The following is a 144179-nucleotide window of genomic DNA, read 5'->3' on the forward strand; positions in this document are numbered from 1 at the left end:
TTCATCAAGATGAAGGAATAAAACATGGTTCATGTAAGAACAGAACTGTTTGGATAGTGAAACAATAAAAGTGACTTTGAGGAATCCCTTGGGACTTGCAGGTCTTGCCAGGTCTTAATTTCCATAAGGAAATTCTGAATTGCCACAGTGAATCCAACTCCCAGAGCGTCCCACTGGCAGCCCCGAAGTCCCGGTGGAGCTCCAGGATGACCCACTCTGCTTTGGCCTGTCCCCTTGTGTCCCTTTCTCTTGGGTGGCTGCAGGACGTTCTCCGTGGGCCCTCAGCTCCCTCAGATCCTCAGCGGCACCAAGTGTGGCTTCACAAGAGCGTGGGGCTGGCTGCTCAGGGCTTGGCAGGAGAAACCGCGCCGCACTCGGGTGAAGCTGGGCTCGTGCAGCCCCCCAGAGGGAATCACTTCACGGATAAAACCCAGGACAGGCTCAGGCTCAGGCTGGGGTGAGGGAGGAGGCAGAGCGGAGCCCCTGGACAGGGGAAGCCCAGGGCAAAGCGGGGCTGAGCCCCAGCCTGGCTGCGGCCAGGGCAGGATCTGGCTCTCAAACCAGGACTCGGGGTGCAGCCCCTGGGGCCTGCTGGCCCCCACCGGCTGGAAGCATTCACTGGCGGTGCTGAGAGCCATGTTAGATCTGAAACCCCTCCCTGGCCCTGCTGGCTCCCCTCGAGTCAGGAGCAAGGCTCCTGGGAGCTCAGGCACAGCCCGGCCTCCCTTGGCGAGGACAAGCACCAGCAGCAGCCTCATGCCTGCCCACCCCAGGATGTGAGGACAACTGGCCAGAATCAACACAGAAACATTCAGTGAGGGCTTTTTTTAAATACATTTATTAACCAATGTTAACACATTAAATGACTCTATATATTGCTAGTCAGAGCAGCTTACAAAATGCCAGAATGCATCATAAACTGGACAGCCACAATGAATAATTACAATGTGCATAGTGGCTAAGCTCAACACTTTAATATAGCTTTATGATTTGCAGAAAAATTAATTTTAAATCATGGTTCCTAAAACAATCAATTGTAATTTTACCTAAAACTTATACAAAACCAGGCCACAATCTTTTTTTTTTGTTTTGTTTTTTTTTTTTTTTCTTTAAAACACACAGTTTTCACGCTGTAGTAACTTGGAAATGTGCAACCGTGTCAACAGAGACAAAAAAGCCAAAGTAACACGAATCTTACTTTCATGCAGCTATCAGTTAAATATTACATATTCTGGAATGATTTTACACCAAAAATATTTCCACAATACTTGCTTTCATAGGGGTGGATCGAAGTTTTGGAACTTGTAAAGTAATCGAACAAGATTGGTTTTTAGTTGTGAAGTGTTTTACAGTCACAACACAGAGGCGACAAAAGTTAATTACACATTTATCAGGCAATAATGCAGCTGTGGTAATACAAGTTACCATCGACTTACTATTTTTTCCAATCAACTTACCACTTAATTTCTGCAACATATTGGGCATTATTTGGCGGTATCTAGTCAATTAACTTATATCACCACTGTAAGCAAAAAAGGTCAGAATTTCGGTGGTAGTTCACAGAAGTCTTAGTTATATTTTTGTCTTTACAATGACCCTGACAAATCCTAGAGAAAACTTTTTAAAAGGCTTTCCTCCTGATTCTTCAGCTTCCATCGTTCCATCATGTAATTGCTTTCAATAAATATCAAAGATCTAAATAAATATTTACAAATTATTCCTCTAACTTCTCAAAAAATAGCTGGATGATTAATGGGCATATGACTCAGTCTAAGACCAATCTTTGAAAGAAACTAAAATGTGGAGACACTTTAAAAGAAAAGCTATTTAAGTAAGCTTTACATCTATTTAAAAAAATTGTCTCTGAACATGGATGCAATTCATATATCTATATATAAAACAAACAAAAAGAAAATCATTTTTCAACTATCGATCCATTCCTATTGGTAATGCTTCTTAATCCAGACATTCCGCAAAATACAGACTTTTTACAAATCACGGCATCTTTAATACAAGAAAATTAACATGCATTATTCTTCATTCTGAGTACAGTGATGGAGCTCATTATTAGGCAATGACCCATTACTACAAACATAACGGCTTCTGTGAAACTTAAGTGCTTTTTCTCCTTTTATTATCAGTTACAATGGACCAGGTGACACCAGATCAGAGGTGGTCAAATGACATTGAATTGGGAGGCTGAAGGGGGGCGCACTAAAGTAATTTGTATGCCTCAAAATTCCAAGTATGAATAAAGGTAGTTGGGTTTTTTGTTTGTCTGCTGTGGTTTTTCTTTTTTTTTTGGCTTTTCTTATTCTTGTTATAAGCACTCATGTTAGAACAAAGACGAAATGTGCAAACTTCAAAATTTAAATATTCATTTTTCTCTAAGATCCAGCTCAGTAAAAGATTACCCCAGTTCCCTGTGATTTTAAACTACAAGATCAAAGCTAATATTTTGTTATAAAAGTTATATATTGAAAAGAAATAATGAAAATAAAACACAGTTGGGAAATATTTAAGAAAAAATATGCAGGACTAGCACCTGCTGTGTCAACCCTGTTCCCTAAATTCAATCATGTACCCACTGGTATAACCAATAGATAATGCCTTTAAACAGTAAAATTAAGCTGAACAAAACCAGCTCAACAAGGTTAAGAAATAAATGTTACATCAAGGTAGTATGCTTCGTTTTTCTGAAACAGTTCTGTACTTCTTACATTCAGAACTAGTTTTTAAATGTTTTTTAAACATGTTAAACTTTTGTTAAACTTGCATCATTTTTTCAGTTTTTAGATCTGCTGTTTTTAAAGATTAAAATCTCTGTAAAACCTAAAAATGTCTTAAAATTTGCTGAAAATGCAACAAATCCTCTAGTTTAAAATTATTTGAAGAAACCTGCTCCAACAGATATTCAATTCATCTTGCCAACAAAATTTTGGAGGAGCATTTTAAACAGAAGACTGAAATAACTGTGCAAAATTTCTTCTAAGAAAAGTGTTTAAAGGCTGGTGCAAAATGGGAAGCAAATTCTAAACAATTTTGGCTTTTTTTTTTGTTTTGTTCTTTTTTTTGGAAACAAAAACCGCTCTGTCTGAGAATAGCAATCATTGGGGTGGTGCTCTAGGGGAGGAGTAGCTCTTTCATCTTTTCCTGCGGCAGGTACGTTTGTGTTCGGCATGCCAGTGCTCCTGCTGACACTTGATGGAGCAGTAGGAAGTGTTCCAGCAGCAGTGGTACATGGCCTCCTCTTCACAGTTGTAGCACTGGGGAGAACAAACGAGATGGGATTACCCCCCTGGCAGGATCCCTCCTTGCCCCTGCACACACCAGCACCTGCAGAGCAAGGCTCCTCTTATTTATGCTCGGGGGCATCCGGGCATTTTTCACACGCGCTGAGTGAAGCAGCAATCTTCAGCAAACCCACACTATGCTTTCCTATTTTCCAGCGTCTGGATTATTGCTTTTCAAAAAACCATCTCTCACTTAAGAAAACTCATCTCTCAGAATGGTGGAGTGACATTTTTCAGGCACACAGCGCAGGAACCATCTTTTACCCCACATTTGTGTAATAGCACCCTGATCTATGTCTTAAAAGCTACAATAAATCAACAGGCGCTGCTGGCACAACAGGCTCTGCACAGCCTTGAAAATCGGTGTTTCTGAGCTTTCTCTATAAAGCCTGACTTGTCCAGAGGTTGCTGGGGAAGATCCTTTTGGTTTAGAAAATCTCAAAAGTCACAACAATAACATCCCGGGAGACAAGAATTATTGGTTTGTTGGAGCCCATCTAGGGTCAGCCTGTAAGAACGCTGCTGTCACCAGGGTTTGCTGACTGGCAGCCAGCACTGCCACCTCCTGAAGGGAAAACCTTGTGCTCCATCAGTGCTACTGAGCAGATCAAAAAAGTGGCTTTTCCTCCAAGCCTTAGCTAAACCCAAGAAGGCCTGTCATGCACAGGTTGGCTACCTGGGCTCTTGCCCTTTGTCCTGCCTGCCAGCACTGCACAAAACTCCTGAAAGAAAGATGCTGCACAGCCTATGATTTATACAGAATTTTTTGGTTCTGGAGAAAGCTGCAGCAAAGATGATTTCTACCCTGGAACACAGAGAACACCCCCAGCTTTCTGACAGCTGGAAGAGCTACTTGGAAAATAATCCTGTGGCCTCTGAGGAACTAAGGAAGGGAACACAACATGCTGGTCAGCACCACGGGTGGCCATGAAGGAGGTCCAGCAGCCCCACAGGCAGTGTGCCCTATCTTTAGGAAGGTTTATGCCCCTTTAAGGCAGTGCTGCAAAAGCATGAACTGTTATTTTGACAAAACTGCATAAAGTAAGGTGGCATTGCTGCTTAAGGTACCATTTATACTTCTGCATCCTGGAGAGTCAGCTTCTAATGGCCTTGAATTTGTCTTTCTGAATCTGGTCTGCTCAAAATCAGGAGGCATCTTTAGGAATCCAGTCTGAAATGCTTATTGCATGATGGGGAACAGGGGGAGAAATATCACACAGTCTGTGCAGGCTGCTATCAAGCCACAGAATAACAAACAATTTACTTTTTATGTCCTGTCTAGCTACAGCATTGCTAATAAAACAGAGAATTACAAAGGAAACAAACCCAACTGCCTCGAAAGAAAAATCACATCAACCCACGCAACTGAAAGACAGATCCAAGAAAGCCAACATTTACATTGGCTAAACTGATAACCATTTATTTACATCAGCAATAAAGGGACTGCCCTAGCTGTGCGAGAAGGGAACCTTTCCATTTTCCTTTCATAATTCAGCTCCTGAGAAGTTTATTTGTAAAAATGTCTGCAAACAAGTGTCCTCTCGAGAGCTGTTTTCCTGGTTTTTCATGTTGCTGGCTGCCCACAAGCCTGTGGGAGCCATTAGGATCATCTGCTGGAAAGGTGCAGGGAACAGCTGTGGCTCTCCATTATGTACAGCATGGGCCTCAGCCCAGAGACCAAATTCACATCTGCTGGCTTGGAGAGATCAAAAAATGCTATGACAGGAGAGGACAACTGATCTGTGGGTCCTGCACTTCCCTTTACATATGCTGGCCATAAGTGTGGGATGTAAAGCTCCACTTACAAAAGGAAAATAGTGTCATCTGTGCTGGTACCAGCACATGTGGCACTGGAGGCAAAATGCCAGCTGGCCTCAGGCCTCCTCTTTTCTTTGTATTTTCCTCTTTCTAAATGTTATCAATCACTTGGGGTTTTGTTTCAGACAGTGCACATCAGACAGTGCTCATTCACTTAAAGACCACCTGTTGCAAGTTAAAATAAATATATGTGTAAATAAATTTGAATGAGAAAAAATGTTAAAAGCTGTCTATGGAAGCAACATATGCACCAATTTAAATAAGTCTTATACACAAATAAAAGAACTTGGAGAAACTAAAACAGAAACATTATCAAGACCAACACTCCAGCCTGAACTTTGGAGGCCATGGAGCTGCATAATCTCATTATTGTTACTGCTGCCTTTACACTTCTTCCTTTTGTTTGCTATTTACTTGAGGTATCTGTATTAAACCAAGTTTTTCTGAAAGTATAAAAATGAAATTGGGCTAAGCCAATTGTGACCAGCCAGAGAAAGAAGAACTGTTATTCTTTAACTGTGCATTAGTCTTCTGCGGGCTGGAAGCACATCTCCTGTCCCTGTACACCACCAGCAAAATGATCCCTTTGTCCCAGCTGGACTTGTTTTTTAGGTATGAGAAAAAGACAAATACAGTGTAAATAATAGCAGCTGTGTTCCCAAGCATAGACATCAGCATTACACAAAACCTGAGGTCTCTGCTCCTAATTAAAAAGCAAAGCCACCAAAACTCATTTAGTATGTGTGTTAATTACATGAGATTTTGGTAAGGAGGTATCATTATAGTAGCAGCATACAAGTGCAGTACTACACACCAGGGACTGTCATTAGTACCACTGAAGGAAGAATCACTGGGGAGTTGTGTAATTGGACCAAGTCCAGCTGCCTGGGGCTCTGTGTTGGCAGGCAGATCCATCAGCTTGAATGCAGAGGTGTTTATCCTGACCCTCCTTCTCCTGCCACATGCAAACCAGTTGCCTGCATGATGCCTTCATTTAGGGTGGTGATTGACAGATAGTTAGAGGCCACAGAAGTAGGCAAGATTGTCAGATACTCTTTCTATCTTTTGATTGTTTTGCTCAGTAGAGAAGCTTTATGCCCTCATTAATAAATTCAGTGATGTGGTACCAGGGCATTTTTTGATTAGTCTGAAGGATATAGTAAAGGCACATTGGAGCAGATAACTCCAGTCAGTCTCTTTTGAAAATTCTACCTTCAAAACCACCAAAAAGCAGCTAGAGCTAAGAGTCCAGCCTCACAATGATGTTATTGTGCCCAAATTACTGCATGTCAGCTGAATGGTGACAATGGTCCACATATGTGCTCTTCACTTCTGACAGAACAGAGCTAGTTTGACATATTTTATAGTGGGCAAAGGCAATTCCATTTCCCTCTCCAGTGCCACAGACGAGCACATGCACACAGCAGCTGGTGACACACTGAACACAGTAACTCGTTCAAGTCAGTCAAAAATAACTTCTCTGGTCTGCAGAGACAGGTAGACAGGGAGGAATTCTCTTATTGATAGAGACCCAAGCACTGCACCATCCTAACACCCACAATAAAACCTCTGTGAGGAACAGAATTGAAGACTCTACAGCAGCTCTGGTATTTGAAGTAATTATTCTCTTTCCAGAAACCAAACTCATAACTGTGATAGTCGGGGACCGACTGCCTCGCCTGAGTATTTTTTCCAGTCTTCTTCAGAGCAGAGTTTTCCCTGCAGGGACCATTGTTTCATGTAAGCACAGGGTCTAATGAGCAGCAAAACAGCCCTTTATAGCAGAAGGCAAACGGGACCGCAGGGGGGTGGCAGGACTGGCTGTCCCTTGGCTCATGCCATCTCCTGGAGGCTCCTGCTCCTTTCCAGCCCCACCAGAGCTACAAATCTGTGCCCACCCCTCTGTGTGTTACAGACAAGTGTCACAGTGCTGTGTAACTTCCTCAGCAATGGCTTTTGCTCCCCTGTTCTGTGAAAGTTAACAAAGAAAGAGCAGAGTTTGTGCGTGTGCCAGGTGCCAGATCCTGAGCAGAGCAGTTTTCACCTGCACTCTGCTCCTGGCAAACAGCACAGTTTATGGATCTTGCAGTGTTTGGCTAGGTGCTGTACAGCCATGTGGGAGGACACACTCCAACCTGAGAAAACACCAGCCACAGTCCAAATAAAACCAGGGAAAAGTTTGTGAACAGTAAGTTAGATGCCTATTTTCACGTTTCTAGAGGGCACACCAACATGGTTTTTGTAGCTGATGCTGCAGATTTGCACTTAAGGACCAAACAAGAGAGGAATACATTTCAGAATGCCGTGTCTTAAATATAAAGGAATATAAAAGGTGTAGAAAAAGCAAGGAGAGGAAAAGGCCAAAAGGATATCACTAACAGCCTTACTAGCGGGGGAATCCAAATTGATGCAGCCAGATATTGTACCCTCTGAGGTCTCAAGATCAAAGGAGTGTTAACATAATGTAAAGCATGTTTATATGGAGTAATACTGCATTTAGAAAAAAATATTTTTGACACTAAGATCTGATTGGACTCGAGAAGATGTTGCTGTTAACACTAACAAATTAAGATGGAAAGTAATCAAAACAACAAGTTTAAATTTGGAGAAGATTTGAAACAGCAATGTGAAGGAAAAAGCCTTAATGCTTAAAGACTAGTGAAAGAGCAGTGCAGTTAAAAGCAAGGAAGAAATCCCCTTCAATTGCCTGCAGGATGCATTATACATTTCCACTTACTCTCTTGTGATAAATTTTTGACACTTACCCACTGCTTCTTCTTGGTCTGGGAAATCAGTTGCTTGTGCTGGCCTGCTAGTTTCTTAATTTCTTCTAAAAATTCTTCTTTGCACTTCTCCTTTACCTGCTTACATTTTCTGTCCATCTCTCCTTGTGCGTTGGCCACAGCTTTGTTTACAGCCTGCCTTTTCTCTTCTTCCATCTCTGTACGCAGCTGCCAAAGACAGTCAGCAAAACAAGTCAAGGGACAGCTACTGGAATTAGAAGTGTCTCATTTATACCTCTACTCTTTAAACCTCTATTACTGATGGAGGTGGAGGTCACCTAATTAGAGATTTCGCCTATTTAAGAAATAAAAATTACTCAATTAGAGATATAACAAAATCAGATTTAATCAAAATAAGAATGTCACTGTATTTCTACTCTGCTAGGCATCTACAATAACAGCTAAGTAAGTTCTATGCATATTTGCATATAAGTTTATAAATTTATTCATTTCTCTTTAAAAAAGATTTTGTTTTTTCCAAATCTACAACTGCACAATGGAAAATACATAACAGAACGTCCCTGTGTTCATTAGGAGATACCTTTTAGTATTCACTGTCTGTGAGGTTCCTCTGCATCTAATCAGGTATCTAAATGTTGAGTGTCTTAATCCTACAGGATTAACACTTGAACTCCCTAGGTTCATTTCACAGTCCTTCATCCAGAAGGAAATTCATCTTATCTTAAGACAGGTACTTAAGTGAGGTCAGACAAATCATCCTCCAAATTGCCCTACTCTCTCTAGCCAAAGGTGACCAGGTCAAGCTTAGACATTGAATTTTAAACAGGTTATTATTAGATAAGAAAATTCAAACAAATTTCAGTGACCCTATCTGATCTTTAGGTCAGAAGATGGACAAAAGAAGAATTATTTATGACTAGCAGTTAAACAATGACATTGTTTAGAATCACACTTAACAATGGAGAGAAAGGCTTTGGAAACAGATACTCATGAATGAACAATTAGTTTCAGTTTTGGATCACAAAATGATTTCACTGGACAAGAATCAAAAAAGCCAGGAGCTGTCTGTTTAAAGTAGGCTTGTTGGTATAGAAATGGTCTAAAAGAGCAATAATGGAGACTATTTTTATGTGGTCTCTTTGGAAAACGTTTTTTATTCATTTTGGTAGGAGTGGTTGTTACAAAAATAGAAAAGAATGTGAAGAAATCCCCAAGATCGCCTCTCCTCAGTCCAGGGTAGGTGGTGTTCAACAAGTGTTACCTTTTCCACTGCCTCTCGCACAACTCTCTCAGTTTCTCTTTTGTGATCAGCTTTCATCCTGTCCTTGAAATCATTAAAGATTTTGGTGTATTTGTCATGGCACATGTTCTGACACACTCCATCATTACTGGTCTGGGTGCTCCGATGCAGCACTTTTGGAGAAGAGGCACTTAACTTCTTGGTCTGAGTTGAGACTGAAACTTTTTCAATGGGCTGAGGCATTGTGGGAATTTCCTGGCTTGAACTTACTGCTTCAGTTTCAGGTTCTGGCTCCTGTAGAGAAAGAACAAACTTGTAAATCAGATATCAAAACAGAGCAAGTCAATCTGTTAACTGACCAGTTCCCCCTGAAGAAAAAATGTTACGTGAGTAATAGCAGTGTAATTAATGTGAAAGGTGTCTGCTGAAGACCTGTAGTGCTAATGGGATGTGGGATCCCTGTGGAAAACCAACTTGAGAGTGGGCAGGCTCTTGGGTCAGGCTTTTCTGACTTCAGCCAGCCTCACCTCCCCAAAAGTATGAAAAACTTTGGAGGCTGTGCTGACTCCTTGGGATTACTAGAGGTTTGCTAGAGATATTTTTCCCCCACAATATTGTTCCTAAAGAGACTGTAGTTGCGTGGCCAAGGCTCCTGCATTGTTTTGGCAAACTCTGGGCTTACTCTGACCCAACAGGCTGCACTGGAGTCTGTGATATTCCACTGACTCCACAGAAGTGCTGCAAAGATTGATCAGTACTTCAAAGGTCCTTTGAAGATGAAAGGCTAATGAGAGGCTACATCTTGCTTCCAATAATATGGAACTAGACTTGGATGACCACAGAAGCTCTGTATAATTACACAATTATCAAGAAAGAAGTCACTGTTACTGTAGTGTACTGTGCTGAATTTAGCTGCCTGTGTTATTACAATGTAACACCAATTGCTCCTGCTCTTTAGAACAGATTGAAGTTATACTCCTGGAAATGTTTATTGCTATTTGAAGTGTCTGAAGACACGAATGATATTTTTTTATTAAAGTTAGATGTTTTAATGCTCATTTAGCAGTGTAGAGACAAAGCCTTGTTCAGGACTGGACTTTGTGCCTGTCTGTGTGATGAGGCACTGCTCACATCATTCAAAAGGCTGTGTATTCCCTTTTGCAATCAATTACTCTCTAAGAGGTCACTGTGATTGACTTCTGGATCACTGATCAGAGCCAAGAAGGCAAATGTTAAGACATAAATATATGAAGCAAATTACAGCATTTGCTTGACAGAAAACACAGTAAGAATGGCGAGACACCTTCCTGTAATCTCCCTATCTTGCGCTCAAACAAAGTTTGTGCCCCAGGGAGCACCGACTGTGTCACTGCCCCCATCCATGACATCCATGGCATGTCACTCCTCCTCCGGCAGGATCAGGTACAATGGGAAGGAAGGCATCTGCCCGGGAATTAGGAGTGGCCATGTCCCTGTTCCAGCCACCACAGAGAGCTCTGCTGCTACAGTACCCGCACCCTCCTCTGCACGGGCATCCCGAGCGCTCGGGCAGGGAGCACTCGGATGCGGCACTCCGGCAGGGAGCACTCGGATGCGGCACTCCGGCAGGGAGCACTCGGATGCGGCACTCCGGCAGGGAGCACTCGGATGCGGCACTCCGGCAGGGAGCACTCGGATGTGCAAATGTTTCTCGGCGCTCCTCGTGCAGCTGGGACGAGGCCGGGAAAAGCCCTCGGCGGCTCGGGAACAGATTTACGGCTCTCTCTGGAAGTGCCCCCTTGTGTACACGCGCAAGAGCGCAGCCCTTGGCTCCCTGATCCCGCAAGCGGGATACACAGGGAAGCCCTGCAGACAAAGTGGGTAAGGTGGCTCATAAACTTAATAGTCTCGATTGCACTTCCTAATTTCTGCTGTTCATGGACTCACTGGTATCCTGAATTTGTTATTAAAGAAGCAGTGTTGTGAGCTGGCTTGCTTTATTCACGATACAGGGTGTTCTCATGATGACACACGTTACTTGCCTGGGGGAGGCACAGTTACACTTGTTAGCAAGGAGTACCAAGCTGTGGGGCTGGAGCTTCCAAGGCTAATACTGTAACATCACTAAAAGGTGACTGAAATTGATGGAGTGTCTATTAAAATTTCAGACTTTTTGTACTTTGCTATCTCTATAAACACAGTAATTGAGGTTACTCACTTCTTTCTTGAGTTCCATACTCTGGTTACGTCGTCCTTTCTTTGCTCTTGGTTCCTGAGTAACCTTCAGCTGTGAACATTAAGAAAAGCATGTTGAATCAACCTAAAAACAAGTTCATGTAAGTGGCTTTCATTGTAACACGACTGATGTGCCTTTTGTTTGTGATTATTTGCAATTATTTAGGGTATCAAATAGAAATGTTAATGAAATGTTCTTAAATGAAAAGTGCACACAATAAACTTTCTACATTATCACTGGTGACTATGAATGCGTGAAGGAACAAAATTAAAGATCAAGTTCTACCATTCAACATGCACTTGCTAAAATACTCTTAATAATTCCTTTCTCCATTGCACACCCAAGTTCAAACATTTGTTTTCTGAGATATTGTGGTATCAGTGACCCATACTTAGAAATCAGTTCTTGTTGCATGCCAGAAAACAGCAGTGATTATAAAGAGAATATAAGTATGTAAATATGGTAAGATATCCAGAGTGGATTATAACTGGAGGGGTATGGAACTTTATGCTTTAGAATAAAAGTCAGTCTCACAGTAGAAACAAGGATGAGATCTAAGTGGATGGTAGATACTGCCTGCTTTTGAAGCATGCAGTACTAGCTAGTCTTAATAACAGGATATTGCAGACTACAGCAGAACAGTGAGTTTGATGGCAACTCCTGTGTTCCTGTATCTGGGAAACCAGTAAAACACGTATAAGCATTAGCCAAGTCAAGGATGAATAGTTGGCATCATAGAGAAAATATGTAAATGGACACTTCAGACCCTGTGACTGACACTTCTGGAAAAAAAGGGAAAATATCAGTTATCTTTTATTTGTGACTATTTTCCTGTTTTACCAAGAGGCTGTTGTATGACAGCACACAAGACTTTAAATAAAGGGGCTACAAAGGCTTAAAACCCCTAAAAACCACTTTGATAAGGAACAACCTCCCACCACAACATAGAGTTTTATAAACTTTTACGTTTTTAGTTCTAGATTGGGTGATAGACCTGTTTGACAAAAAGACAAAGGAAGAGGGTCAAAACACACCAATTTTTTTGAATACAGACTTAGAGGAAGGATAGTGGTTTTAAATGAGAAAAGATGTTGCCAGGAAAGGGCTGCCAAAAATACAGAGAAGCATCCTGCAAACTTTGAAAAGTAGTGAATATATAACACCCTCTTGGACAATGAATGATTAGTAAAGATCAGCTATGATAAGGGAATGTCAATGTGGAAATACAAAGTTTTGGAACTTGGCCATTTGTGCTCTTTGTTAAGACAATGTAATTTTTCTTGTTTTGCAGAATTTTTTTTTATTACTTTAATCAGTTGCTGGTCACGTGGTCCTCAAGTGCAACATTTGCACCTAACTTCAGTTGGACCCGCTGAAAATGTCATGGCTGGTGTTACTTGCGGATCTGAAGGCAGAATGGAGCTCAAAGTGAACATACTCTAGCTGTGAAAAGGCTGAGCAGCCACAGGGCTGTCCCTTGATAGGGCTCCAAGAAGGCAGTGTTGCAGTCCATCTGATATCTGTGACATTTGACTTGAACATTCCTATTTAACTTTAGAAATCTTGATCTGTCTCATCAAGGTACTGTACATGACGAGCGCTTTGAAACTTCACAAAGGTCATCAAAGAAACTGAGGAAAGAGGAAAATCTATATTCTTGCTATTACTGATAGCAAGATGGGGATATAAGGGAGATAGGGAGGCTAAGCCTTTGAACCCTCTTGTCCTCACAAACCTGCAGACAGAGCACAAGGCTAATTAACAGCACATTAATCAAAAACACATTGTCTTTGTACTCCTTAATGAATTGCCCCAATTGATAATATTGTAGCAGCACTCACTTGCTCATTGCTAGTGGAAGAGATACTTGACTCTGCCTCCTCTTCCCCTTTGTCCTCATTCTTTGATTTCCAGAATCTCCCCTCGCGAAGAAAACGCTGGTGCAGTTCCAGTTCATCACAGGCCTTCTTCCATCCCATACTGCGTTTCACGTGCAGCCGGTGGATGTTAACTGTGATGTCTTGAATGTTTTCAGAGGGGATCCAGGCCCTTTTGAATACACAGGACAGGTTCAGAAACATGAAATACAGGTGAAGGATCTCAACCTGAGAAATTGACTTCAAAAGCAGTTTTTCACAATGGCCAATCACTGACAATTCCTTTTTGATTTTTTTTAAACTCAACACATTTGAAAAAAAATGGATTGCATGCTGTTAATTTTTGTTATTATAAATACTCAGTAGCGGTTGGTGCTATGGCTAAAAGTCTCTCTCATTTTTGATGAGTCACAAACCTTCTCCAGCACCATCTCTTACCTGTTCTCTTGCTAAATGCCCTCAGACACAGAAACTTTTTTTTTTCCCCGAAGGTTCCTATGCTAATCCAATTCAGCTCTTGACCTCTTTCCTAAAACTGTCAAGGAATGCACCAACTCATCACCATGAATAGAGACATTTTGTGTCCTGGGCCCTTATCTACCAGGACTGAACTTCTATGGGGACTGCAATGCTCCTTTGGACTGAATTCATGGCAGTGACATGGTTCCAAAGTTACCTTGTCCACTTAAATATGTTCAGAGAATCCTCAGAGAGTTATATAGGCAGGTGTTGTCATTTTGAAAGGTTGTACCAAGGACCAGGCAACACTGGATATTGGATATAGAGTCACTGCCAAGCACATCTGCCTGACAGATTAAATACTCAACAAGTGACATGTTTGTGAAAAGATCCTTGATTCTTGCAATATAAATTTAATTTGAGTAAAGACAAAGAAGAAATGCCAATTTACACCAACCAGGAGTTTGGCCTTTTGTCCAAGCCCAGCACAGTAACTAAGCAATGGCACTGCAGTTAAACATCCTTTGCCTTTTGTATCAGCATGCATTTAAGAAGTTGCAAGCACCTCATCCCACAGGTGCCAGGATACTTCATTAAGTAATTTAAAACTGTGTGAACTTAAAGCCAAAGATAACTAGCAAATTAAACTGTATACATGAACAGATTCAAGGTGAAAACATTCTGTGACTGAGGCACCAGTAAAGATCTTTAAAACTCACTTTATAACTATTAGAAAGTTTTGGTAGTTCATATAAAAAGTGAAAAGATATTATATACTGTGCAAGTTACATGAGAGTAATTTAAATAAACAGTTACTAAAACTGTTACTGAATTGTCTAGGTCCTTTTGGGATGCACCAAAATATACCATCTCCCAACAACCATGAATTACTTTAGAAATGTCTCTTCTCCTCACATTATAGGCATATAAATAAAACAGTAAAATAATCCAAACCAGTACATCCACTGTCACACTGCTACAAATTTCCCAAATGCCGAACAACCAGCTGGAGAGAGAACAAAATCTGATCTCTAAGAGACAAGTTTCCAATGTAAAGAGGGATTCTCTGAAACTGCAAACTGGCTCCCAGCAGGAGGCCTGTCAATGTTCTAGCAGTGAGACACAAACATTTGTGATATATATCATGGTACTAAACCACAAAATTGTAGTGCCTCAGCTCAAATGAGAAATTGCCTGAAGTCAATACTGCTGGTAGAAGGAGTACATTTCTGTCCAATTTTCACCTTGGCCTATATTAGGAGACTGCTACACATTGGAAAAAACAGCTGAAGTTCACTTACTGTCTTTAATTAAAATGGCATTAAGGAACATCCTTCTAGCAACTGTGGAAAGAGAACCTCTAAGCCACTGAATCTGGACACTTCAGATGTGTTAGACTGAAATTTAAATCTTCTGAAACAATTATGGCAAAGTATTCAGTATTTCTAACGTTGGCAACAAGCTAAGCCAGGATTTACAACATGGCAGATGAGATAAATTCTTTTAATATTGTTGTAAAAAGCAGCACATGGAATTAATAAATTACCTTTGGTGGTGATGGCCAAAAAAGCGAACATCAACTTGATTGTCCTCTTTCTGCATGACTTTGGCTGGCCAAAACCCAAAGCCTTTCATTTTGGCCCAAACCAACTCATGATTAGGTATCTGGAAAAAAAAGTTGTATTTATTAGTGGATATGAAATATTATATTGCTATCTCCCACAAATATTCTGCTGTGATACTATGCTAGTACCTTAAAAGTATGGTTACTGTTTGTGTCAAGTGCTATTTTCATTTTTATCTTCTTACATTTCCTTGTTAGATGGATTGCTTGGATCAACTTAAAAAAAACCCCAAAACTGCAAAGTCTGAAAAGGGTGTAACTGTCTATTAAAAACAGAGATCTTAAGCAGCCTAAAAATTAACTTGTCTTTCTGGTTTTATTTAGGAGCAAAGTTTTAGTTCTGTAAGCTCCTTATTTTCTTGTGAAACTGTTGTAACTGGCTGATACCCAAGTTTTATAACCTACATTGTTACAGCTTTGAACTTCAATCAACACTTCACTTGTGTAAAATACCCTGGCTTACAGAGTCTTAGCCATGCTTTTGAAACAAGCCCTCTGAAATGGAATATTCAATGCATTAATGACACCAAAACTGCAGGCTTTCATACAGAAAGGTAAACAAATAAAATCTGTGTCAGCAACATACACAAGGGTAGCAGAACCAATTGTCAGGTCGCGCATTCGACAAATAGAAACAGTTCTTGCAAAGCTGCAGTTCATCCAGCTGAAAAACAAAAAAAATGATAAATAAGCAAAAAAAAAATCCTATTTATGTGATTTCAGTAGTGTCCTTCTCCCTTAAGTAGTAAAATTTTTCAGCCCTGCTTGCTAATTTGGTGGAGCTCTGCCCATGCAAACTAAAGGTGTGAAACTGAGGTGGGCTGTGAGAGGCTGAAAGACAACCTGAAGAAACATTATTCATGTTTCAGAAAACCCAGGCAGAGGGAGAAGACTAACTGACATATTAATGATCTATTATAGATGAAATGCAAAGAACAGTTCTTAAAATTCATCAAATATTTAAAGTACATTGTGAAAAAAGTAATTCAACTGTACAAAAGGAGAAAGTGTGCCAGCTCCTCAGCTGTATTTTTTGGTCTCCCCTGAATATGGAGAAATGTTTTGATGACAATTACAGAATTTAGTAGAAATCTCACCTCAGATTCCATTTATATTAGTAAGTACAATCATTTCTAGTCCAAATCTGTATTGCTCGATTATTTTTAAAACTAAAATTTGAATATCAGTGTTTTTAAAATTATCATCTAGTTGCAAAAAGAAACCCCAAAAAACCAACAAAACCCCAACAACAATACTCAATCAACCAACAATAAAAACCTAAAGAAAAAGTAAAAATAATTCTGAATCAGCTGCTAGAGGAAATTTATAATTTCCTGCTGTCTGGAGGAAATTTATAATTCAATTTCACACACTTTTTATTTTGTAATATGAAGAATAATTTCTTAGGTTTTGAAATGAAAATGAAGCATCTCAGTTACATCTTGGTTACTTGGTAGTACTTACTTCATGGCAGGTGTCTTTGTAAAGCATCCTTGCTATATCAGCTTGTTCACTGTCCGCTATAAATTAAAAATAGATGGTGTAAACAATCACAGTATGATCACAGTGCTTACGAAGATTTGCAGCTCTCATTGCTGTGACTTTCATGCTATAACTGTCATGCTTAAGAGGAAAAAACATCATTTAATCGCTTGAACAGCCTTTCCATTTAAAATTTTCTAAGAATCAGTTCAAATATTTTTCCTGTGTCGTATTTATATGCCACAATACTGCTTTTACACTGAACAATGCAAGTACATATCTGAGGAGGAGCAGCAGCAGGGAGACACAGTTGCTCTTAGTATGGGTTCAGTTCCTTTCTCTGCTTGTGTCTTAATGTCACACTGCAGCTGTCCTAAAACCTCTCCTCTCTCCTCTCTGCTCTGTGCTCTGAGTGCTGCTTCACAGACTGTTTATCACTGAGTCTCCCTGTATTCCTCTCTTGGCATATTCACATCTCTCCCCACCTGCCACACTGTGAATCTCCTGGGGCTGCAAACAGACTGGTGCCACCCAGTCCCCCTGCTGGGGGCCACGTCTGCAATGGAGAGGCACATCCTTCCTGAGATGGTGGCTCTGGAAAACAGGACCTGGCTACAGCTTCTGGACATGGTGGTGCTGTTTTTTGCCTTCCAATCAGTCACTCATTACCTTCCCAGTGTCTGGCAGCTTCTCTGACGGCTGTACCTCCCCACTGCACCAGCAGCACACTCCTGGTGTGGATGACACTACATTTGCTGTCACAATATGGCAGATATTGCCCAAAACAAGTAAAAGAAATATGTCTACAGTACATGTTCCTGCTGACACAGCACAGAAAACCCTACCCTACCCTAGGATAACATATGTATATTGGCAAAAATCTGCAGTATAGACTGACTTAGGACTTTGCTGAAGAAGAAGTAGGATGGAAAAAGTATAATTCTCACTAAGAGGTTTAGTCAGGGAGGATGAAAATAGTTCTGTAGTAGATGGGCCAGAAAAGACCCTAAAAAGTCCTTTGCGCTTTGATTTTTAAGGGCTTTCAAATTATCTCATTCACACTTAAGACTAATTAATACCAAATTCATCCTGGACTTGTGAGTTTCCTACAAATAAAGAAAAATCAAACAAGGCAAGCAGTAAATGTAGTATTTTACCTCCATAGAAAATCACTGTGTTGTGTAGAAGCAGTTGAGCATCTGCTTTGAACTCCTCGTAACTCCTGTACTTTCCTTCATTTACTTTCTACACAAAAGAAAACACAAGGCTGTGAGAAAACTCTTCAAAGTGCTCTACCTGCTTTATGCAGAGAAGCTTTTCACAGAAGTCTGCATTATGCAACACAGATCAGACACTGCTTTTCCTGCATACAAAAGAATACTTACAACTCTTTGGTTTGTTAGTACTGCCCTTTATACAATGCCCAGAAGTAAAATAGATCCATTAATACTTGACCAAGTTTAAAAAAGGTTCTCCTGGTTGTAACAAGGTGAAGCTGCAGTAGCTGCAGCATAAGGTGTGGCCCAGAACATTTGTTCAAACTGAAATATGTTCCCTGAGGTGAACATTTTGTACCTTAAAATATCAGCTAGTTTCAAATCAATGTTGACTGCCTTTCAGGACTGAGCTTCCAGGATCTTCACTTGATAGTCTGTGTTATCTGATGAAAGCTGATTGTCCCAGTCTTCCAGCCTCATAAAAAATGCCTACATGGAGCCATGCAATTCATTTTCTTAGTATGGCTTTGTCCAATGGGGAATGCAGCATTTTCAGCTGTGCTCTCTCAAGAACATCTCTGACAATTCCAATCATCAAACAAAACAACATCAGCTTGTAGAATGCTATCAGAGCCAAAAGACCATCTATGGAAGCAGGAGAAGTTGACAGAGTGAAAGAAAGGCCTGACCTATTTTCAGGCTCAACCAGTGTTGCCAGCACTTCTAGACAGGCAGCAGTGCTGGTCTCCAATACTGTCAGTGAAGCTATTGTTTATTTCTGCATTTTAATAATAAAACAAAGGCTCTTCACATCTGTACTTGTAAAGGGCAAGATATACCACAGCACTGCCTAGCAATCCAGTTGTAGGAATGAGTAAAGATGAATATGCTGTTTATTATGGTCATGTGCAGTTGATTCATCTGAGTCATGATCAGACCTTTGGCTCAGAAAAAAAGGACAATATATTTATTAGTACTTTATTTTTGGAACAATTAATGCAAAACAGATGTTTTGGGAGAGTCTGGTTTTTCATGATCAACAAAATGATTGGTTCTTTATGAATCATTTTGATGTTTATAAAGCTGACACCCACACAAGGGCATAATGACTGAAATCAGAATATGGTCAAAAACATTGGGCCAGAGAAGCACACATAGGCACTTCAATCTATAGTCACTGATTAGTTAAACAGTAATTTCTCTGAAGACTTTAGCTGCAGATGCTAGTGTAACCTTAGTATAAAAGGAATTGAGGATACTCTCTGAAAACCAGGCACCACTGAAAATGATTTCACTCAATTACCTATTTATGAGGAAAGGTTTGACATGTTAAGCTTCCATATCTAATGCTGGATACAAAACTGAAATACTGATCATAAAGAGAATTAAACAGGATTAGGAATTTTTAGACTTTCACTATTAAAAGACACCAAAAACAGTGTGGAAGTTAGAAAGCAAGTCACTCTACCTCCTGTATAGTAGGAACATCAACAGCTGAGTGCACCAGCCTTCGATACATTGGGTGTTTGTTGTCCTTCCCTTTCTTGTTTAGATCAATAGCCTGAAAGGACCATGAGACAGTGTTTGTTACTGCATTTAGAATCTGCTTAAAACACATAAAAGAGGATTAGAAAATGCAATAATTTGGAATATTTCGGGTGGGAACTACACAAGGGCAAACTGGGGATCCACAACCCATGAGATTAGGTGTGTCTCAGACCTGAAAAGTGTCCATGTCAGAGCAGCCACGGGCCTGTGGCATAACCTGGTGACACCGATCCAAACCTCAGGGCCTGGTAAGTGTATGACAGGAGTGCTTATGACAGGAGAAATGAAAACCAGCCTCCTGTATCCCTCCTTCCTGCAGTCACAGGTGGGCAGCCACAATGATGCTCTGCAGTGCAGCACAGCACTGAGCAAAGCTCCCTGCTCAGACTCACCCGCTCCTTCATGCGGGACACGATGAACCGCAGGTATGTGCTCATCTCTTGTTTACTTGTGTTTTTCTTCTTGATACTCTGCCAAAGAAAAACAGGATCATATTAGTATTTTAAACTTGACTTCAAAATCCAGCCAATAAACATTTTCTCTGCATTAACACTTGATTTGAAAAGGTAACTTTGGACCACATAAAACACCAATTCTTAGGGAAAATATTTTCTGAGAAGTTAGTAACACTAACACGCCACTATGACTATATCTGTTACTTTGAATTATGTCTGGGCTGAGAACTTCAGCTATAGAAAAATTGCAAGTTTTATTTCCACTTGTATCCATAGTAGTTTGTCAAAACCTCTCATAAAAAAAGTGTCTAATTAGAATAAAGCAATGAAGAAAGTCATTTTAGGGAGCAGCTGAAAATTTATTTAATGGTCTTTTTATTAGCAAGGCATTAATAATTTTAGTAAAATAAGAAATAATTTAAAAAATAATATCCTGAACCAGCTACAAATTTTGTGCTTACTAAGCAAAATGACACCATCTAGGAGGAAGACAAATTGGCTCTAGCCAGTAGAAACTCAGAGCACTTTTTACTGCTCAAGAAACACAGCAGTCTGGGAGCTTTGTGGTTCTTCCTTAACAAAATTTAATCCAGATTCTGGAACACAGATCACTACTTTTTAGCAGGATTCAGAGTTTTTCCCTCTCATCTTAGACTATTATAAAGACTTACCCCACCCTTCAAAGTATAACCAGGCTAGTGGGAAGCCTTGCATACTGAAAATGTGCTGCTAGAGAGAAGGTGTCTCCTGCAAATGCCTAATGTGCTCTTACAAAGCAGCCTTTCCAATCCCAGCTCACAGCAGCTGTGCACAGCTCTGCAGAGCCCTACAACAGCTGCCTGCAAAGTGCTACCTCCTCCCTGCTTTCACCTACAGTAGCTCTCCAAAAGCACAGTGAAACAACAGCATGGGCTCCAGGTCTATTACCCTGAAGTGTTTCTAACTGCTCACATCTCCTGCTAGGCATTCACTCCTCCTCACCCCTCCTTGTGCACTGACTGCCAGGCTTTCTCCCCTTCTTGTGCCTCATTTCACCATTTGTGTGCAAACTGTGTGGACCAATCTGGCTCAGTTACATCTGCATCCTCAAAATCCAATGGTCTTTAGCAAAATTCATATAATTGTGAAGATGATGGTTGCTTAGTAAACACAAGAAAAAAATGAATCCATGTTCTAATATGTAAATAAGAGGCTTAAAAATTATCAGTCATTAGAAGTGTGCTATTTTTCATTGAATTACTTATATATGACTCTGGACATAGGGCTCACACACATTGAGTACAGAGCACCTGCTTTTACAAATTTACTTGGCAAGAGTAAAATTACACATTAGCACAGAAAAAGCTGATAGGATTTGATTGTGTCTCCCCTGTTCATGTTCCTCCTGCAAGACACTGAGGACACTGAAAACCACAGGCTGTTCCCCCATGCTACAGCAAACTTGCAAGCTATACATCTCAGGATTGTACTTACTTCCTTTCTTAAAACAAAACTGTACACAGCACTACCTGCAAAGCTGCTCATTTGATTGCTTAAGAGCAATTAGAATCATTACAAACTGTGCTGAAATACCAGTTCAGTCACCAACCTACTCAGCACTGCATTGTGCATAACAACACTACAGCTCTCTCCTGACTGGGACAAACTCTCTTGTGCAAAGGGCCAGCTCCAGGTATTTCTAAACCTACGGTTCCTTTAAGCATTATTTTCATAATATTAATGGTTGCCTGACCTTCCTTCCAAAATCTGGACTGGCAGAGAATTTATCCTGCACTATATATCTGAATCACATTCTGTATATTCATGTTTCACTCTGACTACCAGGTGAAACGTGCATTCTGCTGGAATTCAAATCACCTACTCAGTGTCTCATAAACCAACATTGCCACTGCAAATGAAAACCCAAATGTGCATTAGATTATCTGCATTATGAAACACTGCTGTCATTTTGTCATTTCAGGCACTGGAGTGCTGTGTGCTTGCTAATGACACAGCATTTTAAAAGACTGAAACTTATAAGGACACAATAAAACTCACATGCACTGACTAGTCCTACACCTCTTTTTCTGACATGGCTCTGGAATTTATCATCCTTTGAAAGTATTTCTGAATTCATGTGAACCATTTTTCATGCCCTGCTGGGCAAGACAGTTTGAAAGAGACTGTTGAGATAGATGGTTTACAGTCTTATCCTTGAGATCATAAGAAAAGATAGATAGCTGGCTTTGTATAGTTATTGATGTCAGCAATTAATATCATCTTAAGCACCAATGAAAATGATATAATTAACTTGCCAATTCTGGCAAACTTTAGTTTTTCCACTTTTCCTTCAATTTCCTACACTGATTTATTTTAAGAAAAACTTGATCTCCATGTTCCTCTACTAAATTTTGAAAGGTAATAAATTTAGGGAATTGGAGCCTATGAGCCAGCAAAATGTCTTTTTATGGCAAGGTTGCTCACCCTTTGCAGAAAGCCAGTTACATTTCAAGCACTTCATTCACTTTTCAACAATAATTAGCCATTTAGGAGGTAGCATTCACACATTCTTTTGAAGTTATAATGGAAAATGTGTAAGTTTTTAATTAAAAAAACCCTCCTTCATATTTTGAAGACTTGTAGTGTTCTCAGAGTCGTCAACCTAGAGCCACTTAAAGCAAGAAAATAGATAATACTAGATGGGGACTATGATTTGCATAAAATCGATTTATATTGCTCTGACACAAGATAATATACCCACTTTCAGATCCCCCTTTATAGGCAGAGTGATATAGAAGCAAATATAAATGAAAATTAGGTCTTCTAATTTCCTACTTTCAGGAAACAAAAACAATGATAGTGGCAAGATCCACTTTCTTTTCCCTGTCAGATCTACTAAGACACTCTACTGGAAACCTCATTCAAGTTCAAGTTTGTTTCAAGGAGACTGCTGAGATTCAAACCAGCCCCCAAAATGTCAGGATTCTTATACTTTCAGACACCTATTTGTGGGATAAATTATCCTAATATAGGACTGTACCAGGTCTGGCAGGGATGGAAGTAATTGTCTTCCCAGCAGCAGGTACTTTGTTGTGGTTTGGATTTGTGACCAAAAGAGTGTTGGTAAGACGTGGACGTTTCAGCTCCTGCTGAGCAGTGCTTGCACAGTGCAAAGGCCTTGGCAGTTTCTCACCGTGCCCCACGAACAGACTGGGGAGAAGCCAAGAGGCTGGGAGAAGACACAGCCAGGCAGATGACCTGCACTAACCACAGAGCTACTCCATGCCATGTAACCTCATGCTCAGCAATAGAAAGGAAGAGGAGGGGGCCTAGGGGGAATTTAGCCATCTTTAACTCAGGAACTGTTTGGGCATCGATCTATCCATGAGGGTGGGGAGTGACTGCCCTTGCACCACCTTTGTTTTGTTTTCTTTCTCAGCTGGGAGTTGAGGAGACATGGGAGTGCAGCCCTGTGGTGCTTGGCTGCCTGCTGGGGTTAACCTGCAGCAGGGACAATTCCTGTCACACCCCGCTACAGAGAAATCTGCAAACCTCCTGCTTTGAATCAAGGTAAACTGAAAGACTTGGTCAGGGCTATGAGTTTAGACAGGGGATGAAGGAGTGAAGTAATAACCTTCCCAACAGCAATCCTCATGTAGAAGATTAATGAGATTTGGTAGGTGAAAGGCCAAGCCTGCAGCCTAACTTTTCTTATGAGTGCAGGAAATACCTTCTATGAGCCATATTCTCTGCAGCACATCTGTTTCTTAGAAGCTGGTACCTGAAGGTTACATTGTTCTTTATATTCAATATTCCAGATTAATTATACTGCCTAGCTGTTCAAGAGGGTAGCAATATATTGCACAATTGCTACTGTGCAATATATTGTGACTTATTTAGCAGTTCTGACATGCTTATAGTGCAGGACTTCACTGCAAGACTTTACAAACCACATGAGGCTAGAGAAGCCAGGGGCACTTCCCAGAACCACTCCATCCTGCAGTAGCACCAGGGATGATGGAAGTGACAAACCTCTGCACTCTGAGTTAGCTCTCAACTCCCAGGGTGGCAGTGGCCACTGTGCTGCAGTTGCTTTCTTTCATTTGAAGAGAAAAAAAAAAAGGAAAACTCTAAGAAATGCAAGGTGTCAGTGCCAGCATTCTGTCTAGCTATAGGCATTTAAATTATATTTGCACCGTTTAAAGAGGTTTTTGTTTCCCTATAGTCTCCCATTAATGAATACTTTTCCCTTCCTCTCTCACCTGTCCTGTGTATACACACATCAAAGAGCTGCATTTCAGTTCAGTGATGGATTATGTGAAGGCTGCTCAATGACAGATATGTGTTTCTAAGGCATCAGTTGCATTTTCAGAACCAATTCAGATTTCCAGGGGTCTGTTTGCAGAGGGGAACTATGTGCATGAGTCTAACACACACTCACCACTGCTCTTCAGAAACTTCTTGCTTTACACACTGGCCCTTGGACTTTTTTAGGGCTTAAATTGCCAGAGGAATTTGGTGCTACATATGGAAAGCTTTACTGCTCTGCTGCCCTCTCAAACTTCCAACCCTCAGGTCCTCACGTTTCCTGTACCATTAAGAAAGGTATGCAGGCACATGGAATGGGTCTCAGAGCAATCAATGCACCGTGTGCCCTAAGCATCACACAGAAAAGCTTCTGCAGGAGCAAAATATGCCCTAAGATTTGCCTCTTTCATGATCAGATGCAGTAAAATTAGACTTTTTAAAGCATCAGGTGCTTTTGGAAATGTTACAGCTGAATCCACAAATTGATTTCTACATGTATGGTGCATTAAGCACTTTCTGAATATGAAGTATTATATGAATTAAATATGCTTTTATCTGCACAAAGAAGGTGGCAGGAGGCTCTAAGTGGAGCTTACCCAGTTTTCTCACTGCTGTGGACAAATTCCTTTCTACTTTATTCAGTATGTCCTATGCAGTGCCCAGCTCTGTCAGCTCCCTGATTTACTCCAGGGTGCATGGAGGGACTGGTGAGGACTAACACCTCACTGGTGTGGGCTCTGTGCTGCTAAAACTGGTCCTACACTAGGACTGCCCTTTTCCCACCAACCCATGACTATTATTTGTGTGATCACACCAAATACTGTTTCAAGGATATGTTTCCCCATCCAGGTCTCAAACTCCTACCAAAACCCCATGAAATAAGCCAATAAAAGCCAGATTCTTTCCTCCCTCCTTGTATTTGACATTAACCACCTTGACTGACAGCTGGTACCTAAACCCCCCTGATCTAAGCACTTGAGTAACTTCACTTAAGTAACCTCCATCTTCCTGTGCTTCTAACTTGCCACTGCTTGTCATTCTCACTTGTCAAATTCTGCCTGAAGTTGATTGTGAACTGCATAATGGTTTATTTTTATGTACTCTAGGAAATGCTCAGTACAGCACTCAGAGAAAGCCTATCTATAGACTAGATACCAGCACAGTATTTAATATCTTAAGCTCTACAGATTATTTTGGTCTCCTATGTATAAACCCCAGGAATATTGGAATACCCACTATGATAGGTAAATTGGCTAAAAGTCCTTGCAAAGAACATGCATGGAAGACCAATCTCTGATCAGATGACTGTAAAAAAATTTAGCGAAATTTTTTTACAAGCGAAACCACATGACTAATTCTTCCCTTCTGTTTCTTATTTCTCTCTGACAAATGATATATCAAAATGCTTAATTTTGCCTTCTTATATTTTTTTTAATCTGGATTTTTAGACAAGAAATAATAATAGCCAGTTACAACAACATGATCAAAATTCTCCTACTCATAATTTCATATATATCTATTCCCCCTCCAAATAATTAGTATTTTGGCAGTACTTTTTGTAGTCTTTAGGTACTGAAGTAACAGCTGAAGAAAATTAATTCCCTTGTTTTATATAGCTGAAGAGAAGCAATAAATGTACAAGTTTCCTACATCCTTCCTTCAGAGACTGAGTTGACTAACCCTGTCTGGAATGGGCTATTCCAGTAGTGAAAAATGTAATCTCTAAGCTCATTCAATATTAAGTTTTTCTCTTGTGACTTGTCTACCAGGAATTTTGCTGATAACGCCAATTTATTTCACTTAAGACAATGATTAGTCAACAGTCAGGGAAAAATTTCAATCAGTGCAATGTGCTTTGAATTGAACTTTGTTTGACTTTTGACTCCTGCTGAGAGTTATATAGGGTACAAAAATATTCAGAGTGGTCCCATCAATTTAAAAAAGAAACAAATGAGGAACTGGACATTTTTGTTTATGGATGCAATGGAGAAAAACCACGAGCAGGCAAACAGAGTTCAGAACAAGGTTTGAAAGGGATTGTTATAAATGATATGGGAAGAAAATATTTTTTAGAGTTATGAACAATTCCTTAGCAATGGCCTTTATAAAATATTTCTGAGTAGCCAAGTGTGCAAGATAAAGCTGCACTGGTTGATCAAACTAATACAACCAACAATTGTGAAATGAAAAATCCAAAGGCTTGCTGACCTTGGCAGCATTACAGAAGCAATCTTTCCATAAGAATGAAGTGTTCTTCAATTATTTCCCTCAATATATTATGTTTTAAACATACTTTTACATCACCTTTGTAAAGAGCTTTGAAACTCCAAGTGAAAAGTGCCATGTCCAGTTATGGAATTAAATATGAAAATATATGTATCTCTTTGTCCCAGCTATCACTTTTCTTGAAGACACTTATTTACTGCTGATAACACAGTGCGAATCCCCCATTGCCCTCATGCAAGATGGTTAAGCTCTGTTATGCCCTCTGGACATCAGCCAGGGCTCTCTCCACATTATTCGTTTTTTGAATATAGGCCACTTTCTTGCTTTTAAAATGAAATTAGAGCAGTCATTTCCTAGGAGGGTGGGAAGAAAGTAGCAGAATACTGAAGGATGACTACTGACACAAGGATGCTGACTCCCACACTTGCAGGGACTGTGCAAGCCTCCTCAGTCCAGGTTTGCAGAATTAGGGCTTGAAGTGATTTGAATTAACAACAAGAAAAATAGGAGCTGCTGGCACAGGGGGAGAAAGGATGCCATGGCATTCACAATATCCATAAAAATAGGTTGATCATCACCTGAGGCACTAAGCAAGCCAAAGGCCTCTGGGGCAGGAAGTATTAAGAGTCCCCAAATCCTTTCCTTAATATTTGTATAACAAAAAAGGAACCAATATGCAGAAAGATAGGCAGAGAGCACATGGCTCAAGTTTCACAGGATTTTTTTCTAAGGTAAACATTTATTTAATATCGTTGCCATAAAGGACTTCAAGGCTTCATGATGAAAGTCAAAGTGTTCTCAAAGCTGACGTGTCAGAGCATATTCCAAGCAATGATTCAGCATTTCCACTCTGGTACAAGACAGATGTTATGAAACCACCTCATACACAAGGTGGCATAAACCATCCACATCCTCTAGCTTCACCAGGCATCATCTAAAATTCCTGCCAAACTGGAGTGAAGACTGGGTGCAGTTTACCTAATTTTAACTATTTATAGGAATAATCAATACTTATAATAAGACCCAACAATTATTAAAGAGATTTATTTTAAAATATGAAAGTAATTCATCTATATATGGTCATACTTTTTGTTTTTAACAGAGGGAATGCTGAGTAGCTAAATTAAAGGCTAGCAATTCAATATGGAGAGATACAGTATATGTCTTTATTCTTAACAGTTTTTTCCCTGCCACTACTTCTTTTTCATTACTTTCAGCTTCCTTGAGGCAGGCCTGATTTTCTTACTATTTCCCTAAACCCTGAGAGCTCCCACTCTGAGGCAACAGCAACAGGTTTTGTGGAACTCATGCTAAGGTAACAGCAGTCAAAAAGTGCTGTTTTGAAACAAAACAATCCACATGTTTTCAACAACTGCTTCCCCATCCCACAAAGTGCCTGAAACCTTACATTCCTTGCAGCACGGATCATCCTGAGGTCAGTCTGGGGCTCTACAGCTAATCCAGGCTTTTAGCAAAGGAAGTGCCTCTCTCTCCAGCAATCCTAAGCAGAGTGGAACTGGCAGTTTTATGCCTTTCTGTAGCAACAATTTTATCTGAAACATTCATATGCATTATTCCTTCCACAGGAAGGGAGCCTGGCTCTGTAGGAAGCCTAGTGAAGTGCTCCATTTGGGGAGGTGACACAGAGATGACAACAGCAACCGGTACTGGCTGATTCAAGGCTAGGTACCAGTAAGCACCATCCTGACCAGAACGTTTAATCTTCTAATGACATGTAGAAAACATATCTGCCTTTCTTGGGAAGTATGTAAGAAATGCTTTTTGCTGTCTCCCTGCCATACTCATGAGAATAGCATTTTTAAAGAAAAAGCAATATAGATATGGATGCCATGAATGAAATCCAGATTGCCCTTTTTGCACCAATAGAATTCACATCAGTAAATGAAAAGCAGGATTTAACTCCACATTTTTGATACTAGCCTCATCAGTAATATGACTGTGGCTTTATAATGTAAAATACCATTCCAATAAAATATTAAGAATGCAAGTCATCAAAATACAAAAATGATTCATTAAAACAGCATTAAGTAAAAACAGTAGCATCTTATACAGCAATTTGTTTACTCTTGTTGAAGGTTCCCACACTTTACTGCACTCAGGTGCACACACTCTGGCACAGGGTACTGTGCAAGTAAAACTTGCTGGAGTCTTCAAAAACAGCCATCTGCCATATGCACCACATTTTGGTACCTCTGTACAGATGCTCTAGGTATGTACCATCGTTTCAATGTTCAGTTCTTTACCCAATAACCTGGCCAGACCATCTGGACACCTTCACAATTCTATTAATGAATATCAATCCTCTAATCAGCACATGAAATCTCATAGGTACTCACCCTGCAAACTGGGCACTGCCAGTGACTACTGCTGTCTCTAAGCCTGAACTCATCAGACAAACACTTGGAATGATACACACGAAAACACAGGTCACATATCAACACCTCTCCAGGCAAATGGCATTCAAAACAATACCAGTCATGATTTTCTGTTTCCCAGTCCTACAAAAAATACAAAATATTTTGGTATGACATTCTGTCAAAATCTGCAGGAACTAAGAACAAAATTGATATGTCTTGAAATCCAGCAGCAATTAGACATTATAAACATTTTTAAGAAGTGTATAATGTTTAAAAATCAGGGGAAAACCTACGTGCTTAAAGATCTTCATCAATTTAATACACACTAACTCAAATAGAATATGAATGCCAAGTTTTAATTTTTTCAATTGTCTGATTAGTTACAATTTCAAATATGAGCTCTGTCCACAATAAAAAGTGGGTTTGTTTTCTACCTTTGTGTAAAACATTTGTTGACCTCTCTGTATTAGATTGAAAACAAAAGTTTGTGCACCTCAACAGACCATACCTATTTTCTTGGACTATTTCCCTTAGTTTGATTGTTACATTATATTTTCAACTGTAATTTTCTGAAGGGCGGTCCCTTCCAGTCTTTACTCTCTTAAAACTGACAACTTTTCAGCATCAAAGCGTTGAGTTACAAGAAATAAATGAAATCATGAACCAATTACTGCAAGAAATGTTTCTGCTAAGCAATCCCAATGCAATTCCAAACATATAAAATGTTTCACTTGCCGTGCTCAATAGCACTGGGCTCATTCCTGAAATGTTCTGCAGTATACAAAGGATATGGTTCTGCTGATGCACAGGTGTCTTTAATATACTCTTCCTTGAAAATTCACCCCCAACGGCCAAATTCTGACCTTTGAAACATGTGCACAAGCTTTGCTGAAATAAATGAGAGCAGCATGCATATAATTTGGAGGCAGAATTTTGCTCTAGGAATCTATAGTTCTAAAACCAAGCAGAATTGCCAGTGGCCACTGTTAAATGTTTATGTTTGTTATCTGAAATGCCACAGTTTTCTCTACACTTAGAAGACAAAATAGCTGTCATATCTCAGCTAAAACTCCTAATGCCTTTTCATGTCAAATGTCACTTTTCAATGGGTTCTGATCTCTGAAAAAACTACTCCTATTCTTCAATAAATTATCTTGATAAAAATCTGATCAAGCTATTTTTAATGTCATGTTGTAAAGGTGGAGTTAGCAATTCCCACCGACTGCCAGAACTGGCATTTGTCTGATTTTCATTATTCTGTGCCTGGGAAGTGCAGTCCTTGTGTGAAAGGTCTCCTCCAGCGGAGCAGCGTCAGAAGTGCCACGCTCAAGTGGCCCTTCCAGTCCCTCGTGCTGTGCACAGAACTCATCTGACCAGAGCCCCCGTGAACACAAGAGATTTTGGGACAGCCCCAACCCAGACTGCCTGCACTAAACTTGGTGTGCCATGAATGTTGGATTGCAGGGGTAGCAAGTTTAGAGGGGGGGGAAAAAAACCACCCTATGAAATCTTAACCAGTGATTTTTGAACTCAGAACTTTGCCCTCCTTTGTTGTGCAGATTAACAGTGTAACTTGACCTTTTGTCATTTCTCCTCATTTCATTTTGCTGGCAAATTCTGTATATCTCAAAATGGCATAACACCACCAAATTTGGCTAAAAGAACACATTCTTATTTCACCAAATCTTTCCCCTTCCAAAGTCCAGTGGCTGTGTACTTTGGGAGCCCTTTCTTTAGGATATTTTATAAACAACTAAAGATACTGCATTGTTGGTGTGCTTGATTTGCCTGTAGACTGAGAGAAATCAGGATAAAGTAGTGTTTTGTACTTCATTTATATTAACTGTATGTAGGAAATGAAAAAAAAAAATTAGGTGGCAGTAAAGGGCCCATTAGGCAAGAAAAATAATCAGTTTTGGTCGAATGTATATTTAGATAAAAATTAAATTGAGAAGACCCCAAGAGGTCCTGCAATTTCACCACAGAATCAGGATTCCAGGATTCTTAATTTTTGTTTGTACTAGTTACGTATTCGTATCTCCCAGATATTCCATTGTTAAGAAATATGCTGGCAAAGAGATGTGGAATTTCATAAACATACGGAAATATATTTGCTGGCAAGAAAAACCATACACTGAAGCCAGAAACCATGACGTTAAATAAAACAGCAGAAGAGGCTTCCTTCAGTATTCACACTGTAAAGTTCTGAAAACCTCATTATTTCTAAATACAAGGTTTTTCACAGAAAAAAGTTTTAGTTTAATGCAGTATGTTTAGCGCATAAGTATACATAAAACAGTCATTTGTGCAATATATTTGAAAAGCTAGTAAAAAGAAGATAAAAAAAGGTACATAACCCTTGTGGACAACTGCCCTATTGACTTCAATAGCGAGGTCAGAGCCACAGCAATGAAATGTTGGTTATTGCTTCTCTCGTTTTACCTAAGTGTGAATGGGAGGGGAATGTGCTCCCAGCACTTTATTTATTTATTTACTTCTTTACTTTCATGCAGGAAATGGGATTCGTTTAGCTGTGCCCAGCTGCGGCTGCCAGCGCCCGGGCTCGGGCAGGTCAGTTCGCCCCGGCAGCCGCGGCGCGGCGCGGCCGCAGTTCCCGCTCGCACCGCCAGGTGGCGCCGGGCGCTCCCGAAAGCGGCGGCCCAAGGGCGGCCGCGGTGACAGCGCCGGGAGCTGCGACATCCGAGCGGCCACTGCCGGCCCCGAGCGCCGGACACACGGGGGCACGCTCAGCTCGGGACCGGGAGTGATATGGATGATGGTGGTGGCTAAGAGAGTAAACTAAGCTATCCTAATGGAAGACAGAAACGTAATAGAAAATATGACAGAATTCAAAACCACATAGTGCAAAAATTGTTCACCTTGTTTTTTGCTGCTGTCTGGGAAAAAGGCTGCATACCGTAGGCCTTTCAAAATAAAAACAAAACAAACTTTGTATCTATACTGTAAGCCATCTGATTATCAGGATATACACAAGGCTAGAAAGAATTCATGCACAGTGACCAGGAAATCAATCTGTTAGTTCTAACTTCTGGTTGCATACATTTCCTCCTGCATTCCTGGAATGCTACCTGACACTTGCACCACATTTTATTTCTTTAAAATATCCCACGTACTTATATGATTAAAAGAACCCAATACCCATCATTCTTATCCATATACACACCCACCACCAGGCCAATTTAAAAATCATCAAGAAAATTCATGATTGTTAATTAATGCACTCTCTTTGATACATAAACCCTCTCTGGGCATCTAAAAAAGATCCTTCTAACATAATTTACTGCACAGGGAGTTGTCCCACCAAAAGCAAAGCAACACCTTTGCTGTATATCATCAAGGGTTAGGCTATCACTTTATCAATAAAACTCACAGTCCTTGTTTGTGTATAAAAGGTGATACATTTTCCCAGGGCCATGCAGACTGAGGAAGGATCTCCGCCACAGGGACTGAGATTCCTGGCGCAGGGCAGGGAAGGGCTCCCGGTCACTGTGCTGCAGACAAAGGGAATCCTCTGCCCACGTCCAGCGCTTCAGCGGCACCAGCGACTGGCCCCGAGAGGGAGCGGATTTGGCAGCAAAGCTGCGTAACTCCGATCCAACAGGAGACCTTCCCCCTCCGTCCTGCCCAGCTGCCCGCTGCAGTCGGGGATCTATGCACCAGCAGGACAGCAAATGAGTCTGGGGGACTGCGTGTAATAGCCAAAGAGCTACGCTCCGTTAAGCAGAGCGGGATCTTGCAATCATATGGGTCACACGTGGTCACTTGTTCTTTATATTCAAATCTGTCAAACATTATATCATAAAGGTCACTTTGCACTGGCATAAATAGCTGAGATTCACTCAGCAACATGAGTGAAGTACTGCAACAATTTCAAAAATGCATCTTAATTTATGACCGGCACGTAAGCTTACTTTTCTTTGTCATTTGTCTTAAGTAGGTTGCCTTAAAGCAAATACATACATTTATTCTGGAAGTACAGAAAAATAACATGGGATAGAAAATGTCAGGCTATCCAGAGCATTTGACAATTTAAATACAGATAAACCCAACAGAAAGGAATGAATCATCATGTCGTAGCCTTTACTGTAAAATAAAATACATAGTTGTTGTCAAGGAAAGAATAATTTTAGTGCACAAAGAAAATGTCCATTATAATGCAAATGTACATGGAAAAGAAATGCTTACTCATTAGTAATGGAGATTTACTTAGCTGTAATTGAAATAGGGAATCTGTATGTTGGAAAATGTGACATCCTGCTGTACAATTAGCATACCATTAAGTAGGAGATGTGAAGCACATACTGACAGTAAAATTAACAATAACTTAGAGGTCACAATTGTAACTATTAGGTCACTTCCATACCACAGCAAGCCCATAATTATTGTAAAAAAAAAGATGTTAAAACAAGTAATAAATTTTCATTTTCATATAAATTATATGTAGGTATAACACATGAAAACAGTATAACCTCCTTTCTTAGACTTTGTCTAAAAGGACCACTTTGCCTTCTTATAATGCACATTCCATTAACATAGCTCATTTCTTACCTGTTAATCTGTTTTCTCCAAGTCCCTTAATGGTAGCCCAGATACTCGGTATTAAGTCACTCTACTATCAGGTGGAGAGAGGAAAAGGGAGGGGGGAAAAAAGCAAAACTCTATTCATGAAACTCCCCCTTATGGGGATTTGCTGGTTTCACACAGTTGAACTAGATTTCCCAAACAATCCAAATTATGGATATCCTTTGGACCCATCCAGTAAGCTAAAAAAAAAAGGGTCACATAGATGGGAAAGACAGTTATAAGTCAGTTACCCCTTTAGCACAATCATGTTTATTTACGAATAGAATACATACAGTTCTGTTGTCCTAAATTCAATATAAAGCAAATGAAGGAAATAGTTTCCCATGTAGTTCATGGTTCCCAGCATTTCCTGTGTGGCACTTGTCCCATAGCACTCTTTGCACTTTTTTCCCCCCCAGATGTTCTGGTTTAAGTGCTTCTCCAGCATTTCTTTTACAAGTGTGCTGCTGTGGTGTTCCCCTCTCTTTCCCCTGCACTCCAGCACACACAGCTCCTTCCAGATCACTGGATTTTCATTCAGACCCACCTGTGCACAAACTCATTGTCAGCCCTGCATGTTCTCTATGCTTTAACAGTCCCTAGTGCTCCAGCTGCCCAGTGGATAAGAAACTTACAGCAGTTTTTCACTAGTTTAAAGGAAGAGTATTAGTAGCTACACAGTAGATTTCACCCACCGTGTAACACTTTTGGCCAGTCACAGTGGTGGAATCTAGAATAGCAACAAGGTCCATGCCAGCAGATAGAAGTAATTTTAAAAATATAAATTATTTTAAAATAGTAGTATTTGCATGCTACATTTATTTCAAGTAATTTTCATCACCAGCCCAAGACTTCAGTGAAATCTTTCCATGACTATTTCATAGCCCTTTAAAGAATGTCAATAAATGAGTTCCTACTGTTTCTTAGATTCCCATTTCTTTAATATATAATGAGATAGGCCATGCCCAATTTTAAGACACAATTTCTGAAGCAAATGTTCTGGATTCTGATATTTTAGGATTTGGGAACAACCATAAAGAACACTTCCATCTCTTCTCACCTCTATCAGCCTTAAAATCAGAGTTCTTTACATTTTTCCCCCTTCAACTAAGAGGGAAGCTTTTAAAATCTTGGGTTCTGATGTCAAGATTTCTTTGCTGGCCTTCAATATCTCTTCACTGGAACCCAAAAAAATTGACTACCAGTCCACATGAAGTAGAAATATACACTGAAACAAATGCCTCACAAGAATGATGCTCTTTTTTTCACATCTTTGATTTTGCTTAGGTTTTGTAACATGCATCCGTCATCATCTGCTGTTGGGAAGTAATTCCTACCTTTACTTAATCTTTCATATTTCAAACTTTCTGCTGTAAATTAAAAGCCTTTATTATATAAGAAACGGTGGTACTGCATTCTAGCACGGCTGTGTCTACCATTTCATTACTCTTCTCTGGTATCTGGGTCCCCTCCTTAAGAGGACTCAGAGTATGCTGCAGGAACCTATGCCCCCACTCACATTAAACAAAGCAGCATCTATTTCTGTCTGAACACATTTTCCCTTCTTAATAAATCAGTTCCTTTCTGTCTTTTTCAGGCAGCATCTGCTCCATCAAAGCTTTCTCAATTAGACGTGAGCTTTACTAAAGGTAATTGCTAAAACCTTGCAGTAGATCTTTATGACTCATGACTATCAGGAACCACGGTGGGGGTGCACTACCTAGGAGACTTCTGTCCTCCAGTACAAAACCTGAAGAAACGCTTCTTACTTCTACATTTGCTGCAAATTGCTACTGCCCACTTCATTTATCTGTTTTGTACTTCCCTCACAGAGTAAATACTGGAATCCCTGCCCCACACAAAAGGCAACCTGAAGCAGGCTTGGACAGGAGCATCAGGGTTGTTAACAGCCCTGATGAGCTGCAGAAATGCAATACCAGCATTTAGCTCAGCTTTGAAATGCCTCCCTTTGCTCATCTATCCACTGCTTCTGCAATTCTGTTCAACTTCCAAGTAACTGCTCTGTAGTAAGAGGAGTTTTACAAAGTGTGGCTGATTATCTGTAGAGCTGCACTGATGAGAGCCTTACCCCTTTTTTTTTTTTTTTTTTTTTTTCTTCCCAGAAAGTTCAAGCGGACGTGGTAGGTGCACACTGGCCTCTATTTTAAACAGGCTCTATCTCATTGGGCACAGCAGCCAGTAAGAAATCTGCAGCTTATCAGGGGTCTCTGGCAGATGTACTGGTTTGCATTCAGACATCAGCATGCACCAAATAATACCTGGGTGGAACAAACATTATGTGTCAAGGAACATCATTTCCAGTGTTTTTTCAAATGCAGTGGGGACACTGTGTGTGTCTTCCACCAGAGGCCATGGTCTGCTGTCAGGGCAGTCTTCCTACTGCCCTTTGGTCAGTCTTCTCTTCGTGCCATGTTCCTGGCTCCATCTATTCTTTAGCAAGCATGAATCCTCCTGTAAACATCCTTTCAGTAGCCTACAGGATCTGCTTTTATCTTTTCATCAGAACAATGATGAAAAGGTTAGGCTTCAAACCGAGGAAGGTGTGATTAATTCCTTGATGGCTCAGAGGACTTACTCCATCTTTGCAGCAGGTAAATGGTGAGTTAGCTGTTTAATAAAGTATTTCCCTTTCATCATTACTGTAAAGGGTCTATATTTGATCAGGACGTTCGCTTTCCAATGATAAAAGTTTCTTAGATTGTCACATGTTTTACATTTAAGGCTAGAGCAATGCTTTGGGATAAATTCAGCACCAAATTAAGCTTATTTTCTCCCTGCAGTTTTTCTGTATCCCTGTGTTTACTAGCTATATTTCTTCCTGTTTTGCATCTATGTTTTTCCTACTGCTTTTGCTCATCTCAGGAATTAACAAATAAACAAGCATCCATCTCTCTTCCAAAGCCAAAAAGATTTCAGCAGCTAGAATCCCTTTGTGAAAATTGCTTCACTTTATCTTTTCCTTCTTTTTCTAGAAAACTACTACAGGAGGTAGCTACAATGTGTGCTTTTACAGACAGGATAATCTATCCATTCAGATCAGTTGCCTTTACAGATTCTCTACTTCTCTGACCTGGGCTTTATCTGTAAAATGGATTCCCATAAATTGCCCCTGTAGGACACTTTGGAGGTACTCATTATTCATATTTTATCACAAAGAAATACAAAATAATTATAAAATCATATGTCCTCACAACTACTGAGGTATCTTGCTTTCTTTCAAGTACATTTATTTTTTTATTTGTCAATTATGATCATGGTTTTAGCAATCTCAGCAATTAATTGGAATTTCTTGTTTTACATGGTTTTTAAATTCTCTTATTTTATAAACCCTTTCTATTCTAAAAAGAACCAACACAAAACCATCAGTCAGGGGAGAGATCAAGATCTCCTTCTCCGTAGTCAATGTATTTCTGAGCTTGTAACAATACATTTCCATTTTCTTCACTAGAAACTGCTTCCTCTCCTGATGCACTATGCAGGAAGACTCAGGTTCTGCAGAGAACTCCACATCCTCTCAGAACTCTTTTGGCTTTCTTTCACTGATTTTAATCTAAATGATTTATTTCTAGTTTGTCCTAGAAGTCTTCAGTTTCTGGCAGAAACCACCCAGATCTTCTCTGGATTCTGCCAGGACAGGTAGATTGTTATTCACCATCCCACCCTGCAGCCGTGTTCAGGACAATTTGGGGTTACAGGTCCCAAAGTACAGAGCCAGGCTCAAGCTCTCAGTGCTAAAAAATGGAGTTTTTTCCAAGAAGTGTAGTAGCATGTCAGCAGCCAAACTGACTGCTTAAACCCCTGTCACACTTATCTGCTCAGCCTATGAGCTGTGCTCCTGAAATAATGAATAAATCTCAATTTCCTTCCCAAGAATATCACGTTTGGGTAGTAGCAGCGTACATTATTTAAGGTGAAACAATACAAGTATTCTCCTCCAGGATATTAGAAATAGAAAATAATTTCAAGTGAAAATGTTTTTTTTTTTCTTTCTTCACGTTCCAAGCAAGTTCAGGGTTAATAGAAAGTTTCAACATATCTCCTCAGAAACTGGATTCACTCTGCTATTAATGTCACAATTTTTAACTTAGGTTGAGCCAAGAGGAGGTTTATAGACTATTTTCATTAGGGAGATAAATCAGTGATGGAGTGAGGAATTTATCAGGTGCAATGCCTTTTATGTCCACATTATGGTTTTGTTCCCCTAGAAAGAAGGAAATCCAGACCAGAAATAAACCATCTCTTTGTTTCTAGTTCCAAGTCTCCTTTCAAGAACTGTGCACAAAAATACTCCTCTTCCCTTTTCTTGCTTAAAATACGTTTACATTGCTTCTCTGGTCTTATTTTTAGGTTTTTTTAGGTTAATGTTTCAGCACACACAGAAACATTTTATCTGAACCAACAGCAGAACCTCCTAAACAGGTTCCTTAAATCTCTTGTCCATGTGTCCTGTGCTGTAGGTGTGGCTGATGTTGTTTCAACTGTCAGTTGATAGAAAGGCATGGGGATTGCATTGTGAATTAAGCATGTTGTGAATTAAGCATGAATATCAATAAGCCCATCAGCTTCAATGAAGTTTCATTCAGTGACCAGCATGGCACAATAATAAAAGATACAAATCAGGTGCCAGAGATACAGAGCATTTTGAACCCACAAAGTTAATAAAAACAACACTACTAGGTCAGGGTGGGCACAAAAGGGGTAGAAAAAACCCAAGATACATTATTTTCAAAACAAACTCAAGACAGACTGACCTATGTCATTATTCTATTAGCATAATTTAAATCCAGTGATGGAACCTTTCTACAGACTAGTTTGACTAGTTTACTTCAAACTCAAAGGTAAATTCACATTCTTAAAAACATCTTTTCAATCAGAAAAGAACATTTTTTCAAATCTGTGACCAACATTATCAGTATCTCAACTCCAGAATGGAGAGTGGAAGCCTCAAAGAAGAATACAGCATTACATCAACTGAATTTTTAAAAGTCAAGTTTTGAAATTTTTAAATTTCAAAAGTAAAAGCTGAGAGAGTCAAGTGAAGACACTGACAAGGTTGGTTCACCAGTTTAAAACAAGCAGCATCCCTCTGCAGTCAGATGGAGTCTACTAGTGTCACCTTCAGCAATGTGAATATCATTGCTGCAAACATTGTGAATTCCCTTTCCAGAGAACAAAAAATAAAGATGAGCAGAGGAGAGGGAAGAAATACCCCTGAACAGAGGGAAAGAGAAAAACAAGATTGGTAAGGGAATGCAGGGAATTGCTCACTGTTCTTAACCCATCTAGAGGCAGGAAGAACCACTGGAATGGCTGTGAGGCCATTCTCATGAGCTGCACGTTAACAGCCTTAATGCAAAGACAGCAGAGGGTCCTGGCTTTAATGCACAAAGAATTTCTCTTCCATGGGTAGGAAATTCAGAATTCTAATTCGCTTCTCTAAGACAAAATAGTCTATGCTTTGATTTGATGATTTAAATATATTTACTTTTCTGAACTTTCACAAATCCACTTATTTTTAGTTCATTAATAAGCAGAACCACATCTGCAATTTGTGACAATAATTTGCAAGAAAAATCATTGCATTTAGCACATGAAGGATTGATTTCATGGCAGCCTTTGGAAAATTAAGCTCCGAATGATGGGACCTTATAGGATGGAAAGACAAACAGAAAAGATTCAAAGAGTTTCAAAAGCTCATCTTCCTTGAGTGTTCTTGTGTGACCAGGCTGGCATGTGGCCTGACCTCAAAGCCTCCTCATACTCTCCCTGATGTGTGGTATTAAGGGATGGAAGCCAGTTTGAATTTCTTCTCTCATGGGATCAATCAGTGAATCATCAAGTGCAAAGAACTCTGGCACTTTCACAATAATTAGGCATCTCTCTGGAACATTCCAGCCTGGAAAATTCACATTTTGTTCAATATGTAAAAAATACTAACTAATATGGCTTGGGCTATGTTTGGCTTTGAATCAGTGAATTCACACAGGACTTTACATTAAAGGCAATACGGATGGATAAGGCAAACAGAGACATTTTTAAATACTGAAGGAGATTTTTCTTCATTTGGTGTGACATGTTCTTCCTCTTTGTGCTCTTCAGTTGTAAGAGCTTTCATGATGAAGGCACTGGCTGTCACTATTGCTGTTTCATATTATCCTTCTGCCCCTAACTGAAAAGAATGGGATGCACATTAAAACCATTCCTCAACCTAGTTATTTAGAAGCCCCTAGCTTGCTAGCAGGAACTGGTAGCTATTCAGGCTGGTTTTGCATTGAGGTTTGGTTTTGTCTTTTGTTGTTTGGGGTTTTTTTTATTATTTAAAATGTATTTTATGTACAGAAAAGATTCAAACTCTCACAGTGACAGTTCTTTAGCTTTTTACAATTATCTTCACATTTATGGAGACTCAAGATGACATAGTTCAAAAAAACAGCTTCTGGCTACCAATACTGACCTAGCATGGAAAAATCAATATAATTACAAAAGCAATTAAGCATGGCAAGCAAGGAATCAAGCCTTTGCTCAATCTAAAGTAATTTAGATTAACACAAACATAACAGCCAAAAATACTCCTTTCTCATAGACTGATCCTAGCAGAATCAAACCTGCAACACATCAAATCACAAAGATAACTGGGTGTGTGCCTAAGATCACTTGGGTTATCGAAATCACCTTCAAGACTCACAGTGCTGACAGTGGAATACAATAAATGTTACAATGATGGGATTACAGACAGAGTGGAGAGATGGATTATTTAGGCAGTCTTGTGACTTGGAAGTATCTGGAGTTGCTTTGAGCAAGCACCAGTACTTTCACAATTTAAAACACCAGAAAAATCCCCAGTAATGAATTAGCACACTGAGAATACATGTGTGTGTTGGGGAAAAGCAAGTTGTATCTCTAATGTTTTCTGAAAGCAGAAAAAAGCAAGGAAACTTCCCCTCCAAACAGCATGCTCTCCACTAAACAAAAACCTCTTTAGAGGGAAGAACTGGCAAGGCAATAACTTAGATACAGAGAGGACCAAATACACAGGAGAATGACTGTAACTGAACCTCACAGTCAGACATAACTACCCAGAAGAATTGCTGCCTCTTTCTACAGGCAATCAATTAAATGATTAGAAAACAGAACTCTATAGAAGAATAATCTCTTGAAAATATAATCATCTTTTATGCATTCTTCAGTGAAGAAATAGCTCACAGTGCCTTAAGTAAGTGTGAAGCCTCACTCTTCACATCTCTTTAGAGTCTTTGGCCACTATGAACCGTTTTTAAACCACAGCAAAAAATGTTGTGGGGTATGTTGCAATCAGGTGCAAACAATGAACCCGTGATATTAACACATCTCCATTTTAGAAGAGCACAATATTGTTTGGCTTCATGAACACAGGAAAATTGAAATTATACATTCACAAAGCCTCTCTCTGGGTCAGAGCAGCTTTATGACTTTAATCATCAGGAGAAGAAGTAGCACATTAAATGCTCAAAATAGCTCAGTGCACACTGTAGAAAAATGTAAATGAGTAAGACAAACTAACTCTAAAAACTGCATCTAACCCCCCCCATTAAGCCATAGGACATTGGTACTTAAAATCAATTTCTTTCCTTGAGGTTAGACACAGTACTATGTTACACAGATAAAAGTACATAAAATCATGGCAGAACAGAAAATAGTAATGAATAGGTAAGAAGATTCATTCTTATTTTCTTGAAGAACTACATTTCCTTTCTATTTTATCAACGGCATTCAAAACATAGTTAACAACACTGATTTACAAATTTTTTTTCTAAAACCAAAGAGCAAGAAGATTTTTTTATGCTGATAATAATAAACAGCGTGTTCAAATTCCAGAAGTTCTGTGAGAAATAAAAATAAAGCATTTCGAAAAAAAGAAAACTGTAAACTTCCGTTACCAGACTTCAGGACTGACATTTCCCTTGCAAGGCAAGAAGCTGAAGAGATTTTGTTCAACTGTATAATAATGCATCAACAAACAGAAAAATGTAAAATTCCTAAGTACAATCCAGAATAAAAATGGAAAATAAATTCTTCTCTCATTTATTTTGTGCAAATGCATTAATCATCTGCAAGATAAGAAGGCCTGTAAGATGAGAACACATTTTGAAAATGTGCAAAACATCTGGAGACATGGCAAATGAGCAAACAAAATGAATACCTGCACTAGCCCTGGAGGTATTGTATTTGCAGCAAAGTTCTTGTTTAGGCACCAATCCTTAAATGTCAGTTGGAATACAGTACATTTTGTTACCGACTCCACATTTTAAATTTAGTAACTTACATAAAAATATTTCTCCCACATATATCTGACAGAATAATTTTACACTCTTAAATCTGACCATTAGTTTTTTTTTTTTTTCAGTTTTTCTGAACATTAATTTTCATGAGCTGTCCCTTTTGGAAGAACCTCCTGATGTCCTCAAAATGTTTTGTCTTTGCACCGCAGTTTGTCCTTTGTATATTACTAAATATGTGGGGTTTTGCTAGTTTTTTTTTGTGCCATAGCTTCAGTATACTGCTAGAACAATAAGAGCAAAGTAGTATAATTTTTCTGAAGGCTAAGAGTCACCCCATCAGAGATCATGTCCTTACTGCATAGATCTACCATTATGTCAACCTATTGGATAGGGCAGATGTTTGGAAACCCCTAAGCAAGCACCACAGATTATCAAATGAATCTTTTCCAAGTAGAGCTGTGTTTTCATAATCTCTATACTTTAAATTATTGTCACTATTTAGCCATCAGTCACCATCACAACCAGTACTTTCAGGTCATGTGGCATCCTCTAGTCAGGCACCTCTTACAGTGACAGACAAAGGTGCTCAGCAGTTTGTGGCCAAGGCCAGTAATCTTCTCACCTGCTAAAATTCAGATCCAAAACTTAAGAAGTGCAAAAAATCATCAAGCAAATACTCAAATAAAAAGTGGGAGGAAGAATGATAAGAATGTGTCCCTTTGCTATCTCCTTAGAGCAGCCTGTGTTTGCTGACTTCCATTGTGGTGCCAGAAAAGAAGCTAAAATCCAAAAGCATTCCTGCACTGGTGTTAGTGGGTGGTGGATTGGTTCTTAAGGCTTCTCTTTCCTGTTTTGAGCTTTCCAAGTTCCAGTAGTACCAGTCAAACCAAACTTGACAATTAGGTCAAGGGTCTGTAAGTGCCAAAGTTTGAGCCTGAATTCCCTATTTTAACATTAGCAACCCTGCTTCGAAGAGTTCCATCTCCTCCAAGCGCACCTCCAAAAAGAATTCTGTGTATTTGTCCTCACTGAAATGTAACTTGAGTTCATGGTTCAACAGTCATTAGTACCAGATTTGAGCAGTGCTGAATTACAAAGGACTACAAGCTGCCTCTTGATCAAGTGCAAACAAAGCATCTGTAAAACTACCCGGTGTGTCCAAAGCAGAGAACATACCAAACTCGATGGGTTTGCACCAATTGTCGGAGAATGGAAAATACTTGATCTGATGTTGAGTGATGACAATGACACTTTGTTACTCATTAAAACTTTCTGAATAAAAGAACAAAGTGAATGACTTTATACCAAGTCAATGTGTTTTGCTTCATCTGTCTGCAGCATTTTAATTCAGTATTAAGAACAAAAAGTTTGGGTTTGGGAACTTTTGAAACATGGCCTGGATCAGAAGCTGATTTTTATTTTTGTATAAAACTGTTAAGTCAAGTGTGGTGTTCTGAGCTACTGAGACAGCCACCACACATATGGTCACAGCCCAAAGTATGAGTGCTTAGCTCTGAAAATGCAGTCTGCTTCTAACTAAAGGGCTATTCATCATGTGACTTGAACAGCATCTTCAGTCAAAGACAACATTTTTTGCTCAGACATAAAATAATTGTGCAATTCTAATGACTCACTGGGAATTTACAGGATGTAAATTCTTTCAAGTTTTGTTAAACAAATGTCGCTAATAAGCAGCAGGAACATTATTTGAATGATTATATAAGAAATGGCTATTGTGAGGCATTTTGATAATTTTTTCTTTTTTTTTTTCCTTTCTCTTAGCAATAGAGGAAACAAACATACAGAATACTTGAGATAATCACAGATCTCAGGCTTTATGTCTTGTTGAGCCTACACAGTTAATATCACTTCTAAACAGATAAAACTAATGTAAGAAATATCTAAAAGAGCTAAGCTGTAGTTTTGAAATGTTTCCTCCCAGGGAGAACAGTAACATACCCTTTAAAAGTTCCCTTGAGAGTTTCTAATGAAATTAGGATGAAAATCTTAACAGTGACATAATGTAAATTAAAAACAATGCATTGAAATGAAGGTATTTCAATATTTTAAATTCGTGTAAGTGAGATAATTCTGATGATAATGTTTTCTGTTATGGATATTGCTTGTTTCCACAAAACCAAAAACAATACTCTGTTTCATTTCAGGATCTTACTGATAACTCACATATTGCAAGGAGCATTTTGGTGGTTTTTAGAGTTTTTCTGGGTTTCTTCAAAATTTAATGTATTAGTTATGTCTGAGACAATGCTGACCCTTTTATCAGTATTTAATGCAATTTATATTTCAAAGCAATAGTTCCTAGTTCAGGTATTTTAAAGCTTTGCAAAACTCTTTTTAGTTACGAAAATATTGTCTTGTAAATAAAGAGATGGGGCTTCTGAACAAGGCAAAACAATTGTTCAAGCTTTTTCCTGGTCTATGTGACTACCCTCACTTTGTGAGTGTGCTCCACCTCAGCTATGGAGGGATTTCAAAAACATGTTTTTTTTCTCTTCATGTAACTTTCAACCTATTTAAATGGATTTTAATATTTATGTTAGACATCCAGGTGAACAGTATTTGGATGCCTGGAGCTGATTTGTTAAGAAAATCCTTTCTAATTGAATGCCCTGGTGTTCATGAATATCAGTAAAACACATCTTTTCATGTGTGTTTGCATATAATTTTATAATTTCATGTTGCACTTCTGAAAGGGAGTTCTTTGTTCTTCAGATTCAGATTAAAGCAAGATTAAAAAGTTTGTGACTTTTTTTTTAAATACACCATTGGGATTTGAGAACATCTGAGGATTTCAAGTAATACCAATAATATTTACTCTTTCTGTACAACTGTAGAAGAGAATACAACATAAAAGTGAGGCATATCAGCAAAGGACTTGGCCAGTTTTTCATAGCAGAAAACTCAGAGTTCAAGAGGAAAGAGCTTCTATGGAAGAGAAAAGGTTAAAAAAAATTTAAGAGTGCATTACTTCCCTGATCACAAGCACCAACACAGAATCTAAAAATAGTTTGAAATATAAATTAAAACAAGATTCATGCTAAGATATCAGAAATCGTGATTTATTTTCTCAAAGACTTTATACTCACAATCTCATCTCCTGGCAACCAATATCCTTCTTGCTCAATACCAGCTTTTGACCCTTTACACCCCACGGTCAGAGTTTCCACAATGAGACCATCCTTGACTGCTAAACTCAGCTGACGTGTGGTTTCTTTTGGATGCATACCATGGACTCGAGACATATACCTGCACACAATGCACAAAAGTCTTTTAGTGTTAGTTTTAAATTATAAAATGTGTCAGCAAAATACACACATTTGCAAGTGAGTTAAAATAATACACATTCTAAGTTTTAGATTGTTTTCAAACAGTCAGAATTTATGTAACTTCCCCCTTTACTTCAAATCAGCTTTTCTCCTCTTGCAGCTTTCATGTACACATTTAGACAAGTAGTAGCACTGTAAACTTCTACCAAAAAAATCCCAAAATTAACACATATGGTGCTTGGGCTTGTCTCTGCCACCTCCATTTGTGCCCTTTAAATTACTTTAAACTTGCACTTCCTATAGCATACATACTACAGAATGTACCAATGAATCTTTGTGATGCTTGTGTGTACAACACATCTATGAAAAATGTGAAATTTATATATCACATATGAAAACCCAAGAGCTCAAGTTACTGTGCTAAGTGGTTTTTCTCCTTTTCTTGAGTCAATCACAATGATCACACAGTGACAAACTGCCCTGGTGAGAAAAAAAACACATGTAGCTTTAACTGTGTATATACATGAGATTCAGCTGTGTAATGTTGACCTTTATCCAGGATAATTTGCTTCTAGGCCAACACCAAGTATTAACTTGGAGTAAACAACATAAAATTATCATCTCTCAAATAAAGATGACCTCTCTGCGTTAAGGTCATTACAATTCAGGTTTTTTTAACAAAATTCTGAGAAGTTGCTGCACATGGAGAGCTGCAATTGCATGCAATCAGCAGATACATGAATTGACTTAGAACCAATTATTTTGTGGACAATATTTTCCTAGTTATGGACCTCATAAAGTTACAGAGCTAACTGAATTTCTCTCAATTTTTGTTTCTCCAGCTGCTCTGTCTTTACCTGTTTTCTAAGAGTGAAATCTGTAATTTTGCCTCCTTTAAGATAAAGCTGACAGCTATGGTATCTTTGCCTTCCTGCTTCATAATGAATTCCATCAACCACAATTCCTTTGTGACTGTCATCACAAATACCTTCACAAAAAATGTAATTATGATCACAAGCAAACTCAAGAAATATTTATTTTAAAGCAGTAGCATTGCATTAAAAAAAAGAGAGTTAAATCAGTTCAGATTTTTTTTAATAACACAGCTGACAGGAATTTTTAATGCCTTAGAGGTTACAAATTTGCAATAAGGAGTGAAGACCACCCCAATGGTCAAGTCTTTGATCAACCTCTCCCTTTGAAGACATTTGCCTTTCAAACTATTTACTGTTTTGTACGAATAAAGGTCTTTTCTTTTCCTTTCCTGCTTTCTCTCTTAAGCTTTTGGAAGAACTGGTTTATGCTAATCTGATATTTTTATTTTGCTCTAAACTGTATATAAAATAGTATAGTAGTTTTCTGACTGAGTGGAAGTATATATTTGTACAGTAAATTATAGAATAATCAGAGCAGCACATGACATTTATGAATTTCTGTGTGATATGAGAGTCATTTACATAAATGCAGCATGTTTGCAGTGTCTTGGGGTTTATTTTTTTTAGGATAAAAAGTCTTAGAGGCAGATGATGCCATTTACCATATTTTACAATGTCTACCCATGACATGGTCCAATCCTAATTGGTGTGTGCATGTTAGCACTCTAGAAAAGGTAAGCAATTGATACAGAAATAACAATATTCTGTGCAAGTCTGTGTTCCAAGCTAATATATATGAATATTCTGGTGGTTTGCACATAGGGCCAAAGGGCCAAAATCAGAAGATAAGGCAGGTCTTCAGGTCTGTATCACCTTGGCTGGATGCTCATCTGCCCAACTCGATCCCTCTCTACTTCTACAGAAAACAAAACTCAATGTGAGCACCTGTTCAACTGAGATTAAACACCACAAATAAGTTTTCAAAGTTATCCAAACTCCAAGGTCTGAACCAGGCAGAGACTCAAGTCTATTTACTTCATTTTCAAACAGAGTGCAAGTGAACACTACAGTCTGTAGAAGCATACAATGTTGAAGCTTTAAAGCGACATGAAAACAGCTCATTTGCTTATATAATCATGTTACATGTACTTCATGTGTGTGCACATATGGACACATTTATGTACACACAACTAGCTTTTTGAAGTGCAAATTATCTTTCTCAACATTTGCTAATGTTACTCTTTTTTCACCAAATCTCCATTTTTAACTCAGTGCTAACAACGTCCCCAACAGAGCCACAGCATTCACGTGTCAGTAATTAATTCAACTCCTTAATAGGTCTCAAAATACAGAGAATAGGCTAACATTCTTCCTGTTTTACTGACATAACAAATCAGACTCTGAGCACAGAAGTGATTTCCCTACACTTACATGGTGGGCTGCTATAGGTCTGAGAACAGAAATCAGGTATTAACCCAGTGCCATAACCCTCAGGGTATCCTGCTGAAGAATCCATGTATTTGCACTGCATCATCCCTGGCTGCAGAAACACAGACCTACCAAATTCTTAAATGTGAGCTACAGGTTTCATGATTTCTCACTTTTATCTCTGAACAGAACACATATATAATGCAAACCAAATAGCCTTAAACCAACTCTAATCAGCTGAGAGGTTTAATCTGCCTATTTCCACTGTAGCAGGTTGTGCACTAGTGAAAAGAGGCACAAGGCTCAGAATCGCCCACTTCTCAAATCCAGTCTGTGTTCTCAACCAGAGTGAAAGTACTGCTACCAACTAAACCATCTCCCCATTTTCTCCAGCTGTAAATCAGGAGTAGTAAATTCCCAGTGGCTTTTTGAAGAGTACTTTAGTCAATGTTCAGACTGTGCCACTGGGGAGTCACAAGGGCTATGTTTTCTATTTTTAAAATAAAATGCTATCAGCTTTCATTGCAAAGAACACACATGTAAAGAGAATGATTTTACTTCAAAGAGCAGAACTGCTGTTAGAAAAATGCACCCTCCCCCAGATTTTTACTTTATTAAAACCTGTGAAGTGTACATGACTAGATATTCACAAAGACTAGAAAACAACACTGTAGGGTTTGGATGAAAAATTTTCTTGTTTCTTTTCAGCCAGAGGGATAGCAGGTAAGCAAAGACATGACTAAGGCACAGGACTCAAATCAGAAGGGATAGTTAAAGTTCTTTAATAATGAAATGTGGAAAACTGTGACATCATGAAAAATGCTGAAAACACAGAATGAGTTAAAATCCAGCTCAGAGACAGAAAGCATGATGTCTTGAGTCCCAGCTACTACATCAGCCTCATTACTAGATCGGGAAAAACAATCTTGAAATTTTGCCTTTGTGTGGAAGTGACACCACTAATCCACTGAGTACAAGTCTTTTCCTGGCTCTGCATGCACTAAAGCATCTGGCACCAACAAGTTAAAAAACAAGTATGGGAGATAAAGCAATCCCTGACTGCTGTTTTCAACAAAAGCTGATTAGCCTTACCTTGGAAACAGGGAGTTGAAGGAATACTGGTTTGTTATGCTCTTGCCCAGTCCTCCATATCAACAGATTTGGGAGTGCAATACAACCCAGCCACAAGAAGTAAAGCAAATACACTCAAAGGAGTGAGAATAAGGCACAGAGACAAAGTAAAATCCTCTAAATCGGAAAACCAGCCCTAATCACATAGGGGGGCTGAAGAAACAATTTCAAAATACAATTTAACTGTGCTAATCCCTACTATATAACATGAGGGTCTTTTTGATGAAAAGTGGAGGTTAGGCCTGATAATCTGCATGCTAAATTCAAAATCTCACCAAATGAGGCCATTTGTCTGCAGAATACAGAAGCAACTGAACTGCTGCTGAAAATTAGAGTGTTTATAGGTCAGTATTTTCACCATTTATGAACTGGCAGTGCAGATCTCCTTGACATTAGCACAGAAGAATCTAGCAAATCTAGCAAAATTAGAGTTTTTGTAATCAGCTTCTAAGGGCCTAATAATGCATGTTTTCAATTATTGCAACACCAACCACTTGGAAAGCAAAGGATAAGGACCTTTAGCATGGAGTTTGCTCTTTACCACCCTTAAGCAAACCTCATTGCCATACCACCCAATGTATATTTAAATGTGGTGACCTTCAGAAACGAAACACTACCAACAGAATCGAGTAGATGCACATGAGCATATACCTAATAGATGTGTGCATCTGTCTGATGGCAAAAGAAAACCTTTAGAGGAGGTTACAAAATACCAATCAGAGAAACGTGAAACAGCAAGTTCAAACCTCTTCAGGACTGCAGATGAACAGTAGTCAGGTGTAAATAACAATAAAATATCATCATATGCTTCAGTTTATATTATTATATTACTGGTGTTACCCATCCTAAAGTCTTGACCACCTCTCAGACACCAGAGGGAGAGCCCAAGGGGTCAGCACATGTGGAGGGGGGCCTCCAGCAGTTCTCTTGCCCTACCAACTGACAACTGGATCTTGCCACCTCCCTTTGCTACACAAACTGGACCACAGGAGTACCTGATCCACCTCTAAATCACCTGCCTGCCCAATATATAGGACATTCCAGAAGCACCAAAGTCTGTCAGTATATCATCAATTCACTCCTAAAACTTCAAAATACTTTTCTCAATTAGCCAGTTTTCATAATGCCTTTCTATAAAAATTGAAATCTGTGCTTGGTGTGATCCTAGGGGTGTGGAGGAAGCAAACTCTAAAGCTGTGATCACCATGGGAGCAAAATAGACACAGAAGTAGCCAGCACTTGCAGGGGATCAGATGGTGAACTTCTCACCTACAGCTGTCACACAGCTCACAACTCCTGCCTGGTGCTCTGCAATACACAGCACGAAGGTAAACCCTGTCTCCAAGAGTCAAATCTACATGGCTTCAAAACAGAGCATGGAAAAATATCTAACTTTGCTCCCAAAGAGTCCTCTTGAAGGTATCGGTGGTCTACTGAGAAGCAGAAAATGGTTTACATGGGAGGGGAGAGGAAGGAAAGAGGAAAAGGAAAAGGAAAAGGAAAAGGAAAAGGAAAAGGAAAAGGAAAAGGAAAAGGAAAAGGAAAAGGAAAAGGAAAAGGAAAAGGGAAAGGAGACATAGGTATTTTAAAAATATCTCAGTTTTTCTGAACTCATAAGGAATTGCATTTTCAGCCACCTGAACTCAATCAAAAGAAGAGAACTGAAAAATGTTACAGCAAGGGTATCTGTACAAGACTGAAATAAAATACATATCTCAAATAGCTGCAGAAATACAACAGTGTGGAAAGTGTAGGTACAAGTTAATTTTCATGGCAAACTCTGTAATCTTGGTCTGATCAATTATCTCTCTCTATGCTGGATGCCTCCACCCTCCCCAGTGCAAAGGGAAGTAGCAGCCTGCTGCTGCCAGCAGACTGTCTGCTCAGCAACTCATCCAGAGATGAGGTGAGAACTGATAAATTTGAGGTCTGATAAACTGAGATCTGATAAAATTGACATCTGAGAAAATACAGCAGATCCCATTAAACTCAACTGAAAGTTTGCCATTAATTTTAAATGTTACCTACAGGTACATAAAAATGTCCTAGATTCAGGGACAGACCTTAAGGAATAATACATAAAATAGAAGGAAAGCAGCCAAAAATCTGTTCTGAGTTTTATATTGTCTTCCTTCCTCTAGTGATAAATGATGCCTTTTGCTTCAGTTTCAGGGCATGACAGGTATTTTATAGAAGGCCCACACATTTCTTTTGAGAGTTTTTTAAAAATAATTTCCAAAGAATAGGCCAGTTGGTCATACTGAAAGAAGAAGTTGAAGAGATGGCTGTGATTAATTTTTTTTTTTAAAGAAATAAAGCTCCATGACTTAAGAACTTGAAATACACAGGCTCAAATCTCAGGAACCCATCAGCTCTCTTTGTGGAAAGCCAGGTGAAGATCTGTGCTCACAGCTCTCAGGGTCTCAAGGTCTCAGCTCTGAAGCTCAGGTTGCCTGCTTCCACCATGTAGCACCCTGCTACCAATCAACTCCCATAAAACACAGGCTAAAGATTATGGTTATTTGACACAGATATTCCCTGCTTGCCACAAACTGAGAGCTGAAGACAGCACAGACACACAGAAGAAGTGGAACTGGCTACAGTGGGGACGTTAGCAGCTCCCTTTTGTTTTTTAGGATCCTTTTTGATGTGCTCACACTTTCTGAAGTTTCAATTACGGATTATATTCAGGAAGATAAAAACAATCAAGGCAAAATGTTCTAACTGTGTATTTGTACTCCACAATGAGATGCAGGTATACAAACAGGCTGCATTTGATTTCCACTGCACTCCACATGCCAACAGCACATGCACAGACCATGCAGGCACTGACAGCGCTGCTGCCTCTGCAATAAAATATTTCTTACATGATCTCTACATTTTATGCAGTCAAAAATTCCAAGAATTACAGAGGAATCATGCATTTGCTTTTCCCTCTGACATCAGTATCTGCAACATTCATTTTGAAGACACATATACTATCCAAGCAGGAAATGTTTTTAAAATTTGTTTCATCTCTCCTTTGTAGTCTAGAAAGTCAGAATTTGCATGAATGTGGAAACTAATTTTGTGTAATGTTTTTATAACACAAAAAGAATGCATAAACTTGATAGTGCAACAGTGAAATCCAACAGTTCAGCTAAATTCAGATCTGCCTGATGTTTGTGCTGCTGCTGCTAAAAGGAAGCTAAGGAGTGATCTTGTTTGTGCATGCTTTAGATATTCCAGGCACCATGCATGCACCTATAATGGTAATCACCTGGGTCATTTCTGTAAAAAGCACAGTAATGTTAAGCCAGGTAATTCCCTGATTCAGTAATTTAAACTCCCACTCATACAACTCCTCTATACACTTTAGATTGTGTAACCCACCAGCATGACCACAAAAATCAAGTAATTTAGGTACCAAGCCATTCAACCTGTATCCAGAAAAATCTCGCCACCACTTTTTTTATGGAGGAACTTATCTAAAAAAGGGCTCTACTCCCATTTTTCCAACCTAAAAGCTCCTATGTGGCACTGCTGGTAATGCACTGTGTGTGCACTGAGCATGACTGGCAAACAAGCACTAATCATTCAGGGACACGGCATGCACAGGGACAAATGCTCATGTAGCTGCAGGGCCACTGTTCCACCCAGCTCCTTTCTTTGGATGTACTAAAGAGACAAAGTAGTACATGACTCAGAGTGTAACATCCTAGCTAACACCTTGCAAATGAAATACTTAGTCAGCTCATATGCATCTCAATTCAAAATATGTTAAGAAATGAAGATTTGAATGCTTTAATGATTCTGATTTTTAGAGCTTTCTATCTCATTTGATTTCCATTCTTATCTGGGTCAAAACCTTTCTGGTTTTGGGTAGGTTTTTTGTGTGTGCATTTTTTTTTGTTAGATTACTTTCAGTGTAGCTGAGTTTCAGAATCATCACTCTGTCACACAAATGTTCACCTTATTACCATCTAGGGAACAGCACAACTGCTGGAAAAGCCATCAGGGCAGGGCTGCTGCTCTTGGTGATGATATTGTTTATATGAATGGGAATATGAAACCACAGCCTAAAATAGATGGTATGAGTAGTGCTTTGGAGAGCATTCTCTCTCTACTGATTACAGAGAAAGCCTTGATGAGCACTTCAGGTCAGATAACAAGCTGTTAAATGGCCATGTCTCACTCATTTTTGTCTCTTAGTTCTAATAGAAAGTCACATCTATTTACAGCAAAGAAAGAAAACATAAGCTAGAAGTTCCACTTCCAAATATTACAAAGATGTTATAATTTGAGCAAAAACCATAATTGTTGTTACATAAAAATTGGTTTGCTTTTAATAATTAGAAATAAAGTTAGCCTTTTCTGTACTTATACAATTTCAAGATGAATATTAATAGAAGTATGAAGTACATGTAAATGGGGACAGTGATTTTCAAATCTATTCTATCTCTTTCCTTCTCAATATTCCTACTGGAGCTCATACTTTGCATATATTGTTTTAAACATTGAATATTACAGCTTTTATAGTAACACTCAATAAGGACAGTTTAAATGAGCATGCACTTATTAGCAAACATCAGACAATGAGTATGGCTGTGGTTAATAACGCTGTGTTTGTGCTGTTTGTGTGAATCACTTTATTTACCATACTCATGCTCAGCCCAGAGATGACTTCACCTACTGAATCAATGAAGAACATTGACCTCTGAGACAGGAAAAGAAAAATGCCACTCTAGCAATACCATGTGAGATCATTCCTAAGAGAAGAATTACCAGATAAGGAAAACTGATGAAGCAAAATTCATCAGAACATCGGAGCAACTATTTATTTTTTTGCAGAATGAACTGTAGAAACAAGATGTGCCTACAGTAATATTTCTGATCAAAGCAAATACACAAAAAACTCCACCTCAAGCTTTAGTCCTCAACAAAATAGCCATTTATGTTAAACCCTTACAGGTATAATGGCTGCACAGCCAGCTGCAGCATCCTTTCCCTCCTCTGTATTCTGCATAAAGCAGAAAAAAAAGACAGCGAGGCTGGAGCAATCTGTCAGTCCCTGGTGAAGACTTTTCCACACCAGGCTCTGAATTAGTCTTTGACAGCCAGCACTGGAAAGCAGACCCAGCAATTCAGGAAGCAACAGGGGACAATGTGTCAGTACCAAGTGGAAGGAAAAATTACCCCTAAGAAGTTACAAATAACACTGTTTAATACACGTGGACTTCTTTTTATGTATTCCTTTAACCAGTTTAATTAACATGCTTAAATAGAATTGTTACACAAATTGACGAAGTAAACTATCAGTAAAGGAGCTCAATGGGAAAAAGAGCAATTACTAATATACATTATAAACTTAAGGTAATACTTCAATCAAATCTACTAATTTAGCAATTTTAATTCCACCACTACTCAGAACAAATGCAGATAGGATCTTGATAGCCTTTTTACAAGAAAAGTTTACATTTTTCCCACAATCCCTGTTTCCACTCTCTTTAGTCAATTATGTCTAAAGGCAGCACTCAAAATGGACCATTAATTTGAGCAATATTAAAACTAAATAATATACAAACAAAAAAAATCCAGAACCCAGAATCTTAAACAAAATTAATATTAAACACCCTATAAACAGATAGATAACAGTTGTATGGTGAATGCATCTATCTACAAGGAACACAGGTGAAATTCAATGAACATATGCCATTGTGAACACCCCTTGTGCAATTATATCACAATTTTTCATTCCTTCTTAAGATTTTTTACAAAAAGTGTTTAGTTTAGTTTCTCATTTTTCTTTCAACTTCTTTTTTTAACCTAGGTATTAAAAATCATTATTAGCTTGGTGAGTGTTACCTCATTGGTCAGTCTCAGTACAAATGTACACGCAAAACTGTGTATCAGTTATGATGCAGTAGCAGGTGAGAACCCCTGTACTTTTCTGCACAGATTAATCTCTCACTGTTCTTTCTGTTACTTTATAGAATATAACTGAGCTTTTGAAAATCTAAAACAAATTTAACCTGAATCCATCATTTAACCTCACTGCAGAGCCATCAGTATAAAAAATTGATGTGTCAAACAAGTCAAGCATTTTGGTGTCCAGCATATTTCTCTGCAATGTATTGCTATGCTTGTAACTACTAGTTATGCACCCATAATACAATTTCTATATATGACCAAAGTAGTGCTTGTACTAAAAAATCTGTTATTAGGGAATCAAATGATCATTTTTAGACTGGTTTTGTTTTATTAATATAATGATTTTTAACTAAATCACTCCAAAAATTGCTGTAAAACAGAAAAGACTTTTGTTTTCTGATCTCTGACTAGGGATTTACAAGCCTTAAAACTCCAAATTCAGTTCATTCTCTTGATTTAACATAAAAATAGTTTTCTGAAAACAGAAAAACTCCACACTGGTTTGGAGCTTAAAGAAGTAGATGAAGTTTATCATAAGAAACAGAGAAGGAAAGTAAAAGAAATTACAAAGAAGATTGACATAGTGGAGTCAGACAGGAAAGAAGTGCCTTGTCTTTACCTGTAACAGAAAACACATGAGGAGGTATTGAAAACTATAAGTTTTCTACCCCGTCACCACCCAGTGATGTATTCTGTAATGCATATTATCTATAATTCTGCCAATCCAATACAAACTGAAGTCAGTTTTCTCACAGGTGAACACTGCATAGACAAGCAGCCTCTGGAAGCAGGCTGAGGACTGCTGAGGAGGTATCATGCTTTTTATTGTTGGACCTTGGACTCCACACTTCTGCTTACCCCCTTGCATAACTAGGAATTGCTATTACACTGCAAAGCACAATAAAAAATCTTCAGTGTACAGCCCAGTGCTTCAATAACACTGCTTGTTTCAAATGGTCACATTTAAAACATACATGAAAATGATGTACAGATATGGAAAAGGAGCCAGTAACTCTGGTAAAAAGTGAACAGGAGTGATCAGTGCATTCTCTTGCATAATAGGAGGATGTTCTACTTCAAACAGTTGCTTTCAGATAAGCCTGCTTTCCAGCAACAAAAAGACAGATATTTTAGGGGAATGGCTTGACAAAGGTTAAGAAACCAACAAAGCAAAAAGCCCCACTTCTGAGCTTGTACTATGAAGGCTTAAATTTTCATCAAGAGTACTATGAATAGTAAAATATTTTTTTCTAGTAAGTATCTAAGCTTCAAATAATCAATTCCATAAGAATCTTTTTCTTCCAATTTTTTCCTTGCCATTTCATCACATATTCTTATTTATATACTTGTGTGATTATTCCCTATCCATTCAAATTGCTAATTTTCTTATTTATGCTCTGTTGTGTTTGTTCTGTACCTGAGAACAAATTGCTGATTCTCAACTACACTTTAATCACTGCTTCCATAAATTGTTTTACGTTAAAGTAGACAGCCTAGAAAAAGAGCAAAAGAACTTAGGCAACAAAACAAGACATATGAACTTCAGCTCTTCTCAGACACTGAGTAGAAAAATTCCAAAGACTGATATTTGGAGAGGAAATCCCCCTCCTAGGTCCAAATGTCAAACTGAGAGGGTCACACAGTCAATCTACAACTGTTACCAACTCCATCTCAACTGTGGGACCAGAAAAATCTCATTATTTTACAGTAATCTTTCATAGTGAGTAATTCCTTTCTGGCATGCTATCCCATCAATGCTGATTAATGTCAGTCTGCACAGAGCTAACAGAGTCTACTCGACACTGGCTTGGGATCTGCTCATTCCTGTTTGATGCTCTGACTTGGCTGCACCTATATTAAATTACAATATAGCAAGAATGAGTCCACAGAACAAATATGGGTTAAACAGCCATGATCATTTAGGGACCTAGTACTGGACCACCCTATCTGAAAGCCAATTAAAGAAGAAGATGAAAGTCTTTGTATCCATTAATGAAAAAACAGTATTTTCTTGTATCGCCAATGGGTTAAAATAGCTTTCTGATTGATGAAATGGATGGTTTCAGTATTTATTTGAAAATAATATTAAGTGTCCAATTATAGCATATTCTAGCTAGTGGTCTATCCATCAGCTCTATCCCCCCCAAAGTTGTGATACCTCTACCCTGTGTCCTACAGCCACTCTTGGTTTCATTCCCAAACTAACTGATTCTCAGGCTCCATTCTGGAGAAAGACAAGTTCTTCCCAAAGGAAAAAGCAAAGCACGGCCCAGGGGTTGGTTTGCTCGTGACAGGGAACCCAAAAGTGAACCATGCCAACACTGGCTCCTTCTGCCAAGGGCACCAGCCCTGCTGCAGCACGCTGTGTGTCCTCAGATGCCTGCACATGGAACTATCGTGTCTCCATCTTCAGGTTTCAAGAACAGCATTGCTGTGGGCTGTGTTATTTTTGGCACTTTGAACTGAGGAACCACACACACATATAAAACAAACAAAGAATATGCCAGGGCCAAAGAAACGCTCTGTGAGCCAAAGGCAACGAGGTGTAGCCCCAGCATAACTGCTCCAGAGAGTGCCAGGGCATTCCCTGTCATGGTGCATGGAGATGGAATAGACACAGCCTATATAAGAGACAGGAAGAGAAGCTAATCAACTTAATTGATCATGAAATACTACAAAGGGAGAGAGAAAAAAAAATCGTGAGGAAGGATGTGCAGAAAAAAATAATTATGTTTTGGTTCTTTACATTAGTCTTCATGGAATAGTTTAGAAATTAGAATAATTATCTGTTTACAATGAAAAAAAAATCTTGAAAGCTGCCAATAATAGTTCTAGAATACCAGATTTTACTGGGTCTGTTAATAACATTAACTTAATAGCTAATGAACTATGAACTAATCATAAAGATTATGAAATGTTCATATATTGCTACTGAGGAAACCAAATATTTTGTGAGAAAAGGGGTATATATTTAATCAATACTTAATTAAATCTTAGGAGTCCAATTACCTGTAAGGGAATTATGGAGAAAACACTATAAAAGGAGCTGGAAGACTGAAATAGCCAAAAAGAGAACTTTGAAAACATGCCTGTACAGGAATACTTACCAATCTGCTGTGCAACTGAATGTCAATAATTTATCCCACTCATCTAAATAAGCATGCCTTTTCCCCAGTGTATTTTAAGGCATTTTATTCCATGGAATCAATTCTTGAGGTTACCCCAAAACCAGAACAGATGGAAGATAATGAGGAAAAAACAGGAAGTCAAAGCATAGTTATATTTTTTAACACAATTTAGGGATGAACAATTTGTCAGGCTGCACTTTTGACAGAGAATTCATAGGATATGGAAAGCCATTTCTTCACTAGTGCCCACAGCATAACTAATACAATACTGCTCATCTAAATAATTGATACACTAGGGTCAAATTAACCCAATATCAAGTCTAGACAGAAAAAGAAGTCATATTTCTTGATAAATACCTCTTAGAAATGCAATTTTGTTATTAAGAAATGTGGCGATTTAGAAATATTAGCTCGTTCTTGTAGTCAAATTGTAAACAATTGTAATTAATTGACTTGAGATACCTTGTGACAATATAAGCCAGGTTAGAATATTTATTTTCTGTACCTTTACAGAAATGCTACCACTGCCTTCAAGTGAGCTCTGTCATGAAATAAAAATGCACTACATATACTGAAGCTTATGTACAAAGGTAGGAATTTAAGTATATATTTTAAAGTTCTCTTCCAAAGGTAGTTTGCATTCAAAGTACTAATTCTTTTAAAGTCACATCACTCTTGCTTCTTGTTAGCATTGGTTTTCAGTCCTTCATTCAGTTTGCACGTTGCTGAAGAATGCTTCTCTCCAAGCCATGCAAAGTGCATTTCCAACTATAATGTGCCCTCACAGGAAGTCAGTAAAACTGCAGAATCCCTTTCATGTGATGATTTGATGAGTTTTTTTTTCTGAGACGCCAAGTCTGTGCAGTGTGGTCTCTTCCCTACCAATGCCTTAAGTATTTATATAACACTCCAATTAACTCTGTCATATTCTTGCCATTTTCATAACTGCATTTTTAATTCTTTACAAAACAGACACCTTTCTTATGCTTCTTATTACTTCTCTGCATGCAATGACTTTTCTAAAAAAATTGCCAGAAGTTCAAAAAGCTCACTAATTAATTTCTTAAAGGCTCTAACTTGCATATTCAAATTTTCCAAGTGACTCTTCCCTTGATGTAAGACAGTTTTCAATCACTTCTAATCACGCATTTTTCTGTTCTTGCCTTTCCCCCTCATCAATTTAAAAAGCAAAGCATACTTGATCTTGTCTACTTTTAATTAAAGGGCCTCTTTCCTTATAGGTTTTTCCTGATAATATCAGAAGTACCTTCTAGTGCTCTAGGCTCCTCCTACACTATCCTCCTACTCTTATGTTCTCTACAGATAATGTGTGCCTAGTTCTGTAGATTTTTCTTGTCTACTCTCTACTGACAGTACCTTCTGGAAGTCTTCCTTTACACAAGTATTCTTCTTTCAATTATACATAAAGTGTACAGGTAACAATTTGCATACTTGCATGTATTATATAAATTTGTCTGTTTTGCATATTGGGTTGGAACAGTTCAATATCTACAAACAATGAATCCTCTTTTTATATTATGAATATTTCCTCCCAGGTCATTAAAAGTAAATGTTCCTTGAGATGTACATTGTCTTCTATTCAGCACCAGAAGACTAAGAAAAGTAAGAATTAAATTAAATAAACAAGAATATATATAAAGAAGAGGGAGACAACCATGCTGGGTGCACATTAGGAGAAAAGCCAACAAATCAATTTGCTTGAAGTAACAAACCATCCAATGAAGAAAGCAACAGTTCTTCATAGCAATTTGCTATAAAGTGTTTAGACTAACAGGTCACAAAATACACAGGACAGCCTGTCTCCTGCAGCAAATGAATGCCTAAATCAGGAGAAAAGAAAATCCATTCAAAAACTAAATCATGAATCATCTTTTTAATATGTGAAATTATCTGAAAGTACCCATTTGTAATCCACTATAAGACACATAGGAAGACTGTTACTTACCTTAAACATGGATTTATAAAAAATATATTCTCTTGCTGTTTTTATGTATTCTTATTCAAGAATATGACATGCTTCCATAATGTCATTGTCATGATTACTTTCTGTCAATCCCAAGAGGTATTAACACTTCTAAAAGTACAAATATTAAAACCTTCCTTACAGCTCCAACTATGTACATATGCTCATAATTTTCAATTTTGACCACTGTTTTTAAAAATTCATAGTATTTGTATGTTTGCCTATATACCCAGACACTGATTGATCTTTTAAAGAATTGCAGTTGACCTGGCCAAATGATTTTGAGCCTGGAAGAATATATTAGCTGCTCAGTTTTCATCAGAAGAGCTATTCTGATGACATGGTAATTTTGTAACTTTATTTTGAATATTATGTATTATGCATATTCATTTACTATGTCATCTGTGTTTCCTCATCAACCACTGGTACCATACTGCAATTCAAAGGTCTTTATCATTTCCTTGTCAAAAGTTATCTCCTTAGAAATGTCACATAATAGAAGCTAGATCAGTGTTCATCACTCTTGTCACTGATGTGCATGGGGAGAATTTACAATGCCCAAGCACTTTTTAGATTACTCTTCATTGCTAACACCTTGTTCATCTTTCTCAAAGTATTAAGGCTTCTTGCATTTCTGTTTAGTCACTTATTTTTTTTCTGATTGGAAATTACTCATACAATCTGGACCTAGATTTTTAAAAAATCAAACTACCCATCAGTTACCAAGAGCAGTACTTCTAGCATCTGATTATTTGTTTTCTCAGCCTTGTTTGTAATTTGTCTGACCTAACTTTACCCAGCTAAATGTTATTCCCACTATCTTAAACTAGGCATCTCTCATAGGAGTGGGATGAATTCCCAGCTAGACATGCCTGTCTCCCTTTATTACATCTAAAAAGAGCACAAACAGCTAACAAATTCAGCTAATATGTAGCCTAGAGCAAGTAATTTGAAATGTTAAAATGGAAAGTGTACAGCATTAGTTTACCCACTTGTCTCCGTGGAGACATCATGAAAATATATATATATGTTTTAATGTATTCTAGAACTCCACTGTGACCTCAAAAGTGAAATTCCCTAAAATGCAATCTCCTTCCAAACCCTCTTGGAATTCCCTATCTCTGGAAAGGTGCTCTTCAGTTTGGTGGTCCATTTTGCTTCTTGTAGAGGCCAGGTACACATTAGTTCACGTGGGACATCATCTTTCCTTCTGCACTTCACTGTTCATTATGTTTGGAGAACCTGAACTGTTACACTTCTTCCACTTATGAAGCCAGTTTTGCCTGTCACTTCCACCCCAGAGCTTCCAAACTCTGTCAGTGGACCCTTGTCATGGGCCATGTTATGATTTTCACTTCGTTAGTCACCTGCACTGTTTGTAATTCTCCTCGTTAGTGGTCTCTGCCTTCATTATCAGCTCACATTGGTTCTGGCAACTGAAGAGTTGCCAACTGGTTACTTTAGTTCTTTTAAATTTTTCATATTGATTACTTTGACAAATGTGATGTACATGTCAGCCTGGAAACGCAGACAAAACAGAGAGGGACACAAAGCCCCCTGTTTTTATTACAGTGGCTGCCACAAGTAATATTGTAGACCTTTCTACACAGTGCAAGCTCCACAGAACAAAGCATATATATTTTTTTGTGTATTCAGCACCTAATACATCTTGATGAGTATTTTGACAGTATTAATCGAAGGTGGTAATCATCTCATGTCTTCTTTAAGAGCATCTTATGCACATCTTGGCAAATATGGCTTCTTATTTATTTGAGCAACCTAACACTTCAGATTTCTCTCTACCTTCTGGGAAAGTCCTACACTAAACTCTCACATTTTCCCAAAGAAATAGATTATTTACAGATTTTATTGCCCTTTTCTCCTTAACTGTTATATCTATTTCTTGTATTTTGACCAAGCTATCGACTCCCAAATGCTAAATTCAATTAAAGTACTAGAAATGTTACATATTTCCTAAAGATGGTTATGCAAAACAAATACAGGGTAAGATCTCAATTCAATGAATTAAACCTCACTTTTGGATCTTCGGGTGCTCAGTTTAGTAAATTTGGTTTTTTATATGTAATTAATTAATTAGTAGCATTGAATTGCATGTAACTGTTTCACAGTCTCTCACTAAGTTTACTATCTCTGCCCCAAGAGCTTTTAATAGCATCAACCTTCCCCCTCACCAAGACTTTGTTTGGAGCAGGACACTTACTTTGTAATGCGGTCAATGTTAGCAATTTGCTTCTGGTTCCGGATTATTTCTATAGCTGCCCAAAGATGCTGGATAGCCTTTGTGTCTGCCTGTCGTCTCTTCGTTAGGCGTGCCATGACCTGTTTACCTGGTCAGCTGCAGCCAAGAAATAAAAAAAAAAAAAGAAAGAAAAAAATACACCAAAAAGTTAACCAAGAATTATAAAACAAATTACATGAAATATGATTACAAGGAAAAATGTATTGTTGCATAGCCACGCAATTTGTATATAACAATATGTTTTCAAGTGCTTAAAGAGCAGTACAAAGGGAAAAAAAAAGTAGTTTACAAGAACCCCTTTCACATCATGTAGTTGAAACAGAAGACCAAAAGCAAGCAGTAAAATATATGAAATCAACAGCAAATTTAGTTCCTATCTCAACTTTCTATATTTGGTAAAAATGCAAAACAACCCCAGCCTGAAGCTGCCACAACCTCCTGCATTGCCTGAAGCCCTTAAAAAGGGTGAGTGGTACTTGACTACATCATACAGCCCAAGCATGAATTCTGACACAGAGAAAAAGCTGGACCCACAGTTTAACATAAAACACAGTCCTTGGAGTATTCCCTTCATGTTCTTATCATTTACAGCTATTTTTAAAAAGTCCATTCTATGAGGAGAAAACAGAAGTATATTTTCATGGATGATAAGTCTTTAAAAAAATATTTTGGAGCAGCTCCATTTTCTGTAACATGCTAAAACCCAACAGGGCCAAAGTACTTCTGATGGCATTTGCCCATCTAACCAACCCTGAACAGGAACATAATGAGCATCTGGCTTTGTTTACAAATTTTCCAAAAGCTGGAGGCAATGAGTACAGATAAGCCATAAATCGCCTACAGCTCCACTACAGGCACTGAATCCCTTTTTAAAAGCTTAACGATGCATTTTGATCACTAAATAACTTTCTTCCACTGCCACCACTTTCTCAATGAAAAAATGACTGATTTATGAGTGCTACCAAGGTCTATAATTTATTTTAGAGCTCTGTCCTCGGAATGAACCCTGTGGTATGCACACGGATATTTGTAGCTAGCAGAATATTAACTTCAGTAACCCAAAATAATATAAAAAATGCAAAAACATTTCACCATCTGTGCAATGTTAAAGATGGGAATTTAAGTACTAAAAGTGTCCCTGCTCTCAAATTCAAAAAAAAGGAAACAGATTTGAGTATTTCATCAGTTGCAGCAATGTAATTTTCAAGTCTATGGGACCTACAGGTACTTATCAAAGAGGGCTCTCAAGTTTTAGATCTGATATAAGCTCAGCAACACTCAATAACTTTACAGGTGCAATGAAATGAATGGCAACATTCCATTATTATGGATAAGAAATTATTTAAAAGCATTATGCTTTATGCTGTGTAGCCCATTTAAAGAAAAAAAAAAGGAAAATAAAAAAGATTATGTGAAGTGGTATGTACATGCCCAGGTCTGTGAGGCATTCCTGGCTGCAGGAGATATCAGGGAAGGGCAGAACAGAGCAGCACCTGAGGTGATGTGATGTGGTCACACATCGATCCCACATTTCAGCTTTAGAAATCTCCTCCCTCTGGGGTTTAAAGGAAGGGCAACTAGAGGGATGTCCCAGAAAAAAAAGGCCAAGAACACGGTTTTGAAGGAAGGATAAGAAGGAATGTGACAGACATTCAGGTAAGAGTGACAGCAGTAGATAGCATCGCCTGACAGTGATTCAGAGAAAGAAAGTCTCCATTGGGAACAGCGGGAAAAGACACTTGAGCCCTGTAAGTTCCTCTGCATTCATTTCACAGAACATTAGGCCATTGCAAGTTAAAAAAAAAAAAAAAACCCACTGCTAATTTGTTAGAGAAACATATAACTATCTGTAGAATTTAATTTTTAAGAGAAATAAAGCACAAAAGAAGTTAGATCTTAACACAAAATGCGACAATCTTTACAGACCTATTGTTTTAGCACAAAACTTCTTTCCTAACACAGCCATGACTGAAAGATCATTCTTCTTATTCCAGCTCTGCACAAACCCTCTGTACAAAAGCTGTCAGACGACATGGCAGCCAGCAAGCTGGACACGGGTCTCTTGCACAGCATCACATCCCCATGCGAGGAGCAAGCGTTCGTCCTTCTTGACCCCGACAGCAGTGTGAAACAACAGGCCAGTTCTCAGTTTATTTAGCAATCCCAACTCCTTTAAAAATAGCCCCTGTTTCTGGCAGCCCAGCATGTGGCTGCCGTGCCAGCGTCGCACCCGGCGCAGGGGACGGCAGGGTTTTCTCTCACAGCCCCTGACGCCTGCGCCCAAGGGCACCACACAGCGCAGGGTCCTGGGGAAGCCACCTGCCACCTCTGCACGGTGCCATGGCCCCGCTGCGCAGCCAGAGGGAGGGCTGGCCTTTGGGAATAAGGAATTCCCACTTCTCCAGGGCAGGAGAAGAAGGCCATGCTGGAGGCAGGGAGAGCGAAGGAGCACTGTAACCACGAGCTCCTGGAGCCCTGCGGCTGCGGACTGGCAAAGGCCCTACGGGATCACTGTTCCCTTTGGAATGTGCTCTCAGAACGCACTCTCCCACCAGCCCCTTGCCCCATCCTTACTGGGCTAGCTTGAAGCACTCCCAGGCCATGCCCTGGGCTATGGCTAACAGCCCTCGGGACAGGCATGCACCTCCCATCCTGAATGCTGCAGGGATGTCCCATCACCGAGGCAGAAGTTACCCCCAAAACACAACCCTTGTGGGTGCCCCCAAATGGCTCCCTGCTGGCTGGCCTCTGCTCCCACTGCTGCACACATGGGCACAGCCGTGGCTCTTCCCCTCTGTCTGCAAACAGCAGCAATAGGGACACACGTGGGACACAGCCATCACACCCGTTCTAGTTCCTTTTTTTTTTTTTTTTATTCAAGATACAATAATTTTAGCAGGTGTTCTGCCTTCAAAGAATATACATTTCACTTTCATAACTTTGGTTTACTATTTAAGGGCACTTTCGTTAAACTCAAGAGTTGACACTCTACTACTGAAATAGCAGCTCTTACACACCACACTGCCAAAAATACAAAAATAGAGTTTTTTTTTTTTCCAAAAGCCCAGACTACTTTACTGTTATTTTAATCTTTTAATTGCATGGTGTAGAAAAAAATATAGAGTCTTTTTACATTACAGAAAAAATTTAAAAGATTGTGGCATATTTCTTGCTGATCATTGCAGTCATTCTATGGTAAAACTAACCACAACAGTCTACTCCCTGCACTCCTGCAAAAATATAAGCAGTTTTCTACATTATTACACTGTTTTAAAGGGAACTTGTATCCAACTGTTAATAGTTCATACAATGCCTTTGAGTGCTACTTCCAAGCAACAGAAAATCCTCCCAGCGTCTCCACAGGAACAACTTATTCATGCAAATAGTAGTCTACATTTTAAAGGGAGACACATTAGAGTCTTAAATCTGTATTTATCACTCCTGATTACGTGCTTGTGTGTGGGTTCACACACACACAGAGTGGAGAGAACAAGCATAAACATGCAGTGCGTGTGAGCATGTGTAAAAATCTATGGCTCAGAGGTGAAGTATCCAAAGAGGCTGATTCACCCATGCACTCTTTTAAAGTTTGAAGTCCAGAGACTCTTTAAAACCACAATACTGGATTGTACATTTACAGATAAATGCTTGAAAATGTTATTCATTCCCCTCTTCTGTTATAGCATTCATTTAAAAATCCTGGAAAGAAAAACTGAAAGCTGAAGTAAATATTCAATTCCTTTGTCTGATTTGCTGGGCACTATGCTCATTTAGCTATGGTACACCCTTATCCATACAAAAGTATTTGCTCCATGCCACTTCTGTCATGTTTTGTTAGCAAGTTTATGGTAGGGTACGGCTTCTGAGAGAAAGTTTGACAAACACAGATGACTGAAAATCTAGGAATTTATATCAGCAGGATCTGTCTTAGGTTTTATAAGCATCCATGAGACCTGCAGAATATAAGAAATATCCTCCTAACAGAGAAAGTTTTGTGTGGCTGATGCACCAGCTCACACACTTCCATCACACCCTCACTGCCCAAAGCAAACTATTTATGTTCTCAATTTTCAACTCTCTGACTTTTCCTCATGCACTCTGCGTATGGTTTTACTGCACTTTGTATTTCGAATCCCTCTTTAATGTCCTAAACACATTTTGAAAAGTATGCTGCTTTACTGTGTGCAGCTTTCCTCAAGAGCCAAACGTTACCCACACTTCTCACAGGCGGGCTCAACAACCTGTTCTTTATCTTGTGAACACACAAGATAACACACACAGCAGGGTTTATCTTCCCCAGGTCCCCAGCGCAGCCTCACTGCCGCGTGGCAGCGGTGACACCGCAGTGGCAAGGCGGACACTGTCACAACAGCAAGGCCACCAGTCATCAGCACACACTTGGCTGAACCAAACCCTGTGCAGCTGTCTGCTTCAACAGTGCTGGATATGGAAATCTGAACTGCAAGTCAAAAGAAACAAAAATCACCTTGCAGCACATCAAGGGATTTAGCCCAAGGAACTTCCTGACTTGCTGCTTGCATCCAATTTAGCAGATACTATCAAGTACAAAGCTTAGCTAGAAACTCTCCCTGCACACAGAAAAAACTCGAAGGTAGTCAAGTCTTGCCACGTGGTAGCTGTTAAACACCATCATCCAAGCAAAATATGATGCTTCTGAAAACTCCACTGGAAATCTGGACTTTGCACTGAAGCAGACGGCGTTGCAGTTGGGTGCTGCTGCTCTGATGGGAGCTGCTAATTAAGAGCTGACAAGCAGTAACTTGTTAAATCTTGTGTTTGTGCTTCACTCTGAGTGAGGCTACCTGTGGTGCTCGGCCCTTCCAGTGCAAAGTCAAACAGGCTAACTCCATCCCTGCTATCAGCCACCATTTGGCTGGGACTTCGTGTGCACTTAATTGCACTGGAAAGAAGCTTTAAGGAGTTCATCCTTGCCACTGCACAGCTACTGGTTGCTGCCTTTTAGCCTCACAGCCCTGTGAGGGACTATTGCTACTGTTTCTTCCATAATACACAGTGAAAGATTTTAGGCTCAAAAGCAGGAAGAAGCTAGGCTCAGTCCTAGTTTTTGTGGCTTTCATGCTGAGTTTGGGTGGTTTGCGAACTTAACCACAGGCTCAATTTCATATTTATAAGTACTTTATAATATGGGGTCTAGTGTTTCTTGAAGTGTAACTCTTTATAGCAGGCATAAAACTGTACAAAGCAGTACACAGTTCCAAATGTCTATCTTTGTTCTTGTACTATATAGGAGTCTAGCATTAAAATACAGATTTGCAAACTGATGCAGAGTTTGGGTCCTTAGACTTCATACAGCTCTCCATTGTACTGTGAACTTCTACAAGTCTAAAATTTAGTTTACGATTTAAACTGCTGTTAAATCTTAACTTTCATCACCAGTGCAGTGGGAGTATGAACACTCAGTCTTCCCCTCCTACAACAGTTGTGATTAAAAGTGGTAATTACTCTATTTTTACATAGGAAAGGTACAGGTGAAAATGTCTTGACTAAGCAGCAGCATAGGTCGTGCATGGGGCAAAAACAAGAGATGGTTTAATTTCATGTCTACCTTCCATAGCTGGTGATCCAAAAATGTGGGGAGAAGCTGCTAGGGTGAGGACAAAGCTTTTGGTAGAAGAAATTCCATATTTTGCTTACTATTTATTTGTCTTCATAAGTGTTCAAGATTATAGGCATAACCAAGGATTTGCTGGGCACCTGGTAGCAGGAGAGTCTCTTTTGTAAGATCGAGGGTTATCAGAAATAAAGATTTCGCATACAAAGTAATTTTAAAATGTTGAAGAATAAGCAAGTGGTTTGGTATATTAGATATTTATTTTGGACTTAATCCCAATCCACTAAAATCAACAAATGCCTTTCTGCTGACTTTCCAGGGTTTTGGAGTAAACTTTCAACTGCCGTCTGATTGCCACATCCTCACAAAGAAAAACTTAGGGATGTGTTGAGTGATTTTAATGAAACTGAAAGATGTAACAAAGGCTTGTGACAGAAATAGGCAAAATTTTTTTGTTAATTAAACTAAACTCAGAAAATAGACTATAAATTAATAGAAGTTACTGAATTCTTCAGGTTTTTTGGGTTTTTTGGGTTTGTTTGGTTTTTTTTTTTAATTAGGACATCAGTTCAGGCTGTAATGCTATCATTTTGGAAGTTATTAAAACACAGATTTTTGCATGTTGAATGTGTGACATTCCTAATGAAAATCTTATTTCATTGTAAGCTTAAGGTCTACACAGTCTATTCAAAAGAGGAAAGTTTATTAGCATAATTATCCTAAATATTTCCCATGTGCAAGTATAATATCCCTGCTGATCTGTGCAGTTCCACCTTTTGCATTTTCCAGCTGCAAAGTTTCTAACCTTGATGTCATGCAACTTTTTGAGTGAGGTTTTGCATAGCCCCCTGAAGTGCAGTACAGACACAAAACAGGACTGCATGAATATAAACTGTAATTTTTTTCCTTTGTTTTCTCTGCCATTTAATTTTTTTCCCAACTCCTGTACACAGAATACATGAAAGCTTTTGCTTCTACCTTGTGCCATTTCAGGATGGCAGTGAGCCACTGTAGAAATCTGAGCCAAAGATATTACAGAATTAAAGGCCCCAAGAATACTTTTACTACACGTAAGTGCAAGGTCTATTTTAATCCCTGATACTGCATTTATTTCATTTGTATTGTATTCCATTCATAATGATTAAGTAAGTGTCCTTCACTGGGGCTAAGGCATACAGCACTTGAATGTTAAGCTCAGACATTTTGAATCATCAGTATACAAATGGCAGAATCTTTATTTAGCTTTTGGAGCCAAACTTGGACTTTTCTGCTTAATTAAGTCACCCTGTTAGAGGGAACTTGACACAAATGTTGAGGTGCCATCCCAAAAGAGAATTTCTAGAAGTGTAAGTGCAAACAGAGTATAACAAAATCTGATAGGAAGCATCAACACAAGATGCTGAGAAAGTATATGGCTGAATAATAGCCATATACTCCAAAGGCTGTCCAAGTGGTCATGTTGGCTATCACATACAAATGCATGTACAGGACTAAAATACGTTCTGCTGCCTCTCCAGCCAATGCTAGTCTGGAATTTCAGAGACAACAGCAAATGCCAAATGCCAACCTAATATTTGAAAGAAACCATCCTTTGTTCCTGTCTGGCAGAAATCACTGAATAAAACTTTATCTAGCAATGCAAGTTTGGAAAAAAGAAAAGCATAGCTGCCAAAGAAAGCAATGTACTTGCAAGAAATGAAAGCAAAGAGCCAAAGCTGTAACCAGCAATGTAGCTACAGCAGCTTCTTTCTTTCAAATGACTTTTTTGGTGATGGTCATCATGTTTTACTCTCAGTACTGTGCCTAGGCAAGTTGAAGCTCATAACATATTTTTCCTATGGATCTGTGTTAAGACAAGGTTCCACATTGATCTTCTAAAACAAGCAGTATTTTCCTTAGTATTTCAACTTTTAATTGGTATTCCATACATAGAGAGTTAGTTTTTATAGCCAGTAAGAGAATTAACAGTTACACAGGAACATCAAGAACCACACAAGTTTCTGTTTTACTGAGAAAATAATGTTTCAAAGCAGTTCTGAGGAGGTTTAGACTGGACATTAGGAGGCATTTCTTTACCTGCAGGGTGGTCAAACACTGGAACAGGCTCCCTAGAGAGGTGGTTCATGCCCCAAGCCTCTAAGTGTTTCAGAGGCATTTAGCATTTTCCTTTAATATGATGCTTTAACTTTTGGTTAGTCCTGAAGTGGTCAGGCAGTTGGACTAAATGATTACTGTAGGACTCTAACAACTGAAATATTCTTTTCTATTCTACTCCTATTTTATATGACCACTGAAAATGCATATACTGTTAATACATTTAACAAACTTCTGAACTTCTAAAAAAATAAATTTAGTTTGGTTTGGTTAAGGCTTAACTAATGAAATTAAGTTATGCTAAATGGTTTCCACAATGGAGCTTGCAAGTTGTTTTAAAAACACAAGTCTTGCAAAATGATGCAAGTTTCTCATGAAGATAAACTTCAGCTTCCATAGTAATAAAGCCTCTTATTTTCAGGATGATGATGTACTAGACTAATATTAAATAGACTTTAAGCTGTTCATCTCTGAAGACTACTCATCTTGGGGCAAAGGAAATTTCTATACAAAAGATGGTCCAACACAAGTAACTTCAACATCACTAAATAATACATGGCTCATACAAGGTGTAAAAAGATCATCCTACATATTTCTTGTCCTCTATCACAAAAAATAATGAGGTCTCATCAGATTTGTCTGTTTGGGGAGTTATCAAAAATAATGCTTGCTTCCAAGTTGCTGTCAGCAGCACTCTGGGCTCCCCTGTACAAATGCACAGGCACATGGACACAAGCAAGCCACACATACCTGCCTTGATGAGAGGGGCTTCAGCCAACACATGTTACCTTCCATTTGCCACAGACTAAGAGCATAAGGAGGGCCAGTTACAGGAGATTAAATGGCACGTGGAGATAGGATCATGTTCTGAACACACACTGCACACTAACATAGGCTTGCTGTCGTTTAACTCCACCCACTACCAAATCCCGTATTTTCCAAAGCAGCCTGAAGCTAAACCACTGAAAGATGCTGAAGGAGAATCCATGGAAGGAGTTAATTCCTGATGAGGAGTCTGGGCTATTTCCCCATGTAGACAAGCCCTTAGTAAATAGATGCTTCCGTTCCTCTCACTTGGTTGTAGTAAGCAGAGATGATTAATGCAGCTATGCATCCTGACAGGCTCCAATGCTCACTTGGTCGTAAAACAGGAAAAATCATGGCCAAAGAAGGCTGATGGTGAGGGCAGGAATTTTGGTTTGCATGATAAATAGATGCCACTTTGATTCTGCAACTCCCTCTAATAAAAAGTGATATGTGAAAGACATCTTAGAAAATGCTAAGAAATATAAATGGGAAGAGTAGCTCCTTCTCTTGAAAGCAAGCTTTTGATCATCATCTTCCTTTCTGCTCTGAAAGCTAAGGAGCTTGGTTGTTTTGTAAGCCTCAACTGAACTGATGCAGTAAATTTCTCTGTCAGTAAGCAAGGTATAATAAATAAGGTATGATGACATAAATAAATAAATGATTTTTCATGGTATATTAGCAGGGAATGTAATCCTGCATAAGGTCCATTTCACACTAAACAATGAGAAAGAGAGATACATTTTCCAGGTCAAAGAATCATGAATGTATGGAAAAGTAGTAAATCATTAAAAAGATAAATTCATTGCAGATTATGTAAGCTATATGGTATAACACTGAGCTGATGTTGACTTTTTTTTCCAATTTAATGTGAGATTCCAATTTTCTGGTTTTTTTTTTTTTCCTCTTTCTCTGAACTACACACAACTGACGCTATCTTTAAAGTACAAATTGTGATTCTGGTGGTAGCAACAGGACCTAAACCTTAGATGTTTGTAACAACTGCTCCTCTACCAGGCTGCATTTTTATTGACAAAAGGCAGCTGAATCAATTTTTGTTGCGCCTTAACAAAAACAAAGTCCGCCTGAACTTGTTTCTTTCAAAGTTCTTCTTTCTGGCCTCTCCCTCTCTGTAAATAAAAGCACAGCTACAGAACTTCTAAAACTGCTCAGATATTGAGCTATTTTAAAAGTGAGCATGTTATGCAGGCATGACCACTTTTCTCCAGCAATCAGGCCACAAGCAACATTAGCTCAGAGGAGACTTTCTCTTGTCAACAGTCATCTGCAGGAAAGCTGGTACTATGTAAAGAAAACAAGCACAATTCTGAACCAACTAAGGTTTCCAGACTAAAGCTCCTTCAAGGCCAATATGCCTGGGCTTACCCTTGGAAACTTTCAGAAACACACTCACAGCGTTAATACACATTGATCTGTAACGCAGGTAAGATGAGCCTAAGAAAAACACTGCCAAAGCTTACACGCTTCTACAGCATTAATCAAAAGAAACTTTCAGGCAGGGAGAGGATCAAATTGTAAAATCTGAGCTTTAGATCTTGTTTCTGAAATTCAAGGTGAATATCAGAAATAATGGACCTGAAAGTTTAAGTCAATGCTCTCCCAGCTGTGGGACAGTTCATCAAGAGAAAGAACAATGCATGGTGGAAATGGAAGCCCTTCCCCTAGTGCTTGTCTTGCTTAGCTTTCTCTTCTATGTTTTTTAGAGAATGTATTTCCTGAGTTGGGCACAGACATCTGGCTTAAAAGTACAATCTGAAGTACATTTGGAGCATATGTTCTCTCCTTCATAGGCAGTACCCAAACTCACTAATTACACGCATTCCTACACAGCTTTCCTCTCATCCTGCCCCAAACCAACTCCATCATTACTTCCTAGTGAAGCCTAATCCCTATCCATCTCTAAGGTCTATTCCTATATGTTTTATACCTCAAAAGCAGGCCATTTATTAAGTTTGTACTTTCTTACTTCAGATTGCCCTCAGCTCTCCCCCCAAAATGTTCATGTCTGTACAAGGACAAAGCTTGCCTAGAGGACAATTTACAGACATGTGAGAACAGCAGTCTTCATGAAAACCAATGTACAGTGAAAAACAACTGCATTCATAACTAAACAAATCCTGAAGTGGAAAACAGCTGAGTATAATCATGATCTTTTCTATTTATCTTAGCTACAAAAGTTAACAAATGGAAAAAATGAAGAAAATAAGTTTCAAAATCATAAACTTTATAAAGAAAAACCTTAAAAGTCAAAATATTACTCAAAGAAAGAAAGATCTTCCAAAGATCAGAGCAGATGATGGAAGTATGCTGCCATTACTTCAGATAACACCAGTTTCTCAGCAAACCTGGTAATAGTTGATATCAAGAAAACCTCATTCTACCATTTCAGGTTGGTATGTCCTTCCTGCATGCTCTTTAAAAGCAGGGGGGAGGAATACACCACTTAACTTTATAACCAGCTCTTGGTGTGGCTCATTGGGTGGCAGAGGTTGGGAAATGGGTTTTTCTGGCACAGAGTTTTTCCCAACACTGTAATCCGGGACTGCACTCTCAAATTTGTTGAGCTGTTTCAAAGACCTTGGTGGGAGTTCTAGTGTGATGTCTTTTTATATATTTTTCTATTACCTATAACTTTCAGATGCTTCCAACTCCTATTTCTCATCTTCTCTTACCTGAAGCCAGCCTACATGTCTTTATTTTTTAATGCGGAAAATTCTTCCCAAGGCTTCTCGAGGACCAGTTGTGGGTGAACGGAATTATACATTTTTTTCCCTGAAAATCCATTTCAAATCAGCCTGATTCTTGCATGTTATATCTGTTCTGTACCATTTCTTTGGTAAAATGAATACTATGACCAGTGGCTTGCTATTATATTCATAGGCATGGCCATGGCATGTGCTGGAGCTACAAAGAGCCCTGTGCTGCTCTGGGACTACAGCACTTCCCACTTGCAGAATGATGTTCTGTGTCTCCTCTGGCGGGTGCATCTGAAACCTATTTCTTCAAGCACTGATGTTGATGTCAATGACACAGAGCAGGTCACAAAGGCCCTTTGGGGAGGACATTACTTCCTGAACACTCAAGAGCTCTTCCTGCTCTATCATTATCTAGGGCTGAGGTTTATTAAAGGCAACAGGACCATACTGTTCTGTTCTCAGCCACTTCCTTCAGACACCAAAACATGGGATTAATAATTTTGTCAGCAAAACTAGGACTTCATTTTTCAGATTATTTCAGTTTTCACTACTGCCAACATTTGGCTGGGGTTTTATTTTACTCCTTTAACCTGAATGCAGATGAATGATAGGGAGCTCTGACACCGAGACTTAGCCCTACAGGGTGACGGAAATTCCTAGATGTGCAGGACATAACTGAATATTGTGCCATCCCTGTGGCTACCAACAGAAGTAAAAGCCCAGAAAAATTAACTAATCCTACAATCAGCTTCTCCTAAATTTCAGAAAATGTCATTCATTAAATATAGCCTCCTGTTGTGATTTCTGCAAAAATCTTTTCTGCATAATGCAAAGAAAATGAACTGCAAGAATATCGTAACATTATGGCATCATCATAAAGGCCAAACCTGTTGACTTGGAATTCGGATTTACTACACACTATTCTGCAGGAAACAAAACACTGGAGGTCTGGCAGTCTTTCCATTCAATATCTTATTTCATCATGTGGGGTTTTTTCAACCTAGGCAGAAGACCTGGAGTCCACTGTGCTGTTGAAGCACCTGCCTGGAATGACTCCAGTTGTGATGCCTAATGTTGAAAGAGGCATTTAACTTAGGGCTACTTCACCAAGCACTAGGAACCACCTGAAATACAGTCTAACACTCCATCATCCTCTTAAGCTGCTCCCTGTCCTACAGGTCTGAATACAAAGTGGAAACAGAGAGGGTAATTTGCTCCTGACAGGGTTTCTGAAGCAGGATTACCAGATTGCTTGATTTCAGACAGCTACTCCTTAGGAAAGTGGTTATTTTCTCCCAGGGGTGTAGCTTTTCTTCTTGTGTAAGTCAAATCCATTAATGAAGAACACCAAGTCTAAATCTGGGAGGACTTCATAATAGTAGTGATTTCCTTACAGGCTTATATGGCTGCTTCTCTTTGATACACTTACATGCTAAAATTCCTTCTAAAATGGTTTCTAGAGTGTGCTCAGCCCCTATTTCACACTCGTCTATGCCTGCTTCCTAGAGATTTAATTTAATTTTTCATTTTGTTCTTTTGAGTGCGACAAGACATAAAGCAGACTGTGAGAGCTTCTTTTACACTGAGGAGCAAGTTTTCTTTCTTTCTTTCAGTGATGCTGAGGCCCCAGTGTGTGACCACAAAGTGACCAATGCCTTATTCTACACTATACCATGAAATCTAAAATGTTTTTCACTGTTTTCACCTTCATTAATAGAAACAGACTGCGTTCATCCAAGTGATGACATGCTGAAGGAAAACCTACAGGAAACTGAATTGGTCATTTTAAACTGAAGAAAGACAAAAAGGTATTGTTTTTAAACGCTTCACATCTGTTCTCCCAGAGCTGAGAGATTCTGACTTTTACCACCTTTTTCTGTCGCAAATAGTCTGTTATTTATTTTTAGACATGAGATTTCCTACTGAAATCAACTGTGAGTTTACAATCTTTGCTGAGTTCCAACAACAGAACAAAACTTTTGGGGAGACTTTTCAGGTATTGTTTGTTGGAGACTGCTGCCACCCCAGTGATCAAACTAATTTAAAGCACTAAACCGACTGCAAGAAATTTTACTGTCCAGTCTCATAGCATGGTTGTTAAACTAGAGACTGTCCTGTCTTCATTCATGCTCTTATTGCAGCCTTCAAGCAATAATGGTTTTGGTGTGCTAAAGACGACACGGACATTCATGTCAGTCTCTGGATTGCAGCTTCTGAGTTTATGACAGATGGGAAACCAACAGAGGAGTTAAAATCCTGTGAATCCACGCACAGCTTATAGCCAGTAGCCATCTGGCTGGGGATCTACATAATACCACAAGAGGATGACAAAAAAAAAAAAAAAAAAAAAAAAAAAAAAAAAAAAAAAAAAAGGCAGTTTCATTTGCATTTCCATTTCTTATCCCCTTCTTTGTCCTACCTGGTTTGAATACACTATCTTACTTATACTTATTATAAACAGTCTTTCAGCTATTTCATACAGGTTAAACAATTACAGTATTTTCTTACTAGCACATTCCACACAGAAAAATAAATTCAGTGCTAGGCAAAAAGTCCAACACATGACAGCATATAAGGTTTTCTATGGTAACAGACAAATAGGCAGCATTTAAGTGAAGTGTAAGCATTTGAGGAAAGAACAGAGAAGGGAAAGCACCAAGCAACCCCATTCAGCAGGGCTTCCAGTTGCTGTAAAAGCAATTGCAGGCAGAAAAAGATGTAACACAGGGCCCCTAAAGTATAATTACTTGAGAAAAAAATGTGGCCAACAAAAGTTACCTAACCTGTTCAGAGAAGAAAGAAGCTCTCTACCCCTAAAATGTGCTGGAAAGGCTGAAAATCTGGTTTTCAAAGCAAAAAAAGTAAAAGCCTTAGTAAAAACCCCTTTTGCACAGCAGTGTGTTCAGCTAGCTTGAGACAGGAAACACACAAACTTTCCTTACAGACAAAAACTCTTTTTTGCCTCAACCTGCTGAAATGTTTAGCTAGGCACTTTCAGCCCCTGCGTGTTTGTTGGGGTTTTAGCTTTCTCAAAAGAGAAGATTTCTGATGCAAAGAAAGAGGAGAAGCACTACACCAAGAATTCTTTTCCCTGTGAGCTATGTTGCAAAAATGAGAGCATATTAAGCAACTCGAGAACAGGAAATAACACTGACAAACAAAACTGATATTCTTTCCATAATGTGGTCACTCAGAGGAGGAGATTTGAAACTTCATCTCCCCAAATCAAGAAATGTTTATTCTACTTTTGGCAAGGCTGCTGAATGCATGTGTGCTCCCTCCTCCTAGTCCAAGTGCTTTATGATCCTTTCAGTGCAGCAGATAGTCACACTACAGTAGAAATGAACTCTGTGCTGCACAGTTTTCTCAGAAAGCTCTCTCCTTTGAAAAATGTTGTTTTATTGATCCCCAGATGGTTTGTGCAAATACAGTAGTAGATATGTGGGAATGTATCTGAGATCCCTTCAGCTCACCTGGAGCATCTGGCACAGCAGGTGAGGGGTGCTGAAGCTCCAGCTCCACAGCCAGAGTCCTCCTGCAGCTCTGTCCTTTTGTTAGCGCAGCCTCCGACTGGAGAGGCTGGAAAAGGATTGAATGCAGACATCTATTCCTGAGCTAATCACTCCAACTCCCTTCACACTTGACATGATCTACTCAAGGCTACAATTCATCTTGTTGTGAAGCAGACATCACAAATAGGTCAGATGAATTAAGCCCTAAAATTAACCATTTCTCTCCAGGGAAGATAAAGTAGATTAGGATGAGAAGTTGATGTGGCTGGATTTAAATCACACCCACTGCACTCAGGCTGCCTGCTTTAACCAGTGCCTGCTCTTGTCTGGTATAAGGTCGTGCTTGCAACTGAATTTCTTACATCTCAGCTAAGGGCTCTAGCCAGCATATTATTGAATTTTCTGCTACTTTGCCTTTTTTGGATGAAAAATTTCATCATTGTGTTTTCATTTTCTATATGGACATCTTTAAATAACTTAAGATATCTTACTTTCCCCACCTGCCTAAAGAAAAAAAGCACAGTTGTGTTTTTCATTGAGAAAAGCTTGAATAACTGCAATTTTTCCTAAAAAAAACCCCAAACACAGAGGGATATTTCCTTTATAACCTGAGTAATATCATTGCAATTCTAGTAAAAGGGCTGATTAATGTCTGATAAATACTATACTTTTCAATGGGAATAATGTGTATTTTGAATTTTTTTTCTTGTTAGATTGAGTTTTTAATTAAGAAAAAGTGCAGTGTAAGACACTTTTTAATTTTTCTTGTAAGAAGTGTGATTTTAATAAATGTGGCTATCTATCCAGACAAAATGAAACTGGAAAAGCATAACTGCAGAATTTTCTTCAGTGTTTTACAACAATGCTTTGTTCAAGTAGAAACTGAGCTAGAAAAGAAAATTAATATCCTTAGTTATTTCAAAAGGCTAAGTTTCTCTAACTCTGACTCCTAGGTCACAAGGCTGTTTATTTCAGATCAGCGGTACCTTCATTAAAAGTAAAGTACAAATTTTTCATCCCTTTTTAAAATGTTGAGCCCTTTGTCCTCTATGTCCTATCACTACTGGAACCATCATCTCACCCTCCTATTTTTATCAGCACTCAGTTAATCAAATTTATTTGGTTGGTCTGAGCTTGAGTCCTACATGCATTTTCTGATTAACTCCAAACAGTTTAACAAGTTCAATAAAAAGAAGCTGCAAACATATAAGCAGTAAAAAATTTCCATACTGATGTCTTTGTCTTCAATAATTTAAAATAAACACCTTCCTTTATTCCTTCAATTTGACCTTGACTTTTATGGACTCCATGGAAAGATATAAAATGGAATGTAAAATAAATTTTAAAATGCTGAAACCCAGATTTCAAGCTCTGTTCCCAGAGAAGCTGTATATGGAACTACATCCCACCCCCTACATCCCTGCTCACAGGCCATGCCCCAGTCCCTTCCAGAACTTCACTTTGGAGAAGTCATCCAGGACTTCACACTTGGGAGACAGTTGACACAATAATTCAGGCCTTCAGCCTCAGAAGCCATCTTTCTCTCTTCCTTTGATTTATTAAGGGTTAATACAATGTTCTTCTATCTGCTGAAACATGTTACTCTTTCCTAATTTCCTGATTAAGAGGAAACTGCATCTAAATTCATTCCTATAGGTTTTACTTACAAAGGAGGACCTCACACAGGATTTAACTCTGTATATACTCCTCATATTGCACTTCAAATAAAATATTTTAACCAGCAGTTGTTATTTAGAGCAAACCACAGAAATAAAAACTAAAGCAAAAATCAGATATAAAATACACTTCCGTTTTTATGTCAAAAGAAATTGCCTACTGCACGCATTCAATTATCTTACTGCGGCTTATAAGAGACGGGGCTTTTTTTGCATGAAATATAACTGATTTTTACAAAAGAGTTGCATTAACTCTCAAAGTAATGTGTAAAAACCATTCAAGTTCACTTCTACTTGATGTTGGCTCAGGCAATTTTGTGCTTTCACAGCATCACATCGCCAGGATCTTTTGTTTCAGACAGTGCTGGTGTCATTCAAGGCAGCAGCAGCAGCACAGGGAAGCAGGGCACGGTTCTGTGCGAGCATTTGGTATGACATGATGACATACAGGAGACTGTGTCCTACCCCTAACAACTGCCAGGAGCAATGCTTCAAACAAAACAGGCACTACAAAGAACCAGAAGGAACCTTCCTCATTGCAGAAAGCTTTGCAGGTGACACAGAGGAAGGAGGCCTTTCCAGATGCTACAGGTAATGCGCTTACGTCTTAAATCTTGAGATTTGATTTTAGCCTTCTCGGGGCATGCTTTGCTGCCACTGTTATTAGACTTTATATCATCAAGCCCTTTTTGAAAATTGAACCACTACATTTAACTATATGAACTCCATGGTATTCTACAGGTTAAATGCCCCCTGTCCAAAACATTATTTATACCTTATAAAATTACAAGTTACTCATAAATATCTGATTTCTTGATCTTGTTTTATGAATCTGAAAAAGAAGAAAGAAACACCACCTGATCATTTCACCTCTTATTTCATATTACTAGATATCTCAAAATTAAATTTTTTTACTATTTCATTTCCAAAACAAACAGAATACACATCTATCCAACCCCATCACCTCACATACAGGACCTGTCACTCCTCTTTATACTATTTATACTTCTATACTTTATAGAACTTTGAAAATTTTAAAATTACTGTAAACATTAAGTCTTTATCTCTTCTTTGGTTTTTGGTCTCTCTCTTATGGTTACCAACTGCAGCAAGATGACTTCCTGATACAATCCTTTAATCTAAACCCCTCCGGCAGGACCACAGAGGAATGAAAAGGAATTCCAGAGACATTTTTCCCCCTTCAGCTCTTCTCTTTAAGAGTTATGGATTTTTTTTTTACTCTTTGAAGACATCTGTATTAAATTAAGACACAACAGTAATCCTAACAAACACAAAATTTACTAAAACAAAGAGAAAATGGAATCAAACCAAAATAAACTGTTTACTTAACATAGCTGAATTTACAGTTCTCATACATTAAACTAGATAAGGCATAAACTAGATAAGCTTGACTTCAGATGAAAAAAAGAAAAAAAGAATCCTGCAGTTTATCCTTTGAAATTAAATATCCGTTCTGACCACACCAGTCAGCCTGTCAATGCTGCTTGCAGACAATTCTGTTTTTGTCTCCCAGAGATATGCTTAATAAACCCTGGTTAAGGTTTCCTAAACACTTCTCTGAACACAAAAAAAAAATGGGCTTTGGTAAACAATTTCAGTCTCCATTCTCTGAAGGGTTACACCACCGAGGAAACAGAAAACCTTAATTATGATTTATAACTGCCTTTTCAAGGTTTATGACCCAGCTCAAATATTGCCTTTTGCTAACCATCCTGGCTGGGTCTCTAGGTTTTGGCCAGACACATGGGCAAATCTCATGTAAAGTACACTCCCTTCCTCTTCCACTTGTCACATGTGATGAGTTATAGACAAGGAATAAGGGTCACTCTTAAAATCAGCTATGTTTCAAAGCAAAGTCCAACAGACATTTGGAAAAAATCAGTCTTGTTTGATATCTCAAATGACAGATTGTTCTTTGTTTCCACCTTTATGGGTTTTAGGACTCACATACACAGTTTTTGCATGAGTACGCTGTGTCATTTAGCAGTTGGTATTTCCCTGATATAAGCAGAGCATGACTCTTGGACTGATATAATAAAAACTGATCTGTAATGGAAACTTCTGCCACTTTGGAAGTATAATGAAAATGGCAGGCTTGTTCCTTCTCACACGCAGCCATGGATACAAACATGCCAGCAAAAATGGCTCAGATAAGCAGAACTTCTTCCTGTTAAGTAAATAATGACAAACTGCAAACTGCAGAACGGGCTCCACAATGGGACACCAACACCAAGGTCCCAGAAGAATAAGGAGAGCAGTGGTGAGCAGATTCCTCCAGTACCCTGTGATATTAACTATTCTCATCTTAGAGCATGGTCTAAGCCATTCTCAACCCTTTAATCTCCAGCCTCTCCAATAAATTTGAAATGAGAAAAAAACCCAACTTCCCAGACAAGAAACACTGAAAGCCATGAAAGTAATGGAGGTATTAGAGAGCTACCTAACACTATCCACACAGCTTTGTCTGGTGTGATCCAAGCCCAGAGCTAAACCAGGGCCACTGTAATCAGCCATGAAAAAGAAGAACTCATGACTTGAAAGCAGATTCCTGCAGGAGAAAGTTAGCTTGTGGCTCCCAGAGCTGGAACTATGTCACACATTTTTGGTGTAACTGGAGGCTTGGAAGAAGTCCTTCACCATCAGGAATTCAGGGTGTGGCTGCACTTTGGTTCCCTAAAGCCAAAAGCAAAAGAACTGTGATCTCAGATCTGCTCGACAGAACATTGTATTAATTTCATTATTTTTTAAATTACGAAATCATACATAGGACAGTCTTTCCAAGCTCCTGATCAAGTTAATTTCAGTCATTACAGAGGCAAGCAGAATTACTCAAACATTCAATTAAAATAACCTTACAGAACGGTATTTAAATTGTATCACCACTCTGATGATATCCAAAGCAAAACATAAAATAAAGGTCAAACTAGAGAACACTATGGAGCAAGTTAATACCCATGAAAAATGAGCACAAGGAAAACAAAACTATTCCCCAGTGAAAAATGGTAGCAGAGGATGTGAGAAGGGATGCTATTCCTCTCCTTTATTGCTGCTCATCTAACCGAGAAAAAGAAAGAGAAAAGGAACTCCAAAATTTCTAATGGTAAAAAGACAACCCTGCCTGACCACATAACAAGGAAAGAAAGAGTTAGAAAAGAAGGTGCAAAACCAAAATAGGACCTCACTGCTTGCACATCTCCCTCTCAAGCTGCAGGACACACACCCTGCCATACGTGATTTTATTTTTTTTAGTTTGCTCACCACTTTCTTACAAGGAAATAATTTTGTAATCGACTTAAGGCAAGGATTCCTTCTTAAAAACAACCATTAAAAAGTCCTAATGCTTTGGTAATCTCTCTCTTAATCCTCTGTATACATTATCACTGGAAAAGACTTCAAAAACTGATTAATTCAAAGATAATTATACTCAACTGTTCACCAATGAGGAATAAAAATGTATTGGAAGGCAGCTAATACACATCTTCCTTAAAGAAATAAATAAATTATTCTTTCAAAATGCTTTCAGATGTACATATTGATAATAACAATAAAAGGTAATGACCCTCATCTAAATAGCTCTAGTTGGTTGCTTTCAAAATAAAGTTTTTCTCAGTTTTAAAGAGTTTCTGCACACATCTGAGATGAGCCCAAAAATCTACCAACGCATTTAATTATTTCTACTGCAGAAATGTTTAGATAGCATGCCTCTGTCTGTTAGAAGGGAAAGGCCTCCTTGTTTTTACAGGAAAAATATGTAATATGTTAGCCATAAATTAGCATGATACTTTGAGTAGTAACCATGAAAAATCAGCCTTGATACAAAATTCAAATTATTCAGAAATACATTAATTTTACATCCTGACCTTCTGGCTACCACTGCAGTAGAAAACAATTAACACTTTTCTGAAGCTCTCACAATGTATATTCAGAGGGTTTATGACTAAGTGATATATGAAATGATACAAGGGACTCTTTGAAGTACTGCAGACAAAAAAGAACATTGAAAAACTGTATCTGCCAAGTTTACACACAAATATTCTGTATAAACAAAGCCAACCTAAACACATCACCAGGACAGTTTCTTTACAGGTGGTGAATTCAGACAAATATTATTTGCCTTACATTAAAAATATGATAGAATGGCAGTAGTCTGTTAACAAGCTAATGTTTTAAAACAAGAAAGTGAGGACAGAGTGTATTTTAAGGACTCATTTAAACTCTAGTGTCAGAAAGGTCAGCAGAGTTTTCATAATTGTTCATACTTGGTGAGGATGCTGGAAGAGTGGGAGCTGAGGCCCCATTTCAGGGGTAGGTAAGTGTGTACCAACACTGCTAAACATGCTGAGATTTCTTATTAAAAAATCTTCAAGTACTTTTAGTTTTAATAACTGAATTACCCTATTGCCAAAACCCTACAAAAAGTGATTAACAATCGTGAATGTGCACCTACGTTCTACACCATCGTTTATGGAATGCTGTAGGATCATCAACAGCTGCACAACCCAAAACACATATTTGTGACATCTCTGCCTCAGTATTTGCAGTCATTTATGGAAGTTAAGGTAGGATCTTTTCATATTTGGCCTATAAAGGTGTGATTCACCAGGGCTCTTGACTACAGCATGGTTCACCTGGGGTTCAGGAATGCTCAGCACCATCCTCCACAGCAAGGAGCTGTTCCAAAGCTGGAGCAGGTGATGGACAACCCAGGCTGGAAGTGCTCAGCTGCCCTGCTGGAGAGCTGCCACTTGCACAAATAATTACATATTTATTCTAACATGGCACAAACCCTCAAATCCTAGATAGCTGCACACTCTTTAAGGTTAGGACCAAATGTCCAGGCGCCTTACTTATCCACTAAATGTAAAAGCTTAAGATCATACTGGGCAGGAGAAACTAACTCTCATGTACACAATTAAAACCTCCAGTGAATAAACATTCATCACTGTGATATTGACCATTAATTTGTACCTGGAATTTAATTTTTTCTCATCCCTATAGAAGCAAGAATTAAAATTACAGTGGTTTTTCTTTTTTAAATTGTACTCTTAATTGTACTGACTATAGAAAGCAAATTTCTTACAAAAACGAGGTATTTTTAAAAACTATACCTATTTCAATTTTCACAAAAGAATATGGAGAAAGGAAATTATGTGCTACATTTTCTTAATACATTATGCCTCCAGTGACCTTCAGCTCTGATGAAAACTGCCACCACTCATTTTTTTAATTACTAGCACAAAGCTCTGGATTAGTTAAAGAGCTTATGAACTCTTCAATACTTCAAATACATTGTTAAAGGCAAAAATGTAAATGGCCTTCATTCATAACATTTTAAATGCAGGTGACAATTCTCACAATGGCACTGTAAGAAAGCAGAAGAAACCACTCTCAATGGGTTTGAATGACCCCAGGACAGAAACTGGCATGTCCAGACCAGTGTGAGAGTGGAAATGGTCGTGAGATGCCCCCCACCACCACACAGGAGCATAGAGACAAGCAGTAAAGTCCTTGTTCACACATGCCTGGCAAAGAAGAGGCCCCACAAGGTCAGGGCCTGAGAGGGAGAAAGCTCCTCAGACAGATCCCCACGAGTGCAGGACTGGGAAATGCTTTCACTGGAGATAGCCTGGCACCACTGTGCTCAGAAACCAGGACGATGATGGGATGGTAGCAGGAGCTGCAGAGAGGTAGAAACTGGCAACAGAAAAAGTCTGTGGGATAATTCAGGCTAATTCTGGAGGAGAAAACATTATCCTCCACTGGGTCACGTCCACAAGTTGATTCCATGGCAAAATCCCACAGCTCAAACCACAAATGGATGTATTTGGCCAGTACACTCAATACTGGACTTGTTATAGGATACAGAGCTCCAGGGTACTAGATATTATCCAAGCCCCAGAAAAATATTTAATTTCCAAAGCTCATAGATAACCCTCCAAGAAGATACCAAGACCAGGTGACTGGGCAACTAATTTTCTCTAATGCAATTCCTAGCATCCTACAGAAGTTGAGTTTTTGGTAAAATTTTCCAAAGAACTTCAAACGCCTGTCCACAATCTAAAGCTGGGGGAGTTGAGTCTTTGAAAGGTTAAAGGGCCTGTCCAAGACCTGTAAATAGCAAAGACAAATCTCCAAGTTCCATCTCTCCTCCCTTACTCCACCATCATGAGTCAGAAATAATCCTGCACCAGAGCTTTATCCCAAGGATTACAGAAATTATTTTGAAAGGCGCATATGGTAAAAACACATAGCTTTAAAGTTCTGACATGAATTCTAAATAAGACTTTAAGAGAAGTAGAGTTTCAGTTCAATTCTCTGCTCCAGTTACAGTCTCTCTTCTAAAAATCAACTAAAAGAAACTCATTTCAAAACAACCAAGATGAATAAACAATCTTTTCAGCACAGCAGCAAATCAGGTAGATGGATGTCTTAAAGATATGAGTTCCAAGTTTCACATCTCATTACTGCCTAGAGCCCTCCAGTCTCAATCCTGACAACAGCCAATAGCTTTTATGAATAAGCATGTTCTGGAAGAGGCGCTGGACTACATGGCTGATAAACAGACAGATAAGATGGAACAGAAATACAAAACGTCAAACATCCATTTACCACAGGTACCAGCCCAGGAGCCTGCAGTAATGTTTATGCAGATAAGAAAACAAAGATCAAAAAGAAAGCTATGCAAATAGTTTGCTTCTATTATTTATTATAAGATTTTGGCTTTGTAAATATAAATCTAATACAAATGTACAGCACTGCCAAGGAAATAAATTATATTAGATATCTATACATTAATATATTCCAGCAAACTAGTCTAAGGAAAAAATCTAGCCATAATTCAGTCAAGAATCTGTACAGAACCATACTATTAAATTTCTACAGTATGTGAAGAATAAAACAAGTTAAAGCAATACAGTTCTTCAAATCATATCAAAAGCAAAATGACTGCAAACTCCTAAAGCAACGTTCCTAATTTATCATTGTTACAGCTTAAGAATGTAGCCACATCACATAAATTGCTTCTCCCTCATGTAGTATCTTTGAATCGCTCAATTTGGGGAAAAAAAATCCAAACTGTATTACAAAGAGACTGCACTTTATAGCACAGGAGGTAGCTGACGGTGAAACAAGAAATAATATAATGGCATGAAGAATTATATGCATTTTGCATTGGACTTATCATTTATATGATAAATAACAAGCACACAAAAATTTGAGACACTCGATTGTTTTTCTTGAAGAAAACAATCTGTTTGGTATAGGGCAGCTAGTTGGAAAACACATAGATTTTTCAGTAATTCTGAAATGAAAGTAGTCAGTAACAGCTAAAATGTATCTCACACTATAAAATGCCTTCCTAACCATTTTGGGATGTTACAAGGTGTACATCTACTTCAGTTAAAAACAGGATAAAGATATTCAGAATACTAAACAACAGCTTTGCCTTCCCTGGATCTCATCCAAGAAGGAGTAGTAGACTTCATCATTTTTTTTTTCTCTCATAATTAAAAAAATACTGGATTCCTCTTCCACTCAATTATGTATTTTTCTGAAAATTCTTATTTTCAAAGAACAAGAAGACAAAGAACAAGGGAAACATTGGGGCATTTTATTTCCTTCAGGTAATTCACTACACTGATACAATTTTGGTACCCTAAATTCTATTTCTCTCACATTCATAACCTGCTCACTGCTCTTCTCCTTAGCCATAGTATCTGACTACTTCTCTGCTGAATTCAGTTTATTTTAGTCATTTTCCCACACCAAGAGCCTTCTCAGTTGTCCAACTGATTTGCTATAAATTTTCATGGATTATAGGCCACCTCCTTGACATCCTCCCCTCTCCTTCTTATATCTTGTTTCCTGCAGTCGTGGGAAAGGGATATGAGATGTTTCATCTGTGCTCTGCCTGATTTTCTTGAAGATCCTTATTGCCTTTTTTCTCCCATTTGCCAGCATCTCAAAAAGCCCAAGGATTTTGTAAAAACCAGTACCAATCAATACATTACAAATATTCTTTTAAATCACCCCAAAACTGCTTTGAAAATTTAGTGCATATAGTGAACATGAAAATGCTAATTAGAAGGAATAAAAAATAAACTGACTTATGTTTTTAAGTGGCCACAGCTAACAGTTAGAAGAAAACAAGCAACAGAAGTACATATTGGAAAGCAAATCTCATTATTTAAAAATGCAATAGTTATTTTTATTGGGAGTGTTTTAGCTGCTGTTTCAAGTAAGCTACATGAGGAAATGTGAGAAGTAATTCTATTGTCTCCATGTATTCAATTAAAAAAATCTGTATTTTTAATAATTTATGATCCCAGACAAGAAAGTTTTCTTCTCATTCTACTTTCCTTTGTTTTTCTTTAGAAAAGGAAAAGCTTGTGTAAAATCTGTGCAACTATTTTTTGAGAATGAATTAAAACAGACTGCCTGACCTCATAAGCCCTCTGAAAACTCAGCTAAAAGTCTAAGAAATAGAAAAGCTGAGCTGCAGGAAGATTGCACTGACTATTCTGGTACTAAGCCTCCTGTCACATGTGCCACTCCCATCTTTTTTAAGCAGGAATGACAATGCGTGGCCAGTTGCTGACAGCCAGCTTCAACAGTATAGCAGATACATTTCTTTAAGAAGGTCTGTCCTGCAGGTATGTCCAAGCTCACTTCTTGGCAGTGCTACAGGTTTTCTGTGACACCAGGAATGTTTCTTAACCAGTTAAAAAAATTCTACCTGTTTTCTTGAGATTTCATAAATCATCTTCATTTTTGGTAAAATGGAAAAAATACCATCACACATGCTGATTACTGAACTCTCCAGTCACTCTTGAACGGTGGATATTCAGATTCCAAGACTGAACACTCAGATTCAATGAGTGAACATTCCTGTTTAATTACACCAAGAAAGAAATCCAAGAGAGTGTTTCCAAGCATAGGACTCATGTTCAACAGCACACGCACCCTCTGAGCTGCAGCCTGAAACCAATTTCTGTAACAATATTCAGTTCTCTCAAAAGCTCTGAGGGCAGCTCCAGATTGTATCACAGTGAATGCCTCAGCTCGTTGATGACAACAGAACTTCCGATGTCACAGCAAAAAGCAAAAAATGGGCTATGGGCAAATGTAAATTTGAAATACACTTCACTCTTTCCAGAGCTGAGACATTACTCTGAATGAAAAAATAGCAGCACAGCACTGGTACGAGAATTGCTAGCAAGATAATTGTCTCTTGGTGAAGATTCTAAAGGAAGCTTTTTCTCTTGAGGAAAATGATGCAACTTCTCATGACATTCCTTCCCAAATTATAAGCAGTGTCTCAATTTCAAAGTAACATTAATTTAGTTACTAAGTACAAAATTTGCTAGTTTTATTGTAGCACTTTCTTTAATACTAATCCGAATATAATAGTAGCAAATGTTTTTCACTATTTCTAGAACCTAAGCATAATTCCATTTCCTGCTACTGTGGGGATGCCAGCCACTTGAAGTTCCAGCCATTTTTACTGAGCTATTAAACAATTTAGTATATTAAATCTGCTTGCCTTTTGCTTTTGCACTTGCCTTCATTGTTATCAATACCACTTTCTCTCCATCTCGTCTCTTCTTACTTCTGATTTTCTATTCTTCTAGTGCTAAAAGTATTGGCATATTATCTTTATCTCTTTCTGCCTTAGAAGCAGACCTGTTCACAGAATGAAATGGAAGTGTATGCCGTAGCAACTGTTCCCCCTCTAATTTATACTCCAAATGCCTCGTAATACAGCAAAGTGCTGATGCTGCTACTTTACAGGGAGGAAACCATGCCATAGAGAAGTATATTCCGAATCTGTTACAAGCACAAAAATGAGACTGGTAAATCATGGCAGAAACCTGATGAGTTACTCTCCCCAGCCCACGGTGGGCAGCCACAGCTCCTGGCTCACAATATTTCAGGTTCAGCTCTCGTGAGGCTGCCAGTCATGTACCTGGCAGCAGGGCCATGCTGATGCTGCTGAATAAACTCAGATCACTGGATTTGGAAGAAACCAGTCAACAAGGGTCGCTGAAGCAAACACCAGCCTAGCACTCAACACTGAGACAAGTCTCAGCCTCCATTTTGGGAGCTCTCAGCTCTCCAAAGCACAGGGTACAGGAGTTTTGGCTCATTTCACATAGGAATTTTTGTGTGCAATCCCCACAGTGTGAACCAGTTTGGCCATATTTACCCTACACAGTAAACACTTAAAAGCAGTAACAACACAACATGTGTGATATAGACATCATGTCAGGTTCCTCCATCTGAAATGCTCATGTTTAGATCCTACAGCCTGGCTTCCAGTCCACACTTACCCAGACTGGCTGTGTGCTGTCACCCTCACACTAATACTGTGGCTTAAGTGGCTTTTTACTCTCTTCCACAATCACCTCCCTCTAGACATATTTGTAGAGATCATAAGAACCACAGGGATTGATCAAAGACACATTTACTGAATTTCTGGTGCATGACACGAAGCTACTTAAATATATGGGATTCTCCAGGGCTAAAGAAGGAGAAGGTAACATAAGTAACAGAATCGTTTCAGCCTCTCTGTTGGAACACTGATGTCAACATCTAATTCACAACAAATCTAAATCCTAGCTTATTAATATAAGCAGGCTGTAAATAAAAGTAACAAAGATTAGGTATTTTTACTGACTCAGCAAACAGATCTGCAAGTTTCAACCAGATGCCTTCCCATCTAAGACACCTGTAAGGCTCACCAATACCAGTTCTTTCTCAAAATCAGGCTCTAACTAGAAGAACCGACTGCTACAAGGAATCTGGAGAATCTTTTACTTTGAAACATTAAGTATCCTGAGCCTTTTCCTTGTGCTGAAGAGAAGTCGTCCTAAAGAGAAATCTGTCCTTAGCTTGGGGCTACTAAAGTAGTGTTGCCTACTTGAATCCTTGGAGGTAAGGGTCTCTAGCCTTTGGGATCGGGAACAAACCTCAGCTGAGCAAGTTACAGGAATTAATTTAGGGAAAACTGACCATATGACTGTTCTCCTGCCTGAAATGTTTGCTCTAATCCACTTCAGTTGATGGGGTAGAGAAAAGCAAACAAACTGGCCCAAGAGTTCTCACAGTACCTAGAGCAGACATTCCTCTACAGTCAATTTTGAGAAAGCAAGGCGAGAGAAGTGGTAAGTACTCCATGGTGAGTAGCAGCTAGAGAAGGTTATTAGTGTTTTTTCCTCAAACCATCTTGGCAGGGGTTCTTGTAGCCTTGAACATTTTTATGCCCACAGCACTTTGTAAGATTTGTTTTACTTTTTTTATTTTTTATTTTTATTTTATTTTACTGTTGGAGAACCATTACACAAAAAGCTGACTCTGGAAGGCCTAGTGAAGGTACCCAACTTCAGCACTACAATTAACAGGGTGTGCAATTTACAAGTCTGGTAAGTGGTTTTTATGCTTTGCTCTCTATGAGATCAAAATAACTACACTCAGTAACTAACATTGTCCAGGCAATTCTGCTGTAAATAGTCCTGGGCACCTCCAGTTAGCTTACAGTCAATGCACTATTTTGGTGACTTCATGCAAAACAGAAACAGTCCCCATCACAAATTTCTACTATAGACAAAAATAACATAAGCACATTAAGCTGCTTTCCCCTGTCACCCCCGATGAACTTCATATGGCAACCAGACCAAAAGCCCCCGCTGAGCCCCCGAAGCTGAATGTGAAAAGGAAATATCACAAAAAAACACTGCCAGCATCCTAGAACATGACTCACACTGCTTAAGTATCAAATCACTACATTTAGAAGATTCTTGTCTGGTTATTTTGTGTGGATAGATCAAGCACTCTGAAATTCCATTTGCTGAAGGAAGCAGACGGAGCACCAGGGCTCCTGACTTGGTAGTTAACTTCAGGCAAGTCACTGCGTATCTCTACACTACCATTTCCAAATGCAAAACTCATTACACTCATCCCTTTTCTGCAGCACTTAAACATCTATGCATGAAAAGAACCATCCAAGGAATTATTTACGTTCCTAGTGCAAAGAAGTAAAATATTGCATGGAAAGCCAGGGCCAAGTCTCTTCTGTCAATCTATCCCTCCTGACAAGTATAAACTCTTAGATACAGAAATTACTACAGAATGCTGTTTAAAATCGATGGACCTTCCTAAGCAGAGTAAAATGGGGAACTGCTAAGGGAAAACCACTGATACAAGAGAAGATGTAGACTATCCAAAGGGCCAGATTTTCAAAGATGACTGAAAACAGGTATGATGTCCATATGTGATGAGATTTTCAGAACCAACATTTATTCAAAGTCCTGCTAACATCAATTGCAGCTAATTAGTGCTGCCTTTGCAGACAACTGCAACTTTAATCACTCTGATCATTGAAAATCTGACCCAAGTAAACAAACTAAAACAAACACTGTTAAATGTTGTTTGTCTGACTATTGTGGAAAGCTTCTTTAGACAGAAATGTGATTTCTAAACTGCAGTTTAGCAATCCATAAATGTTAATGAGATCATGTGCTGTTTTGTCTTGTGATAATTTTTTCCTATTAAAATCTTGTTCTTTTTTTAACCTAATGAGCACATCACTAGTCTAAGCACGCTTATTGTTCAAAGTTTAAATTTACAGCTAAAATAGAGGCTGCTTACCAACAACCAGAATTCTTTGAGACATGAATTCTTCATCTATATTCAAACTACTAGGCTACATATATGTTCTTTCACTTAAGACCAGTCTTTTATCTTTGCAATGAATAAGTATATAAGGTACTGACTGTGCCAATTTGTTTTCCTCCCAACCATAGAAAGAAAACTCAGACAAATTTTTAAAATTCTGAAAGAGAACAAAGTAATCAAAATAGAAAATGTTTATGTGAATGAAACATATTTTTAAAAAGTTGCCTATTGGTAAATCAACTCTCTCTATTTTGAGGGCACTATTACAGTTCATCATAGTGACTTCAACAGCTACACCTGGCCACTAAGCACCTGAGGGCATGGAGTCTTTTATAGAAACCGTTCTAAGAGCACATGGTGAAGCTACTGATGGAGCCACAGACAGCATCACCTCCAGCACCTCAACTATTTCTTACCAATGTTTTGTGCTCTGGACAAGTACTCTATAGTGACAGTGGGAGATTCATCTTAGCAGTCTGATAGCAAATTTTGACAGTCTCCAACTGACTTTGACAGTCTGTGTGGAAATGGCTGAACTGTTAAACACCCCAGAAAACACAAAATGAATAGCCTGAAGCATTAAAATGTGAGAACACAGAAGTAGACAACCCATGACATAAAAGTATAAAATAACAATTTTTTTTTAGAGGCAGAACACTAGCAATAAAATTTTGAGTTTAGAAGGAAACCTGCTGATTAAAAAGTAAAATTCTACCACGATTTGAGACAGAAAATGAAGAATGTTATTCATAAGAACATATGTGTCTCCTGCAAAAGCCTCTGAGGAAGTGGCCTTGATGAAAACAGAAGTGGTAAACACCAAGCCTAAGACCTTAATGAGGCTAAGTGAGAATTCAAACTCTTTTACCCTTAAGCAGATATTCCACAACAGCTTTAATAAATGATACAGAAGGAGGAAGGAAAAAAAAAAAAGGTAAGAAGCCACATGGATCTTATTCCCATAATGTGCAGCATGTAGCTGCTGGATGGTTTTCCTTGTTGAAGTATTCCTGATTTTTTTTCATAGGAAAAAGTCCACAGATGACAGAAAACTCCAACTAGACAGACACTAAAGTGGGTAAGATACCTGTCTGTCTCAGAGCACTGACAGATGGGGCTTCAACCCTTTCACTTACACACAACAGGCTGGCTTCTGTCACAAGGGGCTGTGATGGCATTTTCACTGAGTTTGATACAGAAGAAACATGTAAAATTATTTCAGCTGGGTTACACAGAAAAATTCTTTCCAAAAACAAGGCCAAGCCTTTGAACAGACAAAAATTAAAAGAATAGCAGTTTTCACAAGCCCATACATTGCCATAATTTGTTCTGTTGCATAAGTACATAGTACATTATTTACTCTTTTTAGTAGGAATGAAGTTATGTAAAAAAGAACTACTAGCAATAAGAAACACCAGTGTTAATATGTAAATTCTAAGATATCTTCATAATATTTTTTCCCATTTCTAGAAAACCAAAGAAACCCTAAACCTCTTTTTGAGAACAATCTATTTGAGTTGGGTACAATTTCACTCAGAAGTACTAGTCAAAAGCATTTTTCTTGAAATCATTTTCAAAATGAAAACTGTTTTTCCATCTTCTAATATCTTTGACTAATGGGGTACATATGCACTGGATGAAGCATCTCTAAACAGACAAGTTATTTTTGGAAGAACAATAGTTTTTGTAAATATGAGACTGCCATGGTTATGCAGTATGGCCTAATGCTGGATTATTTTGATCTCCTCTGGAAACCCATTCCAGGTTAATATTGACTATTATTATCAATCACTTGACAGAGCAAGCTTGCAGCTTTGAAGTTCGTATTTCTGCAAAATAACGCTCCACAACAGGATGTGGCTTGTGTTCTTTTTCACCTACCTCTTACTCTACAGTAACAAACAGCAAGTGCTTCCTACTGTAATTTAAGCAGGATTCTGAGAGACTGAGTGGTAAATGATAAAATGTGCCTTTGTATGTAGAAGAAGCATTTCTATGCCAGCAGATAATTGCCATGTGCAGATCTGTGACTGCCTAAATCCTTTCGACATCACCACATAAATTGGCTCCCACTCTCTTGTTGACACACATGTAAAATCCATGCCTGATAACCTTGTAAAAATATACACAGTTTAACTACAATACAAACAGGCATTATTTCTCCTACCAGTGAATTATATCCATTCCTGCTGCACAATATATCATATGTTTAACACTGCACACTACTCAGCAACTTAACCTATTTCATAAACTCTGAAAACCTACCTCTTCTATGAATGCTATTACCGAATATGCCACTTCATATTTTTTCTGTACTGTATCATGCCACACTATACTTATTCATGCACAAATACCAAATGTAATTTGGAGCAGGGATTTTCCTAACTTATTTGTCCTGTGCTGTTATTTTATAAGTTTCCAAGTACATACGCATTACTATTTAAATAAACAACAGTAACAAAATCCAGATGAAATTTTACAGAAATGTAGGTACTCAGAATGTAATTAGCCAAACTGGAATTCTGCCAGGGCAACATCACTACTCTCGTGGAAAACACCAAAAGATCATACAGATGGCTTGAATGGGTCAAAATTGTAAGTACATAAATAATGCACTTTAAATGAAATTCCCAAACACAATACACCGTCATCTATCACCTTCTGATTATCTAGCATAGCTATCAGAAGTGCCAGAGCCTCATTAGCAAACACCTTCTCAAAGCTATGGCCACTGCAGCCTGCTGTATTCTGAGATGCAAGAAGTGAAGGTCATCATTTAAATTCACGACAAAGCGACTGTAAATCAGCGCTTCTGCCCGACCTGGGGTTCCTGCGCCAGCGCTCACCAGCAGCTCCCCACCCGGTCTGGCAGCTCAGTTAATTTCATTCATTCAGTGGAACTCGGAAGAAACGTTGGAAACCGGGGCTGTAATTTCAAGCTGACAAGAGTTCTTTTTGTTTCTTAAATTCAGCAACATACATGTGAAAAGGTTTGATAGCCACTGCAATATTGCGCTTCATGTATTGTTTGATAATCATCTGGTCACCACACCCACCAGAACGCTGAGCTCAAGGGATGCTTGTTTGCTCTCCTGCCGGGACTTCAGCCTTCTTTAACACCCTCCTAAACTGCAATGCAGCCACCCAAAACAGCTTTTTAAGAGGCATCTTCAGTTCTTCAAAACCTGAAAATATGTTGCATTAACAGTGACACTTTGCTTTTATTGTCACTGAATTCTCATTTTCCTTTGACATGCTGCTGATTTCAGCACCTTTCTTTCTTTAAGCTCACCCAGTTGCATTCCATGACCGAATTCCCTATTTACTGGTAAAGAAAAACACAGTGAGGACACAGGACATTCTTCTGAGTTTGCAGCCCTTTCAATGTTCTTCCAAAGAAAAGACAGCAAAAGTATCAGATCCCTATAAAAAGTGTCTCACTGAGGTCTTACTCAGCAGTGGGATGGCATTCATTAAACCTTTAGTCAAATTCCTCCTCTACTGTTGAATTCCTCATGTTCACATATATCATGACATTACTTCAAAAAAGGAATGACATCCCAGAATGCCCAGATGAAAGTATAACAATAAGTTGTTCTAAAATTTTAATAAACTAACATTATAAAGCAGAGGAGCTCTTGGAAGCCAGAGAGTGAAACCATTAAAAATTCACTAATTAAGAAAACACCAAATAAGATGAACAACTGACCCTCTCCTCTGTTTAGAGTCTCTCTGCTGAAGCTACAGGGAGATACTTAACATGATCATAACTTCTCATTTGGTGAAGCTTTCAGTGTAGATGAGGAAAGCACAAGGAAATAGGCCAAGGGATCCAGACACAAACAGATGGAATTGGCATGTCTGCATTCTGAGCCTTCATGGAACGAGAGGGAAACACAGTTCCCATCTTCGTATGAAACACGACTTTCTTGTCCCACCTGCACTCAGACAGACAACAGTACCTCACAAGAGCATGAACTTCTCTTTTCATCTCTGCAGGGAAATAACAGAAAAGCACATGGGTGACCCTTTAAAAACTGATGGTGCTAAGTGCATCACTGCTAAAGAATTTACCATCCCTCTCTGGACAAGATACTTGCCTATTGCATACCAAGAGGAGATTTATTTGATTGTGAGTAGCTTCCTCTCAGAAAATACAGGACACTTAAAGGCACACAACATTTTCCTCTACTTTTCACTGCAACCTATTTGCTGCTACACTTATTTCCCTTTTTATGTATTTAGACTATTGGGTTTCTATAGTTGCAGCATTTAAGTCTAAGGTGTTAAGTTTTCTAGTTGATGTTGACATAAAACAGAAATTTCTCCCACTTTCTTTCACACAATTATACTTACAGAATAATCAATTTTCAGAGAAATTAAATTCAGAAAGTTATTTGAGGTTATAATTTTTAAATGTGGCTTTCATTTTCATAGCTCACAAACTATGCCTGTTATGAAAATATTTCATACAAGCTGCTGCCTAATTAGATGACTTAATGTTACAAAACTCTGTATTTAAAAGAACTGCCAAAGAATATCAAAATCAGATTTTTTTCCTTTGTTTGCTATGATGTGCTTTTTTCTACTTATTTTATGCACAGAACAAAAAAGAGTTGACTGGTAAGACCATGAATTCACATTGTGTTTTACTTTATAATATTCATCAGTTAACTGGGGTGTTCATAAGTTTGTTTGCTTTTTGTTTTTCCTTTTTTTTTCAAAAGTGACATTTAGAAGCCAATAACCCAAAGTGTATTACTGAACACTTTAACAGTGTCCAATAGGTAGATGACCTAGCTGCACAGTGATTAAAAGATTTAACTGCTAGATCAATGAATCAATGAAAGCAGCATGAATTAAAATGGCTGCAAGATTTTCCAGGCATAAGATGAGACCTAAAAAAAAAAAAAAAAGGTACCTTACTTTTTATTTCACATTTCAAATGAAATGTAACCATTTCTTTTAAAAAGAAAAAAAATACATGTTTTCCTGACAGAAATAACACAGCTTTTTTCTAATACATAGTGACTAATCCATAGATTTTAATTGTCAAAGATCTGATTACATTTCGCCATTCTCATACTGAATAACCTCCCTCAAGAAAAAAAGCAGTCTCTGCTCAGGAAACATAATGGTGTTAGGATCTGGTCCAAAGTGAACTGTTATCTCACGCGTGAAGATAATGAATGTTAATTTAAAATAATGTTCTTTCAACTCCAGGGTTTTTTTCATACAATCAATCAGGCCTGAAAGTGTGTGTGTGCACGCTCTCTCTCACATGCACTCTCTCTGTCACTCACCCATAAACACTTCATTTTATATTCTCATTCCCAGAGATTCATGGGAAAATTTTCTGCAGGTGTAAACTAATATTGCTCCACTAAAGTCAACAGAGCTGCACCAAATGACATTAGCAAAGGCAGTGGTCCTGCCTCCTGTGACAAGGGTGCACCTCGACTTCCACTTAATGTGCATCTCACAACAAACTCTCCCTTTCTTCTATTCATATGTGTGTTTCCCAGCTCTTACTGCTACTAAGCAGACAACCACTACAGCCTTTCACTAACTCACCCCTCCAGGTCTCTTATCTCCATCAAATCCCACAGAGAAGCAGGTGTAACATGGCTCTTTCCTGCAACCTTGGAAGAAGCTCTTGGAACATGTGCAGAGAAAGAGCACTGCAGTGGAAGGCTGCAAGGCATGTGGAAAGGACAGAACAGGCTTGACCTAAAAAGCAGTAGGTTTCAACATTACAGCTAAAATATTCAGTTATTACAGGAAAGAGAAATTAAAACACTCAAAAATGGAACAAATAAAACTTCTACATGTGTAAAAACAGAAGCCATTATATAAATTACTATTGTTTGGAATAGTATGGAAAACAAGTATTCTGTAGCTTTCTACCTCAGAAAAATGACTCATTTTTGACACTTTTTAGGAGATATCTGATGGATTGAAGCAAGACTGGATTACATGACGCACTAGTTTGATCAAGAAAGGCAGTTCTCCTGGAAGAAGAGCCAAGTGGAAATTTGGATACCATTCCTTCCCACTGGCCCAGGAAATACTGCAACTGCTTATCCACTAACTTGGCAGAGCAAACCATGTTCAGCTCCTCACTCCTTGGTGCACCTGCACTCCAAGAATCTGCACCACCACGCAGCTTTAGCTGATATTTATTGGTATTTCCTGTGTGAGGAACAAAAGTCCTTCCATTTTATTGAAAGCTCCATGTTTTCAGGAATTAGTGCTACAACTTAGGCTAATACTTGACTGACTGGAAAATGGGTTATTTTTATGCTACTTTTTAAAACAATTGAGAAAAAGAATATCAGCATGAGTTGAAAAAAACCCAAAAATAAAACTGGGTCCTGGAGATGATTGACTCTTAATCTGTATTTCCTAAAAGGTGCAAGTTCAATAACAAAAGGAAATTTCATGTCTGGAACCAGAGAGAAGTTAGGAGTATGCTTCCAATTAGGAGATTTACAAAGAAGCCTTCTGGGAGCCAGCAGAGTAGAAAGTGTGCAGGAAAAGGAAAAATCTCTTTCTTACAACAAATATTTCCTGTAAGTTTCTTTATTTCAGGTCAGTGCAAGCAGAAGATGAACACAAAGCTAGAAAACTGAAAGATACAATTACAGACTGGGAGTGTCTATGTTTCTCACTTTCCAACACTGTCAGTCTGAAACACTCCCAGGTATGCATCAGCACTCTCCTTCAAAAATTAAAGTCAGTGTAACAAAACATTTTCTTTTAACATGTACAAAAACAACCAACCTACCAAACAATACTTTAATATGGCAGCTTTCAAACAGCCTGATATTCCATTCTAGTCAGACTGCTAAGAGGTTAGACACCCTGAGGTATCTGTTAGCAAAATGTACATCCCTTCTCACTGTTCCTCATATTTTACTATCACTAAGAGGTTTTAAGAAAGCTATTTTTATTTGGGAAAAAATTTAAAATTTTCTTCTTCTTTTTTAGAATATTAAAGCCAATGCCAAATTATTCAGTGTGCCATATTGTATTCAAATGTCAGCTTGCATGTAATGACTGACACTGAAGCTTCCTGAGATAAGTCCATGCAGCCAGTCCTTAAGAATGTCCTAAATTATCAACTATACTTATGTGAAGCTAAAAGTGGTGTCAGTCTGGTTCCTGGGAAAACAAATAATAACAATTCTTTGCTTTTTATTAAAAAGAAAGTTTCCTACAATTTTGAATGTTTAGCAAAGAATGAATAGAAGCACAAGGTGAGGAGAACATTACCCACTCTAAACAATTTGTAGCATGGAACAAAAAGGATTGTCTAGATTTGCCTACTGTTTGCAGGTAAATGATAAAAACAGGATGAATGAAGATAAATTTCAGAATTCAGGTGTTTAATTTATGTTCTATGATAAAGAAATAGATTACTTAACCTGCTTGCACATTCACAATTTCCATAACTTTGAAACTATGTTAAAATACATAGACCCCTGACATACCTGTTTTCTACCTTTCCTGATGTAAGAATAAACCTTTCTTCTCATAATGGTATTGGCTTTTCCAGTAGGAATTTCTTCTTTCACCATTTTCATTATCTATAATTAAGGTTTTCCATAACACACAGGATTTAAGGTATACAGAAAATGGCAGAAATCACTAACAGAAAAATATTATCCACGTTTTCTCTGTTCTTTTTCTAAGCACTGTAAACTCCTTCAAAGACAGTAGTAGTTCAAGCAGGAAAAGTGCCTTAACTTCAGTGGAAATAAACATTAATGTAAAATTTAGCATGTGCAAAAAAAACAAATCATGCTGTTGATATTGAAAAGGCATAAAAATGCCCATGTAACACTGCTATGTAACTCCACAGAAGAATCAAAAATACAGCATTACATAAAATTATATCAGCACAACTAATTTTGACCGTGTTTTTCCTTGAATATTGCAGTCATATGTAAGGTTTTAATTTTTAAAACTATTTTGTGGAACTAAACTTGTTCATCAGTATGCTCCAAGGCCTATGCATTTTCATGCCTGTGGGAAACAATTGCTTATATGATCAAGGTCTCCATCATTATATTAATATTAATCTATGGGTAACAATGAATTTTCTGCAGTGAATATCAATTTTCATCAGTGAACAATCAGTGACTGTGTGGCCTGTGATTACATTTTATGAAATAGCAATTCTTTTGTTTTGATTTTGTACAATTTTGAACCTGGATTCTAGTAATTGCTTGGGGGAAGGAGATTGTGCATAAACTCTGGGTTTAAGCTTGTCTCTGAAGTCAATGACAGCTCATAAGACACTGATCACAAAATTAACAACAGACCAGAAGGAAAACTGGAGAAATCCCACTCCATTCTGAGGCAGAATTTCTACTTTAATTTGTGCTTGTGGATGCACACACTGCAGTGTTATGCAAGGCACAGACTCTGTCCTCTTTGGAAGTTTTCTTTTACTAGCAATGACACCAAGAAACTAGTAATAAGGCACAAGCAGCCAGTGCAGATTTGGCTGGTGCTTGGTTTCTGGCTTGAGAAGCATCTGTAATTGCAAGCAGGTATCTGTAGAGTGAGATCCTCTCTTACTGAATGCATAAATGTTGTGTGAGACTTAACAGAAAATGATAGTGTGCTAAGAAAGATAAAGCTCTCTGATCAGTCTCTCAGATCTTAAAGATTTGTTGAGCAATAAACATATCTTACATACTTTTAAATTTTTCACTGTGTACTATTTCTAGCTACTTTGGGATTCTGCTAATCATTTTCTCTCAGCTCCATTTTGTTTCACTTCATTGCTTTTCCAGAAGGTTCAAATAAAACCTAAGGTTGACAGACAAGAATCGCTGTGCTAAAATTAGTGATCTAAGTGCCATGTCCCATGAGTCACAGCACGCAACTCCCATCCAGCTCTCTTTAAAAGACCAGATAACAATGCCATGCCCTAAGTGCATGGGATCAAAGCACAAATACCCACTTGCCAAAACACCGCTTTGGAGTACTACACTACACCTACTAGCAGAGTCCTATGCTCTGTAACCAAAACATCGTTAAGTCAGCTGCATTAAAACCATGGATTTGAATATAATGCAAGTTGGTTTATATTTGACAAAGTAACAAACATAGGAGAAATGAGAGGTAAGAAGGAATATGTTTAACTCTTCTTTTTCAAAATTACTAGATGTCAAATCAATAGTATTCTATAATAAATAAAAAATTAATTAAGACAGTGAGCCCAGTTCTTTGCATGCAAAAAATACAATTTCCACAAAAACGGTGAATGGGATATTACTGCTATTTTTGTTGGCATGTTTAAATTAATTTTTAATGAGTAAGTGGATTTTAATACTTAAAATTTCAATGTGTCTGCTGTTAAAATTATTTATTAAAAATTAGTTTTATATGATAGTATAAGTGAGAGTTGTATGAAGACTCATAATCATGAATTCAAAATGGTTTATTTTGCAATTATTTAATCCTGGAATTTAAAATTAAATACAGTGTAAAGGTACATGCAAAGATATCCTAATTGTTAGTAAGTACACCCATAAACCATATTTTACTTATATTTTTAATACATTTCTAATTTTGAAATTACAAATACTACTTTTTATCAATAACCTACTTTAAACTCAAACTACAATGCTCTGTAATTTCATAACAGACACCTTTTGTGAAGTATAAAATGAGAGATTGGAAGAAATTCAAAACCAGTCTTTTTGTACACAAAACTCTCAATAGCTACACTTTGGATTTATCTACATGGTACAGCTACAGGATCAGGCTCTGATGGGATATACCAAAGCTGGCTAAAATTAGACATCATGAGCTTTAACTTGGGTTCATGGACATGTCAGTATGTATCACCACTGTGCCTGCTGTAGCCTGCCCACAGGACTAAAAGATCCTGGTCATTTCAGGGACAAAAATTAGAAATAAATATGAATGAAATCCTACTAAAATGCTAGGTTTACCCCCCACCTTTTTTTTTTTTCCCATATAATCTGATATTCACAGCATGATAAAAATAAATCAAAAGACAGAGTTCAGTCTTTCACAACTAACTTAATGGCAGACATTGGTTTAAAGTTAAAATAAATAATTAAAAAATTATTAAAAATTATGTTTAAATACTACAACTGAAAATATGGTGAAAAAAATGGGCTCAATCCAGCCCTGGTGCTTCTGGGAGCTGCATGTGCAGAGACCTTGGAAACCAGACAACCTCATGTGCCACAGGAGTTCACCTGTGCAGGCTTGAGGCCACAGTGTTTATGTACTGCACACAGCCACCCTGGTGTCCATTGGTTACCTCCACTACACCCAGAAATGAAGGAGTTTGTGGAGGTTTCCACATTCGTTTTGTATTTCATGTGCTCTCAGCAATAACAAATAAAGAAATTCCTGAAAAATGGAGTCATTACGTCATCTTATAAACTACCTACTTTGCAGGCTGTACTCTTGCGACTGGAAGATTAAACCTTAGAACAATAACCCAATTATGAGCTAAATTTACATTCAACTGATGAAAAATGATCCAGAACCTGACAAGAATAATCTTTGTTCACAATGTTTAGCACAAGCAACACTGACAGCCTAAAATGTATGAGTTATATAAAAGATGACATATGCTGCACTGCCCAGCTACCAAGGGCACCATGCTCCAGGTACCACACACATAATGTGGGAGCGTTCACCACATCCTGAGACTAAACAAACCCAACAAAAACCAAGGCACAAAACCCTCTGCAGATAAAGAACATGATCCCACATTACCTCCTAAACAATCAGCGCAAGAAGGATGGCTAAACAAAGTCCTATTATATGGAAGGAAAACCACTGCAATAAAATGGTGGTCAGGATTTTTAACAAATTTATATATTTGCTGGATAAATATGAGAAAAAGAATTGCTCCGACAATTCTGACCTAACTTTTGAAAAAAATCTCCAAACTCTACTTCATTCAGGAAAGTAAAATCTTGTGTGCATTTAGTTGGTAATTTTAAACAATTCCACATTTTACGAACCAAGTTCATCACTGGAGTGAGGCACATATACCTTGCACAGATTAATTTTGTTTATAGTTCTAGTTAGCATTTGTGACAACCTGCATTATGGGCAAAAGACATCTTTTACTGACATTTATGCTAATCTGGATCTAAGTAAAAAGTCATTTAAGAAGCAAACAAAAATTTTCCTGAAGACATCTTCATCATAACCTTGTCCCTTGTCCAGAACTTTTAGCCCAGACTGATTCACACTGCCTGAAGTCTTCACACACTTCCAGAGATAAATGTTCTTAAAGACTGTGGAAGGCAGTTACTACAAAAATTAGTTACAGGTATGTCCAAAATTTGTGAACTTTAGCTGACTGAAATTGGGTACTCAATTTCAAAACATGTCTCCTAATTCTAAAATTCCCCCTCATTCTCAAACTGTGTGAAATGAAACAATTTGCTAGCTAACTAGATAATGCAGGCATCTACGGAGATGTTTAGATGCCTAAAGTTGAGAAAACGTCTTCAATGTTATCTTTTATCTATTTCCTTTTGAGGTGTTTTATTCTGACCCAGTGACTGCAGATGGCACAGTTCAGTGGTCCCCACGCTGTGCTGCACTGGCAGAAATGCACAACAGCCTAGATGGAGCCTGAGCCACTTCAAGGTGAGTTTGAGGCCAGATCCATGGTCCATCTGCTCAGGGAGCACCACATCACTAACAGCACCCAGTATGTTTTATTTACATGCAGGCAGAAATACCAAGCACACTTCACAGCCTTTCACCATCTCACTTGCTTTTGAGACAATCTTAGGCCAAAAACACAACCCAGGCTCTTCTGCTGCAGAAGCCTCAGGTCATGCTGAACAGTCCCTTCTCCTCTCTGCTCCAAGGCAGGGGAAACCCAGGACACTTGAACAGCAGACGTCCACAGAATTCCTACTGCCTGCAAACAGTAAGGACACACAGCACACAAACCACTACACTACTACATTGTGTGCACAGCAATTCCACTAATGAAATTCTTGTCACTCCAATAGTGCTCACTCTTTTCCTGAAAAGTTACGAAGCATTGCTCTGCCTCATACTACAGAAGGACTATGTGAAACTATTAAGAACTATTCTGGTTTCTGGTGAACAAACTCAATTTGGTTTCTTTACATTTATATTTAATAGCTGCCAAGTGTTTGCTTAGATTTAAGAAACAAAACAATCAACAACTTCAGAGATGAACTACCCGTAAAATTTTTGCTACAAAGCTTCAAATTGTTGAAGAGTATCTTCTAGCACATCACCAAAGTTTTAAGACCCCCCTCCCAACGTTCACAGACTCACAACTCCCCTTACACAAAGTTGACTTCAACACGAAACAATTTCCGTCACATTATCCAGTTCATGAGGTGGAGAGGAAGAGTCATTTTTCTCACTCACACCTTCGCTACTGAACCTGATCCTAAGTATTAACTGCAGACACCACCATCTATAGCACAATCAACAGAGCCATCAACACAGTCACTTTTTTCCCCACTCACTAAAACCAAACTCACCATCAGCAAGAGAAAGTGCTCTCTGCTGAACTACTTACTCCATGAAGCATTCCCTTCCCTCCCTTCCCCATGCAACTATCTGGTCAAAGCAGAGAGGGTTTGTTTAGGCATGGAAAAGCTGGCATTTTAAGGCCATAAATCCACAGTGGGAATTAATTAATACCATAAATCCCATACAACTGGAAATTATTTTGTGGGCACTTCCACTTTTATACAAAATATTAGTCAGCAAACAGTCGTGACTTCCCTAAAGACTTTCTGTAGCACACTCAAGAGTGGTTGATAATTGAAAAAAAAAAAATAAAAAGTGGAGAGATGCCAGGTCCTTCATACTGAAGGATGAGGAACTCGAAAAACCCAAAGGAGTGCAACCTGAACCACAAACTGGCATTTCCCCTCCCATTTCCCCCCTCCTCACACCTGCTGCTAAAGAATTAAATATTTCCTACAAAAGCAAGAGAAATGAAAAAATATCAGCATTAAGTAGGACAAGAAAGCATTTCCACTTTTTCTTTTCTACTGCAGTAGAAGGTCGTCTTAAAACTATAATGAATAGAATTACTCCAACAATAGAGACCATGCCAGATGATTCCAGGTAAATTATAAAACCAAACAGCACCAAATTAAAGTTTATTCACTCCTTTATCTCTTCTCAAACCATCCCATCTCTAGCATCTGTAAAGTTCACAGAAGACCAAAAACAAATTCCCAAAGCCTGCTGGTTTCCGAATGAGTCCCAAAAGACACACAAAGTTTCCCAAATCCTTAACATCAGCATTTTATAGAGGGGCTGTTGTCTGGAACACACGGAAGGTCAGGAAAGCGCACGAAAGCTCCCCATCATCCTCACCACGGGCACTCCCACACCTACACTTCCATCCTTTCCCCGAAGAAAAAGGAGACAGGCCTCTGAGCAGCCCTGAGGGAGGGGGTGAAGGCGAACACCCCACACAGTGCACCGAGGGCAGTTATCCGCAGACACGGCTTCGGGGGTGCACACACACAAAGGTCCCCAGAACGCAAACAAAAGCGAGCCCGTCGCCAGTTCGCATTCCCCGAACCGCCGAGTCCGGCACAGCCCCGGGAGGGCCCTTCCCGGCGCTGCCCCGGAGGCCGCGGGGAACCTGGGTGGCGGGAGAGCGGAGAAATCTGCCCCTTCACCCCCCAGGCCCTGCACCAGAGCACTCGGGAGAGGCGAGGAAGCCCCCGGGGCTGTTCCAGGGGGCAAGGCGATGCCGGGCCCCCGGTGCCCCGCTGGACGGCGAGGCCGTCCCGGCCGCGGGAGTGGCACCGCCCGCAGCCGCCGGCGGAGGAGGGCTGGGGCTCTGAGTTCACCCTTTCCCCGTCCCCTCCCCTGCCCCCCGCGGGCACGGCAGCCATGGCCCCTCGCCCGGCCTGCGGGGGCCCCGCCGTCTCTCTCCTGTGGAGCCTCGGCGCTGTCGAGCAGCTGCCATTACTCGGGCCAAGACCCGTCCTCCAAGCAGGCATCCCCCTCCCCAGCGAGGAAATGCGGCGGCGGCGGGGGTGTGTGAGCGAAAGGAAAGCGGGGGAGAGCGGGGAGCAAAGCGGTGGCCCCGCGTGCGGGAGAGAGCGGAGCTGGGGACTGACGGGGCTGAGGCCGGGCTGCACCACACCCTGCCCGGCCTCGCCTCTCACGCGAGTCCCCGGCTCCCCCGCGCCCTGCAGGCCCGCGCGGAGCGCTGCAAGCGGCGATTCTCTCCGGAGCGCCCCTCTCCCCACCCCACCTCCTCCCGTCCCGGCCCCGGGGCTGGCTGCAACTCGGCACGGGGGCGCGGGGGACCCGCCACCGCCTCCCAGCCGAAATTCGACCGGGGAAGGTGTGGGGACAAAAATAATCGCCGTTAATAATCACACGCGCTCCGCCGCCGTCCCCTTCTCCTCCTCGGTTTCCAAGCGGGCTGCCAGATAATCCTGCCCACTCCGAAAAATGAAATAGTAATAATAATAAAAAAATCCCGCCTTCCATCTCCCCCCCGCAGCCCCACACATTTTATTATTAAGTGTAATTGCTCCCCCTCCTCATACGGCACCCCGCGGGGAAGGATTGCCCCCTGCCCTGGTGCCCAGCCCTTCCCCTGTCCCCTCTCTCCCATCTCCTTGGAACAGTGTGTACATGATTTTGTAGTTTTTTTAAGGCGCCATGTTTATAATCCTCCATCATATTAAAAAAAAAAAAAAAAAATCCACCCAGCATGAGACACGGCGTCTCTCGCACCCCAAAGCCAGGGAGGCAGACACAGAAATATCCACAGGGCTGTAAATTCACCCCCCCTCCCGCACACACACCCCTCCTCCCCAGACTTAAAAGTCTCTCTCACCTTGTGCTGCTGGCGCTGCTTCTGCTGCTGCAGGGGGGGAGAAGTTAAGCCAGGGGAAACTTTTCAATCCCTTCCCCAGGCCGCTGCTGCCTCCTCCTTCCACATATTTTTCCCCTCAGAGTTTTATTGTGTCTGAATTTTCTCTCTCTCTCTCCTCTTCTGTCTGTCCACAGTTCAGGTTTCTGGGGTAAACAGGGTTTAGGATGGTGCTAGGGATATTTGGGAGAAGGAGAACTCTAGTGGTCTCTGCTGGAGTTGCTGTTTGTTTCTTTTATTATTTTTTTTAATAATACGTTTGAAACGGATCTTTAACTATTTATTATGTATGTATTTTGTCATGCTCTTAGGTCTGGACCCTCTCTTGTTGCAGAGGGAAAATGTGGTGCTTATCCAGCCTTGATACATGAAAATTCCTTCTATCGTGAAGTTCAACTTGGAGAAATGACAGATAATGTTTTTGAAAATAGATACTCACCTTGAGCAACAGAAACTAAAACATAGAGAATCAACGGTCTGTCTCAGAGTTGTCAATATGTCGTGAGCTGCAGATCACAGAAGCATAGAATCATTTAAATTGGAAAACACCTTTTTGATCACTGAGCCCAACTGTTAGCCATACTTGCACTGAAGGGCAAGGAAATAAATATTAACACAAAATACATAACTTTATAGGAACATATATATGTATGTAAGTAGCAAGAAAACGTACATTTTATATTTTTAATGGACCGTGAGATAAATATTAATAAATGTCTATGGAAATATATTCTAAAGTTTCTGAAATTCTTCAGAAATTATTAAATGAGTAAGTAACACTTCACAATTAATTAACTTGACTAGAATTTTACTTTTATTAAAATGTACTGGAAGCTTAGTTCTATAAACATTTATGCCTGCAAAAAAATTTATTCATATGAGTAGTCATTAATATTACTGAAACAGTAGAAGGAAATAGTAGTGCTAATGTTGAAAAAGAAGCATCCATTGTGCCTGGTCAGTCAAAGATTAAACAGTTTGCATACTGAACAGTGGAAGTTTCTCCAGCGTGTCCAGAAAATAAGATTTCTAGTAGTGTCTAAATCCAGTTTCTTTGAGATTGCTGCATCAGGACATTACATCCACTTCAAAAATAAAATTAAAATAATGGTTAGTTGCACAGCTATAATAAAGTCTTACTTCTACTATGCATTTAAATATGCAAGAATTATCTAAAATAAATAGATAGGAAAGAAAGTGCTGGTAATCTGCTCTCAAAGAGTGCTTCAGGCATTGGGCAGATGCCCAATAGTACTATAATTTATTAACTGCATTATATTGCTTGTATTAATAAAAAAGCAAATGAAATTTACAAGCAATTTTTTAAGTAAAAAGGGATTTACCATCAATATAATCACAAAAAGATTACCTTATGTTAAGCATGTATTTGTGATGTTTGGCTGTGATTTTGTTAAGGCATGTCATTTTCAAAAGATATTTGATAGAAATACATGCCAAGTTTCCATGGGATATTACTGGCTTGCTTGTCCTAGCTTTCTTTGAAACCTTCTCTGTTCAAATTGCATCTGAGCTATATTTATACACAGGGGGGAAAAGAAGAATTTGGGGTCATTACAATTTCTGCTGTTTCTACCGTGCAGTCAAGCCAACAGCTCTGCTCAAGCTGACATGGTTAAGGCACACTGATTTTTGCACCCAGAATCAGAGGACAAACATAACCGTTTTTAATTCTTCACCCCAAACAGCCAGATGTCCCCAGCAACCTGGGTTGGCTGGGGGGATTTGCCATAACTCCAAAACAAAGCTCCAAAGCCAGTCTCAGCTTCTCTAGTGAAAGATTTATTGCTCTGCCGCAGTGCCTTCTCCTTACCTATGTAAATATTTATTTAAGGCAGAAGTTCAGCTATCTTCAGTAAAAAGAGGTTTTAGCCTTTTACCTCTCGCAGGACCCATGGAGAGCTGTCAAATAAATACTTAGGCCACAGTTTCACCAGCATGAAAGCACATGGAGGGCAGAAGCCTTATGGCTTGCCTACCGTACAGGTCTTTACCTGGAGTCTACCTCTTGCCAGCAATGTCCTGTACTTAACATATTTATAAAGGCTAGTCTGGACCACCTCCAGATATTTGTTTCGGGTTACAAATATTTGATTTTAGAAAGAACAAGGTATCCTAAAGCAAACATGATAGGGAGTGTCTGCAACCATAGCCACGTTACCTTCTCTGAGCTGGGGGCCAGTAAATTAAATCAAGTGTAGAAAGACAGGCATAGAGCGTATAAATGGGTGTTCACGGGCCTGGTTTTGAGGTGTTTTGATTTCCTCATTAGGCTCACCGAGTAGCTGTTTGCATTATACAGTCTTCAGGATGCACACTGAAGGATTAAAAGGAAGCATTTTTGTCTCGTTTTGACTTATTTTTATGTGCATTTTGAAGACTTTTAATGCTCGTCAGTGCAGAGCTCGGAAGCCCGGCTAGCCGGGCTGGGCTAGCCCGAGTCCCGCGTTGACCCGCGGTAGCCGGGGGTCTAACACGAGCCCTGCGGCGGGTCCCTCCCGGCCATTCACTTTCACTGGGAGCGGGCTCCGGGAGCGCCGAGCCCGGCAGACAATGGGAAGGAAATCCCCCTCCCCCAGCCCCGGCCGCGGCGAGTTTCCTCATCGGCACGGGGAAATGTTCGTTCCAACAAAAAGCGGGCTCGGGGCCGTCTGCAGCCCCCCTTCCCTTCCCTTCCCTTCTCTTCCCTTCCCCGGGCGAGGGCGGGGGGCGGTGCGAGGCCGCTGGGCTGCATTTCCTCCCGCCCGGCCGGCAAGGGCGAGCAGGAGCCGCGGCTCGGGGGCACCAGCGGCACCTCCCCGGCTGCAGTGGCTCGCTTGGGGAAAGGATTTGCTGGTCCAAAAGGTTCATGGTGAGGGCTCAAGACGCCTGCTTGCTTACGTGGTTGTGGAGAGAGAAAACGCACCATTGCGTCAGTGTTAGAAAGAAAACATGATAAAGTTACTTCCTTCCGAGTAGAAAGTACTTGCCATAGGAATACATCGGTGTGCATTTGTGCTGTGTGCTTTTGCCAGTAGTGCTGCACCAGTGTGTAAACAGGCGATTTGTAGGCACCGCTTCCCTTGGAAAAGGACTTGGAGAGGGGAGAAGAAGCTCCATAAACAAGAAGCACATAATTAGCATCATCCAGACCAAGAGTGTAATCTACTGCCATGAATTAAAGGAGATACCAGGCAGGTTCATGGGAAAGAAATCCTTTGCAGGTTGTAGGCGCACAAAGCATGACTTGGAAATCCCTCAGCTGACCACAGTTGGAGGCTGGGACATGAATACCCTCTGTCCTGGCTGTTACATATTCCCCCAGGTATGTCCACTACACTTTCCAGGTGTGAGAAGACCAACACTGCCTAGTGTCATGCGGACTGGTAAATATGCCTCCATGTTCCTTTTAAATGCTACTCTTCCCATCCTCCTTTTCAAAACATCTTTCTATTTTCAGTTCTACTACTGGAGAACACAATGCTGTGTGTACATGGCTTTTTATTCTTGCCACAATCTTCTGCCATTCTCTTGTTTCAGTGGTACAACCGTCAAACCTGCATGTGAACAAGTACATAATTGCTGGTGGGTTCCAGGTACAGGGCTTGGTACCGTGAAATCATCCATTGAATGCTGCCCTTTGGAGAACAGGGAGTGTTGTGTCCTCTCCATTGCAGCACTTGTGCTAGGCTAATGAATGCACATCCCTGCTTTCTCCAGGACTTTCTACCATCTTTCTGGCTGAACCAAACCCACCCACTATAAGCTCAAGTCTTTATCTGGCTTTGTAAGATAGCTGTCTTACTGGTGGTGCCAACCCACTTCACTGTGTACTCCACTCCTAGCTGCACTGAAACAAAAATGATTTGAATGTGTTTCCTGGGAGGCAGGTCTGCTGTGTTATGATCACAGAAGTATTAATGCAGAAAATTAGTGCAAATTTTTCATCAGAACGAAGTTTAGCAACACAGTTTTCTTTGCAGTAAAAATCTCAGCAAGGCATTTAATTTAGGAAGCTGGGGGAAGGGAACAAAGACTTAATAACAACAGGCTCAGGAAATCCATGCAGCTGAAAACAGTTGGAGGATGGGAGAGTCTTAAGGAGAAGGTTATTCTCTTCCTTTTTTCCCTAGGCATTGTAAAGAAAATACCAGGCTCAAGAGGGGGACACAGAACAGAGAACCCCCAATGTCTGCTGCTCCATAAAGCTGTCTAAAGAATGAGTTCAAGTCACCCAGAGATGTTGTCCTTGCAGATGACATGATGAGGATTGAAATACACCCTACATCAGCCAGGATCCTTCCTTCCATTTCAGCTTCCATCTCCTTGCTATGTCCCTAGCCATGCACCACTGGCTGTGTGGTGCAGGCTACCCACAGTGCTCAGAGGAGCTTGTACAGGCAGAATTTCTAAAGACATTCTGGGGTGTTTGTTGAAAACAGTATATTGTGGGGAGGTGGATCTTTGATTTGATACCCTATGGCTAATACTTGCCTGTGTGAGTTCCTTGTGGGTACAGCTGGTAATAAAAACACTCAGAACTAAGTCTAGCAATGTAGACTAAGATAAAAAAATGCACTTTTTTTTTCAGTGTGTTCTCTCTTTACATTTTCATGCACAACTGGGAATAGAGGTTTATCCTAAAAAGTTTACCTGTGAGTAAACTGACATATGTTTATGACATATGTCATGACATGTGTTTACACCAGCATTGTGGTTCATGAAAAGTGTATGCCTGATTCAGCACAGAGTCTGCCAAAGGAAACTTAGCTCCATATTTTTTAACAAATTCTAAACAACAGAGTAAGTTGCACCAGTTGCATACGTTGTAGAAAAAAACCCTTTAATGTAAGTTTCCAAGTGTACATCAAATTTATCTCACACAGGTCCGTATTGGTGTATTATAGGAAATAATTTATATCTCTGTAGAATAAATGCTCACAACTTATATTTGATTTTAGTCTGAAATAGCATCTACTGTTATTTTATGAGGATTCTGTGACTGGAGAAACATCACTTGCCAGAAAACCTGCTGGGACTATGAGGAAATAAGTAGTACCTTTTGTTATTAAATAACTACAGAACTAGAACTTTTTATATGGATACATGATGAATGCCATAATTTGGGGGAAATAATAATTACACTGCGCATCATATTAAAAGCCAGCCTAGAAAATAAGAAAAAAAATCCTATGTTTAAAGGAAGCGGAGTCTTTCATTCCAAGACAGGGGACATAGATGGATAAGGGAGGTACGTGCATTAGGAGCATGTAGAGATGTTCAAATGCCTTTAAAAATGAGTTAGCTCATGACAAGCCAGGTTTAACCTGTTTTGGTCCTGCACTGCCTTTTTGCTAATTAGTGCAGAAATACTCAGTCTCTGCCCTTTGTGTCAAAGCCTTCCATGTTCAAACTTGGCTTGTTAGCTCCAAGGTAGTGCTGGAACCAGGCTGGTCCTGTGCATTCATGAGGCATTTCTTCAGGCTTAACAAGCCCTTCCAGTGTACAGACTTCTGTCCCTGTACAGAGCAGAGACATCCAGATGTTTCTGAAAGAGAGAATGTGTTATCATTAGTACTTAACTGAAGTTAGCCATGTTAGGCCAGAGCTGATCACAGCTGTGGCTCTGTGCAGCTTTTTTCCAAGCTCCAGTTTCCAGGAATACACTCTTTTACATAGCATTAGCTTCAGTCTCACTCTGTTTATTTTTCCAGTTGTGCTGCTACACAAGAGGCAAAATTGTTTCTGGAACAGAGCTGTTCTTGCATCTAGCATATTGCTTGAGCTAAAGATCCCTACCAGACTGATGCTGGCCTGGCATGAAGCCATCTTCATGTGCTTGGAGCTTTGATGTGTCCCAATATCATCTGCAGCTTGACTACACCTCTTAGTGATATCACTGATTGGCTGTACAAGGATGGGCTTAATTAATAGCAACATTTGTGTCAGTTTTGAACCATTATGGTCAAGATGAAAGCTAATGTAGGAACAAAAAAAAATCTACATCTGTCATACTATATTTCAGACACCTTATTTGAAAGCTTTTTATATTATCCAAAGTTAAAGATAATATGTTGGATAAGATATAATAGTTTGGATCCATTATCACAAATTTAATTTCTGTTGCATTCTGTAAGGAATCACATGCTGAAAATCAATTGTAATATTCAAGTCTAATTGTCCTTTCACCACCAACCTTCTTACACTGATGGAATTGCAAGAGAATGCCATAACAAGTTAACCAAAGTGGAACTTAGACAGTGAGACTGATTGAAATTGTTGGATTTGAAAAGAGTACTGGGGAAAATAGATTGTGTATTACTTGATCTTCCATGTCATGTAGAATATGTATTATGTATAATTCACAAGTAATAGATTTAATTTACATATTTGTCTATTTACCTATTTATCTTAGCTAATAGCTGCATTATGTCCAGCATATGGCAATGTAATCACTTAAAGATTTCTCATTTTTAAAAAAGAATTTATTAACACCCTGTTACCTTTAATAAGAATAATGTGGGGGATTAAAATATCTTGTAAATTTACCAAGCATACTAAGCAAAAGCCATGGTTAGCTAGTAGCAGGGTAACTAATTACAGTTCCCATTGAAATAGTAACTAAATGTTCTGCACTGCTGAACTTAAAAAGTCCACCTTATTTCCTTGATCCCGAATAAAAAAATATAAAAGGAATCAGATTTTGCAATCCTGTACATGTGTGTCACTCAGGGCAATCTTGATAATACATTTTCTGTTAATACCTGCACTTAATAAATTTTTTAAAATTGAGACATAAATCCACATATTTTATTTCTAGTATCTGCATGCTTTATAGCCTCTACTTAGTGCTGGGCTAGTTCTAATTTTGTTGATTTTTTTAATGTAAAAGGAAAGATCTATCATCCCCATGTTTCAATTCTTCACTATAGGTCATGCTACTTTTCATCTTAGTAATTTATGTGAATGTATTTCCTTCTGGGTGACAACTATATTGCATTCACTTTGGAAATGTTGTTGCCTTTGACTGGTTTAGCACAATTCCAAGGTGTTGGGACAGACATACAGACATGTTTTTCCTTCTTTCTCCCATAACTCTCTAGAGATCTAGGGAATCCTGCCCAAGTGTCAATTAAATAAGAGTTTTATTTATTTTCTTTTTTTATTTTTAGGGAAAAAAAAAACCACACTGCATATAGTTGCTTGTGCATTACATAAGATCAAGCTAAATGTGATGTGTGGCTAGAATTTTAGAGTCTAAGCAATTTCTGTGTGACTTTTTAAAGAAAAATAAAGCATAGTGTTAGTACTGGAATCTGTGGATGAAATAGGCAGAAAATTTGTGAAATCCCAAAAATAGAAAGAATTGTGCTTAGAAAATGAATCAACAGAACCAGTGTTACATAATCATTCTTATATTTAAAACTATTTTTCTAATGCTATTCAGAAAAGTTGCAAACTGGTAGGTGTACACATGGTAGAGAACAACACACTCTGGTAAAAACTCAGGAAGCTGCAAGGAATTTACAAAAAATTTCAAAGGGGATGCTGTAATAAACATCAAGCAGCAAAGCATTGTAATAATTCCTTATACTATTATTATTAGAAAAGGGATTGAATTTCCAGATGGATTCTCTATTTGAAAAGGGAGCAGAGTTCCTCCCCCCAATCCTCTTAGTTTGTGTGCTGCATTTTAGAGTTAAACTCATAGTGCTTGAAGATATAAAAACAGGACTAATCAACTCACACAAAAGTCCGTGTTTGAATTCTTATCCTGCACGTTTTATGATTTTATCTCTTTTTATATCTTTTATATCTTATCTGTAAGAAAATTTTGCAGAGGTTTTTAATGAAACACTGTATCAGTTAGTTTACAAAGTTTACAAAGAAGGTGACCATTCACTTAAAAAGTATTTGCTTTCAGCTGCTAAAATGTGAGCATATGAGGACGTAGTACACCATGCATATGGGGCATAAGGATGATAATATGTGTCTTCTTTAAATCAAAGGACTCATGATTACTCTCTCAAGCGATCAAAAATATTAGCAGAGGCAAAAAAAGCAATCAACTCAAAACTAAAACACAAATAATTATTAAATAGCCTGAAGATTCAGACTGAACCATCTCAAAATATTTTATGTCCATGTCGGGATTCCTGAAGAGACAAATGAATCCTTTTTGTCAAGTTGCAAGCACTGTCCAGTGTGTATGAACAACATGTTCAAGCAAAGACTACAAGAATAAAATCTTCCCTCTCCTAGGAATTTAGTGACTAGGAATGAACTCAGAGTATCCCTGTGCTAGCAGTATGGCTGCTGGTCACATTAATGAATGCTGGAATCAAGTGTCCCAAATTTATATCCTCTTTTATGTTTTACTGGTTAGTAAGGGCACCTAGATGAGAGGTGACACTGGTGCTAGCTGTGAACTTCTCTTGCCTTTTCATTACCACAGTGAAATTGTTCAGGTCCGTTTGTTCAACATTTCCAAATTGTTCAGTGGTAGAAAAGATAGAATAGATTTATGCACACTATATTAAGACATGATATCCATAGGGAAAAAATGATAAACTACAAAACCCTCACAGAACACTATTGAATTGTTAAACTGCATTATTTACAAGCATTTTCATTCAGTCCCATGGAACTCCCAGGTTGAGGGGACGTGGGGAGGCATGAGCTATTTGTAAGCAATTAACTTGCCATGAAGTAATCGTGGCATTTTTGTTGGAAAGTCTTCATGGAAACTAAGTGGGATAAGGAGACATTCCTTTGGAGGATTGGAGTCTTGATTATTTTTTGCCTCAGTTACTAGATTTACATGGCACAATGAAGACTGACAAAATTCTGCTCTTGAGTTCTAGCAGAACTTTCTTGGGAGTGTTTAAGTCAAACCTGAACTCATTATATATGACAGCAATGTAATTGTACTATCTTTTTTGAGGAATACCTGTTCAAATATGATACTGAAAAATATTAAAAAGTATTTATAATTGGCAAGCTCACAAGTTGTTAAAAGCGTTAACAAAGAAATGCCTCCAAACTTTCTCACAGATGGCCCCTTCTTTAAAATAAAAATTAAAGGTATCATTCTTCCTTAGAGAAACAAAGAATAAAGACCAGAGTTATATGGCTACAGAATGTAATACATGTAGTTTAGTAACTCTGAAAAGAACCAATAGTCATGTTGGATAATAAGTTGAACATGAACTTGTGTAGTTAATGAAAGGAGAATACTGTTGCAATAAGTAAGGTAAAGTAGAACAGATTACAGGAGGTGTAAGGACTTGAAGACCAAACTAAACCCAAAAAGCCTTTGCTACATTTGAAGCAGTAGGTCTACAGCGAAGTTTTTACACAACTGACTTAAGGTTTAGATGGTATATTTGAACATTGTTGTTGTACCTGAGACTTCAAAAAGAGGTAGTAAAGAATAAAATGACATTTGTACAATTCTTTTTGTAGAAGTTTGTGTTAGCATTTTGATCCTAAATAAAAACATTGCTGATGAATAAATGAATAAAATGTGTTCCTCACTGTTATCTAGCCCTGGCAACAACCCACACAACAGGCCTTACATTCAGGTGGCTAAATTCTGTCACCTGCAAAATACAGTGTTCTCATCCAAACAGTCTGTTGGGAGTAATGCCCTTAAATCTGGCTTGGCTTTTGGTGTTTTTTTTTTTTTTTTTTTCTCTTCAAAAAGCATGTTAACCATTTAACAGAATCTGTGACTACATGCCAGTGCGTGTGCTTGGACCTTAGCACTCCTTTGTTTATCACTACAGACATTGCTTCTTTATTATACTGCCTTCACACCCAAATTGATAGAAATGTATGTGAGTCCAGCTAATCTTAAATTAATCTATGCAGACAACCCTAAAGGCGAAGCAGAATTCCAATAACCATTGCCCTAGACAAGTAACTTTGTTGCTATTATTGTGAGAAAACTGTTTGCTACAAGTCTAGCAAGCAGTGAGAGATTGATTGGAATGTGCATCCATGGAAATACAGTTTACAATTACTAGAATTTAATGCATCATGTCTAGTGCCTGTTAGCGTGTGAAAGACTTTAATTTGTTTACTCTAGTTTTCTTCATAATATACATTTAAAAAAATTGAAAAGCTTACTTTCTCTGTTGGAAGGCTCATGATTTGTAAGCAATTAAGAACTTCTATTTCTTAAACAACTTTTTTAACTTGTCAAGACATGCATGAGTTAGCAAGCACAATAGTATCTTAATGTTTGAGCATATACATACAACCTGTCTTAGTTAACAACATCAGAAATGTTAAAAATAAGTGTATAAAAATAAGTTTTATAAGTCAGAAAAGTTAATACAACCCTAAGCTTCTTGTAGCCTTTGTTTTGAAAGAACACAATGTGAAAAATGGAAACTAAAAATGTAGGGCCCTTATTAATAGCAATAGCTGTAACATATTCATTTTTGTCTCTCTCGGATATTAAAAATGGCTAAATAGAATTGATTAAACTTTGCTTTAGAGCTGTCCCGGGAAGGAATTAGCCATGACAGATTTCATCCAACAAATTACATATTTTTTTTAAATTGAGGCTTATAGTAAAAATGCTTGGAGATACTAAACAGCATTCCTTCTGTGATATGATGAAATAGAGGGGGGATAGTGGAACTCTACTGCCATTTGTCATTTTAGAGCCACAGAAGACCAGATCTGCAGTGCAGAAGACTACTGCTCAGCTTGCCTGTGGTTTGCAGGACCATATGTGTGAATCATTTAATTCAACAATGGAACACAGATCTTACTGATTATTTCTGTTGCACAGAGATATTATTGGTCTTTTCCTGTTCCACAGTTTATTTTTGGAAAAATTATTCTGATTTTCAGAAAGTATAAATATTAATTGTGCTAGCATTTAGAAAGCACAACAAGTCGTAAGTAAATTTCACTGGAATTTTAGAATGGGAATAAAAAAGGATCTGGTCCCCAACAACTTTTTCTAAATATGTCAGTAGTAGTATATGCATTTCTCATTTATTAAGGCCATGAAGTTGTAGTACTTAGATATCTAAATAGAGCTATAACAGTATATGTTTAAAAAAATCACTTTTTTTTGGCAATGAACAAATGTCAAATCTTAAAACCAGGTGTGTTGGTAAAGAGACACAGAACATCCAGGCTACAACGCCATTTTAAAATACATGCTGAGAACCATTTGAAAATATGTCGAATTTTGACTCTGCTTTATAGACTATAGTAAGCGTTCCAGCAATGCCAGAATTTCTAAGTATAACTCTGAGAGACCAAAAAAAAAAAAAGGAAAAATCACGACTGATTTCTTGTGCTTTCATATTTCCACTGCATCTGTACAGTCAGACCCTCTGTTAGGCCACACTTTACATCTCTAAATACGAAGATAATTTAAAGCCCTCTTGAAGTCAAGAAAATTTAGCTTGAATGATGCCTTTAGAGCTGTTCCATTCCTTCTGTTTACATTGAAATCTAGCGAAATAATCTCATGGATTTGGAGGCTGTTTTTGCAGGCATGAATACAAAAGAGAAATAAGAGCTCACTTTTAATATTTTACAAAAGTGATTTAGCAAGGCAGAACAGGAAACTCCATTCTTTCTAGCAACTTAATAAATCACTCTCATGCTACTAAGTTTCAGAGTTTGTTGAAGGTCTCACTTGTAAATGAGCTGGGGCCTGCTTTTTCCCTGGGAAATTTTTGTAAATGCTAAAGTGAATGTGAGATGAAATAAACTTGTCTGTGATATAGGAAGAGCCCAGTTTGAATTCCAGTGAAACTGCATAGAGAGAGTCGACTGCCTTACACAACGGGAAAGAAGTCACAAATCACACGCATCACTTACAGAGCCCATGATGTATCAGACTGGAGAGTGATTCTTAAAAGAGAAAACAAGCACAAGCCCGTGTATCTGGGGACAGCAGTATCCATTTTGTGTTTCCTATGGGTCGGTGTTGGTGACAGCCAGGAAAGTTAGGGCAGGAAGGACCTGAGACACTGCTCAGCTGGAGTGATCAGCAACTGCACAGTCAACGGTGACAGCAGGGAAAAGAAAGGCCAGAAGAGCAATGGGGGTTTTTAACCAACCTCATTGTCTTGCTTAGGTTCTATGATTTTATCTCTTTTTCTTACCACCTTCAGTATTGCTTAAGGGAGCACCAACTGTGTGTGTTCCATCACAGAGAAGGACTTACATGGACTTCAAGTGTGGGAGGAAGATACTGGAGGCACAGACCTTCATGTCTGAGTGAATATTGCTCAGGAGCGGCATCAACATTATGCTCGTGTGGCCTTGGTTGAATCTACAATTTTAAATCTTAGAAACATTTGTCTGCAACTGGGTCATATTTTATTTTCTAAGATTTTTCTTCTCTGTGTATTTTGTAAGCGATCAAAAGCTTGAAGGGGGAGGAGGGAAGCCTTTGTGCAAAATGCTCAGCCCTCTATATTTGTGCAAAATGTAAAATAGATGCCTGGCAGGCAAACAGAGGGTACATACTGCCACAGTAAACTGGTGATTACTTTCAAACCACTGCTTTCTACTTCACTGCACATAAATAAGATCCTCCTAACCCCTTTCCTTGAGTTTGACAAGAAGAAAATCACAAGACTTCCATGCAAGAACAGCTAAAAGCAAAGAAAGACCATCTTGGAGAAAAAGGGCGGATGAGGCTCACTGCCAGAGCGATGGACCCTAAAGCACTGGTGCTTCTGGTTTGTATGGTCTAAGATACCATTCTCATTGCCAGCTCCAAAGATGTATAACTGTGACCAGGTCTGCCCTGTTTGTTCTGTCCTGGTAAGGTACTGCAAATAGAAAGGTGACCTGATTATACTGCCTGTGAATGGTTGCATGCTTTTCTGTCAGAAGGAGGGATTTTATAATTTTGAGATATTTTTGAGTGGGCTATTTTATAATTTTGAGATATAATTTTAAGTGGGTTAACCCCATTGGGAAGATCAGCTCCACACAGCCACTCACTCACTCACTCACGCACTCACTCACTCACTCACTCACTCATGCACTCACTCACTCACTCACTCACTCACTCACTCACTCACTCACCCCCAATGGGAAGGAGGAGAGCATTAGAAGGGTAAAAGTGAGAAAAGATAAAAGATAAAAATAATTTAATAGGTAAAACCAAAGCTTCACACTCAAGCAGGGCAAAATAAGGAATTCATTCACTTTTTCCATGGGCAGGCAGGTGTTGGCCATCTGCAGGAAAGCAGGGCTCCCTCATGCATAACAGCGACTTGGAAAGACAAACAGCATCACTCCAAGTATGCTCTTCATTCCTTCTTTCCCCAGCTGACCACGACTCCCTATGGTGTGGGGTACCCCTCAGTCGGGTGGGGTCAGCTCTCTGTCCCCTTCCAATATCTTGTGCACCCCCAGCCCTCACTGCCAGGGTGGGGTTGGAAGCAGAGAAAACCTTGTCTCTGTGTAAGCACTGCTGAGCAATAGCTTCAACATCCCTGTGTTACCACCACTGTTTTTGTCACATATCCAAAACAGCACCCAACAGGCTGCTATGAAGAAAGTGAACTTCATCCCAGCCAAAAACAGTACAGGAGAGAAAGTTACTACAATTCATCATATGCCTCAAATCCATTGAGAAGGGTGTTCAGTAGCTTCTTCCTAAATGGAATAGCTGCCGTAACCATTGGACACAAGTGCTTCTCTGATTTCTGCATGAAGTTCCATATGTACAGATGCTCAGTCTGGGACTAGATTGCTAACAAAGAGGAGCAGGTTCTCTTGATGTGTAGGCCTTTTGAGTGAATTCTTTAAAAAATCACTTGTAAAAAATGTCTTTCAGAAGTTGGTTCTATTTTTTTGCCACCCAGGACACAGTCATAATTTTCTTTTTTAGCCACCACTATTTTATTTGGGAAATTGAAGCTGAGAACAATGTTATTTAATTCTGATGGTTGGAGATTCAAATACTGAAAAAAATTGCTGCTTTCCTAGTTTTAAACCAAATTCAACCAATGACAATCCATTAATTTTGAGGTGGATCTTCTTTTAAATATTATTATCTAAAATAATTTTTTAAAGTATTCTGAAAACAAAGAATGAAAAATGAGAAATTCTGTTTTGGAAAGAGTGAGGTCTTTAGTAACAATTCATATAAAATTATAATGTAATGAGAGATTGCTGGAGGTGATGAAGAAGAATTCGAGGAGATGGGAAAGGAGAAATAATTGCCACCATAAAAGCTTTTTAAGAGAGAAGACTTTCAGACTTGGTGCAGAGAAGAGGTGGAAACAGCACATAATATTTTATTGAGGCTGGGACATTGCTGAATGTACTCCATCCACTTTAGTACACATATCAAATGTAAATGAGAAGGAAATCAAATCTTGCTCTGGATGCTGACACTTGTATACTGAAATGTATGAATTTGCCATGAACATATCAGTGCTAAAAACCTAGGTGCCCTTTATTTGCATGAATATCTTAAGACTGCTAGTTTTTCCTACTAAGTTTCATTGCAATTGAAGTTCTAAAAATAAAGTATAAAAATCCATTCACTACGTGGTTTTAAGATTTATTTTTTATATCTTTTGGGATACTTAGATAGTCTTTGTTGGATTCTTTTTCTACTCTTTGAAAGAACATGGGCAAGTTAAGGAATATTTGTAATTTCTGTTCAGGTCTGTAGATTGCTTATCTTGCAAGGCTACTATCAATGTCAGTCCTGTGATTTGGCCTGTAGTGTTGAAAATGTTTTTTCTCTGTTTCTTCCTGACACTGCCTGTGTTATACTAGCTCAGCTGTACTAAGGGAGAAATGATAAATTTTTGAAAGCCCAATGTTGCAATTTAAGAAGTTTTTTTAGTTCATTTCTGTGAAGACAAAATGGGGCATTTAGTGAGGGCTTATTTGACTAATTTATCTGGTAATTACTGGGTTTTAATTATTTCAGATTCTCACATACCAAAGTTATTGGGCATGAGAGTACATTTCAAAAAAACGGGGTTTTTACGTTAAGTAGTGATTTTGAAAAAATTTGGAAAGTAGGGAAAAAAGAGAGTACAAATAGGGATAAATGATTCACATGCTATGTTTTCCTGTCTGAGATAAACATCAGATAACAAACTCAGGCCCAAAGGGTATATGTTGGCAATCAATTCTGCTCAGCCAGACATTCATAGATATGATTTATTTAAATTATGTGGTGTTCAATAAACATCTGAATCTTTATTTATACCTCTTGATCTGCCAAAATGTTTTGCTTAAAATCTAAGGCTATGAGGAAATATGATAAGGACTACTGTCACCATCTGTTGAAGGAGAAAACTTGACATAATTTTTGGAAGAAACATGCATATTTTCTTCTGAAAAATATTGTGAAGGATTGCGTATGTCGTGGTCAAGGAGCAAAAGGAATGTAAAGAATATTTTAACCTACTTTTTATAGGCAAGTAGCTAAAATAGTTGTTTCAAGAATTTAGTGGGGTTATAGAGAAGTAATAAAGAATCTCTGTAATCTTCCACGACCTTTGCTTAGACAAATGTTGCAAGTGGAGACAGTTTCCTTACCTTTCATTTCTTTACCTTAAGCAGTTTGTTATCACAACAGAGGGCTCGTCTGTGCATGAAAGGGCTGTGTAATTTCAGAACATTATGGGGAAAAATAATTAAAGTAATTTTTATGTGCAGCAAATTGCAAACAAGCAGGAACATGAATTTTTGGCACATTTTGGGAGATTGAAGTTCACGAAACTTGTTAATTCCTATTCACTGTGGTCCCTGTAGATATTCTTGGCTTTCTTTTGGCTCCAGTTCACTTTACTGTTGTGACAGCTAGAAGTTATGTGTTATTTTAACTCTCAAAAGCCATAAAGGGATTTGGCCCACATAGCACTGGATTCTTCAAGAAAATATAGAGAAATTATTTTCCTTCCTAAAGGTCTTAGTCTGTTGTCTTTAGGGTTGGAGAAAGAAAAGGCAGGGAGAAGGGATGTGATATGTATGTAGAAATATTAATTTAGAGTGCAACTTTAGTTTTGGTTCTTACTTGTATTTTATTGGATCATATGTAAACACTTAATATCATTTTATTGTTTTGTTCTACAATGGCTTCCTTCCCAAGCCCTTTTTGAAGGGAAAAGGAAACAAAGGAAACACACAATCACATTTTGTTTGTGTGAGAGAAAGGAAGAGAGAGAAAAAAAAATTTTACCAGTTTTGTGGAAAGTTGTAGTAGGATGGAGAGAGGAGAGTCTGCAGAACATTTATGAGACTATCCAGATCCACATTACTACAAAAACCCACTGGAAGTGGCTCCTCTCTCTGGAGAACTGCTGTTGCCCATTGATAAAGGTCTAGGCTGTCAGTTTGTTTCATCATATAACATCTATTTGTAGTTTTAACAGTTAATGTGCTCTGAAAAAGGAACTGGGCTATCTAGATGTGTAATAGGGCAGTTGGGCACTTAATTTTTTAAAAAGGTTTTCTGTGTTCCTTAAAACACTCTCTTTTCTTTACAAATTATGTCCTTCAGCAAGGGATTAATCACAAACAAAGGAATAGCATTTGATAAATATTAGATGTTGAAAATCACCAGGAGTGGTAAAACAACTAGCTGGTCCCATGAAATCCACGCAATTACAAAAGGAATATTTCCAGGACTAGTAGTGGTAGTTAATAAAATGTTTGCCTCCAGGCATATAACACACCTTTCTGTCACCTTTGATTGTTCAATCTGCTGTGTCTGCAAACTACAGGAATCCCATTGTCCTGCAAAAGACAAGAATCTCAGAAGCACCCCTTTGGGGGTACTGCAGGGAGCTTGGAAGCAATAACAGCTTCTGAGAAGACACATCTATCACTACTATTCTGTTTGTGTTTGACTATCAGGAATGCAAAAAATATTGAAGTATTACAGGAGATTTTGTAGGAAAATTATAGATGAGATACATATGTCTGACTTGGCTTAGCTTAGAGAGCTTTTAATCAATTTCCCAGTGAAGACATTTCAGTGTTACACATTTAGAAGCTTTTATTAATCATAACCCCTTAGGCACCTCCAATACGAAGTTTTGGCATGAAGCAGTTTGCTTTCAGCTACACCTGTGCAATTCTTCTGAAAAAGGCTTTTCTCATCTCACTCTCACATGATTACAGAACTGAAAACATGACTGAAAGCAATGAAACAGAGTGCTGATGGAATTGGAGCACAAAGACTTGACATGGCCCTTCGTGAGAAGGACAACCCCACTAAACAGCACCTTTGGCAGAACCAGCATATGAAATGCTTTCATGTAAAAAAATGTCTGATAATAATCAATTTTTATCTAGACTCTCAACTGTAGGATTAATGAGTTGTGTACATTCAGGGTTCTGCTGGTGGATTAGATGCTCTCTTCATTCCAAAGTGACTTGAAGTAATGGTGCCTTGAGATTTTATTGACTAAACCTGTCAATCCTCTGAATGTTAAATCCCTTCAAAGGCTTACAAAAAGCACATCTGAAAACCTGGAAACCCCAGTCATTGTCCAATCTTAAAAAACTGGGTTCTGAAATAAAGAGGAGGTTGCTTGGTTTAAAACCTGCTTTCATTTCCATTTAACTGAAAGGTAAATATCTTCCTGGTTTAAATGGGAACAAGAAGAGATTCTTGATGTATTTTATGTCTGAATTTGCAAGCTATTTTGCTTCTGCAGGATTCTGAACTATGGTTTAATTCAGTTATGCTCACAGGAGTTAATTTTTCATATATTAAAAAAAAAGATACAATCCAAAGCATTTTTTCAAGTTTTACTCTGCATATTCCCCGGGATTTTAATGCTGTCCCAGTTTAGCAAGTTATATGTATCTATTTTAATTTTTTTATATACATTTAAAAAATCAGGCTCTAGATATTTGAATATTGTCAACTGAGACACTTCTATGGATATCTAGAAAATGAAAATATACCACTTTAGTTGTTTATGATTTAAGTCATATGAAGCAATTTTTCAGAGGAAACTAATTTTCTTTGAAGAAAGGCTTATCTGGCATGGGTTCACTATTGGTTGTTAGGATTAAGAATAAAATTTAAAAAGTGAATCCTCTTATAATTGGGCCAGATCCTCAGAAGGTATAAATCATAATGGCTCAATGTAAGTAAAGCAAGCTCTGACAATTTACATCAGTTTAGGATTTGACCTTCTCCCTAGAAAATTATTTCTCTCAAGATCATACTTCCTATATTTGTCTTACTTTATGCCTGGCAGAGAATTAATTAACACATAATTGCTTTGGTGAACTCAGGATAAAACTTCTCTGTTCAAGAACTCTATTCATTTACTGATTAACTTGCTTCATGGCTGAGTTAGTTCTGCAGGGTCATGCCGTACTAATGACCAGAGCACAGGAGCGTTGTCAAACCAATGAGGACAAGGTAGGCTTGGAAGTATTCCAAATTCTGTTCAATTAGTCACTGAAATTTCAGCTCTGGGGACAGAGTTTAAAAGTAAGTTGAAGAGAAATACTTAAAGAATTAGATTCTTATTCCAGACAGAGGGAGTGGGAGGGAGGCATTACTGGATGAAACTCAAAGAAAGATGAATTGAACAATAGTGTGAAGAATTTTTTTTAAACTGCATAAAGCAGGTTACTGATGATTTTTCAAAGCATTGTGATTATTCCTTTTTTACTGTAATTTAATTTTGTTCTTTTCTGACACTGCCTGATAGAGCAATCTCTGCCAGTATGATGACCTGCATACATACAGACCGTGCCTACATAAAGGCTTATCAGGTCTAACTCAAATTTTTTTTAAAGTTTCCTCTTTCTTTTTAATGGCCTAGATTTTATTCCACAACACACTACTATAGATAACCCCCCCAAAAATGCTGTATTTGAGACCCAAAACTTGTTAAGGTCAATGAGGAGTTAATTGCAAATACTCAATATCCCTCAGAGAGGTCCCAGAGACAGGCATGGTCTCTGGACACATGGTTCCAAATTCATGAGCACTACTGAGATAGTGACACATGTACATGAAGGACAATAGGCTGCTCAAAGATTAGGGCAGACTGTGTTTTTCTCCTAATCTGCAGCTCTGTTACAGGTTTTTTTCAGTAGCACTCAATTGAAAACTTTCAGCAGGTGCAGTACCGTTGCAGCTTCACACAGGCTACCACAAAATCTGGGTTTCAGGAAATTGGGCAAAATCTTCCTAATTGCATCTTAGATTTTCAGGTGGGGTTTTTTTTTAAGGCTGCTGAGAATTATTGTAGCATGTGACATGAATGGTAGATACTAAACACATCACAAACGTAGTTTTTGAAATAACCCTGGCTGTATTTTTTTTTTCTGGGTGAAAAAATTGATTTCAGCTTTACCTAATTGAATCATCTGTGGTGAATTAAATTCTATTGAAAGATAAACTCTACTTTTAGCTTTCACATCAGTTAGTAGATCAAGTGAAAGCTGTACCTATGAGCTTATTTTGACCTGCCAGCTCCTGTCAAGGTTGCAAACTGCCTGGACTTCAATGTTACCTTGCATGACTTCATAACAGTATGAAAACTCTAGATTTTCTCCTGTGAAGAAGAGAAACTAGTACTTCTATTTCTCACTCTCTAGAGTCTGGTCAGTATTTTGATTTAATTTTGTAAGTGAAAAGTGAAACTCAATTCATTAAATTTCAAAGCTTTGTCAAAATGTGCCATAGAGAAAATCATTAAAGTTAGATGCTGTTAGCAAAAAGAATTTCAGCAATGTGTGTCTAATACTGTAAGGACGATATAATTATGATTGAGCTATAGAAATTGAGTACAATTTTAATAATATTTAGAGGCATACCATAATAATGTACAGTTGTAGCTTAATTATAATGACAAATAAAGGTTGATTTGTTTGGTTTGGGTGTTTTTTTAACTATAGTAAAGTAAGTTTCCAGACAACCAACTAATCAGCCAAACCCAATAAAAATGGTTTTTGGTGTTGAAATTTTTCAATCTATGTTTTTAATCATTCAGTAAAATTGAAACCTTTCATGTCTATAAATCTGCTATGTTGCACAGCTGGACTCTGATATTCTGCTTATTATGGCAGAACATTTCTATAGGAGTTTCTACATACCTCTCTGTGAACCAGTGAATGTGGTTGAAAACCCTGCCAAATTCTGGCTAACAATATATAATAATAATAATAATAATAATATACTCAAGATCTTCTAGTAGATCCAGAGGAGATTGGACTCTTTTTTCAATCATTTGTCTGCTTGAAGCTCTTTCTTTCGCAACAATTAAGAAAAGATTTTCTTTCCCCTTCCTCTGCCACCTCCAGAGACTGAGTACATCTTCTGTAGATTTTCCCCCTGCTCTACTGAAGCCACTGCTGCACCATGCAAACAACTTTCTGTTTCTAAGCTGGCCCAAATGCAAGTAAATGTTAGAGATTGTGCAGTGACTGTCATCAGCCTTTGCAGATTACAGAATTCAGCTTTAGGAAAGGCTTTGGGGAAGGTGGCTGTGCTGTGTGTCAGACTTACATCAATTTAGATAATGTAAGTCTTGCAACAAGTCCTGATAAAACATGTTACAATTATACAAGATTGATTGAAATGAAGATTGAAATGAAGAACTGAGACTAAAATGAGAATTGTTGTTTAAACTTATACTAATTTATGTGTTGATACTCTGTTTTTATGATGGGAATGGCATTAACTTGACCAAAGATTGGTTTACATTTGAGCTAGTCAGTGGAGAAGCACTTTGGTCACTATGGTCTAGGTATAAATTCATTTTGTTCTCCGGATAGATAACTGAAGTGGAGCAGAACACAGTCCCAAATCACGTTTTAACTCCCTATAAAAAGACACTGAAGTGACTCGTTTAGCTGTAAATCTCCACGTGGTTGGTGCCTGAAGTTAGGTAAGATGAATACCATAAATCAAGGATAAATAAAATCTTCTTATTTAGAGACATTCTCTATAGAATGTTTAGGACTTTGTATATTACAGTACATTCCTTATTTTGCAGTCAAACATCAAGAGACCACTATATTTCCTAAATGTCCAGAAGAGTGGGAAGAAGCAAATCCTAAACCCTGCTGTAGCAGATACTTATTTTATGAAGAGTCACAGAACTCAGACACAAATCAGGGAAAGGTAGGCGTTGTCAGTAAAAATACAGATGACTTTACAAGTTAATTATATAAATAAAATATGCTGGAAATTTTAAAGCATAAATGTGGGCTTGCTCTTTTCTTTAATTTTTAAACTATATATCAAACCCAAGAACAGAATAAATTACACTTATTATTACTTGTGCATGTAAAGAGTAATCAGAAAAAGTTTACCATGCATGGTAATTTTATATATATATATATATATATATATATATATATATACACACATACATATTCTTGATTTATATCACCAGATATATGTAGATGCAGAGGTAAGTAGAAGCCTCCTTTTCTTCTTCCTTTACATTTATATATTCCACTATTTTAACTCTCAAAATAAAGATACTTCAAATTATTAAAATACAGAGGTACCAACTTTCTCTTTGAAAAAAAGAAAGAGAACAAGGTCTCTGGAATAAGTTATCCAGACTGTCCTTCCATATGGGGCTGTGGGAAATCAGGCCACATGAGTCTGCTCTTTATACTGGGCCTGTCACAAGGGTATTTGCGCTGCAGTGCCCCACTGCTCCCCCCAGTTCCATTTAACAGTCTGCACTCCTTCCCCTCGAGTTTTGAGGCAGAGGCTGTGCACTCTGATATCACTGACTTGATCACTGCATGTCACCTCTCGGTCTCTTTGGCAATGAACAAAAGGAACTTCTCCAGAGGAGGCAGCAGCAGCTGTAGAACATCTTCCAGTTGGAGATCTCTGGTAATTAGGGAACTCCAGGTGCATTGATTACTGAGGGAATGAATCAATGGTTTCCTGAGTGCATCCATTTACCTTGTTTACCTTTGCAGGTAATTAGTGTAATTCAGAAGAGAGGCATAGAACCCTATATGACAAAACAGTTTGGAATTCAGCATCAGCCATGGGACTGCATCTTTTTTGCCTCAGCAATCTCATAAACTCTCTTTTGTCATTACTATTCTACTGACCCTGATTTTTAATCTGAAGTGTCCCAAGTTCCAGCATTGCTGGTGTTTTGATGAAAATTTTGGAACAGGTAACTGTTTGAAATTCAATTTGTAGTTGAATCCGATTGAGAAGTAGATCCAGAGCCTTTCTCATGGCTTAGATAACAGCAGGAGTGTTAGCCCCAGGTTATAGTCCCTCCTTTGGCTTCCAGACAACGTCAGTTTAAGGTTTTAGTGCTAATTTTCAAAGCAGTTTAAGACTCATGCCACCAACTACCTGAAGGAACAATTTTTTTTAAAATGTCAATCTATTATACAGTCAGTGTGCAGAACAATGCAGAGTGTGATACCAGCATCTGAGACCTGAAGGCAAAGCCTTGGCAGCTAGAAAGTTCCAAGAAACTTGCAAGAAAGTGGTTGCATCAAGTAAGTCCTTACTGAGAAACACTGCATTCTGAAAGATCCTTTTCAGCAAAAGAAGGATGTTCAAAGTCTTCAAACTCTGCTAGCTTTCCCCCTCGAAACACAAAACAAAACAAAGTTAACTGGCTTTTTATAATTACCATGGCTTTTTCAAAATGTATCCATTGTTCCCAGACTTCATCCTTGTCCAAAATGAGATACAGATGTTAAGAGAATGTGACTTTGTTATGTTTGAAAAAATGTCCAAAATTTTACTGATACATGAATGCTCAAAAATTCAGATGAAAAAAATAAAAGCAATACATCTATTTAGCAGACTGATTGCAGGCATTAGTTTTCAGTAGCATGCATAACGCCCATTTTATAATATTGTAATAAATGTATTTGTCAAGTGCCAGTGCACGAAAGTTACCTTTGCCTGTCACAAGATGGCAGTGTAAGAACAGACATAGCATTTCTTCACCTGCCACAGAATACTGCCAAACTCCTGCATATCCTTCAGGTCCCGACAGCCAGACCCCCTCGTGGGATCCGCTGGCAGCTGAGCGCTGGGGCTGCTCACACGCTGCTGTCTCCAGGACATCTCTGCACACCTCTCCTCTCACGTGGCATCAGTGCTGAGCAGGGCCGGTGGGCAGAGACCCACTCCATCCCCACCACACATCCTCCTTGGGTGCACAGCCTTGATGATCATCCTGTGGATTGAGGGAGCCTTTGTCATCCCTCATTCCTTGAGCCCATCTCAGCTCTCTGAGGTAACAGTCTGTCAGTTACAGAGAAATGTCTTCAGCGTGGTAGGGATGGCTGTGACACAAGATGCCTGTGGCTGCTGTTGAGTTGTGGAAGAGGCAGGTGGAGCAGGCAGGGGCAAAAGTGCTGTGTGAAAGTCCCTGCTGTGTAGTGGATGGTTTGGTTTTGGATGAGTGGGATGGTTCTACCTCAGACACCATGTGAGAGACGTGTAAAAGTAACGGTGTCATCACATGTTCATCCACGCTGTGGTTTTCAGCACCATGTGTGCTGTCAGGACTCCTGTAATCCCTTTGGGTTCTCCTCATCTCTCTGAATGCCCACAGGAGTCCTCAGCATAATGCCAGGGAAAGTGTCTGAAGTGGGTTGTACAAAAAAGCAGGGGGCTGTGTAACCACTGCTCCCACAGAATGTCCCATGGAAACCCAATAAATGGACATCCTGCCCGCTCTGACTTGCTTCTATGAAAAACAGGGAAAGATTTCTAGCACCTGGCCCAGCTCTAGGCCAGTTGTTCTGTGAAGGAGCAGTAGTAGGTAGGGAAGATGCACACGTGCTTCCCCAACAGACTGATAGATGGAGGCATGTCTTCTGTTTGGGCTCAGGCAGAGTGGTGTTCCCTGCCTGTGTCTGCCCTGCCTGCAAGTGACAGAGGCCGAAGCTGTGACACAGCCTACACGGCTGCCACCGAACAGCACGTGGGACTCTGGAACATGTACACCCTTCCATGGGGTGCAGCCCTTCGGGAAAATGCTGCTCCACCATGGGTCAGAGGTCCTGCCAGCAAATCTGCTCCAGCATGGGCTTCCCTTGGGGTCACAGCCTCCTTCAGGCATCCAGCTGCTCTGGCATGGCATCTTCCCTGGGCTGCAGGTGGATCCCTGCTCCACCATGGACTTCCACAAGCTGCAGGGACACAGCTGCCTCACCATGGTCTGCACCATGGTCTGCAAAGGACTGGAACACCTCCTCCCCCTCCTTCTGCACTGACCTTGGGGTCTGCATTGCTGTTCCTCTTGTGTATTCTCACTCCTGTCTCTCTTGACTGCTGTAGAAGTTGAGCACTTTCATCTCCCCCTGTTAATACATTAGCCCAGAGGCATCACCACCACCGCTGGTGAGCTTGGCCTGGGCCACTGGTGGGTCCACCTTGGAGCTGTCTGGCATTGGCTCTCTCAGACACGAGGAAGCTTCCAGCAGCTTCTCGCAGGAGTCACTTCTGTAGGCCTCCACCACCAAAATCTGGCAAAACAAACCCCAAACAAGCCTGTTGAATAATTAGGAAATAAGTTCTACAATGTTGTTGTCAATGAGCCGAGACCCAGACAAAAAAGAGTGATGAGTGAAACTGGTATTCTCAATCCACCATAACACTGGATGTACTCATGTGAGCAATTTATCTCTTTTCAGACAGCAAGGGCATTCTGTTTGTTTAATTTTCCACCCTTCCATTGACTAATAAAAGCATTAATAATGTAGAATTTTATCTTTTACAGATTTGTTAGATACTTTTACCATATCTGTTCCGCAAGCTAAGTAGTTTTTATTTTGGTTTGAAAGTAAACTTATGCTTTTGTAGTGGAATGAATTAATTCTTTGTGCTAACTTGTGTTTGGTTGCTGGCCTATGTGCAGTGAAATAAGGACCTATTTCTTCCTATTCTCATATTTTTAGGCTTCAAATCCTGGTTTGCCCAGGGACATTTCTGGTCCCTGAACAGCTGTTATCTGTCTGATAAATGGTTTGAACATTATCTAGCAGCAGCCTTGCCTGTCCTAGGTTGAACTTTCAGCAGCTCCTGGCAGTGAGGACTGGCCCGCCCAAAGAAGCATTGGCTTGCAGGTCCTTGTTTTGGAGACAATGACAGTTTGCTAACACAAAGAGCTCTCACTGCCTCTTGGACTCTGTGCCCAGGCATCCCCAGTTCAGCTGGGATAGACAGAGCACTCATGACCAGGGTCTCTAGGTTCTCACCCCAGCTGAACATTTGGCTTGACTTTGAAGCAATATCTGAATCTGATAGACAGAGCTTAATGATCGTATTTCACACATGTTTTCATATATTAGGTGAACATGTGCTTTTCACAATGTACTTTTTCTTGAGCACTACCAATATAATTTAAAAAATAGTGGAAGTGTTGAATTGTGGGTTAGAATTACAGAAAATTCCATGTTGGAAGGCACCTCTGGAGATCATCTGTACCAATCTCCAGCCAACAGCCAGGCCTTAGATTCAATTTTCCAGAGGAGTGTCTAGCCAATGAATATTTGTAAGCCAAGGGGATTCCACCACTTTGCTGGGCTGCCTGTTCCAGTGTTTAATTCTGCTCAAGATGAATAATCTTATTCCTTAAATCCAAATGAAAATTCCTGTGGAACAACATGTACCTGCTGTCTCTTGAGCTGCTACTATGCATCCTAGAGAAAAGAGTATTTCCAGCTTCCAGGTTACCCCTCTAAGGCATTGGAAGACAGTGGCAAAGTAGTTTCAGGTAGAGGTGAACCTTTTGGAGATTTCTGTGTGGTTATGGGCACCCTGTGTTAGCTCTCTGAGGTGATCACATGAAATATTCTATGCTTTCAAAGGTTTTATGAATCTATTTAATTTGTGAAGATTTAGGTAAGGGTATTAAATGCTTTAAACGATTGGCTCAAAGCCCACATCTTTTGGTGGGAGCTGACACAGAATCAAAATCTGCATCTTTTTAAGTCTAAGTGTGAATGACAATTTCAAAAGACCTTGGCATCTGAATCAACTCTCTGTCTCTGAGGATTGAAATCCTAACATCAGCTGCAGTGTGCAATGGTTTTATTGTGAGCACTGGATTATCATTTGATTACATTTAGTTTTTCCTTGTCCTGCCAATGTTGGTTGTTCTGAATTTTTCCAAATTACCACAAGTCAGTAGTTGATCACAAAAATAAATCAGGCCTTTAGGTCTTTCTGCTGATTTTTTTCCTTCTATGTCTCCCCTGTTTTCTATGGGAAATTTCTATCACTAAGCTAGTTATGCTGATTAGCTGAGTTGAATTTTTCATGTAGCCCTTTTTGAATGAAGCATCACCTAAAAGCAATAACAGCTCTTAAATAAAGTAACGAATTTTAAGAATAGAAATAGCAAATGAGACTATCAGCTGGTCAGAGGACATCAACATTTCATAATTCTTTTTTTCCTTTTGTTGGAGCTGGAGTAGTAAGGAAAAAGCATTTATAATTTTGTTTATAGGAGCTCTCCAACAGAGGCAGGAGTGATACAGCTCAATTTTCCAAGGAGCTTCATTGTGGCCATTTATCACAGTCAGATATTTGACTCAAGTGCAAAAATGTATAAAACTAAGGTTATATCAGGTCTCCAAGAAGGATTAAAAGTAACCCAAACAGTAGAGAAAAGAACACAAAAAAAAAAAAACCAAACCAAAAAACCCAAAAAACAAGCCACCACATAATTTTCCTCTCCCAGACTGAAACTTTATCTAAATTTGCAGCCAAGGTGAGAATACTTTCCATGGAGAAAGAGGATAAAAACAGGATGAAAGATACATGCTGAATTTTATTTTCCCCAGAAATGTTCAATCCAGTGTCCTAGGGATGTTATGAAGTCTGTAGCTGACACTAGGATAATTTCCACAATATTTTGAAAGATGGTCTGGTGGAGGGGGTTTGTTTCATATGTTTTTGGGAAAATAACAAACAGTAACTGGGAATATGAGATACTTGAACTATTTCTGAGTGACCTATTTTTTTAGAATTTTTAGAGCCTTGTGGCAAATCCCAAACTTTGACCAAGTATTTCTAAGATATAGGCAAGTTGCTTCTTCAGTTTGATGCCTGTAGATTCTAAAGAAATAATGTTTAACATATTTGTAACCTTGAAGCCAAATAAGCTTTAAGAACAAAACTTGCTCTATATCCAAGGGTCCTGAGTGTCAGATTGCTTTTGTGAAGGTGGCATGTCCTGGTTTGTTTAATGAGACAAAACTGTGGTTGTGTTTTGTTTTGGTTTTTTTTTTTTTTTGGGCACCTCATTGGTGTCAACACAAATTGTGGCTTTGAGGAGCACCCAGGGAAAGCCCCAGAGGTACAAAGACCATGCTGCAGACACGTGATGTGCACTGCCCCTGAATTTCATGTGCCAGTCTGAGAAGACACTTTATTGTTAACCATCAGGACAGCCACCATCTCACTGGTGCAGTCTTCACAGCAAACCACCACATTTGCTGACTTGTTATTTTTCTAGCACTCAGAGGGCAAGCAGGGGTGTATACTTGAGATGACCAAAGGGCCAGGACTGTCCTCAAGTTTTCACTCAGGTCTCAGCACATTGTGTTTTCCTTGCTGTGTCTTCCTCTGCTGAAGAGCTGCATTTGGGAAAACAGAGTAAGGCTTAGTTCACAAGGTCTGGGCTTTATTTTTGTTAAATACAGATTCACAGAAAATTCACAGAGCACAGTGACTTGCAATTTGCTATAGTTTTTTAGGTTAAAATAGGAACTATCTTTGCACAAACCAGTGCTTGCAAGCAGATAACTGAATTTTCTGAAGACTGCAGATTTGAGCTGTAGCCACATTAACATTAGCAGAGCATAGATCAGTGCAAGCTCTAACCAGTGGCTGGTTGAATACTTGCTGGTTTTATAGATATGCTCTTCAGCTATTGGACTGCAAATTCTGGCCTTGTGTATTGGGTTTTGATGGTAATGCAGCAGGGGGCTACATGGGTGGCTTCTGAGAGAACCTTCCAGAAGCTTTCCCCATGCCAGATAGAGCCAGTGCCAGCTTGCTCCAAGACAGATCCACTGCTGTCTGAGGTTGAGCCCATCAGCAGCAGCTGCAAGTGCCTCTGGATAACATAATTAAGAAGGGTAAAAACCCCTAAAACTGTGCAATAGCAGCTGGAGAAAGCACTGGGAATATGCAAGAGAAACAACTCTGCAGACACCAGGATCAGTGAAGAAGGGGGGAGGTGCTCCAGGTGCCAGAGTGGAGATTCTTCTTCAGGCTGTGTTGAAGACCTCAGAGATGAGCTGTGCCCCTGCAGCCCATGGGGGGCCATGGTGGGCACCTGGTGTCCAGCCAGGGTCAGCCACACCTTGCTAAAATCAATGGCAAAACTCTTGGCATCAGCATGGCCAAAATGTTATCCAAAGAACCTTTTGCAAACCAGTAAAATCTTTCAAAATTCAGGAAACTGAAGGTGAAGGTGAGTAGCCTTGTGGCCGTTTTTTGTAAACTTGGGGTGCATTTATAGCAAGAACATGTTTGCAACATCCACATTAATGAAATGTGCAGCAGGAGTTCTCAGCATGCACAGTGACATTCATCACTGCCAAACTCCCTCTGAATTCACATCCTCCCAACGTATTAATGAGGGCTTTAATCTCAAAAGACAAATCTGATCCACAATTGAATTCACGGGGAGTCGCATTCCTCATGCATGAGTATAGGAAAACCTTGTAAGCTCCCAGCTGAGCTGCTAAGGCCTTTGCAATGCTTTGTGTGTGGTGTCCTCCTTACACTGACATCACACCAAACTTCAGATTTTCTGCTTTGTGTATTCACTATAAATTCATAAGGGTTTTGGTCCTGTATGTGCCAGCAAGATGTACCAGATATTTTTAGAAAGGAAAAGTGTCAAGGGCAGATTAAAAGGGTTGTGAAAATTTCCACCAATGTTCAGCTCATGGGAGAATAAGCTTGTAGCTTTGAAAAACAGATCTTGTTTTGTCTTTATGCCTGGCATGACAAATCCTCTGTGTTCTGTACGTTTTTCTCTTATTTGCTTCTTTGTAAACCTGAGGCTGTTTGGTAGAGACACTTCACCACGGGGTCCACTATAGGCATATGTGAATGATAAAATTAGTGAATGTTTGAAAATGCAAAATTTGTAACCTTGTTACACTGGTTATGAATACAATAATTTACTTTTTTTTCAGTGTATATAAATTTTTTTTTTCTGGAGAAATGTGGAGTTAATGGCATTCTTACAGTTATTTTTCCAAATGAATATGAAAAAATATTCAAGAGTTCACACAATCCATCTCTAAAAGAAACACAGATAATGTTTCATTTAATATGTATACAGAAACTAGACAAGTTTTACCTATAAATTTCCTTTAAATAAAACAAATAACAGCAATTTTTCCTATAATTAATTTCATAAATATTCTGATAAAATCTTTTACAATGTTGTCTTTCTGGAACTCAAATATTCTGGAGGTAATATGCTGGCACCTTGGAAGGAACTGACAGTTTGTGAACTCAAGTGATCATGACTGCCACTTTTTTCAGGAGCCAAAATAATTTCTGGTAGTAATACATCAGGCCAACTCATAAGAAGATTTTATTCGTGTTTCAAGCAGTTGCTACTTGGGTGATTTATTTATTCCAGCTGTTCCAAAAGTCAGGATATAAACCATTTCTTGAGTGACAAAGAGCTGATGGCAGTTAAAACATGGTTTGGGTAGTATAAGGTCATTACCTTGTATCTTCAGGTTTTGGTTTTGTTGGAAGAAGTTTCTTTTTTTTTTTTTTTTTCCTATTTGGTTTTGTCATGGTTCTTTAATTCTTGGCTTGAGACAGTGCAAAAAGTACAATTTATTTATAGAGTACATAGCAACAGCTGTTTTTGTGGCATTCCTGCCCTGATTTCCCTCATAAACATGAAATATCATGAAGAAAAATAGTGGTTCTAATAATTTTGGACTTTTCCCATCCATACTGCTTATTCAGAAGATATATTCTATCTTTCTCAAAATGTCTTGCAGGTAGAATAAGGCAGGCTCCTGCATTTTCTCCTTTCCTAATCTGCTCCCTGCTATGCATCGTTCACTTTACTAAAAATCTCATATGTGTGCTGTCTCAAAATACCTTGTCTTCTGCTGTCTCTGTAAACTCTGGTGTCTGCAGGCTTCTCTGCTCCATCCAACTGCTCTGCTCCATCCAACATTTTTCCTCCATACTTTTATTAATCCATGAAGAATATTACTGGGAAACTTGGCTTTTTTGCTTCTTTATAATTCTGAAGTAAGAAATAAGAAGGAAAAAGGGTACAAAATTATGTCATTCATTACCCTTATTTATGTAAATGCATTCAATAGTAAATCACAGAATTGTAGAATGGGTTCAGTTGGAAGCAGCCTTAAAGATGATCAAGTTCCAATGCCCTTTCCATGGACAGGGACACATTCCACTAGACCAGGGTACCCCATCCAACCTGGCTTTGGACACTTCCAGGGATGGAGCAGCCAAACCTTCTCCAGACAACCTGTGCCAGTGACTCACCTTCACAGTAAAGAACTTATTTCTGGTATCTAATCTAAAGTGCTCTCTGTCAGCTTAAGGCCATTGCCCCTTGTCCTGTCACTCCCCTGTCCTTTCCACGTGGAAGCAGTCCCTCTCCAGCTTCCCTGTACTCCTGAGGAGTTGGTACAAAGTCCCCTCAGTGCCTTCTCTTTGGGCTGAACAGCCGCCGCTCTCCCAGCTTGTCTCCATAGGAGAGTTGCTGCAGCCCTCTGATCATCTTCATGGCATCCCTGGGCTCACTTCAACAGGTCCTTCTCCTTCTCCTGCTGCCAGCACAAGAGCTGGGTGCAGCTCTGCAGGTGGGGTCTCACCAGAGCAGAGCAGAGCAGAGGGGCAGATCTCCTCCCTCCCCTGCTGCCCACGGTGCTTTGGATGCAGCCCAGGACTCATTTGGCATCCTGGGCTGTGAGTGCCCATTGCTGGGTCATTTTGAGCTTCTCATCAACCAACACTCCCCAGTCCTTCTCCCCAGGGCTGCTCACAGTCCATTCCCTGCACAGCCTGTGCTTGGGATTGCCCCGAGCCAAGGAATTGCACTGAAGGGTGTTACTCAGTGCATTGCTCCCAGCCAGGCAGTGGAGAGTGACTGGTGGAACTCTGAATGCAGCTCTCACACAACTCCAGTTTATTAGACTTCGCACAATACATTATTTATTATCTTGCAGTTATTAGTTTACCTATATAGATATATAAACTGCGAAGGCAAGTCTTATAAACAAACAGAAGATAACAATTTACAAAAAAAATAACATATATATTCCAGCTCTCTATTTATTCCCTCCTGGTTCTCAGAGAGCCCTGTGACTTGTGTTCATGGAGACTGAAAGAGCTTTTCATATTGCACAAGAAGGAAACCACTTTCTTCTGGGCTTCCAGAAGGCACACATATGACATGTATTATTGTTCTGAAATATATAGGCCATGGAAAAAGAACCTGGATTTGTCACAGACCCTGGGATCTAGTAGGAATTTCTTGGGATGAAGGGTCTAAATTTGTTAGCAGAACATTCACTGTTTCTCATCACATCAGCAACCAGAGTTTACAAGCTGAAGAGCACAGTGCTGGCTGGCTTCTCCAGCTTTAAACACACTGACAGCAAGTGAATCCTTCTGCATGCATTCCAAACACCTGCTCCTCGGCTCAGCCCAGCCACACTATCTCAGAAAAATGTATCTTCTTATTCTTCTTTGATGAATCCCTAAAAAAAAGTCACTTGAATCCTCGAGTTTATTTTGTCTTGATGAAGATAAACAAGCAAAAACAAAAATGCAAAGGTTATTTAAATGGGATGTAAGTTAAAAGCCAGCAGTACATCTATATCACCTGAAAAACAGGGAAATTGAGACCTGGATATGAATATTTTGACTTGGGCTCATTTTTAAGATAAATAGGGCAGTTAGAAGCTGTGTTAATTTTAAAAAATTATAGTAATTGTTAATGCACAGGTATTGCAATGTTAGGGTTTTGAATTATTCAGTCAATAACCAGATAGCAAACCTGAATATGAGAGTTATGCAATAGAGAATCATAATTACTTTATATGTAAAATCCAATAAAAAATATAGTAAAGCTATTTTCAAGTTCAGAACCGCTGTATTGGTGTGTCCCTCCAGCAAAGTGTACACAGGTCCAGACTGGAAATAAATGCAAACAGCCAGAGATTCTGAACTACAAACTCAGATGTTGTGATATGAGCAAAGAATATGTATTATCCTACAGCATACTCTTACCTTAGCACTGTCTTCATTTGTTCTAACCCATATCTATAGATAGAAGCAGAAATATTATATACAGAGACAGAAGCATTGGTATCTAGAATGAAAACCACTTTTTTTTTCCTCAATAGAGAAAAATTGAAAGTTAATATATTTTTAAAGAAGTCCAAGGACACATAGGAAATAGGTAAATTCTTTACTGTGAGAGCAGTGAGGCACTGGAAGAGGTTGCCCAGTGAAAGTGTAGCTTCCCCATCCCTGGACGTGTTCAAGGCCACGTTGGACAGGGCTTGGAGCAGCTTGAGATAGTGGAAGTTGTCCCTGCCCATGGACAGGGGAAATTCAAGATTCCTACCAACCCAACCATTCTGTGATAGGAAGATGGAAAGATGCTTTAGTGTCCCATTAAGGAAATCTTAAAATTAAGTATGGCTGTGTGTAGAGCCTGCAAAAGGCAAAGTGGAAATAAGAGATTCCTTTTCAAAACCATTTCAAGAGTTTCTGAGAACTGTGACCCAGATAGACAGAATCTGCGACTTCTGTTATAGGTAAAAAAAGAAAACAAAACCCCCCAAAAAAACAGCTTGAAGAGTTGCATCTTGACACAAGGACTTGTCTTTAGGCCATCCAATATTACTGGCCCATCAGATTCCCCCACTTGCAGGACCTATACTTTTGTGGACTCCTGCTTTGCTTTTTCTGATACAGACAGACCCAGAAAAAGAAAGTGTCTAGTGGAATCTCTTGTATTCAAGGTGATTAGTTGGGTGACTTGTCATGCTTCATTTAGGCTCTCAGTGTGATTAATCTTTTACTACATATGTATGACAGCATTTTGCTACTTTGCTTCTGCATAATTATTTTTTCTAACTTCATTCATAGAATCATAGAATATCTTGAGATGGAAGGGACTCATCGAGTCCAACTCCTGGCCCTGCACAGGACCGTCCCCAGGAGTCACTCCATGTGCCTGAGAGCACTGTCCACTTGCTCATTGAGCTCTGTCAGGCTGGTGCTGTGATCACTTCCACTGGGGAGCCTGTTCAGTGCCCAGCCAACCTCTGGGTGAAGAACATTTTTCTAATATCCAACCTAAACCTGCCCTGACACAACTTCAGGCCATTAAATCGGGTCCTGTCATTGGTCACCAAGAGGAGATCAGTGTCTGCCCCTCCTCTTCCCCTCACAAAGAAAGTGAAGGCTGCAATGTTTGCAAAAGAACTTCTTTGGTGTTGGCAAGTGCAGCAATACTTGGTTCACCTTTCATAGTCTCGTCAAACTCAAATACTTTTGGAAAACGATATTGTGAATCTTTGTAAAGTTTGAATCCTGTCATTAAACCACACTTCAGGGTCCTTGGTTATTGCTAATATGATATAAAAGAACTTAATGTCCCCAGCCCCAGCACTGTTCATTCCCTGCAGCTCCTCAGCTGCTTCTCAGGAACACAACCTGTATTTCCTGAGCCCTTCTAATGTGTCTTCTTTTCTGACAGTTACAGTTACTACCATATCTGCCCTTTATTTTAAGTAAAAATGAATTAATTACTTCCAGGAACCCAAAAGAAGTATTTTTCATTTTAATGGATTTCATAATGTCTGGGAAGATAAAATTCCATTAAAAAGCAGGAGTCTTTAAAGATGAACCCGGGCACAGAGTCTTTCTAGGGCATGTCATACTCCCATGGTTTATAACACTGTGTGGAATTTCAGTCTCTGGGCCAAATTCTTGCCTGTGTGCTGAATTTTGGAAACATGAGTCTGACAGAGAAGTCCCTGCAAAGGGCACTTTGAATGTCTGCTTGTGCAATGTTGGTAGCAATACCTGCTGTAGGAGTCCTAATCATGGCTCAGGAACTGCATAAAACCAGAGCAAAAATGCAGTCACTGCTTACAGCACTGGAAATACAAAATATCAGACAAAAGGCAAAAGGCTGGTTGGGGCTAAAAATGAAATGAAGTTACCCTCAGGAAAAGGTAACTGCATTTTACTGTGAGGTTCCTCTAAAGTGGTGTCACTAGTCTGAACTACTCCACAACCTAACAGGAAAAGAAGCAACTAGGTGTTTGCTTTCATCATCCCTTCTCTTAGTTTAAAATTGTGATTGTCACTCTTTTGGTAGAATGTCTGGTCAGTCAGGAGTAATAACTTGTGATGACCTCAGCCTTTTTCTATCTTCTCCTGGGAAAAGTGGCCAGCTGAGGGGATGCTGGGATGCTAATACCAGTACTTTTTCGAAGTTTAAGCACACCTTAAAATGAACTGACAAAAATCACCATGGTTAGAAAAATAACTGATATTTAGTTCTTAGCTACCTGGGGAAATACAGCTCCATATCCATTCCTACTGGCATATGTTAACCTGTCTTTTCCTTTTAAACTGTTTCCATTAAATTAAGTAGAGTGTGTCATGCCTTAAATTTTCTAGATAACAGGACATGGCAGTTTGTCATTTAGGACAAAAATAACTTCTGCTCCACCGTCAGAGTTCATTACTGTCAGCTGGAGTAGAACCCTGCTTAGGAAGTACATGTCTGGTGACACGATCCATCCTCTTTGCATTTGTGAAGGGCTGTATGTATGTTATAGATACACTTAAGATGAGCACTGCACGCCCAATCCCTTCAGGGTTACTGTTCAGGCTGAAAATACAGGAAAACTGACATGCAGTTTATCACTGGAGACTAAGATATTCATTGTCACCGGTTTAAACTCAGACTAAACCCTGTTTTAATCTCTATGTTTAATGAGGTGGCTAAAGTCATCACTTTTCCAGGTGTTTGATAAATTAAGGAAGAGTTAGGATAGGACCCTGCAGATGAACTTGGTCTGTTTTCAAATATGCTTCTGAATTTCTCTGTATTTCAAGATTCTTGGTGATTTCAGATTAGAGAGATGACCTCGGCTAATCTATGCCAATATTCTTCCAGATGTTTGCTTGTGAACATGCCATCAGTGGAATTGAAAATACTGAAAAACAACTGGAACCATGGAAAGTAAGCGTTAATTTGTTTTTACCGACCAAATTCATGACTACAACCTACAAGTCTAATATGGTTTGACATCCAGGCCCAGAACAGCAGCACACAAATATGTCAACATTACATTACAAGGAACAAAACACTCTTGTTGAGATCTGATGAGAATTTTTCTCATTAGTGTATTTTAGTAAAAGATAAGTAATAACAGCCTTGTACTCTGCATGAGCTGTCAGGACTTTCCATAGCTCTGGGAACTTGAAAAATAATAATAATGTAACATTAGCAAGTCTCATTTATTCAGTCCCTGAATGAAGAGATCAGCAGAGCAGCTTCCCTGCAATCTGTTGACATCATGGAAAACTAGAGTAAGAAAGATAAAGGGGGCATCAAGACTGGTAAGCAAAGGAGGAGAATGCATTCAGGAGCCAGCCAAACACAACATTAACTCCTAGAACAAGGACAAATCACTCTAGTTATGAACAAAAGAGGCTGCCCACAGCAGTTTTTGTCTGAAATCCACAAAAGGCCCTCGTGGCCTACATTTCAGAGATCCTCAAATGTTCTGGACAGTCTCATTTTGGACTGCAGAGTTGGGCATGTCAGTGATTATAGGAAGAGTCCTCTGGGAAAATAGGTGCTTCACTCACACAGCTAAAGTCTGCCATGATTCTGGCCAGGAGCTCCCACATTTTTCCATCTTGCTCAGATCACCATAACATTCAGCAGGTTCCTGAACCCACCGCAAACCAGGACAGCTGCTGCATCCTCTCTGCAAGAGGTGAGGAGGAGACACCTCTGCCAGCCCTTCCATAAGGACTTTATGGGTTTGCAGTGCCACAGACCAACCCAGCAAGCTGAAAGGCCAGTCTTGGTGTGGTGAGGATTGCAGGAGATTGACCAAACCACCAGATTGTGGAAGAGGCTTCCAGGACAACTTCCCCTTAAAACTGAGCTATGGTGTAACCTCAAACACAAGAAATGTGAAGTAAAAGGAGAAAAATGAATAAACTGACCATAGCCTTCTTTTGAGGGAAAGTTTGGACTTATTTGCCCTCTTGTAATAGTTATTTTTGTGTTTCTTACTCACTGTATTTTTATATAATGCTGATTGCATGTGAAATATATGAGCTAAGTTGCTGGCAATGAGTAAGGCCTGAGTGTTCTCTCTCTGGTGAGGCTGCTTCTGGCTTCCTACTGAGTTTTAGCATCTGCTGAGTTTACACATGGATTAATTAAGTCTTCTCAATATTACTTGGTTTGTCTCTCACCAAACTGAGATGAAAGGGAATCACGACCTTGCCTAGTAAACATGTGGTGAGCATTATTTATAGCTAAAACCGGCGAAGCATTTTTTGCTAAGCAAACCTTGGCAGCGATCACCATCCGCTCTTAAATGTTCCACCTGCTTGGCAGAAGGAGATGATGAGCAGATGTAGTATTTGCCAGTTTGATGAAAGCACTAAAAAAAACCCCAAATCATTTATTGATCCAAACCATTTTATGCATGCATTTGTATGTATTGCACAGTACACAGGGAACAGTTTTGCTTTTGGTTTCCAGTTGCAGTTTGCCATATTTTTAACATCATTTAGGTCTTGATCAGTTTACAAAGCTTTTAGGGCTTTGATAATAGCTTTTCAAAATCACATGCTTTACTTAAAGTCTTGAAACTTTTTGAACACCCAGATTAAGGTATCACATTCTAACCCACCATTCTTGCTTTGTTCAAAGCTATTCCTATTTCTGCTACACCTCTTCAGACCATGCAAATTTTTTCCTAGCTGCACTTCCCCAGTAAATACAGCTTTGCACTCTATAATGTTTTCCTTCTGATTTCTTGCAGACATCTCGTGTTTTCTAGCTGTAAGCAGTTTTTGTTGAACTGTGCAGTTTTTGTTGGTCCCTTAGCGGGACTTAATTCCTTTCAGTCATTGACCATTGACCTTGGAAAGACTTGACTCTTCCCATTGACTGTACAGAGCAACCTAAAAATCAACTTGGCTTTTTAAAATCAACCTCTGACACTAGCCACTGAATTTTTAGGGACTGCAGCGCCTGCATTGGAAGTACATAATTTTTCAGGGGACTTCTTGCCCTTTATAAATACCTGTGTCATTCTTAGGACATTTAAAATGCTAAAACGTTTATAAAGTTAATGTTAATGTGTTAATATTTACAAAGTGCTCGTGGATATTTAAGAATAGATAGAGAGAGCTCTGCTATATAGTGTGAGAATTTTGCAGCAAATTATTTAGCTTTAAAATATTATATTGACTAATCTAGGTCATGGAAAGTGGTCTCTGTACTGGAGAGAGTTATTATTTCAAATTGCATTTACCACCCTGAATAAAAGTTGCACGATTTTCAATGTTTACTTCAGACATTCAGTGAAGGAGAAAAAATCTGGAGATGGAGAGTTTACTACCAGTGTGAAAAACTCTGAGAAGACATTTGCTTTCAGAAGCTAAGTTAGTGTACATTTGCATGGTTTATATTTGGCTGGAGCAAGTAACAGAAGCTATTTAGTCCTGAGAACTGCACATATTGCTCTGTGATTCTGGTGTCATTTTCTGCTCTGTAACTATGCAGAAGTTTTAGTTATGGGGGAAGCTATGAGAAAAAGCAGCTGTCTGGCACATGATAGCTTATCTTAAAGTAGGTGAATCAAAGTAAAACTTGCAGTGTTTGACATGCAGATGTATTAAGCATGCTGTTATCCAAAGGTCAAAAAGATATTTGTAGATTAACTGGTGTTAAAGAAAATATTAACTATTTGCAAATGTAGGGTATACTTGAGAAAAAACCCACACTTCTGTAGCTTCTTTCTAAAGGCATTATTTTATCCTTTGTTTAATGACAAGACATAAGTTTACTTTTCCCTCTTTTGTTATTTTCAATAGAAAGACAAACTGTGCACTTACCCAGAATGCCAGTGTTTATGCAAGGGTGAAATCCCCACACAGTGACTCTTCAGAGGCAGTATTTAAAAGCTACCATTTACTGCATTAACACTCCTTCAGCACTAGCCAAAAGATGTATCAGATTTGTTTCATGCTAATTAAGGAGAAAACTGTAGCAATTTGAATGCCATTATACTGGAGTTCTGGAGTGATTGTGATTTTAAATAATTATGGAATAAATTAAAAAATATTTTTTTAAAATCCCATTTAGGCCTTTACTAGAGAAGTAACAAATTGTGGAACATTTTTGAGTCCG

General features: G+C 38.9%; 1 protein-coding gene and 1 long non-coding RNA gene across 7 annotated transcripts; one reads left to right on the top strand and one right to left on the bottom strand.

Annotated features, from left to right (window-relative positions):
• Positions 1–815: 815 nt before the first annotated feature.
• ZMYND11 (zinc finger MYND-type containing 11) lies at positions 816–105924 on the bottom strand. Of its 6 annotated transcripts, none has more exons than XM_068174197.1 (16): positions 105700–105924; positions 61691–61825; positions 44834–44993; positions 31743–31787; positions 28843–29004; positions 19910–19987; positions 19438–19530; positions 17910–17997; positions 16735–16790; positions 15857–15934; positions 15193–15311; positions 13152–13359; positions 11293–11361; positions 9117–9389; positions 7877–8062; positions 816–3266 (listed from the first exon to the last, which is right to left on the bottom strand). In XM_068174197.1, exons 2-16 carry the CDS (start codon positions 61804–61806, stop codon positions 3144–3146), a joined length of 1854 nt encoding a protein of 617 aa, XP_068030298.1. In that variant the 5' UTR covers positions 61807–61825; positions 105700–105924; the 3' UTR covers positions 816–3143. The 6 variants fall into 6 exon arrangements, with proteins under 6 accessions (XP_068030298.1, XP_068030315.1, XP_068030324.1 ...); XM_068174214.1 differs by lacking the exon at positions 105700–105924 and adding an exon at positions 105234–105343; XM_068174223.1 differs by lacking the exon at positions 105700–105924 and adding an exon at positions 105106–105125.
• Positions 105925–126486: 20562 nt separating this feature from the next.
• LOC137484945 (uncharacterized) lies at positions 126487–140981 on the top strand. The gene is made up of 3 exons (XR_011005121.1): positions 126487–126617; positions 126726–126853; positions 140913–140981. It is a non-coding gene; the product is annotated as an uncharacterized lncRNA (long non-coding RNA).
• The last annotated feature ends 3198 nt before the right edge of the window (positions 140982–144179 follow it).

This window comes from Anomalospiza imberbis, chromosome 1, assembly GCF_031753505.1.
Source record: "Anomalospiza imberbis isolate Cuckoo-Finch-1a 21T00152 chromosome 1, ASM3175350v1, whole genome shotgun sequence".
Taxonomy (NCBI): domain Eukaryota; kingdom Metazoa; phylum Chordata; class Aves; order Passeriformes; family Viduidae; genus Anomalospiza; species Anomalospiza imberbis.

Bases quoted from the DNA above. Each gene is read 5' to 3' on its own strand.
- ZMYND11 (XM_068174197.1), bottom strand. From the start codon at position 61,806: ATGGCACGCCTAACGAAGAGACGACAGGCAGACACAAAGGCTATCCAG. The intron at 31,788-44,833 runs GTGAGTATAAAG...TTATTTTGAAAG, and splicing joins GGTTGCCAGGAGATGAGATT to GCCTACGGTATGCAGCCTTT. The intron at 9,390-11,292 runs GTGAGTAACCTC...CTTTCTCTACAG, and splicing joins GTATGGAACTCAAGAAAGAA to GAGCCAGAACCTGAAACTGA.